The sequence below is a fragment of the Strix uralensis genome, chromosome 2, assembly GCF_047716275.1.
Source record: "Strix uralensis isolate ZFMK-TIS-50842 chromosome 2, bStrUra1, whole genome shotgun sequence".
NCBI classification, from domain to species: Eukaryota; Metazoa; Chordata; class Aves; order Strigiformes; family Strigidae; genus Strix; species Strix uralensis.
The window spans coordinates 19444622-19586276 of NC_133973.1; the positions used below are offsets into that span (position 1 = coordinate 19444622).

The following is a 141655-nucleotide window of genomic DNA, read 5'->3' on the forward strand; positions in this document are numbered from 1 at the left end:
CTCATAATAAGCACTCTCTGTTGTGGCAGCAGCTGCAGTTTCTCCTCTCAGATTTCTTTTCTGTTATTACTCAGAAAGAATCAGCAGCTGCTTAGGAAATATTCCAGAAAGATTCATTGAGAAGTTTCTGGTTGTTTTTCACATACTAATCTGACAGAAGTAACATCTTCAAGGAAAGGACTGACTCTCCTCGTTTTCATCCGCTCCTCTTATATTAGTGGGTTCTGATAACGTGGTTATCTAAAAGGAAACAACAGCAGGAAAAATCCAGAAATAACAGGTCCAGGTGATGGGAGACAAAGTACGTTTTTTATGTCATGGAGGGGGTGTGGGAATTGTTTCGGTTATTTTAATGATCGGGTTTGCATCTCTTTAAAAACTTTAGCTCAAACTGCTTTCCAAGTGGGTGTATCTGGAGGCAACACCCATAAGAGGGATCATTTGCAAGAGACACAACACAGGCTCCTCTAAAAGTATCATACCTTCAGGACATATTAACTCTGGAGTTATTTCAGTGCTGTCATTGTGCTCTGTGCTTTAGGGCTGGAGCGTGCTGCCATCAGAGTCCGGCTGGGGAAGCTGTCGGGGTGGAGCTCAGTGGCATGGTCCAGCTCAGTGCCTCTGAACAGGCACTCCTATTGCTGAACTTCGCTGTTCTTTCTCACGCTCCTTCTTTTAGCTGGGATGTCTGCTCGGCAAGAACATTTCTCCCCATAATGAGGATGCCTAATGAGAGTCAGAGCTGATGCCTGATCCGAGTCAGGAAGCCAGTAACCAGTGGTTGTTAAACAGGTTAAGGGGGTAGAGGTGAGCAATTGCCTCACGGCTCAGAGCTCCCCAAACCACGGCTGGAGGCTCTCACCTGGAGCCTTTCCCCTGCTGTTGGCCCCTGGTTGTAAAATGAATCGCATTCCCATTTCCAGGTCTCTGGTGCATGAGGACACGATTCAGATGTCATCTTTTGAAGGATGTTTGTCCATCATTCAAAATCAGAGCCCGTTTGCCCTTCCCCTGTCCTTCTGTGTCACAGGCAGCCCTGCCTCTGAGCGCACTCCAGACAAAATCCAAAGCTCCTGTTGGCATCCAGAAGTGGAGACATGGGTCTTCACAGAGCCAATATGGAGCCTCCAAAGCTCTCAAAACTATGAATCTTGCTGCATGGAAAATTAAAGGCAAGAGTTGCTTCTTCCTCTTCTGCTGTCACTATGGGGTAAGGAGAAAAAAACCTGGGTAAAAGCAATTTGGATCTGTGATGTCCTGTGCTGCAAAACACTGTCCACTGAAGTATACAAACTCTCAGGAATGTGGAAGAGATAATTGGAGGTTAATAGAGCTTTTACTGCTGGCTGCCTGGCCAATTATTTCTGTGGAAAAATCCTGACTCTTTCCCTTTATTGGAGTGAGTTCATGATCATCTGTATAAAAGAAAGCTGTATTCAGAGAACACATACGCATTTGCATACGGATGGTGTTCTCTCACAAATTATTTGAATAAAAATAAAAGAAGAATGAAAACAGGAGTTTTCACTCAAGGGAAAAGTTAATGAACTCACTTCTCTTTCTTTCACTCCCTGATTAAATATTATGTTACCATTTTATCTTTGTGCATGAAGAGTAAAGCCCTATTCTGTATTTTGCCAGCTTCATTCATGAAGCTTTGTATTATTTTTACTGCAATAAAAAATTAAAAATGACTCTCTCCACATGAGAAGCAGAATGGAGAAAAGCAGTAATTCCCTGCAGTATGGAGGAAGGAGAAAGTGAAAGACGAGATATCCTCTTTTGTTTGTTTGAATAGGCATGAGATGTGCTCCAACATGTGCTGACGGGAGCAGTTGGAGAAGACCGGCTACAGAAGCTCGACAAGAAATGCAAAAGGCATTACCTGCTATGTAAGATATCAGTGAGACCTTCTTTTCTGAAGAGTGTTTTTTTCTTTAACACTCGTTATTTCTGAGAGCCTCTGGGCTCAGTAGCAGATTGTACTGATGTTTTAAAGTTGACTGCTCGATCATTCTCATTCAGATCCTGTGGATTCTCAGTGTTGCTAGCTAAGTGGATTTCAGTGGATTTTCAGTTAGATCAGCTGATCACCGCCAGACTTCTTGTTCTGTAGGGGTCAGGTAGCTCAGCTGAGCTGGTGTTACTCATGTGGGACACCACCTTCTTTTAGGTGGCAGCAGGAGCGTTGACACCATTCAGATAAATAAGTCCAGATTCATATGCTAGAAGATGATTCCAGAGTTGGCTTGGCATTTTATTAACACATCAGAAGGCTCTTGCCATGTATTTTGTCAGTCTCTGGATATATGAAATTTGCTAGGAGTCCCTGTTTGAGACAGCACCAGAAAACGAGCTCTGTATGAAAGCAACTTCATGGGGAGTGCCCATCACCTGTTACATATGGCTGATTTTCAAATGTTCTTGAGAATGAACATTGTTGCTTTTAATCTAGGAACGGACGCAGGGTTTTATAGAGGCTTAGTGCCTGAATGGCTTGCAGTCTTGTTCGATCGGCTGCTGAGATGTAAGTGGACGCAACATGGAATCACAGAAGAGATATCCCATGCAAACCTTGTAAAACACAGAGTTTTCTGGGGGTAAAATTGTAAATTCTAAGTAAGTGAGAATGAAAACAAACGAACGTGAGAATGGGGAAAGGAGATTTAATGTTTGGAAGTGGAACCCTCCATCCAGGGATTTCATCTGTACTGCCATTACTGGCCCATTGCTCTGGGTAGCAGGAGCAAGGCTTCTAGCTGCCAGTGAACCATTTTCATTTTGATAATTATTCACATTGCTGTAGAAACGGAAATTATCTCTATTTTCTCACTTCCCAATTGAAAACTGTAATTGCAGCTGCTCCCTCCTCCTTGTTTGGAAGTTTTACATGCAGAGAGTCATCAGCCAGGCTTGCCTTAAATCAAATCTTCCCATGCAGCCTGGGTTATAATCTAGCGAGCACAGCAGCTGCCTAGTCTTAGCAAGGAGAAAAGCAAAACATTTCTCCAGCCACTGGTTAGGGAATTCCTGCTAAAAGAAAGGTGCCATACCTTGTCTGATGCCTTTATAAAAATGTAAAGGAGTCAGTTTCCTGAGGGCTTTCACAGATATTGCTAATCATCTTAAATTGAAACAGGGCTTCCAAAACCAGCATGTAAATCCCCGTAACACACCTTCAATTTCTGTCTCCAAGGCTACCCAGCTGCCCTGATCCTCTGTGACAAACTCTGGAAATGCCATGATATTTCCTTTTGCGCTAGTCCTTCCCCACTCTTCAATCCCCCTCACTCTTGGGTCATCGTGCTCGCATGAGACACCGCTCCACAGCATTGCGGTGGTGGGTGAAGAGCTGGTCTGAAAGCCCATGGAAGTCTGAGTGGTGGGGAATGCATGGGCTCTCATCCCTTCCACCAATGGAGAAATGCTGATTTCCTTGGGGATACAAGAAAATAGCCAGAGCCCCTGTGCAGACCTGCTCAGTTTTGCTCACTCAGCTGTGCAAAGCCTGGATCGGACACCTCTTTAAAACAATGCTAATAGAATTTATTCATGCTGTTTTTACCAAACCTTCTTATTCTGCTATAAGACATGCAATTCATGAAGAATAGCAACTACTCCCCAGTCACAGAAGGGTATTTTGAGGGACACAGTATATGTAGCCTTATTGGACATTTTCCAGTGACTTTATATGCAGACATCGCTTTCTCACAGAGAGCCAAAATCTGCCCTCTTCTGAAGTCTCTTGGGTCTAAATTAGTGAGACTTTTATATATCATGATTTGAATCTGAATGAGTTTCCTTGCTTGCAGTCCCTGCGGCCACAGAGTAGGCAAGGAGACTTTGTGCTGTAGTTTACCTTGTGATGGGTTTTTTTGACTGTCCTGGTGAACAACAGGCACATTCCTTGTGTTGCCAGTACAGGAGCACCTTCTAAAAGTGAAAATCCTCAAGGATGCAAGATTTGCAAAGGCACAGATGTATGGAGCAGTGTCCTAGCAGACAACAGAATTCCCCATCGGATGGCTTATCTGAAGGTCTGGGGTGAGATACAGCTTCCCTGAGAAGTTAGCATCTGAGTTGCTTCCCTGACTGTTATCCAAGACTCACAGAAGTGCTGGATGAGCTGATGAGCCTTTTGTACTGCAGATAGCCCCAAAACACTGCAGGGTCAAGAGCAAAGTGCCAAACTAGAATCAATGAGGCCTTACGTAGACACTCAAGAATAACAAGCCAACCAGTGGATTTGCAGGCAGACTGTAACAGCTTGTTATCTGATGTCCCCTGGGCACAAACACTGAGACATCTGCAGTTTTTGACCTTTTTTTTTTCTCTGCTGGCTCAATAGCTAGTTAGCTGGTCATCCGATGTGAAAACAAAACAGAGGGAAGAAGACAGCAAATTGCAATAGGCAGGAGATGCTGAACTATTAGGATGCCAAAAGGACTGGAAATAAAATAAGTACACAGGTTGCTTTGCTCTCCTTTATTATTTGTGCATCAAGCCCTCAGAGTTTGTTTCTGGAACTCTGTTAAAAGCAGAGGTTTCGGTTTGCCAGTTGTCACTGAACTTTTATGTTGGTTTTATTTTGCGTGTATTTTGCATCTTGATCTCTTTGCTTGGCACTGCAAGTTAGAAATGAACCTGAAAAACACACACTGAGACTTCACTGACTTTCCCTGATTTTTGTCTGAGAACACAGAACTCTTCATATCACCTCCTCCAGTCCAATCAGGGGGAGGGAAGATCCTCAGAAGACTGACTTCTGAATTGTCCCTTGGACTGAGATCTCTGCTCCTTGGGATGCCGTGACTGCACTGGCTTATATCATGTAAAGGCCCTCGTTAATAAAGAGTGTGCCCGGATTGTCAGACAGGGTCATGATCACCAGCCCCAGCCTAATCCTTTAATTAACTCCTGTTAATGTAAATGCCCTCAAAAAGATTCTTTTAGCCACAGTGTTCAAGAAATCAGAAGACCTCTCTTGAAGAGACAGCCTGTTTCTTCTTTCATGGTTCGGTGTAGTGACAACACTGTCTTGCAGTATGAGAAGGATTTACCACATCCTATGGTGCTCACTTCTCATCCCTGGATTATAGATTATTTTAAATTAACTCAGGATAATAGGTGACAGCTCAGTGTAAATTATGTGTAGCATTTCAGTCTTGCATAGGCAGAGACCTCCTGACTTCGTGTTTCTGTAATTTCTGTGTCTCAGAACAGCCTAAAGTTGAGGTTGGCTTATGCACCTTGTGTAGTAGAAGGTAACAGTATGTGAGGCTCTGGGACCTGCCAGAGAAACGCACTGTTACTGCTTCTGATTTAATCTGATTTATCCTCATCACATGGATGTCCTACTCATTGCAATCAAGGTCAGAAAAGGATTTGAGCCTGCTTCTGATGTGGGAAGACAGCAGTCCCACAGGTAAAAACCACAAAGAAGAGCTAAGCTCAGACTGACCTTAGTGAAAAAAAGCAAGCTCCCAAAATGGAGTGTAACTGGACTGTATCAAGAGAGTGAATTTGGAGCGGGGCAAGAATTGTACCTGCTCATGTTATAAGCAGAGACACTCCCCTCCCTCGTGACTTCAATTTTGCCTAGGAGAATCCATATAAAAACAAACAAATGCCAACAGAAATGTTTCTATTGTTTTCCTTCTCTGTTTCTAATGAAAACTGTTCCTTTAAAACAGAGCAATATCCTCCCCTATGATTTTTGCAGTCACAACGCAGAAAGAGAGAAAACCTGAAAGCAAAATTGACTCCTTTTGATTTTTTCCAGTTCAAGAGAGGAAACATGCCAGTGGGAAAGAGAACAAAAATCATGCCAAGTAAATCTGGATTTTAAACTGCCTCTAATGATCAACAGCAATGATACAAATATTTATTTCTGGTTTTATAGTTTATTTGTGTTTAAGCTGACAGCAGATCTTTTAATTTGATATTCAGTCTTCCTTACATAAAAATATGTATCTTTTAGATCGGTTCTTTAATTATTCACTTCTGTAGGAGTTCAGACAGCAAGTTGTTGGGGGATAATTTTTTCATATACTGCCTTAGCATGTACTTTCTGTTCACTAATCCTGTTTGCACTGAAGCTGACAAGAAAATGCCCAACAGTTTGAATAGGGTGTTGATTTTATCTTTATTGTTCATGCCATAGTGGGAGCTGCCATAACATCTAACCCAAATCTTTAATACCTATCTAGTGCTTTGAAGTGCAGCCCCTCCTATTGGACAGTAAGCGTTCACAATTCCAACCAAAAGCAATGCAGGGACTGGAGCCCTGCCGCTGGAAGTGCAAAAGAGAAGCATGAAGTAGGAGGATGTCTCACTTATTGCATAACAGGTTGGATAACTTTTTTGCGTGTGGTTTTGCTTATGTGGCGTCAGTGACACGGATGTGCAACCCACAGCCACGGACAGGTCTCTGCAACCTGCCTGTTCTAGTTATCATGGCTCTAACCTGTAGACCATCATGCAGGCAAGCATCTAGAGAGATGCTGCTAAATCTATACGTATGCACGGAAATACCACGGTATATGGGTTTTTCTCCTCATGTGTTTTGTGTTCAAAGATTCCATCAAATTCAACAGTAGCTCAGCATGTAATATAAAGCAGCTGTTTATGAGTGCTTAAGTAGTTAGGAACCAAACTTCAGGCAGCCAGATTTGAAAAATGTATTCAGTCTTTAAATGATGTGCTCTATTGAAAGGAGTCTAGTCTAAAAACACTCATGAAGTCTGAGAGTTTATGATGTAAAGAAACCTGTAGCACGTGGTGTGTGTTTCCTACTTTTCCTGGATTTCATTATGCCTCCCTGCCTCACAGAACAGCTGTAACATTAAACCCATTGAAATTTGTAAAGTGCTTAGAGATCCACTGAAGGGAGGCAGTAGAGGAGTAAAAGGTACTTTTCATTGCTATTGTATCAGGCAAGCTAGTTTCCAGAGTGTCTTCATAATAAATAAGAATAAATAACTGCAGATGTAGAATCTGTTCTATGCTCATCAATGGGTATCTTTGGGACTGTGGTTGAGGAGAATCTCTTCTAAGGAGGAGGTGAGTGTAGATTTGAAGATTCAAATTCCTATTTCAATATCTTTCCTAGGGCTATGGCTTGAAGCATTGGGGTGTGCTTCACTAGTACATGAATGCTATCCAGGTCTACTGGCATTTGAATACTATTGGCTAATAGTTTGTTTGACCATTTTCTTCTGTCAAATTTCAACTAGATTTTCAAATAAATCATTCACCAATAATTTTTCCTCATGATTTGGTTAGCTCAATAGTCATCTGAACAATATTCATCAAAAAAATTACTCACTTTTTCCCCATCAATCTGCAAATAATTTATTCACAAATACTTTTTACATGAAGCAGCCAGCTCTAGCCAGGACAAATCAAGGTAATTTCCTACTCTTTTGATCAAATGTCAGTAGGACTTTATCTTGGACAGCTCAATAGAGACAGGTTTTAATGCATAATACATAATGGGTAAGCTGAGTTTTTCACATTTCTTTGAGAGTTCTCTGCTATTGCCCATATTTCTGTTCAACTACTGAGAGAGGAATGACAGGGGGGCATATATTTTCCATCCAGGTATGCTCAGAAGCATTTCACAAAACCAACCATTCAGCTTCGAGGGTGTAGGGCTCATGTCAGCCACAACTGTGATGGGGCAGCCCCTTAGCTGGAATATGAAAGCTGTTTAATAGAGCAAGGTGAAATTTAGCAAGAGTCGAGGAGAGGAAATGAAGACAAGTATTGTGCCTGCTCTGAAACACAAAGGGAACCTAGAGGCAGATTGAAATCAAGCAACATGGAATTTAGCCAGCACGCTGGGGATAATGTCCCTAGCTTTTGAGAGAAGGGTCTTTAATGAGTAGGCAAGACACAAGATGGCACATCCCCACGTAGATGTCTCTAGGACAACATTCGCGCTGTGGTTCCCTTTCCCCGGGGTTCTCATGCAGTTTGGAAGCTGCTGACAGTCCCCTTCCTGCCCTTAGTGGCTGTCATATTGCTGACAGAGCCGTTGAGCATGGCCTTATCTGCCTGTCTGCCTATCCCTCTCTTTTGTTGTGGAGAGCTTATGGCTGCCACACACCAGCAGCAAGGGGCCTCATGTAGCTAAGGCAGTAGGACCAAAAGATTTCTCCCCTGCTTAAGGTTTGCAGTCAGCAAACTGCACTGCACGTGAGCAGCGCTTTTGCAGCCTCTGCCCCTAAACAGGGCGCTGGGTCCTCGTCAGGGTGGGTCCTTCTGCTGCTGGTCGGAGATGTATGGGTCTTCCGAAAGCAGTTTACCCTGGCGCTCCATGCTGTGTGTGGGCCTGTTATGCAGTCGTCCCGCCTTTGTCCTCGGCTGCTCAGGCAACAAGGTGGGGAGAACAAGAGATGTTTATCCACATTTGTCAAGAGAAAAACTTTGCAAAAGCTAGCAAGTATATATTGAAGGAGTGTCGCAAGTAGGGAGTGGTTGCATGTGGGTTTCTTCAGGATCAGCGTTTGCTCATGGTCATGCACATATGTGCATGCATAATAATGTGTCTAATATAACACTTCAATCTCGATCCTTCCCTGAGGTTGTTGGCTAATCTAGTTACCCCCAAATGAGAGATGCCTTCAGCCTATGCATTATGCAGAAATCTAGGTATGAAGAAATGTAGGCTAACATTTCTGCAGCATCATCAATAAATGAATTATATGTGGTATCTACTCAAAACAACAACATGCTAAACACTGAAAGTCAAATGGGATGCCTTCCTGAGAAACAAACAACTGACCACATATTTACTCTGCATCTCATAAATAAACATGGAGAAAGCACAAAAACAGAGGAAGGTATTTGTCTCAACTTTATACTTGGAGAAAGCTTTTGACTCAGTCTGGCTCTCATAGCTGAACTATACAAATGGAATTGGCAAGGGGAAAAAATGACATAATCACATACATGTAACAATCCATTGAAAGTAGGACACACAAAAAAAGAGAAGAAAACAGGCTTTGAAGAAGGTAGACTAACACAGCGGTCAGCTTCAGGCCTGCTCTTTCTGTCATCTATGCTGGCGATTTATCAGTCTCAGAGAAACAGTTCTCAAATCGAATGAGGGATCTCAAACACCTGTTTAAATCATCACAACATCACAAAATGTATTTTAACACACCCTGCTGCAAGGCCACGTAGTGAGGAAGGAAGAACATTGGTGGTGAATGATGGGATAGAGATGCTTTCTTGGAAAACACAGATGCAGAAAGATGCTTGGGGATTCAATATGGGTAATGGATTCTACAAGCTTTTTGTGCAGCGTAGGCAGTTAACGGTCTAATTCCATTTTTAGATACGTGAGAAGGGGAAAACCAAACAATGACTGACAAATGATTTTTACTCTGTGCACAGCATATGTGTATAGACCACAATGACATTGTATCCAGGGTGGGTGCCTGCGAGTCAAAAAGCACTTAGAAACATTGGAGAGTCCAAAAAGTGTTGCAGTGGCTGAAACTGAATCTTACAATGTGAGGCTTCAGAGAAAACAATCTATTCCGTTTAGCGGGAAGTGATAGGAGCACCACCTATAGTTACTTACCCATGAAATGGGATGGGTGTGCAGTTTTTTATACAAAGGCATAACAAGTTCTGATGTCTCCAAGTTGGACAAATTCAACCTTGAAAGAAGCAATTTCCTAGCAGCAAGGATAATTAAACATTGGAATAAACTAGTAAGTGGAGTAAGGCACTTGCCATTACTTGGAGTCTTTAAGACAAGATGTGTTGTCTTTCAAGCTCACTTTGATTCAGCTGCTGGGAAAAAAATCTATGGCTTGTGTATATGAGTCAGATTAATGACAGACGGTGGGTCCTTCTGTCTGGAAGCCTGACTATATGGGAGGGAAAGTGGTTCTTACTAAATATGAAGTAAAAGAGTGAGATGACACTTGTTGAGAATATCACAGCTCAGGATAGCAGGGGTTTACCTATTCTTTTCACCAGTGTAACTAAGAGCACGTAGCAGTGGTGAAGTAGGTGATGGTTATCTGGCAGTTACAGTAAGCGTGATAGGGAGTTCCAAATTGGACAGTCATAAGGAAAATCTTTCCAAGGACATAATGAAAATCAAGTCACTGCTGTAACTTTTCAACACTGTAATTCAGGTCCTGGATCAGTGATCTTCAGCTAGCAATGGAGCACAGAAAATGGGAAGCACAGAGCAAACAGGGACTGGGGCTCCTGCAAAATCAGTGGCCTTGTGCATACAGCAAACTTTGCATCCATGACTACATCTGTGTGTACATGTCAGGATCGCTGCTGCAAGGCTTAAGAGGCACAAGGGGATATATTTTCAGGATTAGAGTTTGATGAAGAATCAACAGTTTAACCAGCATGATGGAAGCTGACCAGTAAGGGTGAGAGATGTCCCAACCTGTTTTCTGAATTTGACGTAAGGGACATGTCTTGGTTTACAGAAGTGGCATTTTCCAGTGAAGAAAAAATGTGTTTGAATGCTGGCCAAAGGAGGAGGTAGAGCAGAATGAACGGAAACAGGCAGCAAGAACAAACAGGCATATGAGGGTACTGTAAACATAGATGAAGACAGTCTTGTTTTGTTTGGGCAGCCCTTACTCAGTCATATGTGTGGATTCAGCCTCATTTGCAGTTTGGGACCTCGGAGAACTTCAGTGTGGACAGAACTAAGTGTCCCCCAGGCACCTTGCGGCTGCAGCTCTGCAAAGAGATCTACTGTGTGCAGGAGCTCCGTTAATTGAGGTTGGAGGGTGAAAGTTCTCCTCATCAATTTTAGGAGGGTCTTGTTTCATTACTATCAGGCAACACCCTCTCTCCAGTAAAGCATTGCAGAATGAATAACAAAGTCCAAGCTAAAATCCAGTCTGATAATCATGCTCAGTTACGAACACAGCACACACTTCCTGCTAGTGGGAGCAAACAACCTCACCCGAGCCAAGGCATGCTGAAGACCAAGGCGCGCTGGAGACGCTAGAATAAAGCCTAAACCAGCCATTTTGTGCGGGAGCAGCAGCCCAAAACTGTGCAGAGGCCCTGGAGATTCCCCACACAGAGAAATGAGTAACACGGATCCAGCTCCACCAAAGAACAGAAAATCAGGGAGCCTGAAGGGAGCCTGGGCAGCAAACCACAAAACACGCACGAGGAGAGCACTGATTTTCCAGTTAATGTGGCAAGGGGACTGACCCAACAGATAACTGTCCGAGTTACTCGAGAGCAGGCCAGCGCTTCAGTTCTCTGTTTTTACAAACAAACAGGAAATTAAATCCCCGAGCAAACAAAAAATCTCTGTGAACAGGCCGAAAAGAAAGGCGGCGGAGCAGCGGCATGAATGTCATGCGGCAGCAGGCCTTTTTGCGTGAAGTGGGAACGCTGGCAGGGGAAAAGAAGCCCAGTCCCAAAGCAGGGCAGCGCTGGTTGCGGGGGCTGCCCGGCATCGGCGGGGAGAAGCGGCCCCGTGGGCGCAGCCCTGCTCTGCCTCTGCCGAGCCAGGCCGGGGGGCCGGCGGGACTGCCCCGGGGAGCGGGAGGAGCCCAGGCAGGCCCGCGGCTGCCATGTGCGCCCGTGGAAGGGCCGGGGACACGAGTGGGCCCACCCGGCAGTGCTGTGTGACTGTGCGTGCGGGCAGGGGGACGTGCGCGGACCCGCGGTGTGACCGGGCGCGAGGGAGCCTCCGCGCATGGGTGGGGGTGCGCGGAGCAGCAGGCAGCCCCCGGCTGGGGTCTGTGTGTGGGGACAGGGGTGGGAGTGACACCCACCCCCCCCCCCCCCGTCTGTGCGGTGGGTCTGTGTGCGGGGACCCCGCGCTGGGGGGGGTGTCTGTGAGGAAAGGGGGCACCCGCCGCCCCCCACGCTGGGGGTACCCGCGGGTGGGAGGACGGCGGACGGGAGCGGACCGCACCCCACTGTGGCGGGGCCTGGGGGGGGGCCCGCAGCCGGGGCAGGAGCGGCGCCATGGCGGCCCCGCGCGCCCGCAGGGCCCCACGCCTGTCCCCCGGGGGCCGGCCGCTGCCGGCAGCGGGGCGCCCCCCCCGGGGTCACCCCCCCCCGCCCCGGGGGAGCCCTCCACCAGCCCGGGCACCGGGGCTTTCCCGGGCCACGTGTGCGGGGCGGCCCCGGGAGGCCGGGGGCGGCACCGCCCTCCGCGCGGCCCCGCTCGGCGAGGGGCTCTCCGCCCCGCCCCGCCCCGCGGCTGGCGGCCCCGGGCCGGCGGCGGCCGCTCCTCTCCTCCCCTTGGAGGGGGTGGGGGCCGGGCCGGGCCGGACCCCCGCGCCGCCCCCGCTACCTGCGGGCGGGGGCGCAGGGGGGCGGGCGCTGGGGAAAGTTTGTCTCTGTGGTTGGCTGCGCCGCGCGGCGCGGCCGGTCGGGGCGGGCGGGCGGCTCCGTGCGCTCGCAGGGCAGCGGGAGGCTGAGCGGCCGGTCCCCGGGCCAGGCGAGGCGAGCGCCGGCGACCCCCCTCGCGTCGGGAGAGGCACCCGCGCAGCCCCGTCAGCATGGGGCACCGCGGGGAGAGGGCGTCCTGCCTGCCTCTCCTTCTCCTCCTGCTGCTGCTCGGTGAGCCCGGGGGGTGCGCGACCGGGGGCAGCGGGGAGGGCGGTCGGGCCGGGCTGCGCTCGGCCACCTCGCCCGCAGGTAGCGAGGGAGGGCCGGGCCCCTGGGCGCGGGCCCCTCGGCGGGGAGGAGCCGCCCGCCGTGCAGTGCCCGCACGGGGTGCGGCGGAGCCCCGCCGGGGCGCTGCACTCCGAGGGGCGGCGGGGGGGCCAGTCTGTGTCCCCCCCCTACCCGCCCTGGCTGGCCGGGCCGGGGTCGCCTTCGCCCCCTCCCGGCCGGCCCGCGGGCGCTAACGGCTGGCGCAGCCCTAACGGCTCCGCAGCCCCTCCCGCGCTGCTCCCGCCAAGGGCCGGGGTGCAGATTGCTGCGGGTTATCTCCCCGAAACTTTAAGGGGCGTCCTCAGGGTAGAGCTGCGGCGCGGGGGTGCTGCGTGCCGTGGCTCCCCGGTGAGGGGCGGGGCGGGGGGGGGAGGTTGTCTCCGCCGGCGGCCGGGGTCCCGCGGCCGGGGTTACGTGACGGTGTGGCCGTAGCCGCTGTGGCACGACCCGTGGGCGCCCTGAGGTAAGGGCGGTCAACCCTCCCCTCGCCGGGGCGCCGAGCGGCCGGCTCTAGGGCCGAGAGGGAGATCCTCCTCCTGCCGGTCGCACGGGGGAGGCGGGAGGAAGGCCCCCCCACCCCCGCCCGGCTGCAGGAGCCCGGGCGCGGCGGGGCTGGGTGGAAGCGGCGCGGCTCCTGCGGCCGCCCCGCCGGGCTCTCGGGGCTCGCTGCCTCCGCCGTCCGGTTCTCCCGCTCAGAGAGACCCGGTAACTGTGCAGGTGATGTTTTATGCCGCGTTCACGTAATCGTGTGGCTGTCGTTAGCTTAACGGGCGGCATTGTTCCTTACCGGTGCCAGTGCCAGGCAGGCGGCGTGCAGAAATAAAGCCTGTAGCAAGAACTACACAAAAGGGTGGCTGGTGGGTTTGGGGTTTTTGCCCTTTTTCCCTTCAACAGTGGACTTGTAGCATTGTTGCTAACAGTGTTACTAAAGTAGCAGTGAGTTTAACTAGCACACAAGAAGATTGTTCAGGTAAGATAGTTGCACGTAGTCTTTAAGCGATTCTGTGTCAGCTCTGTGTAGTTACAAGTGCTTTAGGTGCTGGTGAGCAAACATGCCCCACAAATTACTACAGGCACTTCTTGATTCAGAACACTTGACTGATTGTAGGCAGTAAGTGGGAGCCTTTTCCAGATCTGGGGTGGAAGGACTGAGTAACTAAAACAGTGCCCCCACCCCACGCTGCAATGCTCTTCTTTAAACAAAACTCTTATTTGCTGACTTAGTTTGTGCTTGTACTTTTGACATTGCTATGACTAATTCTTTTTTTAAAGTCTGCCAGAGCACTTTCCTCGTGGTTTGGCTGTTGAATCTTTCATAGCCAGGTCTGCAGAGCAGGTAGTCACAGTTGAAAAGTCAGCTTCCTAAACCTGGGCTGGTCCCAGTCTCTTTCCTGAGGCTGCTTGCAGGCACTGAGGCAAAGGGGTGTCTATCTACAAGTCACGATTCTACCGCACAAAGGTGTCCACTGTGCTTTCTCTTACTTGCAGCTGAGGTTAGTCATCTCGTTTATCTTGACAATTATAGGCATTCTGCCAGCTGGGGAAACAGTGGAGAACTGGAGAGAACACCTTTAGTGTTTTTGTTTAGAAACAGAAAGGGAATAAAATTTTTCAAGAGAATGGTTTAGTAGGACAAGCGGAAAAATCAGGACTCTCAGATTGCTCAAGGTCATGCATCAAAAAGTAAAAACTATTAAGGATGACATCCAACAGGAAAGTTGTTTCCTTCGTAATTTCAGACAAAATAATTAGAAGACTTTAAAATGTGCATGCACAGATATCTGGCCACTGTTCATGATAGGGTTTGTCTGCATGTTCTGAGTTGTCTTTTGGGGATTTTTTTTTTTTTTAATTGGAATTGAAAGTGTTTTTGTGTGCAGGGAAAAAAAAACCCTAAACTTTTCAGTCTTACTTGTGGTGTGTGTTATGGTGTGGCTATCTATGATACCATTACTTGGTAGCTTGTATAAGATATTCCTAATGCTAAAAGGTTGGGAAGGTGGCATTCCTCTCACTCTGGATGGGGAAAAATAGGCTTCTGTGAACGTGTTTTCTAGCAGCTCTTTAATAAAGAGGCAGGTTGGGGCTTTTTGTTAACTAATGTGCTGCAAATGTTGAGGAATTCTTGTGTAAGGGAGGTGGAGGGAAGGAGTTGAAGCGTAGAAGGGTTCATCGAGTGCCTGTACTTAGACTTGATTGTTTTGTTCAGATCTTTACAAAATAACCCAGCAAAAGGACACAAATGGCTGAAGGAAGTATTTGTCCGTGACAAAAATGTTTTCTCATCCTTTCTCCTGGATTCAGTACAGTTATAATCTGTTTGGTAAAGAGACTGTGGATCCTGAGATTAAGGCTTGATCTACTCTCTTTTCTTCCCTCCTCTGGTGTGGTTAGGTCCTGAGAAGAGACAGCAGCATGAGGGCATTTTGCACTGCTGTTGCCTGTTTTATGTGTGATTTTGTTCTGCAGTCAATCTGCCTAATCAACCTGTGAAATGCTCTGGAAACCAAAACATCTCTTCTAGGACAAGACATGCGAAAAACAAACCAGGTATCTGGTGGTTATCAGGGCTCAGACTGTAAACTAAACAGTAAACCTTGCACCTCATGGATTTATTTTTTTTTCCCCCTGGTTCTTGTTTGAGATTTAAGGTAAGAATTGCGGTGTATCTGAAAAAAGCTGGTCTTTGTTTTAAGTGCTATGGGGCTTGAGGAGAGCAAGCACTCAGTAGGTCCTGGGGGAATACTGTTGATGATGGGTTTCCCAGAGATAGCCTTTTTCTTACTACCATTTAGACCTGTGTGACACACTGTCCGCTATGATGGAAGTCAGTTCCAGCATGCCAGATCCCCAAGAGCCTTGTACGTACATGAATAGAGTTGTCTCCTACAATGCGTATTCAAAATTTATTGTGGTTTTTTTTTAAGTTTTCCTCAGAAGCTACAACAATTAGTCATTTAGTCATCAAGGTTTAATACAAGCTCTGCAACAGAAAGCTTTTGGTAATTAGTATAAGTTATTGTGATCATGAACTTGAAGGAAAAGCGTTCTTTAATCCTTCCCTGGATTTGCAGCTGAAGTGAAAGCATTAGAAAATGGGAGAGCCTCAAGGTTTAGGTCAGGGAATTGACGTAATTACGGATGATCAGCCATGGAGCGTTCAAGGTGTGTTAGAGTGGAATCTCCTTCCTGTTCCCATGCTGGTGGCTGCTCACCTGCCGATGAGCCCAGGGTTGTTGGTGGTGGACTTTGCCTGCCTGTTGTTGAAGAAGGCAGGCTCTGGTCCTCACAGGCACTCGGAGAAGATGCTGACAGCTAGGCCTGCCTATCTGTGTTGTAGCTTTAGAGTTGTTACAAAGGCTCCCAAAGGGGAAATACTGACAAGCCTGTCCTGGTCTTAGCAGCTGCAGACTGCTAAGGCAGTGGAAGCACGTAGTGAGTGTTGGAACTGGGTTGGTGAGGTACTGAAGGGCAGGTGGTGTTGCTGAGGAGGAAGCGCTTTCTGTATGGCTTTGCCATGCTGATGTATTTTCTTAGTCTGTAGGCTGTGGGAAGATGTGGGAATCAAAGGGTGAGCAGAGTAGTGAGTGTTTTTTCCTTTACATCCTGTGTTCTTTTGGGTTGGCAAATGGTAGCTTAGTCACCTTTTCTGGCTCTTGTGTCTTTGTAGGTTCCTGTCCAGGGCTTCTTTTAAGGGAGTCTGGGTGCTTTTTCCGAAATTCTTCGACCTTGTTCTCCAGTTTTCTCAATTGCTACATTTCAACATAGCAACAGCTTGCTCTCTTTAGGTAGCCTCTGTTGTATTTGGCTCTAATCCCTGAACTGAGGTATAAACCTGCCTGAACAAGATTTGAAGTAAACTGTAGGGGTCACTTAAAAATGCAGCCACATGCTTGATTAGATGGGAATGTACTTAAGAAATAATATATATCCATCCGTCTGGCTGTGTAAACAAACACTGAGGGACATTTGAGAACTTAGGTTTCACATCTAATAAATTTATGGGTTGATTTGTTTCTGTGTGGTGGTTGTTTGTTGTTGAGTTAGTTTTTTCCAGTCTCCATAATCATTGTGAAACACTTACCTGCAAAACAGACCTGTATATTTTTTTAGTAGGGAAATGGTTACCTATCTCAATAAGATACTTTGAGAAAGTGAACATTTCAATTGTCTGTTTTCACTGATGTATTTTTTTTGTGTGAAGTTCTGTGTTTTAGAAGGAAGGGTAAATGGACACATTTGAAAATTGAATTCTTTTTGGTTATGTATAGAAATCAAGCACTTGAAAGTTAAGCTGGAAAGAACTTGAGGAAAACATTACTAACATGAGGTGGATCAAAGTAGGGGTTATGTTAGTGTTTATCAAGGTCTCTAGAAGTTTCGAAAGAAAGATATTAAGTGGAGTATAAAGTAAGAATCTATATCATAGTGCAAGGAAAAGTATCTTTTTAATACTTTGCTTTTGACTTTTATTGGAGATGTTGCAGTTACTTCCCAAGCCAGATGTCCTGCTTTCTTAGAAGATCTGCAGTAGTAAGTGATAAAGTCTGTTTTCTAGAGACCTGTAAGGCGAAATTGTCTAGGGATAGCAATGGTTCAATTTCTGTCCAAGAATAATAAGCAGTTTCCTTCATGACCCTAGTTCCTAACCTGCACAAGGTATCCCAAAACTGGATCGAGCAAGGCAGGGAGAGACTGTAACATAAGCAGTTTTTGTTTGGGTAGTCAGTATCTCCTGCCCTGTAGAAGGAATTAGCTTGTACCAATGAGGTACTAAGTTCTCGAATTGTCCATTTTTTTTTGTCAGTTGATTCTTTAGAAAATCTCAAATTGCAGTTTTCTTAGGAGGCTTGAATACCAGCTGAGAAGGGCTTTAAAAATTATGAGATAAACTTTTAATACACCTTATGCATTAGGCTTTGCAAGGGGCAAAGGTATAAAATCAGTTTCAGATGTAACTGCTTTTGGGGTAGGATGATCTGAGAAATAGCTGTTCAGGTGCCAAAAGCCTTGAATAATGTATTTCCAGATTATCAGCATATCTGAAGATAAGCAAGACAGAAGTTATGGAACTTTAAAAAGTTTCCTAGTTTTTTGGGTTTCATATCAGAAACTGGCTTATTCATTTACATGTAAGCTTTCATAATTGTAGAGTATAACTGATTTATTTTAACTGAAGTCTGAAACAGGAAAAAAGGATGGTATTTTTTTTTCTCTTGAATTGGAAGATGTTTCAAAGCTGGGTTTTCAGTGGAAACCATTATCAGCTTTAACTGTGGCATTCTGAATAAGTTTAAAGGGAGCTAGATAGAAGGTAGAACCAGTGTTGCTAAATACCTTTGAGTCTTGTAAAGTTATAAAGCAGTATGGTAATGCTGGTAGACTTGAGTCAGTGTAATTGCCATGGGGACTGCTTGAAACTTGTGGTAGAGTGTTGCAGTCGGTGCTTCTTTTCATTACACTAGATGAGGAAAGTTGCAGGGAAAGTCTTATGTGACAGAGCCTGGAGAACAATGTCCTTTGTATGCAGCAATGGCAAAATAGAGCTGCAGAAATATGCAGTATTGCTGAAGCAAGCTGAAGTATTTGACTACTGATAATCTCTATGGCCAGATGGAATTTGCATGGATGTTCTAAAGGGTCTGAACTGTTAGCTAAGCTATGGGAAGAATAGGTGAGTGAGTAAGACACCGAGTCCTGGACAGGATTAACTTTAAAAAAGGATCTCAGGATGGTTTTTGGAATTGACTTGTGAACTTCAGGAATGAGAACTAATTAAAGATTGGAGCTCTCAGGCAAGCTGTCACAGCTGCTGATAGGCAGGGCTGCCAGCAATGCCTGTAGTATATCTGCTTGATACTTTTGGTTGAGGGCCATCTCTTAAATTGCTTATTATTCTGCAAGACTTTAGGCATTCATACTGAAATTTTCTGGGCCGGGTGTCTACGACAGGTTGACTTTTTTTCCTAGGAAATATGCCCCTACACCCCCCCAAAAAATGCTCCCATATTTCCAACTGTTACACTTTGGGAGTGAGCAGGGAGAAGGTTGGTGGCTTTTTTTTTTTTTAATTCTCGCATGTTCTGGTCAATTCTCCCTCCTCACTATGGAACAAATAATAATCTCGGCTGCTAAGCTGAGAAGTTCTAGCACCTCCATGCTTTAGAGCAAGAACTGGAAATTTGGCTGGAGAGTTAACTTTGCATCAAGAATGTGGCTTTTGCTGTTCTCATGAAAAATGTCCAAATTTGGCCACATTGTAAGACTTGGAAAAGCATCAGTTTGTAAATGCTTGGTAGAGAATTAGTCTCGGGTCCCTAGAGAAAGCACTCTGTCATTGCTTTTAAGGTGTCAAAGGATTACAGCTGGAATTGGGGGTGGAGAAGTGGAAGCCTCCTTTTTATTCCGGTTTCAGACTTCTGTAAATGTGTTGTGAAGTCTTTTTCTTTTTTTTCTTTTTTCTCTCTCCCCCTTCTGCCAAATTGGCCAGTGCTGGAGCAATGTGCTGATTTGTGTGGATCACTGATCATATCTGCTGTGAGAGTCTGCTGCTTGTAGCACACAAAGTATATATATCATCTTTCTTATATGTGGCTTTAAAAAAAAAAATCAATGTAAACTTTATGTGTGGTTTTTAACTTTTGTTCTCTGACTTCAGCTCTTCTCTCAGGCTTTTTCCCAGGTGTCCCCCATTGTCCTTTACTTCATGCTGACTGTAAAACAACTCCTGCTGCTATAGTTGCTCTCAAAAAAAAAAAAAAAGTAAAGAACTTATGCCACTCTTTCTGTTTAACAGGATTGATTAGTCTGGACTTGCCTTTCTGCCGACTTTCTTAAAGATGTGGTTTAGCTATGCTGCTTAGTGCTTGCTTAATGACTGCAATTTGCATGCTTTCATGCCATATCACTAGCCATTAAAAAGAGTTTGGTGGAACCATTACTGGTGGTCATGTTGGTTAGCAAGAGTCCAGTTCTGACAAAAGCTACCTCTGCTTAGGTTTCCCAGTCTTAAAAAGAATAATTGCCAGTGTAAAGGACTTTGTTTCCATGCGTGTTCCACTGTTAGCTCCAACTGCAGAGATTTAGCATCGTGTTTCAGTCAGTCTTTGATGCAATGTGGCTGTGGGGAATCTTTGAGCAGGCTGTAACGGCATTGTTCTCTTACACGCATTAAAATGGTTGTTGCAAGAGAGGCATCCATGGGGACCTCTGCCAGCTTCTTATTGATGTGTTCAGTTTCATCTATTGACACACTACCCTTCATTATTACACAGTGAATCCTGTGGCAGTGGAATTTGCTATTAAATCTGCCCTGCAAAAGGGAATTGGCAGGAGCCGCTTTAAAAGCAGCATGACCCCTGCGTTTGCAAAGAATAGCTTCTAAATACAAAACAGATGCTGAACTAATAGAGGATGCTTCCTGAATTTTCAGGGTACCAAACATAATTATTCTGAGAAAAATTCAGAATTCATATAATTTGTGAATAATTATTTAAATTTCAATACCCTTTTTTCCAGAAACATGTCTAATCAGTACATGTGTTGATTTGTGCTTGAATGAAGCAAGTAATACTGAGGTGAAAACAGGGAATTATTTGTTAATGGAAACTGTTAGAATAAGCAGCAAGGTGTTAGTCTATCTGTGCTCTGATCCTCTTCCCAGTGCTAGAGGGTGGGAGAGGTGATGTATCTTCCTTTCCCTTTTGCCCTTGCCACAGACTATTTTGTGCTTTCAGAGCACCACCTGTAATATTTACCCAGATGTTCTAACAACCTCCACCATCTCCCAAAAGAAGTGTTATATTCTTTAGAAGCCCAGTGACATACTGTGTTTTGGGAGGTGGTGTCAGTAGATGGAATTTATGTCTTTGTCCTTTATGTTGTATGTAGAGTGTGCTTGTTCATATTCAGTTCATATGGAGATTTAAATTAATGCAGAGTAATAAGTCTGTTGCATCAACCTTGTTTCCCTTTGATCTCAGGGTTTGGTTCTAGACAAGGCATACTGTACCTTTTGGCTTAGAGACCTCAAGTGCTTGAAGCAGGCTTCATCAGTGAGAAAATAAAGAGCATGACAGCTTATCAGAGACAAAATCACTCTGTCTGGAGGTGAGAGGTAGCAAGGTAAGCCTGAGTCTGTCATGTCTATCACAAAGCAGGGTTGAATGGAGCCCTGGTTGCTTGCAACTATTGATAGGCACCTGTCAATAGTTGCAAAGCTGCTGACATCCCTAGGTTTGTGAGTTGGTTTATTTATTAAAAAAACAGGTTGAGAAAATAGCGTATCTAGCCAATGGGCATAGAAGTGCAGCTGTTACTAGCAATTAGAGGTGGGGGAAGGAAGGTGAGGAGGGAGTACTGGAGCAGGACACACTTGGCAGAGAGAAAAGGAAGCGGGGCAATAGCTTGTTTAAGATGGAAGAATGAGTTAAAGATGTGTCTGCATGAGATGGTGGAGCAGTTATCACCAAAAAACACCCTTGGTAAAAAACACAAGTTTCTCAAAGATCTGCAAGCAAATCCTGAAATACTTTTTCTAAGCAAAGTTTTCTGCTTACCACTGACAGGTAAATGGAATATCTAATTGTAGACTCCTGCAGAGTTTAAAACAAGGACTGAACTGTGATGCATGTGGCTGCAGGGTATGCTGTGACATCTGAGTTGATGCTGGTGTTTGCCTTTTGAGTCTGAAAGGGATAGGCAAGGGGGAGGCTGCAGTACAGTGAATAGAGTTACTGGGTGGGGATGTCCTTCCAAAATAGCCGTAGAACAAATGAGACTTCAGATGGCACCCTTGTTCCTGCTCATGATCGGAGGGCGCAGGGAGTGTGCCTGTTCCAGACTTTGCCTCATAAACCTGTAAGGATCAACAGAGATGGGCCAAAGCTACTTAGAAAGCTGTTAAGAGTGATATAAAGTATTTCTCGCTGAACCTCCTCTTGGTGTGAGCAGTCAGCTTTTGGTTTGTATGTATATAGAGAGATTTTTCTCCCTGTCTGAAGCTGCAGAAAGACACTCTTCATACATCTGGGCAAAGGCTAGTAACCTACAGATGGATGCACTGGGCACTTCTGTACCCAGACTTGTAAGGTGTGTCCTTTCCTTGCTGTAACAATTTTTACCCAGAATAAGAACCTAGTCCCATTATGGTGCGTTCATGGAACATGCATATGCCATCAAAGTTGCTGGCTTCTCTTTCTTCTGTATTTTCTTCTTTTGTCATGCTTCTGGTATTGGTGCATTGGAGGTGAGAACTTGCTTTGCATATGTGGGTTTGGCCAAAGTCCAGCGTGAATACTGTTCTCGCATGAGTGACCGTCTGGGGTCAGCAGTAATCTTCCAGTGTCAGGGTTGCCTTGTTGCTGTAGGATCTTGCTCAGAGCCCAGAGTGGGACTTTGGTCAAGTTACTGTCATAAGTACACAGACATTTCTTGAAATTAAAGCCCTGCAACTGAGGTTTCCACCTCAGAGGAGGCTGCTAACATGAGACATCCTGTGACTGCCACTTGGGCTGAAACAATATGTTCAGAGGAGCTGTTTGCTGGGAGATGATCAGTCATGGAGCTACAGGGTGAGCCTTGAAGAAGAGCAGGCTGTGCATGGGGGTGGGAAGATATTTGGAGGTTTTGGCAGGGAGGAGGCAAGGGCCCTAGCTACAGATTCTGTGAATGGCATAGTGATGAAGAGCACTTCATGCTGGTGACTTTTTTCATCTTGGCCTCGTGGCATAAGGTCTTTTCTGACCTTGGGTGCACGACTTTCTGCTTTTGAGTGTGTGGGTATGAATCCCACCTTGTGTTTGCCTTTTGCTGGGCCTGTGTAAAATGAATTACTGGTTTTGCTTCAGTTGAGTGAACATATGTCTGCAGGACTAAGCAAAATAGCAGCAGGTACTGGGTGGCATTCTAGTCAACAAGGTTCTTCCCTGAACAAGGCTGAGTGAGCGTGGTACCCAGTTTCTGATACAAAACAGCCAGATGTGTGTGTCAGCAGTGGCTGACACGTGCACATGGAGGCCATTGAGGGGACAGCCCTGTTTGACCTATTCTTGACTGTTTTGTTTGTGTGGGTGAGTGAAGAACTTTGGCCTTCCAAGTTATTTGAGTGCTTCTCAGTACTACTTAACATCACCACTTCCCTCTGCACCCCATCAGTTGCTTTTACACACATTATAAATTTGAAAGGCTCATGAATTGACGATTGCTTTCAATACATACAGCCAAGGAGATTTTTAACTTGTTGTGATTAATGCCCTACCTTTAAGACCTCTGTGTAGTCCTGGATGTATGCCACCAGATTATGGCAGGAAATATCCTCATGATTGTTTCTGTCTGTTTAGCAAAACCCCTAAATTCCTCACAGGTCATTGCATGTACCCACTCTCTTGTAACTTGATACAAAATTTGCTCCGGAGTGTTACATTTACGCATTTAAAACAGATCTCTAGTACTTCCTCAGAGCCGGTAGCGTGTATGCATAAGACATGCTGGGTTTGGACACTTAATCTCTAAAGATGTGCAAAATGGAGCAAGTATGGCTACCTGTGTTCTTGTTCTGCTGTGGCATTCTTTGGAGATGTCAGGCTCATACACTGAGTGCATCCTGGACGGTTGGTGGGAGTTTGCGGGGATCTGTGGCTCTCTTTCAGTAGCCTTTGCCAAGAAACCTGAGACTGTCTCCTACCTAGTTTGCCTGTATTGAGGTGGTTCTCCTTTTTCTTGAAAAAGATGGCATGCATGGTTTTATCGAAATAGATAAAGGTCAGTGAATACCTGCTGGGAAACTTGAATAGCACTCATTTAGACAGAATTCTGCTTATCTGGTGGCATATATTGGCATTTTTAGGAGAATGGAATCTCTCTTGCCCTCTTCAGAACATCTGTTTCTGCATGAAGTCATCTTTTGCCTGCTTTTTTTCTCCATCTGAATCCACTTCTACCTAAAGAGTCTTCTCTGCAACATCAGAAGTATGAATGCCAGCAAGGATTTTGTCAGGTCATCTTGAGTGTTGTGTTCTGTGGGAAATTCACTAGGTAGAAGCACTTCTGGTAGGTCAGAACCATGAGAGGCTGTGGGACTTGACCTGAGCTGAGTTTGAGCTCGTTGATGCAGGATGATAGCAAAGGTGTAACTGTGCATGTGAAGCTATACAGAGGTTCCTCGCTGCATCTGCCTCAGAACAGGGACCTGTATGCAGTCTCTTCTGGCTGTGTCAGCTGGTCTGATGAAAGATCTCTAAAGAATATTGCCTTAGACCACTGTCATTACATAAGTACTGCTACTAGATTATACAGTTATTCTGTGACTTGAAGTTATAATTCTGATGACGATTTCTGCCACTTACTTGCAGAATTATGCATTGCATGGAAGCTCCTGTCACAAGTCCCAAGTAATAATAAAACTGGGGTTTAAAACCAAGTAAGCTCTAAAAATGAAATGGTTGGCAGAACATTCTTTGAATTTATGGTGATAGTGATACAGAAATTCCACTGTCCATTTCGGGATTCTACTCCCCCCACCCCTCCTTAGCATCATCTAACTCTCAGATTGTTGTACAAGTTTTTTTTATGTTGAGATAGAAACTAATTGGAATGAGTTAGTGTTTTCTTTCCCTGTCCTTTGACATTTCTGGCATTTAAGGAGGAAATAGGGACAAACATTTAGCTGAATGACATCCAGGCTTAACAGGAGCTTGTGAAGTTAGGCTGAGGATGTCTGTCCTTTTTTCTTCCCTTTTACAGACAGAAGTTAAGGAGCCTCAATTTAAACTTCTCCTGCAGGATGTTTCTTGTAACTCCAGAACTGTCTCGTGCTTTTAGTCTGGCTCTGATGTCTGCAATTCAACATTCAGCCGTTGCGCATTTCCACAAAAATATCTACATGCTGAAACAGTCCACAACAGTGATGCTAAATTTGTTATTATCTTCCAGTGTTTACGTTTAAGGATGTAACTTTTACCTCTGCTGTTGTTTCAGGCTTTCTGCAGATAATTTATAGCCTTGGTTTACAATACATCTGTTTGGGTGGGTTTCACTCAAAGTTTGAGCTAAACAGTGTATAAATAGGTCTCCTTCCTGCTGAAAATAGGGTTGTGATTATAATCTCAGTTACTGAGTTCTGCTGAGTAACAGATGATCATTTCAGTGATAACCAGTTGACTGACCATGCCTGTGACTTCCCTAGCAGTCAGCTAAGTACATACCCTTTCTTAAAGTGCTTATCAGCCAGGAATTAGAAGTGTTTTTGATGATTTACAGCACAATGCCCAAGAGCTTTCTTTTTCCAGAGATTTTGTAATCTGAATAACATGATGTGAGTACAGCTTTATTAGAATTGTAAACTTCCATAATGATTAGAAGGGAGGAATACATCCGCCAGGCAGATTAATGAAGATGGTTCTTTTCACCAGTAGAGATGTTTTTTTTTTTCAATAGGATCTCGGAGAATTCTGAGAGATCTCACTGATTGTACTGACTGTAGGTGATGGACAGGTAGTGATTTTCTTGCATTGAACTGCTAATAGATGATAGTACAGTAGTGTGAATGGGGCAGGCAAAAATACACATACTTTAAACAAAACTGCCCAGGGAAGATAATGACTCAAATGTTAAACTGATTTTTTTTTTTCTTTAAAAACACCAGTTCTCTTTGGCAAAGAGGATCTCCTTTCATGATAAAGGAGTGCCGCTTTTCAATCTAGGGACAGACTGGACTTCTGTACTTAGGACTTCCTAGCAATCCCTTGTCTAAGGTTTATTTATTCCCTGTGAAAGGGACAAAGATCTTGAAATAATCTGTGTTTTGTCTGGGGAAAGGCAAAACCTGATTTAGTTGTGTGCTTTGTACCCTGCATTTTGACTTTTGGTAGGCTTAGGCTATAAAACTACAAACAGTGGAGGCATTTGTAGGCTGCTCTTGCATTGCATTATGGTGGGTGCTCCTCTGCTTGAATTCTTTGAAATGTCTTAATTTGATGTTGTGGATTTTAACTGGTTTAAGCTCCTGCAAAATGCTCTCCAGATCATTGATCTCTGAAAACCTGTTCTTATTTCTGAAAAATTAAGTGGGCAGGCAGGGGGTGAGGTGAGAGGAAAGTTGCATAGTTAACTGGAGCTCTGTAAATGCTGTATGTACCTTCTATTTAGGTCTTCACTAGCAGCAGGAGTGCCTTCTAGGTACTTTGTTACTTTTCTATAACAGTAATAATACTGATTGTTCTCTAATAATAAACAAACTTTGTTATAGGATAGTGCTGTTAATATGATTTGTGACTGCCAAACCAACAAGAGAGCTAAACCCAGTTGATTTTGTGATGTAGTAAAATAAAAAGTGAGCAGGGAGTATAAAAAGTACTTTGAACCTTTAAAGTACAAATTTACAAACAGGGATGAAATTAAGAGAAATAAACAGTTTTGTTGTATTTATGTATGAAGGGCTTGCCAGTCCTTTTGTTACGGTTCTTAAATTGTTGTGTACTGCTGACATTGGATGGGGCTAGATGCAGAGCTGGGAGAAGGATCCTTTATTTTTTAAACCATCCATTTAGAAGTCTGACTACATGTATACTGCATCTCTTTCTGAGTATTAATGAAGGCATAACTCCTTTCCTTTTGCCCACTGGGGCTTAGATATAACACTGACTTTTTCAAGCAGTGCTATCTTTTCAGATGTTATCATGAAGCGTGAGAGCAAGGGGAGTTTCCTGATATTGCACAGCATTCAGTGCCTTTCTTGCTTATCCTTTTTTTGGTCAATGTTTGAGATCAGGCTTTCAGTTCAGTTTTTTGCAGCCTGAGTTCAAGGCCTAAGTACCAAATGAACGCCTCTTGGGTATAGGTTGGTGTGGTAAAAATGTATTTCGCATTTCTGTTTTCTTACATATGAGTCTGTGTTTTGTGTTTTCATTCTGAAGAATATGTCAGTTCATATTGTCTCTGGTGCTAAGGCTGGGTGAACAGGTGTCCTTGACTTGACATGGCTTTCAGGATATGTTCTGGTAAAGGAGTCAGGGCTTGCTCTGCACACTGAATAGCAATGTTTCATGCTCTGGCTTTCTGGGCCTAATCAGAAGTACCTCTGGAGAATGTTAGCTCTCCCTGTGGGCTGAGTGCATCTCCTTTGTTACCCAAGGGCTGTTTGCCCTCAAGTGAAGGCGGCAGTTCAGGGAGACACCTTTTAGCTGGAAATCTCAAAGGTGCTTAAAAGGTACTGCTAAGAATCTTCTTGCACAATTAAAAAGTGTGGACTGCTAATTCTAGTGTCTGTGGGTAAGTCCACCTACAGCTTTTCAGGTGATTTTTAACACCCTTGACTTCCTAAATTGGTGGTGTACTTTCCACTTCTGTTCTTAGGCTGCTCTATATCGTATGCTGTTAGACAGCTGCTGCGTTTGCCCCAGACACAATTTCTTTTCAGTTCATGTTAAAATTGTTTCTTTGCATTAATACAGCAGCTGGTAGACTTGCGACTTAGTCTGCAAGTGCAGTATTGCTTTTGCAGTGGGTATTTGGAACTTGCAGTGTTGTCTTTTGTTCTTACGCTACATACGTGTACCAGTTCATGATCCAGAAAATGGTGGGCATGCTCTCTGTTGGGATGGAGTTTGGCTGTTCTGTTGAACAACGTACTATGGGACATAACTGTTCGTTCCAGTGTAGCAAATGTGAGGATGCCTAGGGGGAATGCAATCTGCTGTCTGTTTCAATGTAAGCTGATTGTGTTAGTTACTGAATAATTTCAGCATATCCAAGTTTCACCCAAATATTAACAGCTATTTATTTTGTACATAGGTTGTCTTATTAAATAGTGAAACCTAGAACAGCTCTGCAAGCAGTCAGGAGCAGAAAAAGAAACAATTAAGCGTTTTCCCTCTGGGTGTCTTTCAAAAACTGTATTCTCCTCCTCCTGCTATTCTAATGTCGTGTTGGTTCTCTACCCGCCTTTCTCTCTTGTTTAATGTTCAAAAGGATTCCCTCTTCTGATTTTTAAGAGTTACTTGAAAATTTTGTGTTCTTTTATTCCTTTTTTTGTGTCTCTTCTGCTGGGCACAGCCTAAGCCCCAGCCTGGGTGCCACTGAGGAGCAGCAGTAATAAAAGGGTACTTCCTCCCAGCTCCTACTTCGTAAAGCTGTAGAAAGACAGGGTAGGCTGACACCAGAGATCCATTCAGCCTCGTGTCTTGCCTCTGACAGTGGCCAAGAGTGGATGCCTATGGAACAGTGAGCACACACAGTAACAACTATCCTAGTGTATCATCTCATGATTTTCTGTGGCTTGGAGACTTCCTAAGTTAGAGGTGGTATCTTTATGTTTAACCTTGAATATTTCCTCCAAGAGTTTGCTGGCTCATGGGTGTTGCATTTGGCTACCTTTTGAAGTTTTGTTTTCTGAAATATTCTGGGTGATGGTGCATGTTAGCTGATTTCTGACTCTGTTAAGTTTCCTTTTCTCTTTTATCACCTGTGGTGTTGACCTTCCTATACACAGCATGCCAATGACAGCAGCAAAGTAAATAATTGAGATACATTTCTTAAAAGTGGAAATAACAGGAAACATTTTAAGATGTGTATTTAGGCATGCTTATCTGAAAATTAGTAGCTAATGTCTGAATGCCAAACTTTACTAAGACTCCAAGCAGTAATGTGTTGTGATGCAGTCTTTTATTACATGGCTGCACATGGGTTTTCTCAAATGTGAGTTTTCTCCAATGTGTTTTGGGCATAACATTCTCCCCAAAAGCTTAAATGTGTGTGACATTCTGTAGTGCTGTGTGTTACTGTGTATGCTAGGGAGGCTATTCAGTATTGGTTTTAGAGATGAGAGTAGATACTGCTGCGAATGCTGCGAGTTAATCAAAACAGGTAACAGTGAAAACTTGCTGGCATGTAATCTAAAGGGAGAAAAGACTTCCAGGTTGTGATGTGGAACATGAGAAGACTGCTGGACTTCTTCAGCCAGATACTGAATTAATGAACCTTGCTATTCTGCTACTGGAGATAACAAAATACCTGCATTGAATACAGGGCAAGGTTTTCAGAAGTGATGGAAGGCTTGAGGCTGTGAGCCTGAAACTTTATGAAGAGACTTGGTCCCCCAGAAGGTTAATGGTCAGGGTTTTTGAAAACTGAACCTCTTCAATTATTGAACTAGCTAACTTTGGTCACAAGAGTGGAGTGTTTCTTTTTTTCTGCTTGTTCTAGAAGGTGCAGGTACAAAGGATTTTGTTTCTCTCAGGACTGGAGTAATTGGGAGTGGAGTTGTACCAGGTGTATGTCTTGCATGACGTAGTTCAGCGCTCTGCTGGTTTCTGAATCTCTTGCGTGTTGCCCACATGTACATACCTGCCCACCCGTCCCAGAAAGTCTCTTCTTTTTGTCCCGTAAAATTAATCTTCTAGTAAATTAAACAGCAGCCGCATACAATACCATTTCCTTTCATGTGTGAGAACAGCTTTCTAAAGGTGGAATTCAGGGGCATGGACAGCTAATTACACAGCTAATTTGCCTTCAAGCTCTTGGAGGCAGTGAATGCCAGCAAATTTTTGACTCTTGCACGCTTTTTTGAAAATTTTGGCTGTTAAATTTGTTGAGCGGGGATAAGCAACACTGAAGTGTGGGTGGATTTCATATCCTACCCATACATTTGTTCATGGCTTAGCTCACATTTGTGATTTAGGGAAGAGTTCCCATTTCCACACTGAAGTTCAAGTTAAATGTGAACAGCCCTTTAAGTACCCTTTAGGAGCACGCAGGCTGCATCTTCATTACCATTTTAGATGGGACGAGGATTGAATTTCTGAGGTGAATCTTCTCACTGTCCCACTTTCTGCACATTGCTTTTTACTGGGAAGCTATCTAAGTGTGCAATTAGGATTTCTTTGGATGTACCTGAACCAGAAATGTTGCTCCAGGAGGTATCTGCTGTGCTTCAGGTGCCCTTTGGTCTTTGGCCTGTGGCACTGAACCTGGTCCAATGCAAATCCCCAAACATTCATGGTGTGATTCTTGGGGCCTCAGCACCAACTGCCCTCAACAGTTTTCTCCTTTTGGACTATGCCAGATGCTAAAGTAGACATTTGTGCTAGTCTTAAATTTCTGTGTGGTGGGGCATAAGCTTTTAGGCTTTTTAAATATTAGTGAAGTAAATAAGCAGACTGCCTTGAGTTCTATCTACTGATCTAATAATGTATTCTCTATTTTCAGGAGTCTTAATGCAACCAACCAGATTGATTTGAATGTTGTTTGTGAAGCTTTTTCCTGTGTTTCCAGAACTGTCTGTGTTGGTATTTGTCTCTTTCAAATAATGAAGAGTGCTGTGGCATGCCTGTTTTTAAAGCCAGCTGTTTTGCAGACCCGTCTGGGGGTAATTTTATTTAACAGCCTGTGTGGGAGTTACACAGACCCTGTCAAAGACCTTGACTGGAATCCCTGTGTGCCTTCTAGATGTTGTTTTATGTCCCTGACCTCTCATCTTTTTCTTATCTGGACCTCTTCCCTCCCCTTGCCCCCTCTGAACTGCTGACCCTCTCCTTTGCAAGAGGGAAACAATACTGTAATGAAAAATGTCTTCTCCTGAAATGGGTAATTTCATGTGTCCACTTTTTTATACCAGAGACCAGACTAGCTGCCTTTTCTGGGCAACAGAGTTTCTCGTTGTCAGTGCCATAGCAAATAATAAAAGCTCAGCAGCAACAAGTACTGTAAATACCTTGTAGTCCTGTTCTCAATTACAGAATTAGTTATGTAAATCTTGTGTTAAAGCAGGAAGAGCCCTGATGTCTCTTAAATCATACTCTGTGCACGCATGCGTACAATTCCTTCTTGTCTAGGAGAAAAATATCTGTGCTTCTAACGTGCAGACTCCATAGAGATTAGCATACTAAACAGTATTGCTCTGCATGACCTGAAATTGGCTTTCGAGTGCTAATTGGATCTATGGGCTTTGAGAGAAGGGGTTGGAAAACACTGGGCTCTGGTTTTCCAGTTTGCAGATAGCAGTATGGATGTGGTGGTGGTGTAGGTGCCCAAATGAAGTCCTCAGGGGGGCTCCTGGACTACGGGGGTGCCAGTTGATACAGCACAAGCTAGCTGTCTCCTTTGCCTTTGCTTATGTCTTCTTTGTTTAGCTGTACATATCCTTCTGTTTTCATCGTTATATAAAGAAACAGTGTGATACAGTGAAATGAGCACAAAGCCTGAAACCAGGAATGCCTGTGATCTATTCCTAACTGCTCCTGTTCTACTGCATGAGTTTGGTCTAGTCAGTTAATCTGTCCAAGTACATCTTCTGCAACAAAAGAGTTGGCAATAGCTGTGCTACCGGACTTACCTGCATGTGCCGACAAGGCACAGGCACTCATTCCCATATTGTAACACCCATCCTGTGTGTGTCTGCTGTTGGCATTTTTAATGTGGCCACTTGCTTGGAGATTATTTGTGAGGAAGATGGGATGGTTAGATAATTAAATTACAGATAAAAAGGATTACTCTATAAACATTGAGATCCATCCCTCCGCTGGCTCCTATGGCTGCAAATCAATTGACAAGCGTGGAGCCAAGGTGGGCCAGTGCCATATGCTGCCTTGTTCAGCAGTTCCAACAGCCTTCTGCCCAGCCACCTTCTTCCATAATCTCTCACAAGAGCAGATGCAAACAGAATGAAGCTGCCCTTCAGGATCCCAACTAGAGAGTCTGAGAGCCTAATGCGTGTCTTTGGTTGTTGGTGTTGTTGCTGCTGACTTCTGTAATCAGGCTTTGCTCTGTTGCTGTTTTTGCTGAAGCTTATGTGATGCCATCGCTCATCCAGTGGAATGCTTGCTGGGAAACTAGTCCCTGTGTACTGAGATTTGAAATGATCCCCCAAAACAATTTTTGGGGAAGTGGAGGTTAAGATTAATATCTGGATTATGAAAGCATGTGGCTTTTCTTAATCTCATTTTCTGATCCCCTTTAGACTTAACTTGGCTTTAGACAGGATTTTGTCTGGTATGGATGGGGTGTTGGGTTAAATTGCGGTGGATGAATGCAACCAAATTTAAGCAGGTAAAAAAATACCCCAAACCACCAACAACAAAGCCTAAAAACTCCCCTCAAACCCCCTGCAAACCCAAACCCCAAAAAGCCACAGAAAACCCAGCCAAAAAAAATCATCAAAAAACAAAGCAAAACAACCACCCAAAAACCCAACACCACCCAAAAAACCCCAGACCATTTTTGGAGGCATTTTTTTTGTTTGCTTTTTGTTTTTAGTGTAATTGTCAGTGAAAAGTAAGACTTTATATTGGATTCAGGACTTCTTATATTTGAAAGCCTTTTGAGTGTGTTTTGGATATTACCTAACATTAATGATAACTTGGAAAGCAAGTTCACATCAATAAAAATCAATACCTGCTGTTCTGGGAGGAAAAGGGGATGATAATAATAAATTATTTTGGGGAGAGGGGAGAAGGGAGTGTTCCAGGATTTCCTTTTTTAAATGTATAATTTGTGAAACACATGGATATTGCTATATGTGCATCTTTTAAAAAATCTGACAAAAATATTTTTTCCTAACTTTGCAGCCTTCTCACCTCTGCTAGGCGCTATGTCCTGTTTAAAATCATGCTGGTTCTAAAATGTATTAGCTTTTATAGTTTAACATGATCTTGTCTGGCATTTGGATTTTTTTGTCTTGTCTTGGATTTTTACACTCAAGTGTATGATTTTAGTTAATGTAGATGCAGATTTAGAAATGATCTATTCTAGTCTGATTGTTTTCTCCAGTGAAATCCAAAGAAAGTTCAGTTTAATCCTAGTGGTGTACTGCATTCCACATAGAGCAAAGAAAATGGTTGGTCTCTGCCCAGAGGAAATTGCAGTATAGAGTGAATGGATCTGGACTGCTCTGCTCAGTTCCAACTGCTTTGGGAAAGATTTAAGGTAATGGATAAGTGCAAGTTAATGATGTTGCAGAACAGCACTGACTTTAATTCTGTATATTCCTGTTTGAAGACTTTTTAAAAAATATTGGTCAATGTATGCACTGCTATTGAGTTGAAATTAGTATTACAGCTTTCAACCTGTGTCCTTCTTCCCCACTAAAGAAAATGTGAAGATACTTCAGATACAGCATTTCTGCAAATACTTGCAGCTCTGCTTCCAACTGTGCTAGCTCTTCAGCTCTGAGTCGTGGGCTTTACTGCTTTGTCAACTGTTTTCCTTAGACTGTAATGTATTGAACCTTTACTCTGGCAACACAAATTGCTTCTGAGGCAGAACAACAGAAAATCAGCTGTCTCGCGTGGCAGTGTAAATACCACTGCCAGACCCCCTGGACTTCTTGGGTCAGATGTCAGCAGGTAACCTGAATGGGCTGCTCTGTCAGAGTAGGGTAAAAATGGAGTTCTATGAGACTGTTTGGAGGAAGTAAATGAAGATCATTAGCAGCGACAGGTATTTCAGGTGAGACCCAGGAAGAAGCAGTATGTTGACTCTTGGATTTCATTGTTTTTCTCTCCTTTCCCTTTTGCTCCCAGCTGTATTTTGGAGACTTATCAAAAGCAGTTCTTCAGATACAGCCTTTTATCTTCAACTGTCAGTCAGTGGTAGGGAAAGGAAATAGAGATCATATGTGATGGAGTTGCTCGATATCCAGAGGAATCTAAACCATGATCTTTAGTATCTCTGCCTGTTAGACGTTTGTTCTGTTTGGACCAGTGGTGCCACATTTCTCTGCCTGCCAAGAGCCACTCTGTTTGACAAAATAGCCTTCTGCTTTGCACAGCTGGGAAAGGTTTATGTGGCTTCTCCTTTCCTCTCTACCTGCCAGTAGCATACCTCTCCCTGTGACTGGGAAGCAGTGGTGCACAGTGGGATCTGTGCTGTCAGCAGCCGGTGATAGTGTTTTAAATTCTAATTAGCACTGCATATGCAACCTGATTTCTGCTGTACAAGCTTCCACTGCAGTTTACTGGTCTCTTCTCCTTGTATTGTAGCAGGAATAATCCACAGAAGCACTTATGTCAAATTCCTGTGGCTCGTTTTGGCAGAGAATTGAAATGGATTGTGTGCTTGGATGAAAGTGGTGCCAGTCAGTTGGTCTTCAAAAGGGTGGAGCTGAACAGGTGAACAGTGCTTTATTCCTGATAGCCCAGGAGATAGCAAGAGAGGCAGTTCTGCCTGTTGCAGTTGCCTTAGCAGAGACATGGCAGAGGAAGGAGGCTTTCCTTCTTGTGAGACAGGTCAGTGAAGTTTTTCCAAAACGGATCTTTTTGGGCAGTGATCAGATGATCTGCTCACTAGCTGCAGTGATACAGTGTATTTTATATGGTGAAGTATTGCTTTCTTACTGTCCCTGTCTTTTTAGATAAGAAAGCCTTCTGACTGTTGTTTCCAGATCTGAACTTGCCAATTACTATGTATTTATCCAAAGTAACATCATCCAGACATCAGAACAGATCAGGTCTGACTTACTGGATGTTCATCTGGCCCCATTGTGCTGGTGTATTGTGTATTCGTAGTGGTGGGGTGTTTTTGTTGGTGGGGGTTTTGTGGTGTTATTTTTATTGGTTTTGAGTTTGTTTTTTTTTAATTTTTCCTAAAAGGGATGGGGAAGAAGCTTGAAAAATATGTTTAGTTTTTCTGCCAAGCTCAGGTGGTTGTCTCCCTAGGCTCTAACTATAAACAGCAGTGGGAGAGAAGTTTTTCAGAGAGCTTCTCTCCATTGATGACAGAAAGAGCTTAAGTAACTAGCCACATAAGGCAGGAGGACTCCTGGAAGTGGAAGAATGCACCATAGCATAACTTCACTGCTGACCTTCTATGATGGAGTGACTACATTGGTGGATAAAGAAAGAGCAACTGATGTCATCTGCCTTGACTTCTGCAAGGCCTTTGACACAGTCGCACACAACACCCTTGTCACTAAGTTGGGGAGATACGGGTTTGACGGCTGGGCTATTCGATGGATAAGGAATCAGCTGGATGGCTGCATCCAAAGAGTTGCAGTCAGTGGCTCAGGGTCCAAATGGAGACGAGTAAAAGTGATGTCCCTCGAGGGTCTGTATCAAGACTGGTACTGTTCAGTATGTTCATTAATGGCACAGGCAGTGGGACTGAGTGCACCCTCAGCAAGGTTGTGGGCACCACCAAGCTGAGTGGTGCCGTTGATTTGCTGGAGGGCAGGGATGCCATCCAGAGGGACCCTGACAGGCTTGAGGAGCGGGCCCATGTGAACTTCAGGAGGTTCAACAAGGCCAAGTGCAAGGTCCTACACCTGGGTTGGGGCAATCCCCAGTATCAGTACAGGTTGGGGGATGAATGAATTGAGAGCAGCCCTGCAGAGAAGGACTGGAGATGCTAGTGGATGAAAAATTGGACATGAGCCAGCAATGTGCGCTCGCAGCCCAGAAAGCCAATAGTATCCTGGGCTGCATCAAGAGAAGTGTGGCCAGCAGGTCGAGGGAGGGGATTCTGCCCTTCTGCTATGGTGAGACCCCACCTGGAGTACTGTGTCCAGCTCTGGAGCCCCCAGTACAAGAAAGACATGGACCTGTTAGAGCAGGTCCAGAGCAGGGCCAGAACACCTCTTCTATGGAGAAAGCCTGAGAGTTGGGGTGGTTCAGCCTGGAGAAGAGAAGGCTCCAGGGAGACTATACTGCAGCCTTTCTGTACTTAAAGGGGGCTTGTAAGAAAGACAGACTTTTTATCAAGGCCTGTAGTGACAGTACAAGGGGCAACAGTTTTAAACTGAAGGAGTGCTGGTTTAGATTAGATCTAAGGAAGAAATTCTTTCCTGTGAGGGTGGTGAGACACTGGCACAGGTTGCCCAGAGAGGCTGTGGCTGCCCCCTCCCTGGCAGTGTTCAAGGCCAGGTTGGACGGGGCTTTGAGCAACCTGGTCTAGTGGAAGGTGTCCCTGCCCGTGGCAGGGGGGTTGGAACTAGGTGGTCTTTAAAGGTCGCTTTCAACCCAAACCATTCTGTGGTTCTGTGATAACTAAGAACTGTGTCCTAGTGAAAGCCTTGTGGTTTGCTTGGGTGCATTTGAAATCCCTTTTCTTGGGGGTGATCAGTGAGGGGGTGAATGGGGAAGATAGCAGGTTGTTACTGTGTTGCAAAATATATTGTTTTAATCCTTTCATGTGAATCTGAATCCAAGTGGGAAGGAAGGTACCTGCTTTTTCACCCAACGCTGGAGATGTGACTTTTCTGAGATGTCTCAGATGGCATGGAGATTACAACAATACAGCAGCCTTGCAGTTTGATAGCATTTCTGAGGCTTCACTTAAGATGCAGTATGCGTTTCTTCATCCTGATAGAGATAATGGGTTTTAAGCAATTACACCCAGGCTAATTCCTTTTGATAAGAGCTCTACATTATCTAAAAAAAGAATCCTAGCTGCCTGGGAAAGAACAATGTAAATGTCTCTCTCATGGACTCTTTCATTTGCTCTTCTCTGATATCTTCAGATGATATGCTGCAGGTCATCTATAAACCATAAAAATCTATCAGGTTTTTTTAGGTAGGGAGTACTGCAGTCAGGAAGGTGTAACAGTACTGTTGACTTGCAAGGTATGAGGGGAGCCATAGGTGCCTCAGATAATTCTGGGCTACCATGGTGATTACAGCTTCAACATAAGGAATCAAATTTGGTTTCTTTTAAAGGAGCCTCTTGTTCCCTCCCTGTGCAGGCTCTCTGGTTGTAAGGTGTGGGTTGCTTCTGCTGATTAGGAGAATCTAAATTTTGTAATTTGGAAAGAGTAGCAAGAGCCTACCACTTTATTTAGCATAGATCCCAACCTCTGCTGTGTGTTTGTCTGCATTGGAAAGAGGAGTATGATGATGTCATGTGTTTAGCAGGAGTGGTAAGAGATCTCACTTATTTAGAATTTTTTTTCTTTTTGAGACTGGTAAAGAGATTTCAGTAGTTAGCTGCATTTCTGGTACTTAAATTCCTTTTATTCTGCTTAATCTGACTTTTCCTCTCATGCATATGCAGTGTAGGATAGAAAATTTAATTGATTGCATTTAAAGAGGGGGGGAAATCCCAAACCAACATGCTGTTTGTGTAAATGTGTCGCTTCTCAGAAAATCATGTTATATATTTAAAAAAATAATTGTCTTGACAGTATTGAAGGGTTTTCAAACATTGTAGACATGTTTGTTATAACTTGCTCTTTCTTTCTGAGTTGCAGATGACATTCCTGATGTGTAGCTGCCTGATGATAATTGGAGCTGGGAGGAGAGGCAAGGGGAAAAGGGGGAGATTGGAGATAAGGATTATTATCTCCCATGCTGATATGCTTTGGTTCTTCTCTAGAGAAGGGCCTGTGATATGCTGTCTGTTCCTTCACCTGCCTGCTCGCTAGGGAAAGTCACTGAATGCCTCCCAGCAGGAGCCTGATCAGTTCTCTTTCAAAATGGAGGAAGAGGATTTGTGTGGACTGTCTCTTTAGTGGGACAAAATAAAATGCAAAAATCTTTTTTTTGCTCCATTTTGTAAAGTGGCTTCATGCATCACAAACACTGTAGCTAAGCAGTGCAGTACAGAAGTGGGAGATTTGGGATTTTGCTAGAAATAGGAGGCAGTGCACAGCTTTAATGGTGGGGAATCCATTGCTTATTCTCTAGTGTGGCACAAGAAGGGTTGTCCCTGCGCAACCCCCTCATTTACACAGTGTGCAGCAAAGTGGTGCCTAGATTGATAATAAATGGAGGAGTTCAGGGAGGGAAAATTGTTACTACCGTTTGCAAAGTTGACCGCAGTATTTTCTTCCTGCCATAAACGGTTGTGAATTTGAAGGGGCTGCTTTATTTCCTTCCCAGACATGCTAATGTTTAGTTGGCAAATGAAGCAACTTTTTGTTTGGAAAGCTCTTTTGATATAAAGGGCATCAGCAAAGTTGTCACTGTGTCTCCTGTGAACGCCTTGGTTGAGGAGCTGGACTGTGTGTTCTAAGTCATTCTGATGCAGAGGCTAGAGAGCTTAGCCTGAGCCAATTTACTCATTCTTCAGCTCTTACTTTTTTGGCTTTAATTGGCTTCCTACTGCATGTCACATTGCATTTTCCTTTGGCTGGTGGACATAGAGAGTCGACCTCCTTCTCTGGGCTGCTAAGAGAACATGTTTTCTTATTAGACAGAGCTGTCTAGCACAGGCTGGAGGAAGCACCTTGTGTAAGAGAGTGCTGAAGCAGAAGTGTGTTCTTTGCAATTGTAATACCTTCTCAGCCTTGTGGGTGACTCCGCAGATTACTTCTCATCTTGTTCTTTCATAAATGATACACAGATGCAAAACCTGTGTGAAGATGAAGCTCCTAGAAGGCTCTTCATCTATAGCAATGTCCCTCACGCAAGAGGAAATTCTCACCAGCTCTTTCCTTGAGGAGTTGTGTAGCTTGTTGAGAGTTTAAACAGATCACCCGTTCTGTAGATCCTACACAATTTTGCTGCCTTGTTTTCTTGGTTATCCTAAAAATGACAGGTTGCTATTTAATGTACTCAGATTGACTTCACAACCTATCTATTCAGTTATTTGCTTTCCTTGCTCTCCTCTTTGAAAGGATTTCATTTAATGACAGCAATGATCTAGGTGATGGGACAAATTAAGTATGTCATGGGCCACTGCTAGGGAACAAACAACTAACTCAAAACTGCCTAGGCTATGTCTGGGTTATCTTGCCTCTATTATTAATATGGCAGGCCCCAGTTTATTATTCTACCTCGACCCACATTTTGCCCATGTTTCTGGGGGAGTAGTTCATGCGATCCCTTTGGAGAATCCTAATCAAGTGCTTGACAAATAGCCATGAAGGCTCTGTGGTTGCCCTACTTTTTGGGTGTTTCTGGCTCAGCCCTGCAAAAGCGCCAGTGTTTCCTGGTAGTCCTGTCACCTGTCCAATGAGCCCAAGGAACAAGTCCTATCCCCTGTTTGTGTTCTGGCCTCCTTACAGGGGCTCGATTACCTTTTGTTTTGGAAAACAGTTACTTGCAATTTCATCTGTTGGTTTGGTAACTCTGTAAAAATAAACTTTTGTGTTTAGGCAATTAATCTTGTGCTCAGGCAGGCTTGATGTACAGCACTGCAGTTTATTATACAGAGCCAGTTATTGAGTTCCTACTAAGTACACATCTTTGGTGGTCTCAGTGATACTGAAAAATACTGACAAAGTTCTGTTGTTTTGTCACTAGTGTATACACTGTTCTGTCCTCCATCTGTTTCTACAGTTAAATGGGATTCAAGTGAATTCATTAAGAACATGTCACCTTATATTAACAGTGAAATATATTGGATGTCATGAAAAATAAATGTTTCCAACAAATTTACAGAGTTTGAAGCTCTTGAAGTTCAGCTTTCGTGATACAAGCAATTGCTCTGGGACGATGGAGGGGGTATATGCAAGTAACACAGGGCACTACAAGAATAAAATATTTGTAAAAGCTCCTCGTTTATCTGCCAGAGTAAAATGGAGTTCATCTCTTGCTAAGATCAGTGTCTGTATCTCTGTGCCTTCTGCTACAGCTACATGAAATGTTAATCCCTAATGCACAGCGAAGAATATAACACCTTGTTTAGTAACTGGGTATACTCTTGCTGTTGACTGCTGCAGGACAAAAGGCAGAACCCTGAATTCACAGCTTGCTACATGCTGAGCCTCCTGGGTCACCTAGAAATGCAGCTGACCCGTGGAGTGTCTGCCCTGTGCATGTTCCTCCTTACCTGTGGGCAGGGCACAGTAGATGTTCTCTTATCTTGTGATGCTGTCTCAGTGTGCTCCTGCTTTACGAGAATCCTAATTTATCTTAGCAGTAACAAATGTTGTTGTTTGTAAAGTAGAAAATAACTGTTTCAGACTGTCCCTTTCTCTGCTGGAGCCTGTTTCACTGCCCTCCTTCCAACTTTGCGTTAAACTGGAATTGCTTGTGGGACTGTGCTGTGAGGAGGGGGATAGTCATTGCTTCACAGCAATAGGGTACAGACTCCAAAGAGATCCGCGGAGGAATCCCTGTGCCTCTGTCTTTTCCTTTGGCCTGCCTTCTCTTATGAAGGTGCTAATTACCCCCTACCTTCATTTAGTGTCAAAGGGTCTTTAGTGACCTTGGAAGAAGAGAAACTGAACTGTCAGTGCTAATCTCAAACACAAATGTGCAGCCCTTGCCACATTAGTCATGCCTTTGTCACCTCTAGATTGGATTAATGCAGTGCACGGTATGTGGGTCTACAGCTGAAGACACATGCAGAACAGTGTTGTCTGCTTGTTTTAGTGTCACAGGAGAGTATTTTCTAGAGAGAGTGCCCTCAGAATCCTGAGCTGACTTCTCACAGTGGACTGCTGGAAGCTGGTTTGGCTGTCAGGAAGAGCTTTAAAGCTTACCTGCTGCTCTTACTGCTTTCTATAAGAGGATAAGTTGAAGGATTGAATGGGACTGCAACTTAAGACCTAGCCAGGAAATACATCAGAACCCTGCAGCTTGCTTTATTTTTTGGTTTCTTTTCTGTATCAATGATTTTACTATATGGTGCTTTTGTTTCAAGAGATATCTTTAAAGATACCTGGTTGTGGAACAATACATAGGCAGTGGAGGTTTTTCTCTCCGATTCACGTGTGAATGGTGCAGAGAAGTCCAGCTTCCTTCTTGGGACTAGTCAATCACTTGATCAGATACATAATGACTGTCTCCTGGGAGGGATATAAGGGGTAAGAGATTAACCCCAGTCTGCATTACAAATAAGTTTAATGAAGTACTAATGTTGAATACAGAAGGTCATGGCAATGAGGAGATTGGACTGTTATGACTGAGCCTGTACACATGAACAGCCTGCAAAGCAAAGAGCATGCTGGGAGTTATGAGCTGGGGAGGTAAAGACAGTGTCAGTCCTTGGTTCAACTATTTGCTGAACTGTAACTGGGGATTAAAATATGCTTTTTCTCTTGTAGTTGTGCTCAGTGTGTTTGTGCAGTTTTTAAATGACTACAGAAATCCTGATTCTTTAACACATCCTTCTGCATGTTGCTCTGGAGGGGACAAGCTGCACTTTATAACACGTTCTCCAGTGGGGGGTTTCTCTGCACAAGACTACTTTGCCCACACCTGGATACCTATTGGCATGATGGTTCAGAGCCAGCAAGTGGATCTTAGTCTACAGTAAGATGATGTGCAGTGACAGTAGGGGAAGGCTCAGCAAGTATATTGGTGTTCATGTCACTAGTTGTTGGCTTTCTCAACATAGCTGGTGAATTAGAGCAGCTGTGCGTTGCTGCACTTTGTGCATTGGGTTGTTTTTTTAAATTTGGCTTTGCCTCTTAGTATCTCAGATCAACCTTTTGGTCCAACTCCTTTTGATGTTGTTACAGCCCATCTACTTGGTTTTAGCAAGATCTGACCTTCAGTGTTCTGGCTTCTCCTGTTCTAACTGGCTGCTAAAATAGTTTGCTATGGACATGGAGCCAGTGGGATGCAGTAGGCTGTTTGGAGACCCCTCTCTTTCTTAAAAGATTTCCCTGGTTGGAACTATGAATCAAAGCAGTTTTTTCTTTTGGGAAGTAAGAACCTGCCAAAATCCATGTGCAGCTGCTGGGGTTATTTGGGCTACAGAGCCAAATCAACCAGAAAAGTCTCCTGCTGCATCTTTGCCGGGTCCTCTGGCTAGTTTAAGTCGTTCACACTTTTGCCTGGAGCATAACATTCTGCTTTGCTAGCGTTGTGCAGAGAACTGTTGTTGTTCTGTCCTTCTAGCAAGACAGTCCCAGAAAACACAGTCTGAACACTCTTGTGTTCCACTGCTCTGGAGAGAGCCTGCTTTACTCATGGCCCCGTGTTCTGGGACTTCCATGAAAGAGGAAAGGTGTGATAGAAACAGGTGTGGTTGCAGAAATCTGTTCAAGCTAACTGTGTTGAAATCTGTTCTTCCTTTTAAAGCAAATAGGAAAGCAAGGAAGCTCACCTGTGTTAGAGAAGCCATGACCGTTCAGGGCAGAAGTGACTATGCTCGTTTTTGCAGAATGTCAACTTAACATTCTTAGGGCCCTCAAGCTAGGGTAGAGTTAGTTCCCTACTTCAAAACCTCTACTGATGTCAGCAGAAGACTTATAGAAATGCCTGATTAGATGATGCCCTTACTGTAGTAATGAAAACCACTTACTGATGTTGTTTAAGGGTCACGCATAGCACTTGGCTTGTAGTAGAGAAACTGCTACCCACTGGATCTATGGCTAGTTCTCACGTGGGTTTTTTTTTTCCTCCTTACGTTTTTCTCTCCCTCAGTATTTCGTTACCTAACGTGTTACTAAATAAGCAATGAAACAAAGATTGCCCACACTAAAAATGGTGTGTTTAGGGGCTCCTGCTCCAGTGAGATTAAATGTTAATGGGAAATATTGCTCTTACTAGCTCTAGTTTTCCACAGAGTAAGGTGCCCGACCTTATTCTGTTTCATATTTCTTTGGTCGAAGTTTATCCTGGTAATCCCTTTATTAACTGTGTGTTCTCTCTTTATTCTCCTGCCTAGCTTTCAGCAGAGCGCGTGTTGTGAGGGTGCCCAAAGGTCCTCTTATTCGAGTCGTGGGCACGGAGGTGGTGATCCCTTGCAGTGTTAGTGACTACGATGGACCCAGTGAACAGAACTTTGACTGGGAGTTCTCCCGGGAGACTGACTTCGTGCGGATAGTGAGTACCTGGGATTCTACATTCACCTCTGAGGAGTACCAAAAACGCGTGGGCCATGGGGATATCAAACTGAGACGGAGCAGCAACGATGCTGTGGAACTTGTGATTAGAAACATCCAGCCAACTGACCAAGGGAGATACAAATGCTCCACGCCCAGCACTGATGCCACCGTTCAGGGAAATTATGATGCAGAGGTCCAAGTGAAAGGTATTTCTGAAGAGTGAGGTGTGCTCTAAATTTGATTTTGATATTGATTATAGATGTACCCTTAAGAATGTTGAATTTCTGTTGCTTATGAGCATTGTGATTTTTTTTTTCCCTCCTTCTCCCTCTTCCTGTTTTATTCTCCTAAAAGCCAAAATCAAAAATTGGGAAGTATGATAGAAAAGGCAAGTGAGGTAAAGTGAAGAGAGGCTGTTTACTATAAACACCGCTTTCATTTTTTCTGTCTAGTAAATATGTAAATAAAAATGGGAAAACTAAGCGGTATGTTTTCTGAAGATGTCTGCAAATATTTAATGTCCCTAAGCCTCTGGGTAGAGAGGCTAACTTCAGGTGAAAACACAGCCTGTTTTCTCTCTTATTTATAGTTTCATTTAGGGATCCTTCTATATGAAGGAGGTAATCTTCCTTTTCCCCTTTAGCATGTTGTTACTGCACTCATGCCCTAGCTTTGCTCTCTCATTTAGCATCCTTTAGTAATAACTTGGGAGGCTATGGGTTTTTTTTTTTCCAAGTGTCTTATCTTTTATTCCCATGAAAATAAAGATGGTTCTGGATGGGAATAGTCAGAATGACGATGTTTGGATGAGAAACTAAAGTTAGCGGAAGGATAAATGAATTTGAATGGTTGTCTTGGCTTGTTTAAAGTGGAGCACTTCTTTTAATGGATTTACACACGAATTTCCTTGTTCCTGGAATATATTTGTGTAGAAGAAGGAATGTTTGGCCAGGTGTTGCTCTGTGGTAGTTTTGCTGCCTCATATTTAAACAGGTCAGTGTGGGTGTTCTCTTCTTGCTTACGTTTTATGATTCTTGTGTGTTTTGGTCTTTTTTAATAGTGATTTCCGATGGCTTATCGGTGAGTGGTTCAAAAGCACGTTCCTCAATGTCTCTCAGGCTGTCTGAAGGTGACTCCTTCAAGTTACGCTGCTCGGCAGTTACCACCTCACTGGAGCACACTCACCTGCATGTGACTTGGCAGATCAAAAGTGGATCGACTTGGCAGGACATCCTATCTTTGACTCATGAGGGCAAATTCCAGCCAGGTCCTGGCTATGAAGAGCGCTACCGTAATGGAGATATCCGCTTGGACACAGGAGCGAATGACACGTATTGGTTATCTGTATCCCAGGCCTCCTCAGTGGATGGGGGCGCCTACAGGTGTCTTGTGAGCGAGTGGGTGAGAGGGGCAGATAGCACATGGCAGAAGATTCAAGAGAAGAGCGTGGAGATAGCAAGTGTGGCAGTCCAACGGACTGGTGAGTGTTTCTGATGGGCTGGGGTCACAACTTGTAGCTACAGCAGTGCTGTGTCCAGACTGCAATACTTGAGAGCAGAAATTGGGTAAACTGAACTAAATAAGGATACATTTTAGGAGAACCTAGAGTGCTGTTTGGATAGCTGGCCTGTTTACATTTGAGTTGATAGAAAATGCTTGGCATAATTTTTCTAGCTTTTATTTTGGGGAGAAGGGGGATGATGGTGTGGAAGGAATGACTGGAACCTCTTAGATGCCTAGACCTAGATTTTCTCATCCTTACTTCACTTGAGATTGCTTCTGGTTTTTATATTTCTTAAATAAATGTTGTATTTAATCCCTGAGCACGCCAAACCTTCCCTCTGCTCTCTCATTAACGTAGGGTTGTCCCATAGCACTAAACAGCTGCACTTCCTGTAAGAGTGGTTTGTGGTTAAGTGACAGATGTGAAGCTCTTCTGTATGTTGTTTATTAAAATAGCATAGAAAGATGAAGAGAAACGAGGAAGGCAGTGATAATTTAACAGGACAAATTATCCAGTGATTTTTATCACTGTCACTGGATCACTGGTCTGATTGCTTCACCGTGTTGTCAGGAGTCTAGGACAGTAATGGTTCTGTTAAACACTTCATTGCGTGCTTGACTAAGGAGACAAAAATACATATAGTGCTGTCCTGAGGATATCCAGATATCCCTGCCCATATCGATTTCAGGAGTAGATGCACTAAGCACTTAATTGCATTAGCATTACCACTGCTAGTTGGAGGAGGGAAAGCGGGAAGTGATGCCCCTTGTCACTCAATAGGTAGAAAACCAGGCAATGATGGTCCCTCAGAATGTTAGATTATGACAATACTTTAGAAGTGTTTAGACAGTAAGGGTATCTCTTCATTTTTTTAATCCTTTTATCACTACAGGGATCACTCAGAACTGACTGGCTTTTTGGCTAGCTCATGTAGGTGTAGTTTTAGTGTCCTGGTGGTACTTAGCCTGTGAAATTTGACAATCTGCCCCCTCTCTTTCAGGGTGTCACTTTTGGAGAGTTTGGTTTAAGTAGGCGGGATTTAATCAGTGGCTGAAAACAGGGTGAGGATTGCCAGGACCAGTAGTAGTGCAGTTTTTCTAATGTGGTTTGGGTGTGCGGTTTTGTGGTGGTTTTTTTTCTTTGTTTTCTTGTTTAGCGTTTTTTGTCTTCATTTTTAGCTCTGTCACTGGCAGCACTGGCACTTTGTCAGGGACATGAGGCTTTTTTTAAGTTATGCTAAATGGGATATGTTACTCTCAAGCAAAAAGTTGTGAAAATTTCTACCCATATATCCTGTAGTAGGACTTGAAGAGCATCTTGTGCCGACATCTGAAACCTCTGCACTTGAATGCTAAAATGAACTTGAATTGTAAATGGTATGCTTGGTTGCTGCACTTCCCTCATTCTCACCTGATGAAAACTGTGGGGTTGAATTTGTAGAAACAAAATTTAAAAAAAATAATATATCTAATGAAAAAAGTCACGCACAGCTTATTCGTGTAACTATGTGGTGGGGTTTTTTTTGGTTTTGCTCTTCTGTCTACATGCCCATTGCTTTCATCTCCTAAAATCATGACATCTTTGGGCCTGCCTTTGTTCTCGCATGTCTTTTTCAATAGTGCCTTGCACAACAGGTATATAACCCTAAGTGATGCCTTCAGACATGTCTGTAACTAAAAAGGAGCATTGAGAATATACATATGGGTAAACTCTCTTAGAGTCCCTCTGTAAGTGTATACTGCCAGATTCTGAATGTCTGTCACTATTTCATGAAGACTGAAGTGTTCCTTGGAGACATGCTGCTCTTAGCCTTGCAGATGAGTCTTATTTTGTATTCTGGTATTAGCCTGTTAAATTAACCAGGCTTTCCTACTGATTCCAGTTCCGTGATAGGACAGTGAGGGAAGTCCCAATGAGATACTCGTCAGACAGTGGACTTCGCTTTACCGCTCGGGTGGGGCTCCCTACCCTCTGTTCAGTTTGACTGCTCTGTGTTATCATAGTTTTCAGTGAGATGAGTATTGCTTGGTTTTATTGGCAATAGTTGTGGCCACTCAGTTTGCCTCTGGCCTTTATATGTTGTTTCTCGTTCCTGGTGATAGTCCTAGAAAGCTGTTACAGATGGGTACATATTATGTAGTAGAACATGGTTTTACATAGAAGTCGCTAATCCGCACCAGAGACATAACTGCCTGTTTAAGGCAGGAATCTATATTCTTGCTTGTGATCTTGGTCATAGACCTGCTGAGAAGAGCCACTGCTGTAGCAGCCCTGTCTGCTGGCCTCTGTTGAGACTTTAAGAGCAGCCGCATTACATACTGTGGGAACGGTGCTGCACTGAGATCCAAATCTAATCTTTAGACAATGTAGAATGAGGGAATGAGCAAGTGAAGACATGTGGTGGCCAGGTAACTTGGTGAATGATTTGCAGTGAGGTTTACAAATAACACACACAGCACCCCCGGTTCACCTCTCACCAGTAACTAAGGCCAGCTTTTCTACTCCTGGTCTTGACACTTTGATCCCGTGGCTTTCTTTTAACAAAGCTGTGGCCAGCCTGGTAACCTACAGAATTCAGAAGGTCCTGTTTGAATGCTGGCTATGACCATATGTGCTGTGTATATTAAAAATATTCACTGGCCAGTGGAGGAGTTTGTTAAATGTATTTTAAGTGTCTATTGGCATTGCTTTAAAGTGTGTGTCGGTCAGAGCAGTAAGTGGAGGAGTCAGCAGTACAAGGAGTTTTTGCTGCCTTCTGTTTGCTTCCATTTCATGTTTGTGCAGCACACCGGAGGTCAGTCAGGACTCCAACATGTGGCTATGGCTGCTTCTTGTCTAAATCTGTTCTGTTAGATGAGCTTGAAACCATTTCAGCAGAAACCAAGTTGAGTTCTAACGTAGTTCCTAGTGATTCCAGTGGACACTTTATCTTCTGAGAGATAGTCCCAAAACACCTTGACCCTCATGTGAGAACAGAAAACGCTGTACATGTTTTCTTGCTGTGCAAAGGTGACGTGTGGTCTGTGACCAGGACAAAGCCTTCATGGAGCAGTTGCTGTTGAGTTATAAAACCTGTGATCTCTCTCCCTTCCTCCCTCCTGCCCTCATCATGCATCCCTTGCTTGACTGATAACGTGTACTTACCTTGTAATAGATCACGCAGCTACATATATCCAACAGGCATTTGAAGGTAGGGCTACTGAGCTACTTCAGAAGCTTCCGTAATAGTGTGAAGTCCTGGAAAACTTACAGTGGGGGGGGGGGGGGGGGAAAGAAAAAATTATTTTTTGTTTGAATTTTTGTCTCTTCATTTCCAAGCTCTAGATGTGGTCATCTCAACGAGCAATGTGTCTGTGACTGAGAGAGACTCCCTGGATCTTACATGCAACATCACAACAGACAGGAGTGGTATTTTCCAAGCGGAGGTGATGTGGTATTTTTCCATGTCACCTGATGATACCTTGTCAGATGCTCAGGTTTTGTTGAGCATGGACCGTGATTCTGTTGTCAGTGATTCAACTCTTATCAGCCTGAGCCATGTAGATAGGAACTCCTATCGCCTGCTGGTGCGTGATGTGGATGTGGAAGACTCTGGCTACTACTTCTGCCACGCAGCTGTCTGGGTACCACTGCACAACGGGAGCTGGCATAAGGTGGTGGAGAGGACATCTGCACCAGTCAGTGTGGTGGTGACAGCATTAGGTGAGTGATTCTGCTTTCAGATTTCATGGGTAATGTGCCACTCATTCCTTGGTCCCATCAGAAAAGGGAGAGGACCTTGCAGAATCTCTTCTGTGCTAGTTTCTCTCACTTATAGAATCACAGAATCATCGAGGTTGGAAAAGATCTTGAAGATCATCCAGTCCAACCATTAACCTCACACTGACAGTTCCCAACTACACCAGATCCCTCAGCGCCATGTCGACCCGACTCTTAAACACCTCCAGGGATGGGCACTCCACCACTGCCCTGGGCAGCCCATTCCAATGCCCAATGCTTCCTAATATCTAGTCTAAACCTTCCCTGGTGCAACTTGAGGCCATTCCCTCTTGTCCTATCGCTTATTACTTGGTTAAAGAGACTCATCCCCAGCTCTCTGCAACCTCCTTTCAGGTAGTTGTAGAGGGTGATGAGGTCTCCCCTCAGCCTCCTCCAGACTAAACACCCCCAGTTCCCTCAGCCGCTCCTCGTACGACATGTGCTCCAGACCCTTCACCAGCTTCGTTGCCCTTCTCTGGACACGCTTGAGTAATTCAATGTCCTTTTTGTAGTGAGGGGCCCAAAACTGAACACAGTAATTGAGGTGCAGCCTCACCAGTGCCGAGTACAGGGGTAAGATCCCTTCCCTGTCCCTGCTGGACACGCTATTTCTGATACAAGCCAGGATGCCATTGGCCTTCTTGGCCACCTGGGCACACTGCTGGCTCATGTTCAGCCAGCTGTCAATCAACACCCCCATGTCCCTCTCTGCCTGGCAGCTCTCCAGCCACTCCTCCCCAAGCCTGTAACACTGCTGGGGGTTACGTCTATCATCTGTATGTAGGACACCTCTCTCTCACATATGAAAATACTGATTTATCCTATGGGGTTTTGGGTTTGTACATTATAGGGTTTTAGGATCTCTTACCATGTGTCCCACCCGTGCATGCCACTTTCTGTTGTCAGTGAAGTTTGCAATGGGGAAATAGGACTTAAAAGCTTGCCTTGTTTTTCAGGGGCTGAAGCTGCCCCTGTTGTCACGTTGTCCCCTTTCACCTCCTTTGTACCATTAGCAGGGCTCTGATCCAGCAACAAGCATTCTCTGAGCTCTGGACACAGTGATATTGGATGCTTCCCCTGATTTTTATGAGTCATATACCATAAAAATTATTTATAATGGAAACTTCATAATGAACTCTAATAGCTTTCAGAGCTGTTGGGTTTTTGTTTTGCTGTTTTAATCACTAGAGAGACACCACATCCTACTGATGGATTTAGAATGGAACATGCCTTTATACTGCTTTGTTCTCCTCCCTCAACACAGAAGTCCATTTTACGAGACCATGTCACATAACTGTTGAGTAGTGTGACTGAGAGAGAGAGACCTGGCTTGTGGCTAACTTAATGTATTAACATCCCACTCAGTGTGGTACATTTTTCATCATTCAATCCTAGAGATGAGTGCATTCTTAGCCCTTTGGACAAGCAAAGGATTTTTGTGCACTTGAAGTTATAGATTCCATATGTTACTTCGGCATTTCTGCAGCAAGTTTTTTTAATTCACCAGTGGGGGGAAAAAGTACTTACAGAAACTTGGTGATCTCTTTATTCTCTCCTTCCTTTATCCCCCAGTGTTCTTGGTGGTTTTTCTTTCTTACAGCTCTAATACTGTCAATGTCTGCATTTTTTTGCAAGGGGCTGGTTAGAAGCACTGTGTTTAACAGTTGTTCATTTAAGACTTGTTGACTGAATGAGAAACAGAAGCTGTAGGTAAGAGATTCAACAGGCTTATCTGATCTACCTGGCCTACAAGAGCAGGCTGACAGTATCTTTCTCTACACCCTTTTGCCAAGACAAATCTGTTTTGGAGATCCACTGTCTCATGCATGCTGCAGATTGTAAAGGTTTTGCTTTGGAGCTTAAGCTTTGGAGATCTTTCTTTATGCAGATATCCTTAGAAGTTACTTGGGAGAAATACTAAAAATGAAACTCCAGCAAAACTTCTAAAGAGCTTGTCATCTTAGGGATAGGTCTAGATACATCAGCCTGCCCATCCTGTCTCCTAGTTTAATCTTGGGGAGAGAACAGCTTCAATTTAGAAGCAATGATACTCAGGATGGTGTTGCAGGATGCTGTAGGTAAGGTATCTGCACCTGCTAAAATTCCCAAAGTATTGGTTGTGTTGGAAGCATGAATGAACCTAGGTGTGAGCTGAGGGAGAACTGGCAGAGCTATAGTACTTGGTGTTTGTTCCCAGCTTTAACTGGATGCAAGTATCCAGCCCTAAACCCTCTCAGTGTACCTGTTCAGAGCCTCCTGTCATCAGAAACTGGTGGTACTGTCCAGTTACAAAGGCAGAGCTCCTCCAACATAAAAGTATCGAATGAGGCCAGCATATAGAGAGCCTACTCTGAAGCCTGGTTTTCAGAAATAAATAGCTTTGTCACAAGGTTAAATCCCAGCAACAATGACTTTAAATTTTACATTTTGGCATTGTACGGAGCAGTTGAGCCATGGCTGTTTCCAAGTGTACTTGTAATGTGTACTAGAAGTGCCCAAGTGATGAATGTCTTAATTTCCTGTCCTATTTCAGCCATTCGAATGCACATTCAGCTTGTGCTCCCTCCTTCCCCCACTTTTGTGCATGTACATGTATGCACACGTGTTCATACGTGCACAGGTGCACTGCATGCTCATGTACTCTGTTGTAGTGCCGATACCTGTAGGACTGTTCCTTACTCTTTCCATTCCAATTTGGCATCTTTTGGGAACAGGAGAAGAAAAAAAACTGCTCTTCAGCAGATGCTTGGTTGCTAGGGCAAGGAAAAGAGGAATAAATTTTCAGCAGTTGAGGTTTTCAACTGCATCCAGAATTCACCAACTCCTCCTCCTTAATGGAAGTTAAGAGCTGCTGGAGTATTAAGTCATTGAACTGTCAGTGAGGCTGTTCTTTGACAGCTGACAGAGTGGAGGAATGAGGTTTATCCAGCCAGCCTTTTATTCTTTCTAAATCCTCTGTTTGAGTGTCTGTCAGGGTGAAGTGCCTATCTGGAGTGGTGCTGTCAAAGCCAAAACTCTCTTCTTAGCAGTCCTTCCCCTGCCCGCAAATAAAACAAACCTGAAGTGATTGTCTAAGAACTTGAGTTTCTTGCAGCTTTTTCCTTGTGTTCCTGTCTAGAGAAGTTTCTGCTTTCACAGTCCTTGTTGCTGTAAAAATATTAATTGGTCTTGAATGCCCTCTTTTCTGGGGGGTAGGGGGAGGTGAGGGGGGAATAAGAGAATTGCAGAGCATGAGCGATATATCATGAGGCCCTGGAGAAGACTAGTCTTTTGTGAATGAGACAGGAAGAGTAGTGTAGCGGAAGGATATATGGGGACTTACACCAAAAGCGGGTTTTGGTCACCATTAATAATCTATGCCTTGGTCGCAGCAGAAGGATTCTGTGCATTTTCTTTTTATTTTGCCTTATAGTGAATATGCACAGAAATCTGCACTTATGTTCACTGGTAGTAGGTACTACAGACTTATGTAAACAGTACTTTTATGCTTGTGTGTTACCTAACACTGCAGAAAACTCACCCTCAGCATCACTAGATGCTCTAATATCTGGTGTGTATTAATGCCCTTGTTCTTGCTAGATGCAAGGACACTGCATGCATAACACTTAATGGCGAGAGATCTTTTCTGCAAGCTGACATAGCAGCAGCCAGCTTGCTTGATACAATTGTTTTTATCCTTTACATCTTAAGTCCAAAAGTGCATGTGCACACACAGTTTGCGCAGCAGTTCTATTAAGATGCTTTATTATCTTGGCTTGCTGATGAGCTAAGCCCAAGTTTTAGCCTCGGATTGCCTTCTATGTCCCAATTATAGCTTCGGTTAATTGTTTCTAGGAGGGCAAAATGCCAAATAAAACATAGAGCAAGAAATAAATATAGAGCGCTGAATACACTTACGATGTAAAAGCCATGTGATGAGTATTGGCCGAACAGTTGGAAAGCTAGTCTTTTTTCTGAATTATAGTAGACAGCAAGACAGAAAAATATTCTAACACTAGTAAATAAATATGTATTTCCTTGTGGTGTGAGGTTCTTGCTGTAATCTTTTTCCTTTACTATCTCTGTAGTCTGAGAGAAAATAGTCATGCAGCTGCCTTATCGCTTTTAGGCTTTGGACAGCCAGCTATTTCAGATTTAAATACAACAGCTCCATTCTTAACCCATGAATTTCAGGCACTTTTCAAGCTTGATGTATTCCAGCCTCATAGCTGTATGGCACATACTTCTCTGTTCAGACTGTGAAGCTCTTCTGATCTACACATCTTGGACTCTTAACCTATTTAGTATTTATTATGCTGCCCCCTGAAATTTACTGTGCACTGCTGTTGGTGCTGTCTGTGGCCAGTGCCAATGGTGGTACCTGTGCCCCCGGTTTTGGTGTGTGGGTGGGTGAGGTGTTTGGGTTTTGGGTGATTTTTCTAATGTTCTTAAACTGTATTGTAGAGACGTGATGGGATGGTTAAGTGTGGAAAAGAGGGCATTTCAGGATGGGAAAATGGCTTCTTACTGTGGAGAGAAATTGGGGGAATGGAATGTCTCCAGTCAGTCCAAAGCTAGAGAATAACCAGTCTCCTGTTGCTGCAGGCTGTCCCAGGCATTTGAACGGGTGCAAAAGGTGACTGGCTGGGCTGAAACTGAACCCATGTGATGGGTTCTTGGGCCAGGCCTAAAGAAGGGAATGATTTTGCTCAACAAGATCTCTTAGTCCTTATTGTTCTGAAATGGTCTGACTAGACATATGAAACGAAAGGTCTTGTTTGGACATGCAGGCCTAGGGGTACTTGTGTTAGACTGGTGCAAGTCTGAGAGCTGGAGTCCAAGTTCCCAGTCCCCAGGTCTTGTAAGAAAAATGCATATTCTGGCACTTGGCTTCTAGCTCAGGTGCTTTCACAGACTGGATTGGATGTTAGAAGTTAGCAGTATCTCTTAATAAGCTCTGGCTCTTTCTTCCTTCTGCTTGTAGCTTCTAACCGCTTTCTTCTGGGTTTCCTCTCCTGCAGAGCCAGACTATGAGGTATTTCTGAATGCCTCCAAAACACCCAAGTTTTCAGATGACCCCACAGAGCTCAACTGCAGGATCACAAACTCACAGGACACCAAAGCCAACATCCGCTTCACAGTTTCCTGGTACTACAGGCCGCGCCTGCGCAGTGACGATGTGGTGACCGAGGAACTCCTGGCCATGATGGATGCAGACTGGACTCTGCTGCTTGGGGACAGGGGCAGAGAGCGGACTCAGAAGGGGGAAATAATCTTCTCTAAAAAGGCTGTCGACACCTTCAGTTTACGAATCCAGTGGACTTCAGAAAGTGATAGAGGGGATTATTTCTGTGTCATTTCTGCATGGAGTAGGCACCGCAACAACAGCTGGGTAAAGAGCAAAGATGTGAGTTCTGCGTCTGTCAGGATTTTCTGGGCTACACAAGGTAGGAACCTTGCACCTATTTGCTGGAAGACCTGGATAGCTGAGATAGTTTTCTCCTGAGTAGGCCTGTCAACCAGAAGGCCTGCTAATGGGCTTTGGAAATGGGGTTCTGTGTTGTGAAAATGAAAAAATGCTATTACCTTTTGCAAAGTCCTCTTATTTGTGGAGGGAAGTAACTACTTACAGCACTCACTAGTTTTATGCAACAGTTTGGAGTGGAAATGCAAAGCAGAGATACGTCAATCAAACTGTGCTGAGACTTCCAGGAGATGGGCTGTCATTGTGGCAGGGGTGGCATCCAGCAGTGATACTGGGGTCGTTTCTCCCTTTCATAACTTGGAGTATTTTGGTCTCTCTAGGATGTATATTGCTGCTAGCAACAGGGTGTCTTGAGGAGAAGAGAGGAATGTCACTCACTTTGTCTGCTGGTTTGAGAGATCTTTTTTTTTTCTCCCAAGCCCATGTTTAAAAGGCACTTCGGAGGAAGCTCATGGTCATAGTAGTACAAGAGTATCAAAAAATAAGTGGGTGGCAGAGCAAAGTCATTCAGTGATTTACTTGGATTTGGGCCTTTATAAAGCAGAAGTGAGCTAGTTCTGGTCAGTATTTAAACTCATTCTGGAAGCATTTCTTAAAAGCTAAATAGAGTTACCTGAATCACTTAACAGTGGTTTAAAATGGGTGTGTGTATCCTGAATGTCCTGTAGAGTGATACTGTTTTGGCTTAGGTGGGAGATCATGCAAGAGGGTCTGTTGGATAGGGACAGAAGGAATAGGATAACCTCTTTGGCAAAAATCTGTGCTTAGCTAAGCTGCATTTATCCTGATAGATTTGTTTAACAGTCTAGCTCAGGCAGTGACAGGCAGAGAACTAAATTGCAGAGACAAGTAGTTTGAAATCAGTTTAAAGTTGTTTAGGGATTATCCCTAAACAGCAAATTGGAGAGCTTCTGCTGTGATTCTGCTTCAGTGGAGAGAGAAATGGTGGGCTGCTTGCTCAGTACTCTCTTCATCCCCAGACAAAGCATCATCCACGAAAGGTCATTTTTTTTTCACTGAAGCTGGCTTCTCCAGCAGGAACACGATCTCTCATTAATGCTGAATGCTGGTCACAATTAGTTCAGTTGTTATGCCACAACACGGAGTGTGTGTTTATGTGCATGCACGCGTAATGGATCATCTCCTTCGGAGCAGCTAGAGACACCAGCTGGAGTTGAAAGTCTCAGCCTGTGTTGACATTTCTGAGGGAAAACAAACCGTGACAGGTGTGAACGTTCCCTTGTTTCTGGTTTTGTTCCAAAAACTCTGCTAATTTTGCAACACAAATGTAAATGTTATAGTCCCCATGCTGAAAAGTACATTTTGTTGGCAAAACTTGGAGTTGGGGGATTTATGATGTGAAAGCGAGCTCTACAAACACCTTCTCTTCCTGAAAAGGAATGTTATATGTATATAAGGAGGGGGGGACAATATATAGATTTGATTTCCCTTCCACCCTCACATGCCCCCCCATGCTCTTTCAGCAGTCTAGCCCCAGATGCCTTTCTCTGCATGCCCTGTTCCCTGCCATATCCTATTCATGTGAGCTCTAGACCCAGCTGTGAGCCCAGTACTGTAGCCAGCGACTATGAAGGAGTTAATCTGCTGCTGCCTCTGCTCTCTGACTGTTGTTTTGACAAGCATCTCTGGTGGTTTGAGTCCCTAACTGCTCCCAGTGCTTATAAAAGCGAGCAGCCAGGCTCTCACGTGTTTGCCTAAGGAGAGAACAGAAATTTGCCTCTTCCTTGGATCGCTTGAGCCTACATAGAGGCTTTTCTTCCAACTATTTTATTACTTGCATCATCTGTGTTAACTTTAGAGCAGTGCTCAGGGAGGGGGACTTCAGAGAAATCCCACTTTGGAAAAGGTTGTTCTGAGTTTTTGAGAAAGGAAAAGTGTGGGTTTGTTTTTTTGTTGTTGTGTCTGTGGTTCAGTCAGCACAGAGGGGTGTTCAGCATAAGGAAGCCTTTGCTTGCGATGTAAACATCATGTGAAGATGTCAAAGTCCTTTTTGTGTGTGTTGTATAATAAGTTGTATGTTTACCCATTTTAACTTGAGGGTTTTTATCTTCTTTTTCTATTTTGTCCTGTTGGGACCAATAATGCTCACGTGTCTTCTTACTCAGCTTTGCAAAGGCAGCCAATTGCTATCATAGATCACCGTTGGTTTTGACATGGTCTGCCTGATTTGCTGCTTCTCTTCTTTTGCTCTTCTCTTTCTTTTACCCTCTCCCCACCAAGGTGACAAAGAAAGCATTGAAAAGTATAAATTATAGTTATTTTTTGTTTATTTAGAGTATAAATTCCAATCAGTAAAAAGGGGTAAAGGAAGGGAGGAAACCTTTTTTGACTGTCTCTGTAGATGATTTCCAACCCAGAAGAAAGTTTGATAGTTTAAAAGATAATTTTATTTATTAATTTTGAGCGTGAGTACTGCCTATTTTTAAAGCACAGGTGCTCTTTGCAGTGGAATGCAGAATTGGTGTTTGTTTCTTATACCAGTGCTGTCAACTTTGAATCTGCATGGAAGTCTTTGCAAAGGAGAACATTATCTTTTAATTGAAATTTCAAATCCCAAAGGTACTATTATTTGAGGTTTTGTTAATACTTCTGTCTTTAATTCACAAAATATTGTATTTAACATAATGTTACTTGTCCTAAATGCTTGCCCAGGCCCTCCCATCACATATAAATGGGAGCAAGGGCACCTTAATATTTCAGAAAGCCCATAAATAGAGAACAGGTAATATTTCTGCCACCCACTTGTCTTTACCATTGCTGGTGTATAATAGATGCTGTGTAGTACGGACATGCAGTTCCTCTCAAGCAAAGAAATTCCCATACCCATGGCACCAAGCTGCCAGGTATACATGCCAGTTTGGATGTAGGAACATGAAAGTGCCTGAAGTTAGGTGTGCAAGCCCCAGTGAGGGGTGGCTGGGCTCCTCATGCCCATGGCTGCCTGAGGGTGAAGTGTTTATGCTCCTTGTCTGGCAGGGGAGCCGGCCAGTGAGGGTGGTCTAGTTGTGTGTGCACAGCAGTGGGGACAACCGTTGTGTTGTGTATACACGTATCAGGCTGTGGTGCAGGCCTTAGTGTGCCTGCTGTATTTTCAGAGCTCTTGGTATCAGAGCTGTTGGGGCTGCAATTGTACCTCAGGGTGTTGTATAGCCGCCTCCTCCTATGAAGGCAAAGCTGTCATTACCTTAATGTCTGTTGCATTCCCTGTACTTGCAATCTAGCTAGTGCACTGGGGGATGAAGAAGTCTTTATGAATATTGAGATGGTGTTCCTTGAGGCTGCTGACGAGACATTAGGCTCTGAGGTTACTGTTAGTCGTGGCCATCGTGCTGCTTTTCCAACTGGAGTCAGCGGAGTGCAGGGAAGGTGTTTGCTGTTTCCTAAAGTCTCTTTGCCCTCGTAGCTGTTAGGCTTCTCTAGCAATCTGGCTGGCTTAGATGAGGTGAAAACTCTTTTTGGTCACTACCCAGGAAGTAGTCTTGAAGCTGAATATGCACTTTGTGGTGGAGAGCAACAGGAGAATTATAGTGTGGCTTAACCACTTGGACTGGCCAGTGGTGGAAGGTAGAAGCATGCACTGCCAGGCTCCAAAGTACAGTTTATTACTGAAATTTTATCTGAATCATTTGGCTAGGATTTCTTCTGCTGCTAGCCCTCCGTCTTGGAGTAGCGCCCAAACTGGTGGTAAGCTTTGGGTATGGTTTACTTAGGATCTCTTCCCCTACCCATTTCCGATGTAAATCTGCAGATTGCAGCCTCCTGTATATGACCATCTAGGGTGTGTGTTATCGTGCTTCTCTTTCATGGAGCTCTACAAGAAGGAGATGAGACACTGCATGGGACTGCAGGTGTGTGTGTGAAGGGGCGAGTGTGCAGGGTAGCAGTCAAGACAGACATCGCTTCCTTGGCAATTCTCAGAAGATTAGAAATGGTATTTTAGGCTGTAGTCTGTCTTGGAAGAAAATGTTCTTTGGCCTCTCTGGCCCATCTTATGCTATAAGATCTTATGAGTAGTTTCTGTTAACACAGGAAACATGAAGAAACTTTCCTTTCCCGCTTAATTTTCCTTGCAGATTACTGTTATTTCTAACCTAATTGCCAGATTCTTGGTGTCTCCTCTTTCTCATAATGTGCACTGTTACACACAGACACAACTACATGCTTTTCTAGGTGGGGGTGATGGAGTGCTAATTACATTTTTTCTGATGCTACTGAAGGAGAAGAATTTTGGCACAGAACCATGCTGTTAAGAATGGTGATCCAGACTTTTCTAGTTGATAGGATATGGGGCTTTTTTTTTTGTTTTACTACTTATGTAGGTCTCTAATATTATTGCAGATTCAGAAATGTTCCTTCGATATTTTTTTACTTTCTTGTAACAATAAGCATTCAGCACCTGCATGTACTGGTTTTTGTCCCCTTCTCTATTCTAGTCTGCATTTCTTATGGTCTCACATAAGATGAGGTGCCTCACCTTCTGTATTCATCCAACTCAAGGAGCTTTGGGTTTTTGAAAGGTAGAGAAAAATCTTTGAAAGTACTCTCATAAGAATTGAGTTGACATAGCGCTTAGGGATATGGTGTAGTTGAGAACTGTCAGTGTTAGGTTAATGGTTGGACTAGATGATCTTCAAGGTCTTTTTCAACCTTGATGATTCTGTGAAGAATGTCTCCCTGTTCTCTGTTCAATATCCTAATGTCTAACACTTCTGAATTCTACAACTGTTCTCCAGCTGCATCTCTGGGCCTCAGATGTTCTTTTCCACAAACTCTGGAAAACGGCATTTCTACTGCTGTCCCATGCCACCACCACTCCTTTCTCTTTTTTTCTTCAGCAAAAATAATTGGTAAAAGCAGCATTTTGTATTGCCCTCAAATGGAAAGTCAGGAAAGTATGTCTAGGAACAAAGTTGCTCTGTCCTTGCAGGGAAAAAGACACTCCCCTGTGTACTGCTGCCTGCACTGTGGCTCAGGGAGTTTTTGCAGTAAGGTATTTGGAGCTCAGATAGCAGGGAAGAGTTGTCTCTTCTCAACTACATCTGTACTGCTGTGATCATGTGAAGGTGTTTGTCTTTAAGCACATGTATGAGAGGCAAAATGCAAGGTTTCCCTTTTGGTGCCTAGGACCCAGTGCTCTGACATGAAAATCAACAGCATGAAGGACGTTTGCATCAGGAGGGATTTTTGCCCAGAGCCGCCTCATAAAGGCCTAGAAAACAGCAATACACGGCAGAAAAATATGGCTAGCTGTTTGTGCTTCGGCTTTTGGGGCAAAATATAATTGTCTACTATATTCCTAAAATATGTGGCAAGCTGATCTGTGCTGGGCTCATAAATGCTGCAACCTTATGAAGAGGGTGATACCAGAATCTCATGGACACAAAATGAGGAAAAAATGGATTTGAAGTCTAGAGTCAGATGCATGATGAGCTCTCTCACAAGGGAGCCGAGAATGACTCTCTGTGTGTGCAACTTCAATTGTGGTTGTACCCTGACTGCCTCAATGTGTGACTCTTGTATTCCCACTTGCTTAGTGGGTGGAAGTGTGAGGGGGGGGTTTGGTGTGGAGTATCAAGTAATTCTGTGCTCAGCTAGACCACTAGAAGCAGCTCAGCCTTTGCCACTCCTGCTGTTTCTTTATATAGGTTTGTACTGTGATCTGCTTTATACAGTACTGATTTAAAGTTGTCATACTGAGTTTCTCATCTTGTGGGCTGTGTTTACTCATTGTGAAAACTGCTGCTTGAAGGCAAAACACTGCAAAATGTAATCTTGACAAGTATCTTGTTGCTCTTACGGGGAGGGCATAAATATTACTGCTTTTAGTTCAGTTTTGGGGAATTGTGTTACAGTTTCACCGTTGCTCATTTCCCTTTTCCTGAGAAGTTTCACCTTGCATAAAAGTGATCTATGTAGCTTTTTGGTTAACATGTCTACACTTCGTTTTTATGAAGGGGGGAAAGGAGAATATGCTGTAGCAAAGCAAGTCCAGAAAGTCGTCTGGCTGTATTTTTGCAATACTGCTACTTCGGGAAGTGGCTGTAAACTATGTATTCTGTCCCAGCCCTCCTGTCCTTAGGAAGAACCTGGGTGTGCAGGATGTCTCTTCATCACAGTGACAGGAAACTAGCAACTCCCTTTCCTTTTATCTTGTTCTTATTTCAATCACTCCTCATTTTCTCAATTTCTCACTGTGAGCTTGTATTTTTTGTGTCTTGGGGCTGTGCTCCTAGATGTATAATTTTCCCAAACCCTGTAATTAAGGGATTCTTGGGATTGAGGAGCCGGCAGACTTGAAGAATGCTGTAAAAAGGGAAGGAAACTGAGCAGTAAGTGTTGCTGGAATTCTTGATGCCAAATGGGCTGTTGGGAAATGTCAAGGCTTCTGGTAAGGTTATACTCAGGCTGAATGCATGAGAAGCAAGTGAAAAGAACACGCGTGGAGGCAGAAGTGTACCAAACTTTCAACACAGAGGTGTGGATATGGGGGTGCTGGGGATGGAGACTTCTGTTACCACCAACTTCTTTTGTCATGCAATTTCAATTGCTGAATGTGTCTGGATTGATGTTAGGGTGGATTTTCAAGGGAAATAAAAGAAGCTACACTAAGTGCTGCTGATTTCAGTTAGTGGTGGCTTTTGTCACTGGTCATGAGTACTTCAGCAGTGTCCTTGTACGCTGTCACTGAGGGTGCTCTTCCAGGTCCAGTGTAAACCTGTGACTCTGAGTCTTGTCTGACTAATATCTTTACTCCCGAATTAAAAAAAATCCTGGAGGTCCTGTCGTGCTATGACCTGTGTATTGCATTATCTGCTCAGTATTTGGTGTTTGTTTCAGTTCTTGCATCTTGACCCAAACTGTTGTGTACTGGTGTGTGTGAGTGTGCTGTTTAGTAGCACTCTAGGATGTCCATATGTGTTTAGATAAATGTGCTGGGATTTTTCTTTCCAAAGAAAGTGCTTTGCTTATTTTTAATCTTCTAGATTGAAAGGTTCTGCAGAAATATCTGCACCTATTTGTTAACCCCTCTCTTGCTGCTTATTTCCTTCCCTCTTCAGATTACACGCTTACAGTGGAGGCAGTGAAATTGAAGCCATTCTTTGTAGCAGGCCACACCTTTGAGATGACATGCAAAGTGTCTTCGAAAAACATCAAGACGCCACGCTATTCTGTCCTCATTACAGCTGAGAAGCCACTAACGGATCAGTCGAATCCCAATGGAACCACTCGCATCATCTCCTTGAACCAGGATTCAGTAGTGCGGCTGGAGGACTGGACGGACCAGACTCGTGTGGATGGCGTGGTTCTGGAGAAGGTCCAGGAGAATGAGTTCCGTTACAGGATGTATCAGACCCAGATTTCTGATGCTGGGCTGTATCGCTGTGTGGTGACTGCCTGGTCTCCAGGTGGTGGTGGCATGTGGCGTGAAGCAGTGAATGGCTTATCCAACCCTATCCAGATAGACTTCCAGACGTCAGGTTGGTATAGAATCTGGCTGCTGTGTGTCTAAGCCAGAAAGGGAGAGAGTTCTGTGATGTTCTCCCAGTGGTTTCCCTGTCTCTGGGAAATGCCTACTCTTTGTAACATGTATGATGTATGATCTATATAACCAAATGGTATGATGGCTGAGAGCTTTGCTTGTCCCCTTAGGTGGTACTTCCGTCCTTTGTGCTATTGATTGTTTACAGAAAGATGTTAATGAATTGGCTGTAATCATAACCCCAGGGTTTTTCTTTACTAATGCAGCTTTTATGGTCCTGCAGGTTCAGAGCTGGTTCTCGGTATGGAATAACTGCTGCCACATTTGGCAGCTTTATCACTAGGTTGCTGTTAGGTAGTGGCTGCTCTGGAAGAACATTAATACAAACTGGATTTCTGTTCCAAAACAGATTCAATTAGCATAGCATTAGGTTGCCTGAGCACACCTTCCTGTTGATGTAATTGCAGAAAATGGTCAGGTCAAGGCAATGGTAGTATTTCAGCAAGTGTATTCTGCCACTGGTTGTGGCTGGACTACAAAGCTCCACAAATTGGGATGAATTTCAGTACCCAGAAGTGCATCCTGTTCCTCGCATCCTTGCTGAAACCCTCACCTTCAGCTGTAACATAGCCTGCCTTTTGAGATTTTTCTAGAGAAGCGTGCCGGTTCTGGTGTATTGTTGGGGGAGGGAGAGGGACAGCATTGGTTTGGATCACCAGAGATGCATGTTAAAACTGACTTTCTATCAAGTTATATGGGTGGGAAGTGCTGTAGGAGTTGCTTTTATAATGGTTGTGCACTTATGAGTGAAGGCCTCATCTCATGATTTGATAAACCAAGCTGGTGACGTCTTGAGCAGTTTTGAAGAGCTCTGTGTAGCCCAAAGGTGCATCCTATGTTGGAGCTCTCTAGTTAGCTGCTTTATCTCAAACCTTCTGTACCTCCCCCATTCCTGTTCACAAGCACAGCTTGGGAGAAGGTCTCTCCTTCCATCCCTTATTCTTCATGTGAGTTATTCCTCTTGTAATAGTGGGGCTGTAGAGTTTTTAGAAGATGTGTCTGACTTGGCAAGAACAGCCCGACTTCTGCTTGCATCCATAACTAAGGTAATTGTTCTCTATGAGGAGAGTTCTAAAAACTGAACTTATGCTAGGCACGCTGGGAAAAGGACAAGGACTGTGTATAGGGGGACAGCGTTGTAATGAGGACATCACTTTGTAAGAAGCTTTGAAATCTAGCATCCTGATACAAACCCTAATGAAGATGCAGCTTGACTTAAGCTGGCCAGAGAGAGGACATTGACTCAGCTCGATGCTTCTTTCAGTTCTAGATAACTTTTGGCTGCCTTTTTGTTTAGTTTTATGGTAAGTTACTGTTCTGAAAATAATGTTAGTTGTCTATGTTCCAAATGCCTGTTAAAGCACCAGTGTCACAGATGAGTGTTGCTGTAGATTTGTTGTCTTCTCAGGATGGTTTAATGGGCTACAGTTTTAGCCTTATTACTCTTGATAGCTGGGTTAGACACAGTGGGAGAGCAGCATTTGCAAAGGGGTGATGCAAGAAACCAGCAAGAATGAAATCTGTTCTAAACCCCTCTTCTTCAAGCTCTTACGTAGGGGCTTTCCTGCACAGAAGTAGCGGTTGGTGACTCTCCCAACGTTGCTCTTGTTATGTCACTTTGAAGTCCTATCCAAAAAGTTTGGCAGGATGCTATTAATATCCATGGTTCAGAGGGAAACCTGTGAGCTATGCAAGGGTGCGTGTTGCAGTCTTGACTTTTTGCTGTCACCCTCTACTCCCAGCCTCTTCACCCAGATAGGATTTCTGGAGCGTGGAGTGAAGAAAGGGAGGCAGCCTGTAGAACTGCCCTGGGAATGTGTGAATTCCAGTAGCAGGGCTGAAGCAGGGGGAGGGATGGTCCTCGAGCCCTGTCAGCCTTTCATTCTTTACAAAAGAATGAAGAGAGAAATGAGATCCCAGGCACAATTTACTGGAGAGCTACTTCCCAAAATAATCTTGGCATCTAGCAAAATCTGGCTTGAAATACCTTCCTTTCTTCAATTGATGGATGAACTTTGTGTCCTTCAGTTGTTACTCAGATATCTTTGCTGGACATTTGTCTCTGGACGTGATGAGGACGTGTGATGAGCACAGTTAGGGTGGACTAACTGTGGAATTATTATTTTCAGCTTGTACCATGGGGGATGAAGTGGAGAGGTGATCAATATGGAAGTAGCATTTTCAGCAGAAGGAAGTCCTTAAAGGGTTTTACATGAAGCTTTTCGTGGTAGGAGGAATTTCTGTCTCGGTTGTTTTTATTGATTCCCCTTTGGTAGGGGGTGGGGAGACTTGCTAGGATTGGAAATCCTTCCCTTCAGTTTGATTCCCTCCTAGATCTCTGAGTTGAGTGATGTTTCAAGAAAGGGTTTTTAGCATGCATACGCATTGTGCAATGTGATCTATCAGAATGGCAGGAGGCCTGTAAGCTTTTTATATATGAGCTGGGGACTGTGCGCATGAAACTTCAGTGTTTCCTGCCACAATAGGCTTGAAATGTGGCAGTGCTTTGAAATGTCTTTCCATGAACATCTGTGGAAAATGTCTTGTTCAGATTCTTTCCATTCAAGGCAGAACTTGCTGGCTGCAAGCAGAGACCTTCTCTCTTCTTTCTCTACTTGCTGTTGCAGAGGGATGTTATTTATTCCATTTGGTTAACGATCTGAAATGTTAATGTAAAGGCATCCATTTGAAACTTCCTGAACTAAAAAATGAAATGTGAATTTTGTCCACTGAATTATATAAACTGGAAGTTGGGGGGCTGGGGGTGGGGAGGAGGAGTCTTAGTGGGTCATTAGTTTTCAAATATTTAATCAATGGCAGATTGTTCTCTGCTGGATATATTTTATGATTAGTGAGGATCTTGTGAATCCTCTGGTCTGGCCTTAGGAATAACATGGATCACTAGACTGATTTCATGAAATGAATACCTGCTGTATGTCCAGTAGCTGTAAGCAAACTAAGCTTTTGGGGGAGGGGCGGCAGAGGGAAGCTGTCCCGTATGAAGACTAATATTCTTCAGTGTTTCTTTTTGGTTTTCCCAGTCTAGAACAGAGGTTCTGCCATCTCTTTTTCAAAGGTTGTCCAGCAATGCAATGGACAAGAGGAGTTGCCAGTGCTTGTTTTGAAATTTTCTCTTAATTTCATTGCATCGTTTCTGCTGAAACTCAAATGCATCCTCTTTCCTCCTGAGCTTTTGGATGATGTATGTGTACATAGTCTTTCTTTTAGCCTGGAACACACCTGTCTTCTGTTCCTTGCTGTTCTTCTGAAGCCAGTTTATCAGGACAGCTTCTTGTAAGACTTGTGATCCTACCCACCCACACTGAAATCTCTCACTTGTCTTCTGGTCACCTGGAGGTGTTGCTCCAGTGGCAATGCCTTTGCACTGCAAGGGCTGAGCAGTGAGTGAGAGAGACTGTCTTTTTTTCGTGCTCCCCTTTGCCCTCAGCCTTAGCTGAGCTGGCCAGCAAAGGTGGGAGTCAAATAGCTGGGAACTTGCTTGAGATCAGCGTGCTTATCTGATGCAGGTCTGTGTATGGATGTCTGGTTCAAATGGCTCCAGCTGGCCTGCAGCTGTTTTTTTAATGCTGAGGCACCCGGTCTCTGAAATCCATGTGGTTTTATCCTGGCATCATAAATTCTTCTTTGGCGTTCGTCCTTTAATTTTCTATCCCTTTTACCCTGAACCTGGTAACTCAGGTTAGTGTTTAGAGTGTCTTTGCCCACTATACACTCACAGGGATTTCCACAGAAGTGACTTATTTTCCTTTCCCTCGAGGGAAGCAGGGAGAAGGGAGCTTTTAACCTTGTATTGAGAAGTATGTTGTGAGAGCGAACCGTTTGGAGCTGGGCTATGCTCTGAACTGGCAATTCAGCACAGCTCTGGAGAGGCAAAAATAAAAGAGAACTTTAAGGGAAGCGTCTCAATCTTCAACTCTGGATTACATCTGCATGTGAGCTCATTGCACAGCAATGTATTATCATTCACTTTGGAAGAAGCTGAGATAAACTGAGAGCTGCTGAAATATGAGCTGAGTATTGATGTTGAACTTGCAATTAAAATGAAATGATGCCCTGCAATGACCCCGAGAGATACTCAGTTTCAAGAAAGGAGAACAGAAAGATTCTTGAAGGAAGGAAACCTTAATCATGGAAATGAATGAAGAGCAATACAGCGGAAACTCTTTGGCAAGAAAGGCTGGTGTTTTCCAGCCACTGTTAATGGGCAGGAACATGCTTTGTCATTGTGTGCCTTTGTGCCTGTGTGCATTAATTTGTAGCTGGAAGTAGAAACCACAGACTAAACTACTGGGGGCTTCTTCCAGTAACAGCTATTATGAGGCTTGAGGTAAAACTTGGAGGGAACAGCTGCGTGAGGAAGCAGGGAGAGGGCAGGGGGCTGGAATAGTGTGGGTGAAGGAGCTCATTATCTGGAGAAAGGCAGGTCATGAGATTCTCAGTTCAAGAGTGAATGATTTGGTGCCAGGGCAGATGTGAGTAATGTTTTGGAAGACAACTGGTGAGTTGCATCAGTTTTTTCCCCTGTTGTGGTCCGTGGTGCTGGCTGATTTGCAACTAGGGAAGCTGCATGCAGTGGTTGCGGCCTCCCTGCTGGGTAATGGACTGGGTGCAGACTTCTTGGGTGGAACAGCCTGCTCTGGATCTGTCAGTCAGGTTACTTGACCTTTCACTACTCTGCTTTACTTGTCTGGAAACTAAAGGTAACTCATGTCTGTGGGGAGACTGTACCTTATTTTTGCAGAGAAGTATTGGGTAAAATGATTTAGAAAAGGCAAAAATGTCACCTAGGTAATTAGCATCTCTTCCATTGTAAATCTAGACGTTAACTGGCTTCTGGTTATTCTCCCTTCTTTTTCTTGCAGGTTTAAGGTGTTTGGGTTACTGAGCAGGGAAGGAAAGCGGGATGAATGGGGTGACATAGGGATCAGGATTTTTTGTTTTTCTCCAATATGTGTAAATCCTTAAGTTGAGTAAATTAACTCCATAAACTTGAACTCCTTTCCACCCTGCAGCCTGTTCAGTGTGAATCTGAGCACAAAGTAATAAACCAAACTTGGTGGAGCTTATAAACACTTTTTCCTTTCATTTACATATGTGGAAGAATTAGCAATATACTCTTTAGCTGAAAACTCTTATCACTCTATAGGATTTGGATCCTGGAGTTTCCTTCCTGGGTTGCATGAAGCCAATGGTTTGAGCAATGAGATCTGCCATTAAATGGGACATTCAGAAGAAATTACACCAAACAAGTCCTGATCCTGAAACCTGGTTTCTCTTTAAGCACTTCTAGATTTGTGCTAGTAAACTTCTAACCTCAGTTTCTTCCTTTCTGTTAAAATTATACCGTGTTTTTCAAGCATTCAGAAGTCAAGAAATGCTCTGAAAACTCTTTTTATTCCTGTCTTGGCTGCAGATGCTTTTTAATATAAAATTGTTAGTACTTTAATATAGAAGAAAACTTCTCTTAGGGGTTGTATCTAAGCTTACATATGGCCTTACTGTAGTGAAGAACAGAGATTTTGACTTAGTTTAAATCAAAGGTCTCAGCAGGAGATGGCAATTTAGGGGAAGGTTGATGCTTAGCTCTTAGAATTGGGAACACTGGTTTGTTTTGTGAATCTGTGCTCTTTAGTTTCCGAATTAGCTGAGGGTATGACATTTATCTTCAAACCTGAATTTATTAAAATCCAATTATTTCTCAGCTTTCAAAGTCGTGACCAGCTTTCCTACAGTTAACTTTGCTTTGTTCTTGATCTTTACAGGGCATGCTTGGTCTGTCAACCCTGCAACTGAAACTAAATTCTGGTTTGTTTATTCTCCCAAGTGACCAGTACATGCCAATAACAGTATTTCAAACTGTTAAATATAGGTGGCAAGGTGAGCAAAGCCACATCATGTGTTATCTGTAGAGTTCTATTTTTCTCAGTGTTAATGTAGCATGAACTCAGATCTCATCGAAGGAGAGTTCACATCACCTCCTCAACCCTTCCTGTGACACTGCAAGTGCTTGAGTGTGGCGAGACCCTGATAGTCGGTGTCATCAGTGTCTACTGGGAGTTGCCTGTTACCACATACCTGCATCTGTAAGCTTGGGATTGAGGGGTATTTTGTCTTGGAGGGTAAAAACTTAAGAAAAGCACTTGGGTTTTGTGTGCCACGCTCTGCTTGGTGGAGTCTAGATCCAGGGCCCCTTGAATACGGCGGTGTGATGGTAATGTGGATCCTGTTGCGTTTTTTTTTCCCCCACCTTGCAGAAGACTTTTGTGGCACATTTGTGAACTCTTGGGCGGTCCTCAGGAGCCTTGAAAATGTGTCTGGAAACATCCCATGTTTGCTCTGGTGCTGTTTTTTGCCCAGGTGCTTTTCTTGAGCCTGCAGTAGAGCAGATGTCCAGTTAGGTAAGGTTGATGGTTTTGCTTGTAACCAACTAACAAACTGCTTTGCTGCTGCTTTTGTTTGAATTAGGCATACAATTCATTCCTGCTTCTCTTATTCTGTTGCCAGATAGGTTCAGCTGAAGACAGAGTAAATTGTTTAAGCTGGGGACATAAATCAGACAAGTTATAATAAGGTTACAAGCACTGGTCAGTTGTTTTTTTTACAATAAAACTGAACAAAACCAAGACCAGCACCCTTCAACAGAGAAGGGTGGCATGCAGATGACTTTTAATGAGGGATTAGAGCCATATTGTCAGCTTCTGTGAATCTTTCCCAAGCTGTGTAGTGACTACAAGTCTGACTCAAGTGTATGTTATGGTGAAGGGTAGGGGATTAAATGGTCCTTTTGGTCCAGTTCAGGGCTAATGGGTTTTGTTGAAAAGAGCCTCCTGCCTTTTCATGCTTTTTAGTGGGAGGGGACAAACAACTATGAAGATGCTTTATTCTGTCCTTTCATGCCTGTGGGCATCCCAAGGCCCAGGGCTTGAGATGTTTGGGCAGAAGGCCTGAGATACTTCCAAAGAAGAAAGATGTTCCTCCTGAGAAGTTGCAACCACACGGTTTTCAAGACTGTACTAAGAAGCTTTCGCTGTAATAAAGCTTGCTTAGGTCTAAAAAAAACAAAAAATAATTGTTTTCCCTCTTCAGCTGGAGAGGGAAGAGCACAACCCCGGACACATCTCTCTACTCTTTGTTGAAATCCAGTTCTTCTAACACAGGACAGTGATTTCTCCCTGGAGGTACAGATGGTAATTTGCAGATATAGTACCCTAGTAGGGAAATAACCAAAGAGAAATAACCGTTTGTGGCTTACCAAGGGAAAGTATGATTGTGAAATGAGAAAGCAGCTTCTGCCTAGCAGCCTTCTTACTGCCCAGGAAGCTTTGACTCCTCATGTGGGAGGCAGGGTAGAGATGCGCTTGGTGACCCAGAACTGAAGAGTACATAGGGAGTGCTGCATTACCATGATACATGGCCTTTCCTGGCTGAGTGGCCAAACAAGCTTAGCTTTTACTTTTGTGACATTCAATGGCCAGGAGTGCTCAGACTGCACTCTGTATTAGTGGTTTGTTGACATGCTGGGGTTTGAAGCCAGTGTGTGTTGAATGAAGTAGATGCTTGGACTTTTAGCCTAGAAATAAGGCCTGGAAAGTCCTGTCTATATGTACCCTCTGTCTTTCCTTGTTTACCCTGCCAGGGCTGGAGTAAGGCAGCCCATCCTTAGCCTGACAAAGTTGGGATCATGCAGTTCATCTCCCTTGCTCAATCCCTGCCAGCATCTAGCCAGGACAGAGCCTGTTTGTTGGAGGAGATCATGTTTCATATTCCTCACATGATGTCACCTCACTTGCTGCTGGGATTTAGGATAGACCCCAAGTTATAGACAGTACCAGGATTATTATGGTGCTCTCTTGCCTTTGATCAGTGCAGCAGAGGGTATGTGCTGGGAAGGCAGGGATGTTCCTGGCAGATTTTGACAGTCTTTGTTTCTGTTGCTGTGACAGTTCACTGCTTGAGACTTCTCTGGTTACAGTTGGCTGGAGTGCACTGGGCCGCACTGCCTTTAGTCCCCTAGGACCTTGAACTTCTGTCTGCACAACTGCAAAGAAAATAAAGGAAAAGGTCTCGTTTTATCTGAAGATGAATAATCAAATATGTTGCAAGGGGAATATGGGTGGGGGTGTGTGTGTGTGAATGTCAGGAAACAAATTGAATTCACATAGAAAGAGTTTGGATAGAGGCTGAGAAAGCAATCAGATTAATCTCTCTCCATTTCCCCAGAAAAAGATCCCATCATGCTGACATGAAGTTAAGGCTGCAGTCTGCTTGTGAAGTCACTACCAGAACAGCTGAACTTCAAAGTGTTCTGGGTCTCTTATTTCCTTAAATATGTTCTAGCATAAGCATGTAGGACTCTCAGCTGATAGTCCACATGTAACCTCTATTGCATCTCTATCGCCCTTCTATCCTTGCTTGGTGGGGCACCTTGCAATCTTAATTTTTAACAGAGAGGACTTCTAGTGTCAAAATGGGTACAAAACTCTTGAGATTAGATGTCTCCATACTGCCCCTGTGTACAAAGTACAACTGCTTCTGAGGCACAGAAGAGAACTGTAAGAAATTTATGATATAACAAAGAGCAGCACATTGTGCCCCATGGAAATTCTGAGGGGAATTTTGGAAGCCACAGAAGTAATTATTGCATTGTAATTGGAATTCACTTCTTGGTGTGCTGTGTAATCTCTGCTGACCAAAACAAGCCAGGCCCTTGTAGTCTAGAATAGTTTCACCAGAAATGACATCTCTAGCTTCACAGCACATCCAAGTTTCTTTCCAGAACCTCAGTTTGAAAGTGATGTGATAAGTGTGTGTAGTGTGGTCAGTTATTAGCATAGCTTTTGACAGAAATCTGATGGGAGGGCAAGGGACAAGTGGGTTGTCTTGGATGATTTCCTTAAATGTTCTCCATCAAAAGCATTGTTTGCCACTGATCTTCAGTGGATTTGAAATTTACAGTTCCTGTACTAAAACAGTAGCATGTGAGAGTGGAGGATGGCCAGCTTTTCTTTCCTCCCAAACCACCTTTCTATGCTTGTTACTGCTGCTGCTGTCCCAGAGGTAGCTGAGCCAGGTAATGATAGCAGTTAATGGAGTCCAGGGAGGGTAAAAAGGGTTACTACTTAATCCCAAATTCCTTCTTGGGTTTCCTGGCCCCTTCCCCCAACACCATCCTAGATGCCACCGTTAGCATCAGCTTTCCTCCTACTCATCTCCTTCGCCTTGTTTAGTACAGAAATCACTAAGGGTATTTTGACACATTCTTCAGTTTCTGCCCTGTGAAATATAGAGTACTAGCAATGTTGGCACATCTGAGTGGTTGTGGTTTTGTTAATTTTGCACCAGAGATGTAGTTGTTGTCAAAATTTGGGGAAGTTTTGTTTTTTAACTTATGTACCTCAGAAGTCAAAAGCCACACGTTGTCATGGTGTCTGAGCATGTCATAACAGCCTAATGGTTTTCATCAATATCATCACCACTTTGCAGCTGAAGGAGTTACTGTACCCTTGGGCTTTGAGACATCTTCTACAGAAGAAACTATCTGTGGCAGAGCCTGAAGGAAAACCCACAGAAAAGTGTTATGAGATGTACTTCTTGTATCGTCCACTTCAGTACCGTAGCAGAACCATTTGTATTGTTAAAATACTGGTTTGCTCTAACTTGAATTCCTACTGACAGCCTCAGCCAAAACGATCCCCGCTGGATTAGCCTGAAGACCTGAACTCTTGTGCTCTTGGCGGAGTCACTAGTGGAAGACCCATTCCTTTTGCGCAGGGCAGTATGAGGCAATCTTGGGCAGCAGCCTCTGTTGGGTGACAGGTCTGGCAGTTTGGGCACTTTGTCTTAGTTCAGGAATTAATGGCTAAAAATAACTATTTTGAGAAAACTTACATGATTGCTTATCCCTGCATGAGAGGTCTGTCTCTACAAACTAGCAGAAAATACTTTGAAAACATGCAGGAAAGGTTTTGGACGCTGAAGGAAAAGCCTGTCAGAATAACTGTGGTTACTCTTTTCCAGGTCCTGTGTTTAATGTCTCGGTGCATTCTGACAGCCCGACGATTTACCAGGGTGAACTGGCAGATTTGCTGTGTATCGTCACAATGGAAGGAATGGCACTTGAGCCAGGTAATTTGGCAAAATTATTTTACTTGTAACTCATTTGCCTTCACCAGGCAGAATAATACCAGCAGTTTCAACCCTGTGTCCTTTGAGTGAGGCTGGAGAATTGAGAACCAGCATTGAAAATCCTAGAGAACTAGATAAATACAGGAGAGTGTGTTTGCTTTACACAGCTCAATTTAGAACAAGGTTTTTAGTTTCACATTCTGAGGGGAGGGAAAAAAAGTGTTCTTACTGCTAAACCCCCCCTGTGCTGTCTGTACCAACTGACCCCACTGCTGGCAGTCTCAGCCTACAACTACGAGATGGGCCATGAAAACTATTCCTGTTTCCTTTAATTGGAAAGGAGGTCCCTTGGCAAAACCTGTTCAGAGAAAATGGTCATCTGTGAACAAATCTTAGTCACCTGGCCAGTCTGCTTCACACTTCAGAGTGAATTTAAGGCTTCATGTAAATCTAAAAATCACAATAATTGACTACTACAGCTAAATGCCAAAAGTGAATGTTTGTTGCTGATGCCTTCAGAGGTGAGCTTCCTTTTTTGTGTGGAAGAAGAAAGAAGCACAGTACCTAATTGCTGTGAAAAGGATAGTGGACACTTTAAAAGCAAATTTTTATAAAGAACTGAAAAGTTCAGAGAATTGCTCAAAACCTAGCTGCTTGCTAAGCATTGCCTGAGCTGCTTTTCATCAAAATGTTGTGAGAATAATTCTGGTTATTATACCCAAAATTTGGGTTTGGAGTGAGTTTTTTTTAAAGTAATTCTATATATATATGAATATAAAAATGTATTTTAAATAAATCTATAAATATGTATGTAAATATAAATATATGAATGTATAACCTAAATATAAAGATGCCATGATTCATGCAAAACTTAAAAATCTACGCGTAAGCCACTACAAAGAGGTGCTGTGCAGAAAATATTACTTATAATGTAGTAATGATGAGATGAAATACCAAGCTTAGTAAAGGCCCATCACTTTGAAATTCCAAGATGACTATTCTACATTAAATCTGAGCGTAACAGGGAAGCAATTTGCTAGATTACAGTTGTGTGTTGCCTGTGAAAAAATGATAGAAGTCTGTAGATTGCATTATTGAAATGCTTGGTAGGGAGGAAAAGCTGAGTAAACTTTATTGCTGTCAAAAGATTCATAGCCTGGGATATGGGACACAGTAAGAAGCAGTGTATGCCTGTGCGTATACCTCAGTCTGGCCTGCAATTTCTGCTCAGCAGGAAGCCTATTTTAAGTTGAGGTGTGCCCAAGCTCTTACAGGTATTGTTGCGAGGAAGTACCCAAAGCAGCTGGCTTCCTTTGCAAAGCAATAATTGCTGGCAGGGAGCAGCTGCTGCTTCTGCTGGTGTTTGACAGCTAAAAGAAGCTTGGGGTTGCCTTGTGAAAGAGGCCTCAGCATCCCTGACTCACTTAAAACTGGAAAAGAAGCCACTTAGTAACAGTGGAGCTTTCCTGTCAGTACTCCCCTGCAGTTGGGTTTGTGATTTATTTTTTTTTTGTGTGTGTGTTTAGTAGCTTGAGTCTGGGAGGAGCACCGACAAGAGAAGGATAATCAAAGGGATCGAAGTAAAAAGATGTCCTCTTTGAGGAGCTTCTCATCAGCACAATTAAGTTTTAACTGGGCAACTTCATAAAGGTTCATGGATGTCTGTTGAATTGATAAATGATGCCTGGAGTTGAAAATGATGCTGTTCCTAGCAGTCATGAGCAGCCAGTGCAGAATTTTAAATGTCAGCACTGTAAGCTGTTCCATAGCTGGGTAATGTCATCTTGAACATGGCAGATCTCTGCCTCTGTGGGTTGTTTGTTGGTTTTTTCGTTTGTTTGTTTTGGGTTGATTTGTTTGGGGGTTTTTTTTGAGTCTGAAATGGGCCAGATGAGGCGCAGGCAACAGATGCGCCTGGAATGGAGTAAAGTGTGGCATTGTGGCAGGTTTTGAGGGAACCTTTCAGTCCATGCTCTGAGCCTCCAGTTGCTGAATGAGCAGGATTTGGGGCCTAACCAGCCATGCTGTGTGGAGAAACCCCATACGGGCCTGAGAAGCCGACCCTTCTCTAGACCTTGCTGGTTCTCTGGATGAGACCAGGAGAAGAGTGCAGGGAACAGCTGGAATCTGTGCAGTAGCTGTAGGGTGTGCGGACTTCCCTTGTCAGCCTGCCTTCTTGGCCTTGAGAGATGGAGGGGACTAGAGCACTGGGATAACGGAGCAGGTTAGGTGAAGGGCCTTAAGGGCTCATGTGATAACAAATGGATGTAGTTCCTCAGTAGTAACCTTCTTCTGCTATACTCAATCTCTGATCTGTCTGTGTGCTGAGTCAGTATCACAATTTAATTCACAACTGGAGTGGAGCACTTGCTTTTTAGATTGAGTGCCAAACATTAGCCAGACTGTGAAAATAACAGGGCTGTCTCATCCCAGTGTGGAAATGAGGCACGTTGTTGGGGAAAGCCTACACCAGGTGATCAGATAAACAGAGCAAGAGTTGCCAGCATCTCCTAGAAGAAAACAGATAACAGCAGTATAGACATAGTCTTTCTACTTGGGAATGTGATGAAAAAGGAGAGCAGAGCAGTTGCATTTGACTCTCTTCTGAGGGGCATGATGGCTTTCAAAGGCCATCTACTCTTGTGTTGTCAGACCTCCTTCAGGGCTGTGTTTTGGGCCCTCTTATGAACAAAGAAGGATCACGGAGTTTCATAGGATGTCTTGTTAAATGCGCATCGAAAACACTTTGAACACAGTTGGTATGCCAGCCAGCTCTGCTCTCGTACACATAGGCACTCAACTTCGCAAGTGTGCGTGTGGATTAGTATGTATGCTTCCTGTAATAAGTTGAGGTGTCAGGTGCCACCTCTTCTCCCTCTTTGTATGCACAATCAGAAAAATAAGGGTACTTCCAGGGAGCTGAGGAAGAGTTAAATGACCAATGATCTTTGTCAGTGCCCTTCTTTGTTACAGTTAGATCGATCCATTTGTTTCTAAAAGTGTTACTTAGGGGTTGGACCTTTGGCAGGGGTGATTCACAATACTCTGCGTGAGTGTGTTTGTGTACCCACCCTGTGGGAAATCTTCAAAAGGGTGTAAAAGATTTTGGCGTGACTGCTGCGTGCTTTAATTTCCTCTGCTTCTTTGAGACCCTGCTGAAATGGAGTGTGTATTACTAAGCTCAGTACATGGCAGCAACTGCTCCATCTAAAGAAGTGCTCCTTTGGCTTGGCAGCTGTGGTTGGTGTTTTGAATTGATACGAGGGGAGTATGTGTGTATCCGGGGAATAGTAGTTCTTCTGTGCCCTGAAGATATAAAAGCTGCTTCTGATATTTCTGTTGAATACACATTTTCGCAAATGATCTCTCTAGACTTCCCAGATCACCCCTTCTTGGGCTATGTGCTTAGGGATTTAAAAGTATTACTTACTGTGCCTGAAAGGAGATGGGTTTTTATCTGCTCCAGACAGACCCAGTGGGCACTCTGGAGAATTTAACAAAACCAGCTTGTTTACCTCTTGTATAGCTTGAAGTGGTTTGCTCAGCTCTCTAGGAAGCCCTATTCAACCTCATTTAAATGTAGTAAACAAAAAGGGTCTCAAAATTGTGATTCAGCACTGTAACAAGATGCTGAGAGCGCTCCATTCTAAGCAGTGGAAGTGTATGGTTCCTAAGAGCTGGTCTAGAAATAGGATTCCCTGTTTTGAGGAGTGATTGGCCAGGGAAGCAGCTAAGACCCAGACAGCTTAGTCCTGTGTGTCAAATTGAAATGTGCATAAAGATGTGCTTTACATGTTGATGATCCTCACTAGCTGAGGAGGGGAGAAAACATAACACCACTATTACTCTGCTCACAGAGCTCGGAAGTGTCCAGCTCCTAGTGCTTTGTGTTCCTTTATGAAAGTGGCGGAGATACGTGACCTGGGGGTACTGAGGTCCTTGATGGCCTTCTGATCTTGGCACTGGGATGTTATGTTTTCCTGTAATGTGGGGCACCTTGTCCAGGTGTCCCACACTACTTACATTGTGGAGCACAGAAGGAACCAGTGAAAGAAACCTTTGTAGTGTTAGGTGTGAGTGTGGTTCTTGTGGTTGGGTTTGCTTTTTGTAGACTGGGGACAAAAATTGTGAGAGTGACTTGTCAGTGTTGATGTGAGGTATGCGTGGAATGGTATGGATGCTTTTGGGAAGCCTAGTGCGTGACCTGTTTTATGTCAGTAAAACTGTATTTATTAGCCCTTGGGAGCTGCTAGGCATGTTCATCACTGGTCTTTAGAGAGCACCTGATTTATGTCTTGGTTTTGCTAAATTTTCCTGTGTTTTTATTGCATGAAAACCAGAGAGAGATAGAAATGAATCGGATGACTTTGCTGTATTAAGCTATTTCAAGGAGGATAGTGACAAAGAATACTCAGAGCCAAATCCTCCCTCTGACTGTCTGTAGTGAGTCACTAATTGCACACTGTGTATACTGACTAATAAAATATGTTGGCATAATACTGTTGTCCCATGTTGTAATTACAGAAGATAGATTCAGCTATTTCAAAATGACAGCAAGTGCCGGCACTCATCTTTGTATGTGGAGGGAAAGGATCCTCAAATTAGACTGAAAAGAAGGAATTCTTCAAAGGTTGCAAGTTGCCCAGGAATCTGAAGGCTCGATGATTTTTCTTTTTAATATCTAAATTTATTGTTTAAACCTTTTTTAGCAAGAGCAATGGAAGGTGTCCATATGCTCCTACGGTACCTGGAAACACAAAAGCTAATGGCAGTCTTGCTAATCTTCAGAAGGAATCAGTCGTTCCCAACGTGACTGCCTGTGGACTGGTGCTGTTGCCATGTTTGGCATAAACAGGCAGCAGAGACGAAGAGCAGTTTATAGAAACGGAGCTCTCTCTAGTAGAGGCCCTGTTTCCCACAGTCAGTTGGATGAGTACAGAAAGCGGAGGACAAAGTTAGGTCCTGTTAACTGAACACGTGCTTATGGTAATTTTTATTACCTTTGCTTTCAAGGGAAGCGGTCTGACTGCTATGCCAAGTAACTAATAGTAGTATTTGTAGTACGATAAGCAAGAGCGATTGTTGCAAGGGCTGCTGGTCCGTATGACCTATGCTGGCCCCCATGGAGGGCTTGGAGACCTACTGCTGCTGTAGGGCTGCCAGACAAGCCAGGTGCTCTCTTGAGGTTCTGTGCTGTCACCCGGAGCCCCTGGCCATGGCAGGCGGGGCAGGAAACTGGGTGGTGTCCCAAAACAGTTTGGTCAGCCAGCATCTCTGGTAGTAACATCTGCTTTCTCATCTTTTTGCTTCATTTTTGAAGATGTGTGTAAAACCAGTGCACGTTATGAGGGAGATAATTATACCCCAAATAACGGGTAGGGTTTTGTCTGCAGTAAGGGGGGAATGTTCTACCTGACCAGCTGATGCTGTACTTCAAGTAACAGAGCTGAGGATGTCCCTTTACTTTTATTGGTTTAAGATTCCCTACTTTCCCAAAGTGTTAGCTTGCCTGATGGAGGCTTAAAAATTGTCTTTGCTTATATCTGTAAATACCTTGAGTACAGCAGCAGGTTTAGGGCTTTAATTTTTCTATTAGCCTGGAGATCAAATGTGAAAGCTTAGAGAAGAGCAGACTCAATTAGATGAAAGCTCAGTTTTAAATTTCAGGATGCTAATACTGTGTTTTTCAGAGATCCCAATACTAGCAAATGGAGGTTTGATACATGGCCAAAATCACTGGGACTGCTTTAAGTGTGAAAAGGTTAAGCCCTGTGCACACATCCTACCAGTACTCAAAACTCAGGACAGAAATAGCAACCTCTGTTTCCAGTGTGGGCCCATCAGTTTGCTAATGTGCCAGGAAGGAAGACCTGTTGATGAAACAAGTGAGCAGACTTTCCTGTCTATGCTCTAGGTCATGCCAGGTTTCAGATGACAGGTGTTGCTGGGCTCACGTTAGCAAAGAATAGCGGTGATTTTTAAAGTAGATACTCAGCTGCATCAGTCTAATAGGGTTAAGACTGAGATCTGCTAATGGGATCAGTAGGATCTTGCATAAATGTAGAAAGCTAGATGTGCTTATGAATGCAGACTACCTGTCAGCTATGTTAAATGTGGAAGGTGTTGCAAATGTGTTTTACAGACAATCTCCTTGGGTGGTAAAACTTGTACAAGGCATGATGCCTGATGATGTGTGACAGTAACCCACATCTCTGGAAAAAATGTATAAAAGCATTGTGGTCAGGCTTTGCTCCTGAATGCTTTGTGCTTGTGTAGATAATTTTTTGTGCTCTATGTAGAACCTCTGTATTTATTTAGGCAGACTAAATGTAAGGAAGGGGGCCTTCAGGAAAGAGCCTTCTGACTTCGTGGTTGTGTAGGCCCTGCATGAAGATAGTGATTGCAAATCACTCTCTGCTATCAAATACCTAGCACTTTCACTGTCTTTTCACTGTAGGTTCAGCACAGTTAAAGAACTTCTTATGACACTAGTACTGCTTGGTGAAAACTTAGATCAGAGATTAAATATAAATTTTAGGATAGCAGGCAGGAAAGCAAGAAATCTCTTCTTTGTCATCCCTGTAGCAAGTTACCCTTTCTGTGCAGTTACATTCTTCCTGCCAGTGCATTTCATTGCAGTTCACTGTTTAAATCCTCCTAGAAGGGACATGTTCAAGGCACTCTTTTAATTTTTTTTTCATTCCTTTCTTTTTTTCTTCCACTGTCAGACCAGGGTTGACTATGCTGCTTGCTTATTAACCTTATGCTGAGAAGTGGCACTATGAATACTTTCCAGAGCTCACCAGCATGTCTAAATTCTTCTTTGTCCACAAATGCAGATGATATGTCCTTTGATGTCTCCTGGTTTGCTGTGCGCTCCTTTGCATTGGACAGAGAGCCCATCTTGCTGGCCTCGCTGGACCGGAGAGGGATTGTGATGCAGAGCAGGAGAAATGGGAGCAGTGATCTCAGCCTGGAGAGAATCAGTCCACTGGAATTTCGGCTTCGTGTGCATGGCTGTGAGGACCATGACTTTGGGAACCACTACTGCGTAGTGACCCCATGGGTGCGATCTGCCACCGGTGTATGGCAGCGGGAACCTGACATCAAAGCCAAACCCATCTTTCTGTCTGTGAAAATGGATGGTAAGAGACTGCAACATGTGTTACACAATTTTTTAAATTTTTTTAACACCTTGTTATGTCTTTGTGTGACAAATATTGTCCATGACTATTTTTAAGGTGCCTGTGATAATCTCATTAGATTTTGTTATCCTTTTCTATTGTTTGCAACTTCTGATTCCAGATTCTGTAGACTAGGTAGACCTGAACACATCATTGTCATAAAACTGGAGTGTTTTCTTTCCTGATCATCTCTTGGTGATGTTTTGCATAGCTGAGGCATCTTTCAATCAAGGCCTAGTATTCTCTCCAAGTGTTAACCCTTCTGCTGCCTGCAGGAGGAGGTCTTGGTTTGCAGATGGGGCATGCTGAAGTAGAGTTGTGTTGTGGTTAATATCAAAGCTGAGAACAGAAAGTCTGAACTCTGACTCCTTCCTCCCTCTTGTAACCACAAGATGGGCTGCTCCCTGCACTTAATGCCTTGTCTGCTTTTCAACCTGAGTTGTAAGTGTTTCTAGACTTCATGAGAAGCAAGTTGTGTGCTAGATGCTGCATTGAGCACTTAGCTAAGGAGGAAAATTAGTGAAGGAGGGGTTTTGAACTAGTTGCTTTCTTCTCAATACTTCCAGGAAGGGTCATATTGGGGAAGTTCCATGCACTTGAAACGAATCAGAAGTTTTTGTTCTCCCTGCTGTGCAGATAACTATAACTGTACTTTCCAAACTTCTTACAGTTCTTGACCCTGCCTTTTAACTGAGCAGTAGGTGCTTACAAATCAAATTTCTTGTTTAGGTACCAACTTTGGAGGTTGATTAGACAGGATTGCTGAGTGGCACTGAATATACTGTACTAGTAGTTCTTATGCAAAGCATAAAGGAGTCAACTCCTTGCCATTTGGGAACGTATTACAAAGAGTGGAGCCACAGTCTGCCTCTCATGGGGAAACTTCCCAAAGCTTTTGTTTGGAGGAACAGATAATGGGATACCTCTTGGAACTAGCTCTACTTTGGTATCTCACTCTGAGGCTCCTCTGGTGCTTCCAGCCTCCCTGAGGCTTTGAAATGGTAGAGGAAGAATTAGGGTGAAGAGGTAAGGGAGTCCAGTAAGAGACCAATTTTCCAAACCTTAAAAGACAGAAATCAAGAAGGAAAATTAGTGTAATTTGCTTCTGAAATAATTAATCTGCCCATGACTGAATAATGTGGGATTTTCTCCTTTTTTAAGCAAGAACAAATAAAGGGGATCTCTGAATTTCTCAGTGATATCTAATGACTTTGCCTTCCTCTTTCAGTTCTGAATGCTTTCAAGTATCCCCTGTTGATTGGCATCGGTCTGGCCACTGTCATTGGACTCTTATCCTGCCTCATTGGCTACTGCAGCTCCCGTTGGTGCTGCAAGAAAGAAGTGCAGGAAACGAGACGAGAGCGTCGCCGGCTAATGTCGATGGAGATGGACTGAGCGTGGGAGCAGGACACACTTGCATTTCGGGAGAGACTCACAGGGCTCTTGGACTGTGTTGAGACACTCACTCACAGGCCCAGACAAGACAGTGCATTTCCTCTGTGATTTCAGCCTGGACCTCAAGCTTCTCCTTGTTACATGTCATGTCCTGAGAGCGTTCAGGCCATATTTAGCAACTTGGAGTTCTCCTTTTCCAGCAGCACTTTCTGCATAGGGATCACGTCCTCCTAATGTACAAACTGTTGAGCCTTCTTTCAGCAGGGCCCTGTGACAAAATTCACTAAGGCTTTTTTGTTTGTTTGGTGTTTTTTTTTCCCCCTCTTGGTTTTGAAAAGATGTCCCCGTATGAAAGAATGATGGGCAGGGCGATGGGTGGGAAGGGGGCTGGTAGAAGTGTTAGACTTTCATTGTATTAACCAATGTACTTTTCCCCTCTACTCGCATCACACCATGTCCTGTTCCCTTTCTCTGTCTGCCTTGGTATCTCGCAGACTCCTCTGTGTTGGGTTGAAGCCTGGAGAAGGTTCCTCTGCTGGTGCCTCATAAGGCTGTTCCAGCAAAGAATTGGTTTATGGTTGTCAGCATGCCTTCTCTTCCCTGGCTTTCAAAGGGTTTGCCATTAACCCTAAAACATAGCTTGCCTGGAGGTCTTTGAGACACTTTTTTATTTTCAGCTCTTAGCTGTGGTGAATAGGGGCTAACTTGGCAACCCTGAAGAGTCATTCCTCAGACAAGCATTTGTTGGGTGTCTGCTTATGGCCACCTTCTCCCCTACCCTTCCACCTTCTGTTCTCCCCACTACAGCGGTTCACATTGTGCCTGACACGCTGTTCTGCTTGTGACAAGGGGACATGTGGTGTCTAGGGACAAGGCCCAGCCTTCTGCTGGCCTCAGCAGAGAGATGGGAGACCTTGCCCCACTGGTGATGATGTGACTTACGAAAAAAAAAAAAAAAATGACATGGATCTTTGTATGCAGTTGGTCAACTGATCATGTTTAGAGAAGTCTTGTAAACAATGTGTTACCAAATGCACAGACCAGACTCCAATGCTGCTTCTGCCAGTCACTCAGTGGTAGCCCTTGAACCTGTGAGCAGAGTCTGAGATCTGCAGTAGCTGAAGTGGACCTCAGGGTAGGAATAGGAGCAAGCCCAGGAGGGCAGCAAGAATCCTTCAGGTTCCGATGGTCCTGGTCTTGTGCATGGGCCCTCAGCAGGGATTTCCCCATGGGTTTGAGACCAATTCCTAGGTGCTATAGTATAGAAGTCCTGCTTTGGTCTTCCACATACACTGACCTGGCTCCTGAGTGGGAGCAGCACCTTTTCCAGGCAGTTCTGTCTTCCCAGCACAGCTGGTGTTTTAAGCAATAAAAGTCAGAATAAAGATACTGTGTATAAACAAGCAAGGAAGTAGAACTGTACCACAATCTGATGTCATAGCCAGGGTTTGGGTTCGCATCAAGGAGGGTGAGAAATGTAGAGTTGAGGCCAGGGCTCAATCCTTTTCAGGATTTTTTTTTTTTCCAAGATAAAAGATGCTAAAGGAGAGCATCCATGGAAGGTAGTGGCTGTGGTGTGCTGTTGCCAGTCTAGACATCAGTTATGTACTAGGTGACCTGCTTCACTAATAGCTCATCCCACTGCACATTCCAGGGGAGCGGCAGGTCTAGTACCTGTGCTATGAAGACTTCACTTTGCATTAGTGTTTGTGGTACCTTACACTCAGTGCTGTACCTGTTCCAAAATTGGGGTTTTTTGTGGTAAGTTTCCTTCATGGTTTTTTTCCTGTCTTGCATTATGACCTTTGTCTGAGGCTGATGTGAGGGCTTTTTCTAGAAGGCTGTTCTGCTTCCTGCATGCAAACATGCATGCGGTCACATATGTATACACATGTATGCATAGAGGTGCCCAGTGATTTTTTGGAAGCTGAATATGCGACATCTTCCAAATGGGCTTGACGTGCAGAGTTGGGGCTTGCAACTTGTTATTTGACTCTCTTAAGACTTTTCATGTAGTATTCCAAAACCTGTAGATCTCTGGAAGACTTTGGCCTGAACATTCATAGCAACTTTTCTTTGTGGCATGATGTTTTACTTTCTGGAGGAGCTCTGAAAAGGCCTATGTTGCAGGCAGGTGTAGCTGCCTCTGCTGAGGAACGGGGCAGAAGCAGTCTTTAGCTTCTGCTGTGGAAGTCCAGAAATCTGTAGTGATGCTTTCCAAAGGAAGGGAGCTGAGGAAAGGATTCACTTAGATATTACTTTGACAGCAAGAATTTTTCTTCCTTTCCTGTCTGTCTACTGTAGTGAAATCTTGCTTTTTGCTGGGATGTTATGAAACACCATTCTGATATTTGGGATGCTGGCTGTCCTTCCCACGCTGATCTAGCAGCTTCTTTCCTGCATTAACATCCGCTTTCTTCATGGAAGGCCTGTGGCATTGGGACATGTTGGGAGGGGGGGTGGTAGTGGTGGTGAAGTTTGAAGCACAGCATCAGTCACTTTCCGTCTTTGCAGACTGACTCCTTGTTTATGTGCTCTTGGTTAAGTTTTAGAGAGGATCATGACTGTAATGCAATAATTAGGGAATGAATGAGCAGGGAACCGCCAGCTCTTCCCAAGCACACAACATAGCACACTTTCTCCCTGCTGGAAAAAACTCAGGGTTATTTTGGTCAGGGCTCCCTGCTCCTCTAGTGAAAGGTCCCCATGTCCTTAGCTAATGCTGACCTTCCTTCATGGCCTGTAACAATCCATCTTTGTCATTCCGAGTGAAGCAAGTTTGCTGCTAGCTCGTAGTGCTGCCAGCCCCTTGGAAGGCAATGCTGCATCCCCCTCCACCCTGTATTTGCTGTAGTTGGAAGGCTAGAAGCTGAGGGGCTAGACTTACCCCCTGCCAGGTTTCCTTCTACTTGTGCCAATTTTGTATTATCCCCTTTTTTAAAAATAGAGTGGGAATCTTATCTCTAATGAAAAAAAATCTAGGTCACTTTTCATGTTTTTTATTATTATTATTTCCTGTGTGAACCAGGGTTTGTGTGAGTGGAGGTGTGTGTGCATCTGGTTGTGTATTAAACCTGCAGAGTATCAGAAGAGTAAGCTGCCTGAGATGCAGTGCAAGCATCCATATCCTCCCTGCTGCAACCTGTGGTATTGTCAAAGTATCCTAAGGGCTCACGTTGATCTTCCTCTGTTCGAATTGCCACATCTCCTGGTTAAGCTGGTAAATTCCTCCAGGCACTTGGAATTTTGATCCAGGACAATCTTGAACATCATACAGCAGAAGGGCAAGATATTTTCTTTCTTCTGTTTTAATTTCAAAGTTATAAAATAAAGTGTTTGGCACAGTTCTGGAATGCAGGTACTGAATAGTTCTAACAATGCTGTGTAAAATGTTTCTTTTTATGTTTAAAATAAAGAGCGAGCCTTTTTGATTAATGTCTGTGCTGTGGGTCTGGATATTTGAGCTATGGGCAGTTCTTTCCTTGTACCTTGCACGTATGCAGACACTATTGTTGAGGCAAGGGTATCAAATATAAACCTTACAGTCCTGTTTCCAGCACTGTTTACTCTGTAAAATAAGCATGAGCCCTATTTTGCACTAAGTTTTAAATATTTGCTTGCATTTATGTGATGAATTGGGGAATGTAATTGGTTTTTGAGTCTATCCTGCTTCACTCCTGCTGTAAGTTAGCCTTTTTTGGGGGGGAGTTTCCTTTTGATTACCTAGGGCCAGGAGTCACAGTTAGGAGTGTGTGTTTAATACTTGCTGTAAAACCTGGGCATTAGATGTTGAGTCTTCCTTGAACCCTTCCTGAGGCTTCTCATTTTGAAGGTACCAGGAGGAAAATCAGTAGTGTTGGAAGTAAACTTCTGGTTTACCTTGTCAAATGGATTTTCTTCCCCCCAGCAACCATGTCAGGACACCATGATAGTACAGCAAGGAGGTGACTTGCTTTCCAACAAGAACTTGCTTGAGGCAGAAGTGGTTTTGTGAGGCCAAGACAGGCTTTGGCAAGGTGGGTTTGTGTTCAAAGTGGTGCATGCTCTGTCCGAGATGGCTGCAGTACAGGCCGGTTGACAGCCAAGTGTGTACCTTTGGCTTCTTTCCAGATGGTGTTGTCACAGCTGGCATGGAAAGATGTCCTCTGTAGAGGGTGCTTACAGGAAGCTGAGAGGTGGCACTAAGCTGTAAGTTCTTAAGGGGTGACAGGCACCATCAGCTGAGATAAAGAAATGTCATAAATGGTCTCTGATCCCTCAGCAGAGCCTTTGGCAGCTGTAGATATTTAACACATACATGTCCATGAGTAACGAGTGACATGCCTGTGGGACAGCTGTTGTTAGTCTAGCTGTGCAGGTTACAGCTTATTGGTAAATTTGGATTAGCTTTATGAAATCCTCTTGCTTCCTCCATTCCCTGGGATGACCTGGTTCTTAATACTGTTCTTGTAAGTGTGCTAGGATTTTATTATAAAAAAGCAAGCCGAAATTTAAAGTCTGGAGATGCGGGGGGATACTTGCAAGTAACTGCCTGAGTGTTGCAGTGAATGATGGGAGTTACCAAGTCTCCAGCATCACCTTGTATCTGCCATGGGTTCAGCTCAGCTACCTACCTACAGAGGTATCTAGCTGCCTACTGTCATAGAGGCAGTCTGAAAAAGCACTTTTGTGCCAGAGCCTGGGAGTTTAGTTGCTTCTATAGCACCAAGCTCAGGTAATGTGCTTGGCTGTGCTTGTTCTACGACAGAGCCTAGTTGTGCTTCAATGGCTCTGTCTGACTGCCCTGCTCAGGTCAGGGCCAGTCCTAAAACCTCTTCTGGGCTGAAGCTGACTGGCGTCAAGTAGGCAGAATGAGAAGACCTGCCTCCACTTTGTCATCTGAAGGTGAAGCACAGTCATGCAAATCTTCCAAGAAAATGTACAGCTTTTGCCTTTTCAGTGGGACTTTCTACATTTCTATGATTACAGGGGGTTGAGGTCTGCACAGCAGGTATCAGGACAAATGGCGTTGCAAGAAAGAGCCTTTAGTAACCCACAGAAGCTGTGTGATGTGCTAACTGAAGAAAAAGCCACTGCTCATTCTTGTGCAAAGTAAATACACCTTAAATACAGGACGTAGCTTTCTATTGGACAGCGCTTTGCCAGGGATGTCCTTCTGTTACTGAGGAAAACAACATTAGGCTGTACCTAGCAGATGATTGATATTGAGAGCTCCAGGGGAATGCCTGGGTTATTGAGGAAGTCAGGTTCTGTGGATTTCCAGGTCCCTCAGAAGAGCTGCCACAAAGACAAGCTGTTCTGCTCTCCCTGGCAGCCGAGTTGCATTCCACAAAGTGCCAGAAGTGTAAGTGCATGTCTGCTTCCATCTCTGCCAAGGGGGTAGAAAGGCAGGACTTTCCAAAGCAGACTTTGTGAAAGCAAGTTAGTATTATATCATACTTCGTTCATGTGGGATTTTATAAACTCCAGCATGTACTGGGCCTTAGACTAGACCACAGACTTAGTCTGAGTGCACCTCTGCTGGCTTCAGAAGGGAATAATGAAGCTGCAGACAGATGGACATGAAGTTCTGTTTCTTGTTGGCAATTTAACCTGGCTCATGCCCTCTGATTCCTTGTTCGTATGATCCTGCCAATGATTTGGCATATTCAACAGATGGTAAGGAATCTCTAAGAAACTTTTGGGAACTTAGTATCTTTAAGGATGGGACTGGAGAGAAGAGAGGATGCTTCCAGAGCTCTTCCAGCAGAGTTAGCAATATGAACGTACCAGTTACCGGGCATCTGAGAACCCAGAGATGTCTGAGAGGACAGCACTGATGTTGCTTTTGTGGCTCTTGTTGCCTCTGTGCTGACTTTAGCTCTTCAGAGGCCCTTGGGCATGGTGTGCAGCAGCTGGGATGCTAGGGCTATGGTAAACAGGGAAAATATCCATGCTGCTTAGCATCTGCCTATATATATGAAGGCTGTATGTGGCTACAGCCAAATGCAAGTTCTGAATGCAAGTACAATAGTACTAACCTCCTCGTGCTCAGGTACACCCTCTTTCTTCCTGGCCCCAACCTTGTTTGCTCAATTCTTCCATGTTTTGTTCCCTCTTCCTCCCCTCTTTCATTTCCTGCTCTTCCCTTCAGGAGTCTCTTCTCGCCTTTGTCTCTCTACATCTCTGAAGGACTATGCTCTTCTGTGCTCATCTCTGTGGAGGAGAGCAGGAGTCCGTTGTGGTGTATCCTTGAATCATCTGCTGAGAGCTCAAGCTGCAGAACTCCAGCCCAGAGCCCGCTGCAGTTCATCGGCAAGGCTCACACCACGCACACAAATGTTTTGTAGTCTCTTTCCTCATGAGGATTCCAGACAATATGCAAGGAAACTAAGCTTTTCTGATGAGGAGGTGACTCCAAAGAGACATTCAGATTCCCTTTGCCAAAGCAGACAGGACAGATTTTCTTTCTAAATGAGATGTTTTTGGCCTTCTTTCTCCCGAGCGGCTGCTTGCTATCGTAACACAAATGCTGCTCAGTGTCTGTGAGTTCCAGACAATCAACCATGGTGCTGAACATGGTACCTAGTATGAAGCAAAGTAATTTCTCAAGATAACAATGATGGGATTCATCTTTAACACCCAAGCTAGCCACCCTGGATTTGAGAAACAGATATCTAAAGAATGCAATTTATCTGACCTACCTGAGACATGCATTTTAGAATAAGAACCTGAGGGTACCCATTTCTCACCATTAGCTGTAAAGGAAAGTGCAGCTCATCTAAGACATGAGAATTAGGAAAGATAAATGTATAAAAGTATTGGCCAGGCAGGTGGGGGCTGGGAGAATGAGGTAATGGCAGCTCCCTCTAGTGATGGGCTAGGGAGGGAGGAAGCCACAGCAGATAGCTGTAGTCATTATTCAACCAAGAGACAGATGATGGGTCCTCAAGATCTCTGCAGCAACCATTCTCGCATAACTTACGTGTTTTCGAAAACAGTTTCAGGATTGATTTTAATTTCGATTTTGTTACTTGTACAACACCTCTGCCTTTGCATAAGAATAGTTCTTGGATGACAGTTATCCGGATGGATCCAATCCACTCTAATTGTGGTTTTTATCCTTGTGCAGGCTCCTAGTCGTCAGCCATGCAGCTTTTCTGCCGTGTGACTACTGGAGTCAACCAAGTCTCATACTGAGGTCCATGGTGTGTTATCCACAGTGTCCAGTCCCTCTGAAGGTGTCTCTTCTGTTAGCTGTACCAATAATGAGGGACCAGACTTCTTGAAGTACTTAAAGCAAAATCATTGCCACAAGGTGAGTCTTCCAGCAATGAAAAGGATATGTCTTTCTGCTTTATTGGGTGTTTGGCCTTCTTCCAGAGGAACAGACTTTACCAGCTCTTTTCTGTCACTGCCCACTCCCTTCCCCTACCACTTCATCACTCTGGGCTGACAAGCATAGTCTCTTCCTCTAGCTCAGAAATGTCTGTCTGATGTTTCAGGGAGAGCCCCTTCAGCTCTGAGTGCCCATCCTGGAAGAAGTATGTATTTTCTTTAGAAATAAGGTGTTAAGCCATCAGCTTCAAAAGGACCTTTTCCTGTAGCCTTTCAGATGTGTGCTGAGGTGTCCTTGCCTGGTGCCATTATCTATCTTTTTCTTTCTCTCTTCATTCTGTCTCCCCACAGTCCCCTGTATTCATCCAGAAAGGTCTTTTGTAAGTTGCTATTCATTAAATTCCCCTTCCTCAACCTGATTTTATACAGTGTTAACAAGATGGCTCTCAAGACCCTTGGGCATGGCATTGCTGTGTTTAAACCCTCCCTTACCTTGTGTCAGTGGTGGCAGCAGCACGTCATCTGAGTCACACCTCTTCCCAACTTGACTGAGACCACGTATCGGTGGTGAGACATGTTCTCCAAGTCTCTGGGAGTAGCAGGGGAGGTGCTGCAGGCTCTCTTAGGTAGAAGGTGTCAGGCAAAAGTAAGATAACTGCTGCTGTGTTGCAGTACTGGGCGCATACTTTATCAAGCCCTTCAGTAGCAACACTGAAGGAGGAGTTGCTTTCACACTGAGACTGACAATCCGAGCACAAAGAAGCATGAGATCTAGCGTGCACAGTTGCAACTCTTCCTGACATCTCCATTTAATCAAAGCTGTGTACCCTGCAGGCTTTCCCTGGAGTTCACTGCAGCTCCTGCCTTTTGTTTGAAGGAAATTTGTTTGGCTTAGCATAAATATAATTTAGCTTTTCTATAGCAAAGACATCCTCCTTTAGTGTGAATGGAGAATACCAGCAGCAACAGCACCAGTATTGCGTATGCTGTGTTCTGCTGTTCTGCTCTTGGGATGCTTGTGTGGCAATGAGGGCAACATGGGATGGCTCTACCCAAACCCAAGGAGGGTGAAAAGGTGACATGTAGGAACAGAGCATCTGCTGCATGGTCAGGTACAGCTGTCTGGTAGCTAAACACATCCAGACCACTAAATAGCATGTTAATACTACATTTTGAATCAAGGTCTCCCTGGCAACCCTTCAGGCCTCAGGTTCAGTTTCTTTGGACGCCTGTGTATGTGTGCTTGGAGAGAAGCTTCATATGCATAGATGAAGGATGCTTTAGGAGCTTTAAGAGGAACTGAAGCTGGCAGTTCTGGGATCTTGAAAAGCGCTGCTCTGGCTCTGCTATTCGACCTTGTGAAACTGGTGCCTTTCCCGTGATCTCAGAGGAGTGGGGAGGAGGGAGTTGTTTCAGGTAGGTAAGCAAAGGCTTTGATGTTAGGTGAGCTGTAAGTGTAGTTCAGCCATTGCTACCTTGCTTTATCACTTCAGGAACATAGCTATGTATTACTTCCGTGTTGCTCGTAGTGCTGGGCTGGCCACACTCCTCTGGTGCAGACAGCGCTTTAGTGGCCTGGCTGGTAAGGATGGGACTTTCTGTCTATGTAAGTGGTGGGGTTTCCCCAGGTAGCCCTTGTGCTGCCCTGTGGGACCTGCAGCCTCTCCCTTTTCAGCCCCAGCCCTGCAGTTTCTGCCTACAGCTCCCGGATGCTCCACTCACTGCAGCGGGTTCAGGGCAGGGAAAAATCCATGTGCTTTCATGTTCACACACTGCCATTGGAAGGAGGCAGGTGCTTCCTGAAGGGCCTTGGAGACCCTCTGTTTACCTCTAGGGCTGGGAAACACACATTTTATGCATCTTCCACTCAGGCCTGTTAGGAGAGCACCTCCCTACTGCATCCACTGGTGCAGTGGGTTTTGGCAGCCGGAGTTGTCATTTTTTCCCAGCTTAGATGTATTTAACAGTTGGCTGCAGCAATGGCTGTTTAATTCCCTTGCTAACATTTCCAGGGCAGCTATTTAATTTTATTTTTTTTTAAACCCTCTTGCTTCTGGAAATCCTGTAATCGAATCCAAGCTCTGTCAATCTAATTAGTTTTGAAGTGCAGCATCTCCATAACTTAGAGACCTAAATAAGCAGCTTAATATTAAAACCTAGCTTCTCTCCCAACATGTAGTACTGTTCTGTATTCTCCAACAGAAGCTCCTACTGAACAACAGCCTGCTGTGATTGCTCTCCCTCTTTCCCTCTCTCAACCTCCCTCCCTCTCTTCCCCGGCCTCTGCCCTCGCTGTCTCCATCGGGAACCAGGTGCAGCCCTCTGCTTCTCTGCTTCAGACAGTCTTTTGTGATGCTGCTTGCTTAAAAGATGCTGATGCTGCTTCGAATGTCAGCACAGAGAGGTCCGGTGGTGGCGTGTAGCGGCTCCTGGTGCCACGCAGGGGCCGAGCTGGGCAGGGGGGCTGCACTTGCAGACTGCATGGTGACATCATCAAGCCCTGCATATGCTGTGGTGGGGGATCACGGGGATTTATGGGGAGTAGGCTGTGCCACCTGGGAGCCAAGCCCCGCAGCCAGAGGAGCGTGGGCCGATGCGGCGCAGGAAAGGGCGGCTGCTAGGCAATGCCGCTTTGCCAAGGTGCCACACTGCTGGCTCCTTCCTGGGGTGCTGTGAGGAGCTGGCAGGGAGGAGATGAATTGGCTCCCTTGGTGCAGCATCCCTCCTGGTCCCCAGTGGCATGTTGGCCCCCTGAGCTTTCTGTTGCCTGCACCAATGGTGAGATGTCCGGTAGATTTATGTCAGAAATGCACTATTGGCCCAACCTACAAAGACTGGTGGAGCTATGGCTATAGAGGAATGAGGCTTTTCAGCCCTTTTGTGTGGTTAGAAGATTTAAAAAAAGTTAGGGGTTGTGGTGGGGACTAAAGAGCAGTTTTTATTAGGATAAGATATGAGGCACATGGTTCAAGCTCCACTTATGTCTCACTGGCAGAGCAGATTCAGAACAAGTGTGTTTTCTCACTGCTGTGGTGGTGAAGCAGGATTAACCCATCCCACTTCCCTGAAGGACTTTGGTCCTTTGGTACACTGGCCAGTTCTGTTCTTGCTTGACTTTTTGCAGTAGAAATGATGGTGCAAACATGAGCAAACAACAGTTCACCAAAACGGCCTTTCTGTGCCACTGTAGGTTTTGCTCATGAAGACCCTGTTCTTGCTGTGTATTGGAGTCATGTCCCGCGAGGGCCCAGGACATGCAGAATTTGAGTAACAGAAGCAGTCCTTCCCACTGCCATGAGAAATTTTCTTTGCCTTTTTCTTCACTATTTTCTTTACCTTTGCTAGGCTTCCCCATTTTCATGGCTGTCTGATTTTCCGGGACTGGCGGGTGGTTTGGTTTGTCAGCATGTCAGTGGGGAGATCTTTATCCACTGAGATCTTGCTCTGCTCCCACAGCCCAGTGTGAAAGCCCACATAGCTGCAAGGTGAGCTCCCAGCAAAGCGAGCCTAGCTCTGGCGGGAGCTGGAGGATGTGGGCATTTGTGCTCATCAGGAGGTTTCTGCCCACGAGAGCATGCCCAGGGAATCGTGGCTGAGCCGGCCGGCCTTGGGGAAGCCAGGCAGCTGGCTGGCTCCCACTCTGTAATTGGGGGAAGTAACCAGCTGCCTTTGATGTCTGAGCTGGGCTGAGAAAACCTGACAGCAGACTTCAAAGTCTGTTGCGCCAGCTCCCCTGATTATCTGTAGGCTTCTGGCGCATCCCCCAAGACTGCCAGATTATCCTGGCTAATGCTACACTCTTTCCTGCATCCTCCCTCCCTGTCCTTCTGCCCCTCCCCGGTCACTGTGGATATGTGGCAATGGCATTTCTGGGTGGGGGACATGCCTCCTGAGATCTGTGAAGCAAAGGCAGAGGAGGCATTTTTGGAGAGCTTGCTTATAAGCCTGCATCCCTGGGTTGTATTCTCCCTCCCTGTTCAGTTGCAAGAGCAGCCTGAAATACAGATTGCTCTCTGAGGCTGCCCTTTGCAAGGCACCCATGGGTTTAAAGCCAAGCAGGCACCATGTGCCTTTCCCCTCCAAAAAGCCTTTGGGCAGCAGGGCTCCCATCCATGCTGCTCCAGGGCAGATCGTGCAAGCTCAAGGGTGAGGAGGGGCTGGGAGGAGAGTGTTGTGTTGTCTTTTTCCCCTTTAGCCTCTCTGCTGGGACCTTGCTGCCTCAAATTAGTGTCTAGCTCCTCTGCCACCTGTGCTTCAATGCTCGGGGAGCCCCAGGGTGCTTGTCTGTGAGCAGAGATGCAGAGGGCAGGTCATTGCTGAGGGTTGGCTCAGATGGGGGTGAAGAGATGGTAGAGCCATGGGTCTGAGCAGAGGCCCCAGAGCTCATGCTCCTTCCAGCACAGTTTGCTTTCATTTGGGATGTTGCATAGCAATGCCAAAAGCTCATGGGGGAAACCCTCCCTTTTAAGAGCTGTTTTTTTGTTGTGGTTTTTTTTTTTTTTTCCTCCCAGAGCAAGCAACCTTGGCAGTGGCTGAAAACCCTTCCTGTGCAAAGATGGATTTGCCAAGATGCGGTTTGAGGTCTGGTTTCCTTTGGAAGGTGGGGTTCCTTGCTACTTTTCAGAAGGTGGGCTAGGCTGTGCCCTCTGCTGTGATGGGTGGAAGCCAACAACGAATGTGATGGCTGCAGGCAGAGGAAACAACAGCTGCGCTAACCCCAGGCACACAAATGGGGTGAGGGGGCTCATGGGGGCCATATAGCCAGACAGGGGATCTGGGCTGCAGCCTTTCCTCTGTTTGCCTAATTGCTTTTGCATCTCAGCAGTCTGTTCCACCTAAAAAACACCGCTGACCATGGGGTTGCCTTCTTCATCCTCAACGGCTTTCTCTGTAGCATTTCTACCCTGCTGTGGGAGTGATCATCCCTTATCCCCATCCCTCCCCAGGCTCCTTGCAATGTGCAAGGGGAGTGTCTGGTCAGCACTTGTCTGGGAGGTTTGCAAGTCACCATGGATGTTGCTGATTGCTGCTGTGCTCTTTTAGGTAGAGTCTAACTTCACCCTGTCTGCACTGGACTTGGTAAAATTTTCCATGCTGCATTATTGGTAGCATTTTTCTGGAAAGCTTTGGCCCAAAGTGGCTGAGCGGTATCCAAAATGGGTGCCTGCAAAGGGAGGCAGGAGGAAGGAGAATGGGCATGGAGGCATGCAGTTAAAGATGGTCATCACCTGCGTGAAAGCCAAAGCCAGTGCTGTGGGCAACCTGACCTCCAGCCTTGTGTTCTGGACCAGGAGATGGTGGTACCCTGCAGGGGTGTACTGAGAGGTGGCCCTGCTGCTCAGGTGCTGGTGGTAGCCAAGGCTGTGCCAAGGGCTAGAGGTCAATAGTAGTTAATCCCAGTGGCCCCGGTGCCCACTTCAGCTCTCCATGTGAGGTGCATGGGCACATGCACCACCTGGCTCGGAGGAGGTAAGTCGTCTGCTCCTTGTAGGTACGGGCAGGGACCCTCTGTGCTATCCAAGAAGCATATTTTCCCCTCACTTCCTGTCTGGTGTCATCCCAGGAAAATAGGGTGAGGGGATCTTTCTCCCCGTGGATTTGACTTCTCTGATGTGGTTTCTAGTGGCAATGCTGTTTTGCAAAGGATTCTCTGATCCTCTTCTACTCTGCCTTGTGTGGTTAATAGCCCTGCCATGTGTCTGGTTGCACTAATTTCCCAGGGATGAAGAGGGTAAGTTTTTAGACTGTGCGGTTCCAGGAAGAGGGAGGGGGCTGTTGATTCTGTCCACAGAGCATCATCATTGCCAGTGAGAGGGCTGGGCCAGGCCATCCTATTCTCCCAGGTTTCTCTACTGCAAATGTAACCAGTGATTCATGCATCATTAGAGTTGCAAGCTTGGAGTTAAACTGCCCCTGTGTGTGTGTGTGTTTAACTGCACACTGACTGTTGGAAGATCACTGATGTTGAACTCCAAGTTTCCTTTCCATTTCATAGAATCATAGAATGATTTGGGTTGGAAGGGACCTTAAAGATCCTCTAGTTCCAACCCCCCTGCCATGGGCAGGGACACCTTCCACTAGACCAGGTTGCTCAAAGCCCCGTCCAACCTGGCCTTGAACACTGCCAGGGAGGGGGCAGCCACAGCTTCTCTGGGCAACCTGTGCCAGTGTCTCACCACCCTCACAGGAAAGAATTTCTTACTTTAGTCTAATCTAAATCTATCTTCTTTCAGTTTAAAACTGTTACCCCTCCTTCTATCCCTACACTCCCTGATCAAGAGTCCCTCCCCACCTTTCCTGTAGCCCCCTTTAGGTACCAGAAGGCTGCTATAAGGTCTCCCCAGAGCCTTCTCTTTTCCAGGCTGAACAACCCCAACTCTCTCAGCCTGTCCTCACAGGGGAGGTGCTCCAGCCCCCTGATCATCTTCGTGGCCTCCTCTGGACCTGCTGGAGCAGGTCCATGTCCTTCTGATGTTGGGGGCCCCAGAGCTGGACACAGCACTGCAGGTGGGGACTCATGAGAGTGGAGTAGAGTGGGAGAATCCCCTCCCTCACCCTGCTGGCCACACTGCTCTTGATGCAGCCCAGGATGTGGTTGGCTTTCTGGGCTGTGAGCACACATTGCTGGCTCATAGTCAGTTTTCCATCCACTGATACCCCCAATTCCTCCTCCTCAGTGCTGCTCTCAACCCACTCATCGCCTAGCCTGTGTTTGCATTTATTTTGTATTTATTCTGTCACTGTAGCAGAGATGCTTTCCCTTCCTCCAAGGAGGTAAGTGGGTTGGCTTACTTTGAGCAGGATCATCCCCAGGGCACTGGTGGCAGCAGGTTGCTCTTGGAAAGCAAACCTCTTCATCCCTCTGAGATGGGAGAATTTCATCCTGCACCAGGGAACGGGAGTCTACCACATAGTTATAGTTATGTGCATGGCTGTGTCCTACTGCCATAGGGTGCAGGCCCTCCTCACCATCAGGCATGCTTGGGTACTGCACCGCTTCCCAGCCTCTGCTGTATCTGCTCACCTCCTCTGAGGAGCCGGAGCATGGGTTTCAGCCCTGCATTGCACCCTCTTCCCCCAAAACAGGTGCTGTTCCTCTGCTCCATTTCATTGCAGTGAGGGTAGGTGGCAGGGGACAAGTGAGATCCTGCAGGGACCTTTCTGCCTGCTGCAACAGCCTGTCCCCCTGGACTGGATTTGGCTTTCTGGAGAGCTGTGTGGTGCTATGGGAGCTGTGTGTGCAGGCTGGTGAGGAGCCTGCTAATGGAGACAGGAGCCTTGCAGTGAGGAGCCTCTGCCTCTCTCTCCTGACCCCTCAGGCTCTTATATGAATCAGTTTATTAAATGGGGAAAAGAGGGACCTCGTGTTTGTTTTGGTTCGTTACATGAATCTCGTTCCCTCTAGGAGTCCCGTGGGATCAAACAAAAGGACTTGTTTTATGGTTGGTTTTTGCTGCTGAATCCCTGAGCCAATTTAGTCATTCAGTTGGTGTCCCAGCAGCAGGGCAGGAGCAGTGTAGCTCAGGGGTAAATGCTTTGTGCTTTTTGGGAAAAAACCCAACCAACCAACCAAAACCCCCACAACCAAAACACCACTGCCCCCCTCCCCCCCCCCAAAAAAAAAAAACAAACCAAACAAACCCAAAAACCAACCAACCAAATCCTTTCAGAAAGTGTCTCTGGTTTGAGCCCCTCACTAGCATTAGGCTGCATGCCTGAGAGCCTGGGTTTCCCCTACTCAGGCTCTGCCCCTGTCAGCCTCCCACTGTGTCCCTGGCCAGCGGGAGCAAGGCCGTGCCCCTGGCCACGTGGTGCCCACAGTGCGATGCCCCGTGGCAGCCGATGCCACTGCAGTGCTCGCCTTGCACTGTGGCCAGCAGCCTCCTGGCCTCAGCCCTCCTAGTGCAGCTCCTCATGGTCTCACCGCCCCTGTGAGCAGTGCTGGTCCGGGATCCCCCTCATCCAAGTGCCTGCCCATGGGATGTGCTTACAGGAGAGAGTTCCTGGCCAATTTCTGGCTGTGTGGTGATCCTTCAAGAGCTGATAAGCTGCCTGGGCTGGGCTGGCTGTTTTGATGGATGGTCTTCTGCCCCCATTGCTGATGGGCTGGTGGGGGTGCTCTGGGACACCCCACTTGGGGTACCCCATTGTTTCCCAAGGCAGAGCTTCGTTACCCATCCTTGGGGAGCACTGTGCCAACCCAACATGTACCTGAGGCATCATGCTGCTCTCTGCAGCTATGAAAAATAAATAGCTGGGGGGAGCTTCAGCCCTAGATAAACCTGCTCCCGTCCCTCCCTGGGATCCAGGCCCTCACCCCCTCTGTTAGTAGCAGAGCAGGAGTGAGAAGGCAGAGGGTTAGCCTATGAGCTGCTGTCAGACAGCAAAACTGCAGCTGGTAGCGCTGGGCACCTGGCATGCACACAGCAGCAGGAGGGGCCTTGGGCATCAGCCTTGGGCATCAGCCTTGCCCAGGCAACGCGGAGTGCCGGCTGTCACCTCCCAGAGGCGTGTTACTTTGCTGTTGCACCCCGCTTCCCAACCTCACCCTACCATTTCTGAGCAGAGGAAGTGACTGCTGCCGGACAGCTTCCTCCCAGCCGCTTTTGAAACAGCGGGGTGGCTGTCGCCATCACCCATGAGAGCCTTCCACCACCCTCTGAGAAAGGAACCAAGCAGAGCTGTTTCCCATGGGGCTAGCGCGGTGCCTGGTGGCTGCCTTCCTCTTCCTCCTCCTGCTGGGTGAGTGTCCTGCCTGGCAGTGGGGGCTTTCCTGGGGCAGGTGAGGGGAAAGTCGAGCACCTCCTTGGTGTGGATGGGACCTTTGCAGGTCAGTGGCCATTGGGGCACCTTGCTGGGTCTGTGGGGCCAGGATGGTTCTGCTGTGGCCACTGCTGCTCTGGCTTAGTGGCCGTGGGAAGAGCTGTGGTGCCATGTTCTCCTTTTGGCATTGTGGTTTCACTCCGAAGTGATAGCCTGGACCCTGGCATGGTTCTGGTGAGGGGATGTGCATGCCCCTGTTGCTGGGGGTGTGGAGGGGGTTACCTCATCCCCCCTTTCCTTGGGAGGGGGTTTCTGAGGGTTTCTTAGGCTGTGTCACCACCAGCTCTCTTTCCTGGCCTGGTCCCCATGCTTGATTTTGGACTCGGTGCCCACGTCCTGTGGGCGTTTGGCTTGGTACATGTGCTGAGCACCAGAATAGACTGAGTGTCACCACTGGGAGCTTTGTGGGAGGGGAGGGTGCAGGGATGTCCATCACCTCCCCAAACCCTCTGCGGACAGACATGGAGGGAGCCCTTGATGCTTTCCAGTGCCCCCTGCCTTTGAAGGAGCTCTTGCTGGCCCCCCTTTCCTGCATTGTCCCCAGCTTCTGTCTGTGGAGAACCTCTGTAGCACCCAGCCTACCAGTTCCCTCTGTTCTCCCATGTCCCTTGGCTTCTGTGTTGCATCTCCTTCTCTGGCAGTGGTCAGCCCTGGTGCCTGCTCCTTTTCCCCTGCAACTTGTGCAGGACCTGAATGCTTGGCCCTCTGAATTTTAACACACCACAAGTTTCCTCCAGTGATCTCAGCCCTGTTGCTGCTTCCTCTGAACAGCTGGCTGAGAGATGCTCTCCAGCCATGAACAGGCTTGACAGCCCTCTGGCCATGATGCTCTGGTCTCTGTCATGTGACCACCAGTGTGCTGGGAGACAAAGTTCAGAGGTCTGTTTTACAGGACTTGTTCTTACAATTGCATGGGGTGTGAAGTCCCTTGGAGTTCGTGCTTCAAGAATAAGTCTGCACAGTAATTCTGTTCAGTATTACATTGTGGTCCTGTGCACGCCCAGACCCACTGCTGTTTTGGGTGTGCAGCCCTCGGGTAGCATATACCCCTGCAAACACTGCGTGTGCTGACTGTTTCCCAACAGGTTTGAGCACTGGCCAACGGGTGGTGACTGTTCAGAAGGGACCCCTCTACCGCGTGAGGGGGTCCCATGTCACGCTGTGGTGCAAGGTGAGCGGCTACCAGGGCCCGGCGGAGCAGAACTTCCAGTGGTCCATCTACCTGCCCTCGGCCCCCGAGCGGGAGGTGCAGATCGTCAGCACCGTCGACCCCTCCTTCCCCTACGCCATCTACGCCCAGCGTGTGCGCAGCCGGGGGATCTACGTGGAGCGGGTGCAGGGGGATGCTGTTCTGCTGCACATCACCGAGCTGCAGGACCGGGACACTGGGGTATATGAGTGCCACACACCCAGCACTGATGAGAGGTACTTTGGGAGTTACAGCGCCAAGACGAACCTCTCAGGTGGGTCCTGAAAGAGACCCCTGCTCCCTGCCAGGCAGGGGTGCAGGCAGGTTTCCACTGCCCCCACCTTTGCACTGGGGAGAAGCGCTCATCTTTGGGTCTCTGACAGAGGGGCAGCTGGGGAAAGGGGTGATTAATGGGACAAATTAAAGGGGTGATTAATGGCACAAACTTTCTTTCTCTCCTTGCTGTGGGATTGCTGTCCTGCCCCTGGGGGGCCAAGGTAGGGATGCCCAGATGTCCCCTTGCAGGTTGCTCTGGCTGTTGCCTTCTAGCCAGGGCAAGGGAAGGGAGAAGAAGCCTCTGCTGTCCCATGGCCTGACTTTAACTTCAGCTCCTGATGCAGCCACAGCATTTCACAGCTAAGCACTTAGGAGGGCAGGAGTTTTCAGGGTCTGTGTGTTAGCTATTGGTGTCCTCTCAGGTCAGGATGCGGGACTTGGCCTGAGTGGGATACCTACAGACAGAGGGAGGTAGCAGGTCCTGCAGAGCACTGGGAGAGGGAAGGCAAGGGGGTGGAGAGGCAAAAGGAAAGGCCCTACTGTGAGTCCACAGTAGGTATGGTACTTCCACTTGGTGTTCACCCCTGTTTCCTCCTTTATCCTGGTGTTGTACCAGCCTGCACTTGGGATCATGAGGGGCTGGATCCTAATCTCCTTGAGGCTGCTTAATTAATACTGCCTGTAATTTGAAGAGGGTATTGCAGAGAGACTCACTGTGCTTTCTTCCCTGTTGAGGTTTTAACCATTTCACACCTTGGCATAGGCTGATGGAAGCTTTGTCAATCAACTACAAAAGATATTTCTCCTATGCTGTCAGATCACTTAGGGCCTGGCCATGGTTTCACAGTGACTGGCAGGTTGCCCACTGAGGCCAAGAGATGATTTTTCCCGTGACCAGCTGCTCTGTGTTTCTCCCCTGTGCTCAGTGATTGCAGACACCCTCTCGGCTTCCATGGCACCCCAAGTCCTCACCCATGCTGAAGGGGATGCGGTGGAGCTCACCTGTGAGGTGTCAAAGTCCACTGCCCAGCACACACATATCTCTGTTGGCTGGTACCGTCTTCAGGGAGCAGGAGAGAGCCATGCCGAGGAGGTCCTCACCCTCTCCAAGGACTTTGTCTTGAGGCCAGGGCCCTCTTATGCACAGAGGTTTCTGGCGGGGGACGTGCGGCTGAACAAGGTTGGGAACACTACGTACAAGCTCTCCATTGGGGGAGCAGAGCTGTCCGACCAGGGGCAGCTGTACTGCGAGGCGGCCGAGTGGATTGAGGATCCTGATGAGACATGGAAAGACATCTCCCGAAAGCAAACAGGGAGGACGTTGCTGGTCGTCACGAGCCAAGGTAAGGCCCTTGCAAACTCACATGTTGACTCCAACTCCTTTGTGCATTCAAGACTCTATAGCAGCAGCCTTTAGTGGCCTTTGCCTGCCTCTGCTGCAGCCCAGGGTGGGTCTGGCTGGTGGGTTTGGCTGCCTCTGCCAGGCACTGAGGGGCATGGACTGGGTGAGCCCAGCAGCCTGTGGCAGCCTCTGGTTCGGGAGCTGTTGGTGCTTCTTGCTTTGGAGGGTCACGCAGCTGAATCTCCAATGCTGACAGGGATCGTGTAACCTCACAGGCCTACGTGAGGTGTAAGCAGAGAGAGAGCAGCGTATGCCTGCAGCAGCCTGGCTCCTTGTCAGTGTTAAGCTCCAGTGGGTGGAAAACCACACTGTTAGACTGCCTTGAGGGTCTCTTGGCCTCAAAAACTGAAGTAGACAATAGTCAGCTGCCTGTCATGGTGCCTCGGCCATGGGCACCAAGGGACGTGGGGATGTGCTGTGTGTGCTGCATGGCTCTAGTGTTGGCTGAAGATGGCTTGTCTGTCCGTGCTGTCACCAGTCTACTGGTTTCCAGAACAACTGGCATTGCTGTTCATTAGACCATCCCTGTGTCACCTCCTAGTAGTTCATATACGGCAGTAATGGGACTGCGGGTCAGACTGTACTTTGAAGTGGGTGCACCAAGCTCCTGGCTTATGCTCTAGGAAAGTGTAGTATTAGGTATTTAGAAAGAGGAAACTTAGACCTGGTACTACATATGAGATGAATTAAAATAGGCAAGTTTGAAAACCAGGCCCTTGTCAGTGCTGCCCATCCTCCTCTACTCCACTCAGTCTCTGCCAGGCATCTCCTGTTCCCTCTGCCCAGCAGCTTCCCATGGCTCCTGGCATCTGCAAACTCTGCATCGCCTCACCCAGGGCAGGTGGGAGACCCCCTCTCTTCCCACTGCCCTGGGATTGTTACAGCACTGTGTGTTTGCTGCACTCCTCTGAGTACCCTGCCTGCCATCCCTCCTGCCACAAGCCAGCTGTGGTCCCTGGCCCTGCTCTTCTCCCAGTTGCATGTGGGTAGCTGTACCCAGAGGAAGGGAAAATCTCTCTTTCCCACCAATAAGTTTTATTTCAAAGCAGCTAAGGCAGGCTAATTGATGCCCTTTAACATACGCAGTAGTATGCAGTAAAACAGGACAAGTCTCTGAAAACCTGCCTGAGGAGATGGTGTATCCTGTCCCCACACCTCAGGGCGGATGGAGGAGGTTGCAGAGCCCAGATGGTGGGGGAACTGGTGGGGAACCAGTGTCTCAGCAGAGGGTGGTGAGTCAGAGCAGGAAACCAAAGGAAACGGATGGGTAAGGACCAAGCACCCCCTGTGTGGCTCAGGGGGCAAAAGGTATCAGGGGAAGGGAAGTGCAGTCTCCCACCCTCAAAGTCTGGTTCCTGAAATGTGGCTGACTGGCAAAGCTTTATTCTCCTTAATACGCACTGTTTGCAGCAACAGCTTTCCGTGTCTGCTGCTGCCTGGCGAGTGATGGCAGTCAGTGCTCTTTCCTGCATCTGCTTGTTTAAGAGGGTTCATCATGACTGATAGTGTGCAGCTTTGGGTACCAGTGCTACAGAATCATTTAGAAATAGAGAAACCTTGTCAGAGTTTAATGTTTGCTCTGTGGTAGCCATTAGGGGTAGAAGGGGAGGCAGTGGTGGTAAGAGGACAATATCATGGTTGTATTAGAGCTGCTGGTATTACTGGGGGGAAATGGCAGTGGGTGTACAAGCCCTCCATCACATCTGCAGGGTTGGGGTCTCCCTCCAGCACCCCATGGGAGAGCCCAGGCTGCAGGGCTGAGTGCTGCATCACACTCTGACCGTGGCCAACTGCTCCATCGGTTTCTATAAACTCTCCAGCAAATATTTGGGAATGCCAAACGTATCTGCAACGACTGGCATTCCTGTTCACAAACTGTTTATGAACCAGTGTTTAAATTCACAGGGTACTCTCTTTCAATAAATTATTTGAGTCCTTACAGTGGCAGTCTGGGAGCTGCTCTGTTTTACTTCCAAACTACAACATGTAGCCTTGTCCCTGTTAGACATGGGGGGGATTGCAGTGACCCAAGGAGATGGAGTGGTGTGAGCTAGGCTGTCTGCCCAGGGAGTCAGGGCTCAGCCCTACCTCCTGTTTTTTGGCCGTGCCATTGCTGTGTGGGGTCATGGCACAGGGTTTTGGGGCACCCTGTGTGTCTCTGCCTGCATCCACTCTTCAGCCAGGCTGATGCCAGGAACCAGGGAGCATTAGCAGCAGAGGCTTTGCCCTGTGAGGAAGGTGAGTCGTATCACAGGACCCAGAGACAGGGTCCTTACCTCAGATGTGGCTGACTGCCCAAGAGGGTCTGCCAGGGGGAAGATGACTTTTTGCTCCCCCTGTTGCTACCCTCTTTGCTCAGCACCTGCTGCTAGTTGGTATGGGGGGCAGGACAGGGACTAGGAGGTGACTTCCATCTCCTCTTGTTTCCCTCTGACCTTCCTATGCTGTGACAAGTCTTGACATTTTTGCCTTCTGTAGGAACTAACCCAAAACCTCTCCAAATTGGAGAGCGTCTCTTGTCCACATCCTGCAGCAGCCAGCGAGGGCTGCAGCATGTGGGACTGGCAGCATCAGATTCAGACAAGCAACATGAATGCCAGCCCTCCACACACCTTCTCCCACCACAAACAGCAGAGTTAACACCACTGAGTGATAAAGCCCCTTCGTGCCCCTTTCTGGATTAAGGGTTATTTGTTACATGAAGCAAAACAGCTGCTTCAGGGGAGGGAAGATGGAGCAGCCCCCCCCAAAAGCTGATGCCTCTGGGTTAGGGCAGTCCTTGGTTTGGATGCCTGAGCTGAGTGGGGGTGGCTTTGGCCTGAGGCCATCCCGGTGGGTGCTCTGCTCTGGGGGTGTTAGCTGCTCCGAAGTGGGGAGCTCACATCCTTGGGGCTCTGGTGCTTCCTCCACCTGTGACTGCTGGGTAGTGCCTGGACCTGGCAACCATCTCCCCATAGGCAAAACTTTCCATCCTGATCACTTTTCTAATGAAAGAAAATGTTTCAGTAGAGAATTCCCTCACGTTTCCCTCTGCACAGCCGTTGGTGCTGCCAGGTGGGAGGGAAGCGTGGGCAGGGCCACCCAGCACCCTCTTTGCTTTTGATTGCCCACAGGCAGAGACCTCTCCGTGGACATCGCTGCTGCTGAAAGCTCCCTTCCTGAAGGTGATACCTTGCAGCTAAATTGCATGGTGGAATCCCAGAAGAGCAACAGCAAGCACTTCCAAGTGCTTTGGTTCCTCAACAGCGTGGAAGTGGCCAGGGTTGACCCCCATGGGGTGTTGATTTGGAAGGAAGAATATAAGGAGAGAGCCAAGCTGGGGCAGCTCCAAGCATTCAAGCAAAGCAACACAGTTTATGTCCTCACCATCTATGAGGTGAGGCTGAAGGACAATGGTACGTACCACTGCTCTGTTTCGGAGGTGAAGACTCCTGGAGACTTTCACAGCATCCAGACTAATCTGTCATCAGGTGTACAAGTTGACGTGAAGCCAGTAGGTTAGTAAATCCTAATGGCTGCTTTTCTGGGTAAAGCCTGCAGTGATCCCTGACTGGGGAACACTTCAAGTCTGGCCTCATCTTGGCAGAGGCAACACACTTGCTGTTTGCAGCAAGAGTGCAAATGTGCCATAGATTTTGGTAGATAATAATGGAAAAACACTTGCTCTGGCAACCATTAACATGACAGATGCAGCAGCTGTCAACAAAACGTAAACCTTTAGCTCAGTCTCTTTGCAATAAGCTTTGGGACAAATAGAGTTCTGGGGAGGTTGGGTTCTCCTGTGTCTTTGGTACAGAAAATTGTGAGCAATGCCTGTTGCCTGAGGGTCACAGGATGACCCAGCAGAACAGGTACTTCTGGACAGGGGGAATCGTTGCTGTTTCCATCAGGGTGCTCTCTCTGTTTTGGAGGGATGACTTGTGAGAAACCCCTGTAAGAAAGATGTGTAGGAGACTCTTGGTTTCCTTGTCATAGCTAGACAATGACTATTCTGATGCAGCAGGAGCTGTCTGTGGGGACTCTTTCGTAAGTATTTCTTTATGTATGTGTCCATGTCCCAGAAAAGACGTTAAAGAAGAAAAAAACCCAAAGCCCACAAAGCCCTCTTCAAAGTTATAAGAAAAGGCTGTTCGAAAATTTCAGACAATTCCTTTCCTTTTCCAATGTCAAGATTTATCTAGTCTCTCCATTTAATGCCACAGTATCTTTGGCTTTCTTTTTTTTTTCCGCAACAACATCCCCTCTCACACAGTAACTGTTGTTTGCAGAGCGCCGCATGCGCCTGTCTGTGTCTACCAGCACGCCACAGGTCATGGCGGGAGATGCCTTGATCCTCCTTTGTGAGGTGCAAGGAGCAACCAGCCCTGTGTCCGTGCAGTGGTGGCACCTGCCACCGCAGGACCCAGGTCCCCGGGTGCCGGTGGCCACCATGGAGCGGGACGGCACCCTGAGACTGGGCAGCACCTACCGGGACAGTGGGACTCGGGGGAGCCTTCGGCTGGAGAAAGCGAGCTCCAGCGTTTACACCCTGGTGATCCCCAACACGTTGGACGAGGGCGACGGAGGGCGGTATGGGTGCAAAGCAACAGAGTGGTCCCGAGGCCAGAGTTGGACAGAGGAGGGGGAGACAGCAGTGACAGTCAGCTCCATGGGTGAGTGGGGCCACCCCTGTTTCTGGGCTTTCAAGTTGGACATGCTGGAGGCAAGGCTGGAGAAGCGGGTGGACGCATGTGGGTAGAACAGAGGTCTGCGGTGCCCTGAGCTCCGCTGCTGCTGCAAGGTGGCCTGAGGCTGATCACTTGGCCCTGGAGTGCTTCAGTTTCCCCATTTCTAGTGGGGTGCTTGAGTCCTCCATGAGATGTTCTGAGAGACAAATGGGACACAACAGCTAAAATGCCCGGAGACTTGAAAGGCAGGGCCTTGCTCAGCAGGTCTTTCTGACTCTCTCCTTAACTTGAAATACAAACTACCCGTTCTAGCAGCATAATTACTTACAGTAATTAAGCTCAACAAAGGTACTTGCTGAGTTGTATGGTGGCCTTTGTCAGAGATACACCTCTGGTGCTGGCATCTCACCGCTTCTGCCTTTGTGTCTGAGCACAGAGCCGCTAACCTCCCCAGCCTGCAATGCCCATGCTGTTTCTTCTGTTGATTGCTGGAATGGGTGCCTTTATGGAGAGGCAGCTTTTGGCTGTGATTTAGAGTGTTTTTCCTTTCTTATTGCTGGGCCGGGTGACTGAGAGCACTGGTGAGGCCACGTGAGTTGTTAGGCTTTTGTGGAGGGTGGAAAGAAGCAGCAAACAGGGCAGCAGCATCAGCCAGAGGATCCCTGGCTCCCTGCCATGGGGTAGGACTGGGGATTCTGGACGAGAGGGTTGCCTTGAGGACCTGGGTGTGGGAGAGGGCCAGGGACTGCATGGGGCTGGAAGATCACAATGCAAGTTGGGGGACAGCTGCACAGGCAGAGGATCAGCGGGGCTGACGGGTGCCATGGGGCTGCAGTGGTGGGGGCAGTGGGGATGGTGCTCTGTGGGAAGGGTGGCGGTGAGGTGGCATGGGGCAGGATTTCTGTCCCAGTGCCAAGGACTCTCTTCTCCTGAGCAGGTCTTGGTCTGCACGCCACGCTGAGAAGCCGAATTGCCACAGTCAAATATGGGCAGAGTTTTGAACTCGTCTGCCAACTGAGCGCTAGCTACACCCTCGAGGAAGTGCCAGTGTCCGTGGGGTGGCTTTTCCAGCCCAGTCCAGCCTCCGGCCACTACCATGAGCTGGTCCGAGTCCTTCCCAGAGGCACCATGGCCTGGGGGGCAGCGCAGCCACACTTCCAGGGGAAAGCCCAGCTCACGAAGGCTGCCACCTCCTCCAGGCTGCGCATCCACAGTGCCGCAGCTGCCGACGAGGGGACGTACCAGTGTGAGGTGGAGGTCTGGAGGAGGAACACCCTGTCGCTGGGGCAGCCGGCAGCCACCGCCAGATCCAATGCCGTGGGAATAAAGGTGGTGCTGCCAGGTAAGTAGTGCCATGGGTACTTCTTCAGCAGAGCTCTCTCCTTCTGTAACTTCAAATCCATCAAACATAACCAGGGACAACCAGGACCACTGATGGCTGGGGTGTCCCAGCAGCATCATCTCCTGGGGCCGCATGAGACAGTGCTGCCTGTCCTGTTTCTTCCTCAGCACCCACAGCTCCTGACAACACTCTTGGAGGCAAATTTGGTGTTGGGGAGTGACAATGTGTATTTGTTTGCAGATTATGCCAATTATGTAGGGATTAGTTTTGCCACTAGGATTTTAAGCCTTGTTTCTGGGAAGTAGTCATCCCTTCCAAGGAGCCCAGTTGAATGCTGGCAGTGTGAGATGCCTCCCACAGTGTGTGCTTCTCGGGGGCTGGAGGGTGGTGGAAAGAGACTGGCCCCCCAAGCTGGTGCTGGGAGATGTCTGTGTCCCCCTGATCTTCCCCCAGTGTATTTGAGATGTGCTGAGAAAGCGCCAGTGCTCTCTGTGGGGCTGGGAACCAGCTCTGAGCCACAAGGTGAAGGGGCTCTGGGCGGAGGTATCTCCTCTGGGGCATGGCTGCACTGTGCATCTGGGGGCTCTGCCTAGGGTTCCCTTTTAGGGCCACCTCTGCAGGCCAGGTCCGCAGTGCCACCATGCCTGCCAGCATCGCACAGGGAGCCTTGTCCTCTTATGGAAGAGAGATGTTGTGAACACACCTCAGCCCCCCAGCCAGCCCACCACACACCTGCTCCCTGCCACCCCTGGCAGCAGCATGGTGTCATCTTGCCCTGCCCGTGGCTGGGGCTGCTGGAGGAATTGAAGGGCTTGTTCCAGCCAAAACCTCCGAGCCTGTGGAGGCAGGTGTGAGAATATGGGGTGGGGTTTTTCCCCCTCGTGTCTGTTCTGCCAGCAAAAGAGAGTTCTTGATCTTTTTTCATGCATTAAGTGCTTCCTCTGATCCTTGGATTTTTGGGATCACAACCCAGTGAACTGAAATTATGTGTTTTCTGTGTTTTTTAACTGATGGGTTTGCTGTAGCATAAGCTGATAGATTTCCTTCCCTGTTCAGGCTCGTTTCCATGGTGCTCTTCCTCCTGCTCCGCTGCTGCTCTTTCCTCACCCCTGTGGAGCTGTGTGCTGGGGTGCTCTGTGTTACACCTGAGCTACAGCCAGCTGGGGGCAGGGAGGCTGCAGGGTGGTACTGAGGCTAGGGGTGACCACAGATAGTGTCTGTGACTGTACGTTAGTAGTGTAAATGGCGTTAAGATGAGCAGGTGTAGTTGTAGAGTGTCTACGCAGAGGAGATAATAGCAGCAGAGCAGCAAGATACTATGATGTTTGACTCCAAATGTATTGCGTCTGTTACTGGATACTGCAACGCTGTAAAGATGGTGGGAACTGGGAGAGGGCAATGCACGGTGGGAGGTGGCTGCTGCATCTAGTACTGCCTCTCTTGGAAAGGCAGCGTGAGCCAGTGAAGGGCATTTGGGAAGGTAGAGAAGTAAGTTTGGGAAGGAAGTAAGATCTAGCAGCAATGGGATGAGGTGAAGCTGCAGAAAATGAAGCTGCAAATCATGAAAATCACCAGCCTGTTTCTGCACATATAAAATCTTATGGTTGGAGCTAGCAGATGTGCTGGAGTTCTTGACTTTTGCTTTGGCACTTTGTTTACCCCTTGGTGTCAGTCAGTGCTTTAGGAATTTAGACGCCATTGTGGATCTGGCCTGTTGCTTCAGACAGGGTGGACATGCATGAAAAGTCATAACAGGAGGGGAAGGAGGGCAGGTCTTTTCCATTTCTGACTTCTTAGGTAGTTCAGCATCTGACTCTTGGTGGGGTCCCATGGTTAGTGCTCTGGGCAGGCAGATGCTGCCCAACTCTAGCAGGGATGCTCCCATCAACCTCTCAGCACAGCTGCTCGCAGTGGCTTGCCCTGGCTCTGGAGTGAGCCGTGGGGGGCTTTGCACCCACCACCCCTCTGGCTGGCCAGCCTGCATGGGTTGCTGCAGCAGCCATGCCCTTCTGCGTGCTCTGCTGCTTCTGGGCCAGGCAGAAAGTGCAGCATCAGCAGGCAGGGTTCACAACGAGATGGGCAGCTAGAGGCTCAGCTTGGTTAATTAAATTGGAAATGAAAGGGGAAACAGCACCATGGCTTTCTGTGCCAAAGGAAAAGGCAGGCTGTTGCTCTGCCCTTTTCAGTAACTGATCTTTAGTGGCAGCGAGAAGAGACCTGGAGCTGAAACAAAGGGGCTTTGCAGCAAGTGCTGTCCTTCCTCTCAAGGTGGTCTTCTCCAAGAGTGTAACAGCAATTTTTCTCATAAAAATTAAACACTCACAGCAGCAGTTCCCGTGGTTCCTCTCTGAGCTCTAGTAGGTTTTGCTTCTCTGGAGTATTTTCTGCCCTGGTGGGTGTCAGGCCAGGCCATGCTCAAGTGAGAGGCTCCCACTGGGCAGTTTGCTGTCTCCTGTGCTGGCAGCCTCTCTGGGTTTGAGGAAAGGTCCTGGGTTTTACCCATCTGCCCCTGACCGCAGCAGCGCTGCCAGGAGGATCTCGCTTGGAGGGAGGGCATATTTTGGTCCAGCATGGCCCCACAGCTGACTTTCCTGAAGCTGCTTTTTTTCCGGGAGAGGTGGCATAGCTGCTTGTGATGAGCAGCAGGGCTGCTCTGCCAGCATGCTGTCCCCGGCAGCTGCAGTTGGGGAAGGCACATCCACGTGTCTGACACGGCAAGGCTGTTCCTGATGTCCATCTCCTCCGGTCCTGCCTGTTCCTCTCCTGTGGCCTTGGCCTTTGAAATGGGAGAAAAGTCTTCAGTTGAAATACCTGGGAGTAATTTTTCTTTCCCTTTGGTAGACTTTGCTTCTGGGTCCCTGAATAAAGCTCCTGGGCTTCAGCAGGCTGGCTGCTCTGTACCGAGCAGCTGAAGTTAAGAACCAAGTGTCTCATTTTTTCCAGTGTGATCAGTTCACCTGTCTCAGAAAGACAGGGTGGCTGAGGTTGGCAGGGACCTCTGGAGGTCATCTGGTCCAACCCTCTGCTCAAACAGGGCCACCTAGAGCAGGTTGCTCAGGACCATCTCCAGATGGCTTTTGAATATCTCCAGTGTCCCTCTCTGAAGATTTGTGCTTCCTTAGAGCTGGCTCTGGGTTGGGCATGCTTTTAAGTACTGAAGTTGGAAGACATCAGCTTGCATCTGGTTCCTAAGTGTGCTCAAGTCTTCTTGATCTTTGCATGGGTGGATCTGATGAATTTGCCCAGCTTCGAATTAGGGTGATTGCTTTCCCATCTCTTCTGTTTCTTGCCCTCACCTATTTCACCAGAGCAGCAAATGTGCTCTGTGAAGTGCAGGACAGCACTTTGTTGATCCCTTGGGAGCAGGAACCTCTCAGACCTCCTGGTGAATGCTTGCTGCTTAAATCCTTGCCACTGAGGTGAGGCAGTAAGCAGATAATGGGACTTGTGCAAGTCCTGCTGTGGAGGAAACTGTCAAACCTTTTGGTGAAAATGTGTCTGTCTGCAGTGTGGAGAGAAAAGGGAGGAAGAGCAGTAGACTGCAAAGAGAAAAGAGCAACATAAGTGGAAGTGAGCAGGGAGATTTTGTTGGCAAATTTTGAGATGGAGGCAGACACAAATGCATGGTGTGTCAAGAACCATCAGTTGGGATATTTTGCATTGACCGGTCTCAAGAGAACCTCTGAAGTGGATTGCTTGAGTTTCAAGAACAAATACTTGAAGGAAGGGGAAATGTGTGGTCTTTTTCCTGTGGTGTCCCTCTTCCCCATCAGCCCTTGTGGGAGAAGCCGCAGCTCCCTCCTGGTCCACAGACCCTCTCCATAACCAGCTGCCAACAAATCCCTCAGGGAGGTGCTTTGGAGGAGAATGCCCTCCTGCTGAGCCTGTGGCTGAGGGCAGGAGGCTGAGACGCTCTGCGGGGGCATCTCAGCGTGCCCCCTGCAGCCTGTCCCCCAACCAGCACCCAGGGGCTGAGCTTAAGGGAGCCTGGTTGCCCCCAGCCTCCGCAGCACAGGGCACCCCGCTGCTCAGCTTGTATGCAAGCAAAATGCTAGGAATGGAAACTCAGCCTACAGTCCCTTAAAACCCTGATGGTGTCTTGTGCTGAGTAATTTCTGTCTACCCACGGGTAGATATCTGTGTGTACCCCTTCACCTGACTGCTGGCCCCATCTGACAAAGGTGGTGTCTCAACGTGGAGGGGAAAGCCAAGGGGAAATGCAGGTGGTTGGAGGCCCTTCTGAGGGACTGGTTTGCAGCCTTTCTGCTGATGGAGGAGAAGGAAAGGTGCCAGCAACAGGTGATATACAGCGGGAAGGGGTCCCTCAAACCTGGAGCAGCATGGGCGTGTCGGGAGCATCTGTGTACAGTTGAATGATTACTGGGTATAATCACAGCGGATGTTCAGGGCCGTGTTATGTGGTTTCCGATTAATAACCACAGCAAACACCTGAGATAATGACTGTTAGTGAAACCCACACAGGCTCTGTAGTGTCTCTGAGATAAGGCACTTGTTCACAGTCTCTGAAGCTGTGGGCTGGTTTCGTCACTTATGTGTGAGCCTGCTGATAGAAGCAGTGGTAGACAGACATGTTTGTGTCAGACGGAGGCTTTGCCTCGAAGCTCCAACACAACAGCTGCCTCCATCCCCCAGTTCCTGCCCCGTGGTCCCTCAGGCACCTCCTCGGATACTCCCCTGCCCAGTAGCACCCAGTGCTTCCCCACCACAGTTCAAATAAGGGTGTGTGGATTTGCTCTTTCTCTCCTTCCCTCTCACCCTGTGCTCCAGCATCCCCTAATGGGTCTTTGTTCTCTGAGCACCCTCTTCTTCTCTTTTCTTTTGGCAGGTCTCTCAGGCCAGCCTTATTCCTTTACTTGCCAACATCCCTGTATTGGCAGCTGCAGCTGGCATGATTATTTTGTTTCTCCATTTTAGAAAGCAAGCTTCAGGTAGCTACGAAAGAGAGCTCTGTGGAGATTGCCGGTGGTGCTGACACAGCCATTGAGTGCAGGATCGTGTTTGCCCAGAATAATTCTCAGTTTGCCGTTACGTGGTACCTCCTCCCTCCTCCTCCAGCAGATGCAACCCCCCTGCAAATCGTAAGGACTGACTACACCAGTCTACTGGAATATGGGGCTGAGTTCAGCTCTCCTGCACAAAAGTCCCGATTCCTGAGCCAGAGGGTGTCCAGCAATGTTTTCTGGCTACGGATACTCTCTGCAAACCCTGGGGACCAGGGCAGGTACTACTGTGTGGTAGAAGAATGGCTCTGGCTGGTGGACAGCTGGTACAAACTCGGAGAGGGAGCATCGGGAAGGACCACGCTGGAGTTCAAGCTCCCAGGTGAGCAGGCAGTTATTTCTTGTATAGGTGCTGCTGGAGAAGGTTGGATCAATTTATGATGGGGCCCCTGCCAGGCCTCTCCTAAACTGGCAGGGCTTAGGAGAAGCAGCAGCTCCTGCGTTGGATCTGAGACTTAGGGATGCAGGAGGTGTCAGTGCCTCTCAAAGGGGAATAGGGAATTTATCACATCCTCCCAAACCAACCAAGCTGGTATTTTTGCCACTGGCAGATGATGTCTAATACTTCATAACAAAGTGAATCGTGGCATTTTCTTTTCCCTCCAACACATGGTGTGCTTGGTTGGTTGTATAGTGCTGTGAGTGGAGAAGCTGTCCTTTCCTGGTACTCCTGAGCATCCTGAAGCAAGACACTCAGTTTTCCTTGCCCTGCAGCACACTGCTGCTGAGAACAAGGCTGAAGGCTCAGCTGCTCACACCCTGGGCACTACACTGCTGACATACACTCCCTGGCTCAGTTCTTCCCTCTTTCAGCCTCACTTGGTTTATGCATTGCAGCCCTAAATAAGGTGGATCAGAGAATTCCAGCTTCCTAAATAGTGTTTTGTCCAAAAGATGCCTTATCACTTATTTGGAGCAGGTAGAAAGTATTACAGCAGAGTGTTGTGAACAGGGGGCAGAGATGATGTGGGGGAGGGGAAAAAACACCCCAGGGAGAATGAGTCACAGGAGCAAGGGGACTGTGGATGTCCTGCAGAGGCTCTTGCAAGAGGCCATCCCAATCCCCTACGCTCCGCTTCAGAAGATTTCCATCAGCCTGAGGGTGCAGGCAGGAGCATTTCTATGGCATTGCAACACTGCAACATCTCTTTCTGCTTGCATCCTACCCCAGAGCGTGAACTGCAGCTGGAGAAAACCAACCGCAGCATCTCAGCGAGGGAGGGCGATGAGGTGACACTGCACTGCCTGCTGCAGGGTGCCCACCTGCCCACCACCCACCTCTCGGCCACCTGGTTTCGTGGGGAGGAGAGTAGCCACATCAAGCCCCTGCTCACCCTCCACTGCGATGGCGCCATCGAGTACCCCCGGGAGAGCCTGGCAGGGAGGTTGCACCTCCGCCGCCCCACCGCCGGCGACTTCAGCCTGACGCTGCGCAGCGTGGAGGAGGGCGATGCAGGCGTGTATCACTGCCAGGTGCAGGAGTGGCAGCCACAGAGCAAGGGGAAGAACTGGGCTCTGCAAGCCTTGGCACACTCAGGGTACACCCACCTCACTACCATCCCGCCAGGTAACGCTGCTGGCTGTGAGGGGCTGCTCACCCCACACTGGTTCCCCCTTAGCCATGCTGGGGTGTGTGGGGGGATGACAGCTCTCTGCTGGCGGTGCCAGATGTATTGGCAGGGATGCAGCAGGGCCAGGAGGACTGGCTAAGGGATTGCAGGAGGGGTCAGTGCTGGAAAGATCGCCAGAGAGATCCAGGGGAGAGGGGGGAGCCCTTCCAGGGACACGTGCTATGGGCCTGGCTGGGGAGGCAATGAGATCCCATTCCCAGTCCCGTTGATCTGCCAGGACTGAAACCCAGCTGCTTGGCATTGTAAACGTTGGAGGTGCTGGTCGGATGAGATACCAAGAGCTCTGACTGTGAGGCATGTGGTCCAGAAGGTACCATTGAGTGCATTTGTGTCTGCAGTGCTTTGTGGCTTGTGGGCTCTCTGAGGGACCATGGGCACAAACCCCTGCTCTCAGTTGTGCCACTGGGGCCAGAATGCTAACTGTTTGGGGGAAGAAAATCTTGGTGTGATTTTTCCAGCAAGTCCATCTCCAGTGAGGTCTCTAAAAATAGCTTCGGTCCTCTTGGGGTGAGTTGGGGTGCATATGGGTGCAAAGATAGAGCTGGATTCTGTATACAGAATTTTCGATAAATAAAAGCAAAGGTTTCAGGCAGGCACACACAGTGTTTTTAGGGAGGTAACAGGAAGAAAGTACTCTCTTGTTGCCTCTTTGGGGAAATAGGAAATAGAAGGCTCAGTTGACCTACGTGGAGGGAAAAATATGAGCTGTGAAATCAATCATGTTGCACCCAGCTGAGAGGAGCCTGGAGTTCTCATGCTTCAGCCCTGGAGCTGCCATGCCTGAAGCCAGCCTGGGTGCCTACATGCAGTTATAGCTTCTGCAGCAATTGCCAATGCCGACCGATGTGAAAGAGCTCCGGGGACCCTGGAGAGGCCCTCCCTTGTGCCTGCTACTGGCACAGGCAGGCATGGAGCCTACTCGCATGACTCTGCACCTACAGCAGAGCTAATCTGGATTTAATTGCACAGGGAGGGACTGACAGCACTTCATCCCTCTGCTGTTATGTTCCTGCTGTTGTCCATCACGGCTCCCTCTGGCACTCAGATTTCTCCGTCATCAGCTTCCTCTGTCTCTTGTTACCCATTACTGGTGGAGTAACCATTGCTAAAATTGCTCGGTAACTGCTGGAAAATTCTCCTTCAATTTCTGTATAAGTGTTTTTGCCAAGTGGTTTTCCTGGTTTTCACAAAATCCAAGAGATTAGCTGGGTGTTGGTTGGTTTGGGTTTTTTTTTTTCTTGTGTGTGTGTTTCTCCAGCGATGCAGGTATCTCAAAATGCCCCTGTGGCTCACAAATGTCAATGTTTCAGAGTTTTCTGAGTGGTAATGACACAGCCATGTGCAAGTATACCCATAACCAGGAGTAACTTCAGCTCTAATCCCTGATACTGCCCTTTAGGATACCTCCTTAGTACTATAGAGGCAGTCACGAAGTAGAGACTTCTCCCTGTTTTCCTGGGGGAGAGTAAATGCTGCTTCTATCTATATGGATGGGGCACAAAACTTCAGAGGCAGAGAGGTAAAAGCCAGTTTCACCGCCAGGATAGCCCCCAGGTTGATTCATCCCTAGGGTCACACCTAGCCCACCAGGCTGTGTGGGTCCCCCACCAACAGCTTCAAATCAACAGACCCACATGCTCAGCATGGTTCTGCAGGACAAATGTAAAACATCTGCACGTGGGTCTTGGATAAAAAGGAGAACTGAGGAACAACACTTTGAGATGGATAAAACAGACCCAAAGGAGTCGGCATGACCCTTCATGGTAGGCCAGATGCATCTGAGGTCAGTTTGTGGTGTTGAAGCCACATGTCAAGTGAAGAGATTTGATGGCCAGGATTAATGGGTGGCTGTAAGGAGCCCAGGACAAAAATGGAGAAGCTGCAATTGAGAGCTTTTCAGCTAGCATGGGGCTGATCAAACATGTTTTTTTGAAGTACCCATAGGGTCCACCAGCAGTACAGGCAGCCTGCACCTCAACTGGGGGGATGTTCTGCAGGAGCTGCCGGGGCCAGGGATGGGGCTAACAACTGCCTGCAGCTCAGCAAGGCATAGGATAGCAGAGCAGCAGAAGCAAGGAGGGGCAGGTGTCTGGGTGAGACAGGGACCTCCTTGATCTGTTTTCCTTTGCTTTCCTCTTGTCCCTCCTTGTTCAGTGGTGCAGCCTCTGACAGACCTCTACCTCACCCCACTGTCACTGGTGTCAGGCAGGCACCTGAGGGGTGAAGGGTATGTGGCTTTTCCTTACTGAGCCTAGTTAGCTGAATAGCTGTGCTGTTTTTGTTGGGTCGTTTCAGCTGAATGAGATGGGGCCCTATCTGACCTCCCAAAACAAGAAATTGAGGCAAATTACCTGGTTTCTCTCTGCCTTTTCCTCAGGTAGCTTGTACGAATTCTTAAAAATTGGTAGCTGTTGAAGATTGAGGGAAAAGTGATAAGAAGATAATCTATAGAAACAGTAGGAGAGAGAAACCCAAACTAGCTTGGAGCCTCACTTTTTTTTTTTTTCATTTTTCCTTCCAGAGTCAACCGTTTTGTCTAGGATCTGCTCATCCCCACCACTGCTGAACTTCATCCTATACTTACCACTGGTTCTGATCCTTCTCCTGGCCCTTGCTGTCTTCTGCTGGTACTTCAAATCCAGGAAAAACAAGAAGGGCAACATCACAGGAGACCAGCTGATGGAACTGCAGGAGGCTGAAGGGATCAAGAAAACTTAGCTGGTCTATAATGGCAGATGTAACTTGAAGTGGAGCTGGACAGCTGAGGACTGAGTACTTGTAGAGGGGCTCTTTATTGTTTTGTAGTAGCTCTTGCAATGAATCCGTGCAGTGAATCAGTGGAACAAAGCAGCTTTGAATTACTAAACAAAGAGGGGTTTTGTAACAGGCATTCCTGTCTCTTAGGTACCCACCCATTTTGCACTCTGTTCATTGTGGTATATTTGAGGTCCTTGCAGTATGTGTCTCCCACTGTGGATGGAAGTCGTGTTATTCCTGTACAGGTATAAGGGGAAAAAAAGCTCTTTTTGCACTGTGACACAAAAGTATCAAATTGCTACTCATTTTAGGTGGCTTGACAAAATCTGCATGGTGTGCAGGCTAAAAACCCGTGGCAGAGCTGGGAATGAAGTACTGGTGTCCCATTTTAAGGCATTGCACTTGCCTCTGCCCACCCTTTACTGGAGAAGCGCTCAGACACTGCTGTCCCCTCGTTCTGAGAGTGCCTGTGCCCAAAGAGCATTTTCTCTGACAAGAAATGGGTCTTCATCACAAAACCTGTCACAGGAACATGAGGAATGAGCAAGGCTGGCTGGGTCTGAAGAAAGTCTAGCAGGGATACCACAGCCATTCACAAAAGATGAATCCTGTTGACCCAATAAGGGACTTGCATGGAGTCTTGGATCCCAGAAGGAAGAAGTGGACACCAAGCCATCTTGGAAATGAGTGTACAAAGACTGTCCAGCTCCTTTTGCTGGGACTGCTGTAGGAGCCCCTCATGCCTGGGCAGTCCATGAGTCAGGAAGCTGCACGGCTGGGACCTGGTATTAGACACCTCCAGGTTGCACCCTGTAATTAAAAAAAACATGTATGTGCTTGTGAGGCAGTTCCTCTGTGCTCTGGGATCCAGCTCAGGCTCACCTTTTCAAGGCTGAGGAGCTCTGCTACCTGAAGCCTGGCTGGCTGGCTGAGGAAAGGAGATTTCAATCCAGTACCTATAAGTCAAAGGATACTCGGTCCCTAATTGTGCAACGTGGGATGTGGTCCCAGCGAGTTGTAAGGTCAAACATCAGAGCGACACTTAAAGCACCATCCTCAGACAAAAGCAGCCATATGGAAATCATGGCAGATGTTTATGAACCTGATTCCTTTGACCAGAGGGAGGGTCAGAGACACCACAGCCCCTCTAGTCCAAGTCCTTCACTTTCCTTACAATTAGAAAAGCTGCCTGTCCTGTATCCCGAGGACCTGGGAGGTGCTTCAGTCCCTTTCTCCCTGAAAAAGCACTTTTTGCATAAGATTGAAGACTACTGCTCTTGTTTCTCTGTTCAGCCACCTCTGCCTGCACTGGCTGGCTCCAACTTGCTCAGCCTTTCCCTGTGAGTTATGTTTTCTGGACCTTGTGCAGCTTTTCCCTTTGCTGTCCTGACCCCAGCTGTCTCTCCTGCAGCGTGAGTGCTCAGAGCCACACGTGGGGCTCTCTGGAGAGGTTTCCCCCCTGCCTTGTGGGTTATATCCCGTTTACACATCCCAGTAGGATGTTTGATTTTCTGTGTTTGTGTGACAGCGCGGCACTGTTTGCACTTGGCTCACAATTGGCAGGCTCCTTCTCCTGCAGATTCGCTGTCTAGCAAGTTTTTTCTCCACTGTGTGTTCAGGCTGTTGACTTTTCCTATCTAATTGAAGCACCGTTTGCACGGGCCTGTTGAACAGCTTTCCGCACCAGTTTGCGAAAGATCCTGCTGTCTGTTTGTCTTAGTCCTGTCTCGATAACGCTTTAACTCAGGGACCAGTTTCAGTCTGTTTTGACAGAGAAGCAGATGCTCCCAGGACATTAAACTCCTACAAGCTTCATGAAAAGTGGTAGCTGGATGAAGGAGAGGAGGCAGGCGAGTTGTGCCACGAAGGGAAGGCTGCAGTGTGAGTTGCCTGACAGCCAGCCCTGAGCCAGCTGTACGCTGGCTGCCTGACACCCAGCTTGTAATTAGGGGATACAGAAAGGACATGTAGGTGTGTTAGGGCGTGGGAAAGGAAAGAAGGAACCATTTTTGACCATTAGCTACTAACAATTAATCTGTGCACATTGTTTATCTATCAGTTTTGTGCTGTTCCTCTCTGTTTTCATTTGGATTGTTTCCTTAGCTTGCTCGTAAGAGTACCTTGGGACCATACTTCACAAGCTTTGGTATAGTCAAGGATACAGGATGCCTACTGCTTACCCCTTCCCACGAGGCTTGCAGCTTTCTTGCAGGGGAGATTAGATAAGTCTGACATGCTCTGTTCTTGTTTAAAACAAACAAAAAATTTCTTTTCTTTTTTCTTGTGTTCTTCTAAGGGCTTGTAAATACTTTGTCCCTGTATGTCCCTGACAATTGCAGTTAAGAAGATGTAGGTGTTCGGTTTCCCCTTCTTTTTAAAAATATTTTGCCATTTTCTTGTCACTTGGTGTCTCACACCTCCTCAGGTATTACTGCAGCAAACCACTAACAGATGGCTTGACAGCCCATTCTGCATGTGTCTTTGGATGAACCTCATCAAGACCAGGCTTCTGCTCAAAAATCTTAACTTATTTAGGTTGTTACTCATTACCAGAGTGCTGGAGTGGTGGTATGGGACAGTGCCTACCCTGCTGAAGTGGTCGCGTGTGTGGGTCAGTCTCCGTAAGCTGTGCAAGCCCTGTGAGCGACCTGGCTGGGTTTGGTACATCCCCCACTTCTGCGCTGGCGCCTCACTCAGCCACCTCAGCACTCCAATGCAGGTCTGTGGAGGCATTTTTGCTGCCATCTGATCTTCACGTAAAAAGCTGCAGACTCTACTGCAACATGAGATTTTTGTGTCTGGTGGACTGGGGAAAGAAGGTGGGCAGAGAAAGAGGGAGGTTTCCCTATCAACGGGGCACTTTCTTCTTCTGTCCTGTTTTCACTCAGTTAACCAGAGGCTTGTGTAAGTAGCAGTTTTCTATTCATGCAGGTTTAGAGGTTTTAATTTAAGTTTGTAAAATGTGCCTAGGGCCTTGATGAAAGGGTGTGCAAGAAGAATGTGTGTTTTTGCTGTGGCGGGATTTTTTTCCTCTGTATTTTTTTTTCTGGCTTTGCTGGATCACTGCCAAACCTTTCGGCTATATATTTTAAGATGTATTTTTTTCCATGAGTGAACTTAGAGTTGTAACTTATCAAGCAAAAGCTCCAAAACAGTGCTATTTTTAAAGAGAACATTTCACTGGGCTGTGGTAAATGTATGAAAGGGAGAGAGACGGGGGGCGGGGGTGGGGTGGGGTTAGGGAACGGTGTTGATTTTGCTGCCGGGGCTCTTGGCCACCTTCACCCACCCCCATCACCAACATTTTTTTCCAAGTCCAGCCTCTGATATAAATTAGAACAGCTGATAATATATATATTTAGCTGTTATATCCCCGTGGGGGAAAATGATGCAACAGCACAGACCCTGCAGCGCAGCAGTGCCCCTGTCCCACCCTGTCCCCCAGATGCGCCCTTGCCCAGGAAATGTCCTGTGCGAGGGCAGTGTGCGGTGGGAAGGTCCAGGGTCCTTTTGTAGGTTTTAAAGCAGCTTGAAGGGGCTACAGAGCCATGCAGAGCTGGGTCCAAGAGGAATGAATCCACTGGGAAGTGGTTTCACGGAGCTATAGAAACACAAGCGCTGTGTTGTGCTCTTGTGTTCCTATAGGAAGGTATGGAAACAGTGAGGCAAGGGGAGAGCAGCATTGCTTCCCAGGCAAACGAGCACAACCCTGCAGTTTGGCAGACCCTCACTGTTCAGAAGATGGATGATGTGAGGGCAGGACGGGTGGGAATATAACCCCTGCGTTGTGTTGCCTTCCTGGAATGCTTTTATGGCACCTGACTTTGGGCAGGAGCAAGGCCAGTGCTCAGTGACCAACCGGGTAGCTTGCCCAGCATGCAGTGGGACAAAGGGTCCCACCAGTGATGGTCTCACCTGAAGATGGGTGCACTGGCGACCTTTCGCTGCAAGGCTCCTCCATCCTGTAAGGTGGGAGGGTGGGTGATGAGTTAGTTGCTGTGCAGGAGCAAAGGGAAGTGGCTTGCAAGCAAGGAGATACTTTGCATCCTCTGGCAGTTGATGGCTCAGAGTTTCCTGGCTTACCCTGCTCCCTGGAAACAGAGGGTACAGCAGCACCGTGCTGTCCTGTACTGCCAGGACAAGGTTGTTGAGGAAGGATGCCAAACTTTCAAGAAAAGCTTCCAAACAAATGACTTGGAGTTCTCCTGGGATGTCCCCTCTCAAGCAGCATGTCTTCATTCCTTCCTATTAACTCTTGAGTTGGTTTTGAAATTTGACATTCGGTTTTCTTCCTGTGATAAGATATTTAAAAACTGAAAATAAAAGATGCAGTTTTGAGATGTGCTTTCGTTTCTCTTGATGCTATTTTGCATTCCAGCTGGTTCCTGCAGCCCCTGCTTGTTTCCTGTGTCCTTTGGCCTTGGTCTTTGGCACATAAGACAAAGCAGAACTGCTCCTAGGATTCTCAGCCTTCCTTAACCACTAAGAAACTGCTGCGTTGTATCTGCCTACTGCTGGTTTTTTGGTCCTCCTTCTCCAATCCTCTGCCCTCTTTTCTTTCAGCAGATAATATGAGATTGCAGTCCTGTTGCACAGGGTAGGAAAAGGCAGCCCTTGCTCTAGAGCAATGCTTTTCAAGGCAGAAGCAGTACAAACCGTGGGACTCGACGTGGGAAGGATGTGTGAAAGGTAATGCAGTATCTGGCTTGCTTTGCTACCACAGCAAGCAAGAGGAACCAGCTCAGTGTCCTTTCAGCCAGCTGCACTTACCAGCAAAGAGGCTGGTTGTAGTGGTGTGGGACTGACAAGATTAATGGTCCCTACCTGCTTGGACATTTAAAAAAAACCCCATAAAATCCCTTCATGGACATTGTTTAAACCAAACACAAGTGTGTTTCCCTAGCAGCTCCTATTTAGAAATGCAAACTGGAAAGGAAGGTCTAGACACTACTTGTTTCTGCAATCTGGGCAGGAAGCAGAATACCACAAGCAACAACTTTGATCATGTGCTCATCTGGTCTTTCTTGCTTTCATTCTTTCATTTATTTTTTTTTCCTGTATGTTTCTAAGGAGAGTTATATGTTTATAAGCGATGCTGGCAGGGAGATGAGCCCTCTACAGCCACTGTCAGTGAGCTCTCTAGGGATGTGTGGGTGCAAGCTTGCTACTGCCATTGCAAACCACTGACCTCCATCAGCTGTTTTATTTAAAAAGAATAATCCAAGCAGGGAGCATTTTGTCTTTTAATTGACACTGTGCTCGCTTCCCCTGCAGGCACCGGGTACAGGTTGTGTTCCTGGACTGCTGGGCAAAGTGAGGGGAGAGGGAAGGGAGCTGCTCCTCTGGCATCCCTGGAGCCTGCCCTCATCATGGGTGCTGTCCTCAGACCCCTCCTTGGGGACCATTGTGAAGGCAAAGCACGGTGGGGGTGGCTGTGAAGCAGGGGGTGACCTTGTCTCTGGCCTTGTGTGTGCTGTTACCTGCTCCTTGTAGGGGTGGGAGGAGCAATTGTTTCTGGGACTGTTGACTAAGTGTGAAAATCCACCGGCAGGGGGGAAAACATTGGTTTTATCATTATTTTAAGCTTGAGAGAATGAATGGGTGAATGCTGGGAGCAGTATGGCAAACCACGAGGAGCTGTGACTCCTCGCAGCCCCCTCATGGGATACTAATAGGGAGGAGAGGCCCACTGTCCCATTTGAAAGAGGAGGGCCATGACCAATTGCTGTTAAATGTGGCAGTAATGCTTCACGCGGTGACCGCAGGATAAAAGGCAGAGGCAGCCTGAACTGTAAAGACGTTTCATTTCCCTGGTAATGAGGGAGACACACTGTGGCAATGAAACTGGGGGGAGAGAGACCGTGAGATGCTAATTTCTGTTCCTGCTGCTGCTGCCACTTTGATCTGAGGCAAATGCCCGTTTTAAATTGCAAACGGATGCAAGTCAGATATCATCCAGCCAGTGGCTTACAGGCTTAATGAAGTGGGACGTACGCTTCTGCCTGGTAATGTTAGGAGAGGCAGGCAATTCAGAGAGGAATTACTGAAGGTCTAAAAAGATGGGGAGGAAGGATGGGGATGTTGTGGGGTAACTCTCACCACCATCAGTGTGGCACAGAGTGCCCTGTTTCTGTGCTTGGGAAGCTATGTCTGTGACTAAGGCCCTAGCACCTTTGTGCCTAGAGAGAAAGCTATGAACATAGTGCTCTACTATTACCTGTCAGTGTTTTAAGGCACATATCCTGTACAGGCAATGAAAGGTCATCCCACTCTTTGGTCCCAGAGTCTGAACAGCAGTTTGGTGTGTTCCCCAGGTGAGGCAAAAGTATGGGAGGCTAAGTAGTTCATTTTGCGCTATCATTTGGACATTTAATTGGACTTGAGCAAAACAAACTTGTTGTTACTCGACTGACAAGGCCGTTCTGGGGCAGACTCAGACGCTTCTGGCAATGGGTCATCAAGCAGAAGCAATGATCTGGGAGCCTGGTAGCTGACACTGGGCAACCACATCTTCTTGAGACTGTTGTGGGCAAAGATCTGATCTGTTTTGAAGAATGAACCTCTAAAGGCATATTTATTACACTCTTCACTAACACAAGGCTCTCAGGTCCTAGGATCAGGCTAGAGTTTGTTACATATTTCACATGGGTATTTGGAGGCTTGAATGGCTACGCTAAACCAGCCAGACATGGGAAGGCGGAAGGACCTGCTGGCAGCTGGGAAGGTTGACCTCTGCACCCAGCAAGGAGGAAATGGTCTGGCTATTGAAAAAGACAGGTGTGGCTCACAAATCTATTAAGTTCTTTGAAGGAGTCAGTGAGCATCTGGATGCAAAAAATCTCATGGATGTAGTCTGTGTGGAGCCAAAAGAGTCCCCACAATGTCCATCATCAAAGGATCTCACAGAAACTAAGTAACGATGAGATAAAACTGACAGGTCCTTGTATGGGTAAACTCTTTGTTAAAAATACAAGGCAGAAAAGAAAGTAAATAGTTCTGATGGAAAAGGGAGGTGACCAGTGATGAGACTTGTGCTGCTCAATGAACACGCACGTGGTCTGGAAAAGAGGATGACTGCTAAATAAAGATAATATCAAGTTAGTCAAGGTATTAGGAACAAGGGCTGGCTCTGTCAAAGTGCACAGAGGTGTTGTTATGAGACTGACTGGATAACGCAATAACAGATGACTTTCTGTGTAGGTGACTGTAAAGTGAGACACGGTGGCAAAAAAATCAGTCTCAGCCTCACATATAAAATGATGGGCTCTGACCTGACTGTTATCATTCAGAAGCAAGATCTTGATGTGAGAATAGCCGGGTGTATGTAACATCCGCATGATGTTCAGAGCAGCCAAGATAGCAAACAAGTAGTTGTGAGTTATCAGGGAATACAGACCAAAACAGACAGCATCATTTTGCTGTGGTGCACCCACACCTTCGGAGCAGGGCTGTTCCTCCACCCCAGGGAGGACAGCAGACCTGGCAAGGGTGTGGGGAGGGCTGGCAGCGACTGATGGGAACCATGGCACGGCTTTCAGGTCAGTCTGGGGTAAATATCCCCAGGCTGTGAGAGAGGTCTCGAATGGCAAGGCAAGGATTGATAGTGGTTGGACTTTCCTTCTCTCCCTGCAGGAGACCAGTGGGACCCTGAAGATGCTAGCTGGCAGCAGCCTCAAAACAAAAGGAATGAAAAAGAGCAGGGTTTTCACACAGCATGAAGTTGGAAAGCTCCTTGTTATGGGATGTTGTGTTATAATTTTGTGTTCTCCGAGAGAAAATGATCAAGAAAACCTACTGGGCATTGCCAGCCGTGAAGTAGCCACTGTAGTAAGTCCTTGAGCTGTACATTGGTAGGGGTTAGGGGAAGTATCATATATGACTGCTCTACTTTTGTCTTCTGCTTTAGGCCTGTGCTTTTGGTCATTGCTCAGACAAGATGAAGAGGTAGATAGTCTCACCATACAGACTTTTTAATGTTCTTATTCCATGTTTACTTTGTAGATATACATATAACTGTATAAGATGCAAAAAACCTGCACATACCCACTCAAATTTTCACATTTTCTCTTCCTTTTATACCCTTTAACAGTGCTTCCCCACCCCCACACCCCCCCAAGATGTTTCTAAAAGCATTAGAATCCTCTTTCAGTAGAGTAAATCATGTTAATCTGTAGGCCACTAGGCAAGATGAAGTTTTTAGATTATCCTTTCTTTTTCTACAGCATATTCCGTTCAAGGTCTTCACACCATCACAATAGCGTAGTTGAGAATTTTCTCTGCTTAACAAGTGAGGGAATTTAGACACAGCAGTTTACTGTGAAACAGGCAAAGAAATCAGAAATCTGCTTTTTTAGAACAACTTTAGAGGAGACAGGAGGAAAGACTGACTCTAAAAGTGAGAATCAAAGGCAAAAAATCTCTCTGATGGACCCAAAATAAGTTTCCATAGAAACAGATTTTTCTGAAAATGAATTACTGCAGTATGAAATGAAGATTGTGGATCTAATTCTGCAAAATATTTAAGCATGTTCTTTGCTTATCCCTATTCAGCTCAGGATGCAAGCATGTGATTTCCATGGAGGCTTATGTGCTTTATTTAATGGAGGTAGAAATAAGGATAAGCTGTGTTGAATTGGGATCCAGGCTTTCTTGTGCTTCCTTGATGCTGACAAACTTCCAATTTATTTTTTTTTATGACAGCACGTGTTGCTTTGCTGCTAAAAGTATAGACCTCAATGCAGAGACCCTAATGCTTCAATCTGGGAGTTCAGCACAAAGTTCCAGCAGACTCTTCCTGCTAATGGGGAGTGGAGTCAGCAGAGTGTTTACATTGCTGGGTACTTTATTGTTTTGTTAATTAACTCTTTTTCTATTTACATGTAGATTTAAATTTACATGGGATATTTATTCTGTAAATGAATGCCATGGCGATTATCAGATAATTAACTTGAGAACCGATGGCATGAGAGGTTGAGATTTGTTCCTAATCTATCTTTTGTTCACCTCTATTTGTGGCCCACAGACGTTTTAAAGATGGGATAGGTTCTTAATATCTTGCATGCTAATTGCTTTTATTGTGACTGTGTGCTGGTAAATGATTGGTTTTCGTTTAAGCTATTTAGGGCTGTTTTGTGTATTTCTTTTTTTTTTTTTTTTCCCCTCTGTGTGTGACTTTATGCTCAGCCAAATTAATAGGACAAATAAGTCTGACTCAGAGTTTTATTCCCATTTGCTATACTTGGAATAGATGAAGCCTTTGTGTAGCCAAGCTGTGGCTACTCTTCATCACAAAAACTTTCCATATCCTTATTCCCTCTTTATTTCACATGGGCTTTCAACATTTTATTTGGGGAGATATCTATTTGTAGACACCCCCCCCCAAGCATTTCCCAGCTGCGCTATAGAGCCCCATATAATGAATTTTAAGCCTACCAATGATAGCGCTTTGGGACTCTTTTCAGACACTGAAGACCAAATAATCCTCATGGAAATTGTATTTAGTTTTCTTGTTCCCTCCCCTGAGCCCCTGTGCCTGTCCCAGCCAAAACAAACTCTCAAGGCATTTAAACAATCCATTTTAATGTAATGTTCAACGTGGAAGCTATTGACTTGCTGTTGAGTCCATATGAACAATCTCCCCTGCTTGTCACCCATCAGGCCATCAGGGATGTTGCTGCCCTGAGCTGTTGCATGCACAGGGTAGTGATGGTCACCGATGGTGAAGCTGGAGCTAGAGCCCGGGTCATTAGCAGAGGAGCAGCAGCAGCTGAAACTGTCCCCTAGCACTACTGGGCTTCGGTTTTCCTTTACAGCTGGAAACTATTCTTTCTCAAAATTTTCTTTGACAGGGAGATGGAACACATGCTTCATCTCCTGGAGATTCAGTAGTTTCTTAGTGGAGCCACTCTCGCTTTGCAGGCATCCTCCCCTCCTCCCTGCTTTGGGACAGATTTTTTGGTTTGTCAGTGCCTTCCATGCTGTTACCATCAAAAGCACAGGCTACTGATGGCAGCAGTTATGCCTCTCCTTTGGTGGTGGTTTTCAGCTCCCAGTTTCCAAAAGTGTGAGGAAAGGATGCTGTCAAAGGAAATTACATCCCTCCAGCAAGACCAATGAGGGGAGCTGCAGGTGTCTGATGGATAGTCTTTCTTCTCAGGTGCTTTCGAATCCCTGAAGAGGCCCATGACCTGACCTGTGTCAGTGTACAAAGTGTTGAGAAGATTTGCATGGGAAAGAGCAACTTTTGTAGCCCTTTTGCTGGCTCCTCAGGTCGGAGCAAGGCCTCTGATCCCACATGCCCAGCAGCAATGGTCACCCAGGGCAGAAGCTAACCCTGCCCGCTCCCCAGCCAGTCTTGCCCAGGTCCCCCCGGGAGGCGTCCCAGGCCCATGAAACAAGTCGTGGTGCTGCACACACCTTCCTCTACACTGCAAGCCTGAGCCGGGTGGGTACATCCTCACACAGGCTATCTCTGCTGGCCTCCTAGCCAGGCACATTTTCCTTCTGAGCTTGCAAAGCCTGCTGTTTGCATGCCAAATTGAAGTCATGAGAATAAATAAAAACAATCTATTTTTAATCCAGTGTGAGATCTCTTACTCTTGGCTATTTTTTTCATAATTGGCTCTGTTTTCTGCTAATGATCTGAAATTTAGCATCTCTTCCTGCCTTGGAGTGTTATTTTGATAACCAGTGTTAAGGAAGATTAAGACTGTTGTTAGCAGTGGAGGCTGCAGGACATATGGGTGCTGCAGACCTGTTAGTGGTAGACAGAAAGTTGTTTTGAGGCAGTGGGACAGATTGTCTGGGAATCCTGGCTTAGTAGCAATGAAAGGCTGATGAGGTAAGTAGTTCTGGGAAAATCCTGTTAGGGAAGGAAAAGAGCAGACTGGAACTGAGTGATCACAGGACGCCCAGTATTGAATATGCTGTTTCTCTACAAAATTGAATCTACTTTTGGCACACAAATGGGGTTCGTATTTCTCTCCCTATTACACTTGCTTCATTAGCAGGCTTGTAAGGCACTCTGAACTTTCCAGCATTTAGTAATGGATTAGCCCCAAAAATTTGTTCTGAACCTTCGAGGTTTGGGTTTGGATCAGACATTTCTGCCTCTATCTCATTTGCAAATGCCATGGAGTGGGATGAAGGATCCAGAACAGCATCCCCAGATCCGGTCCCTGCTGATGTGATGGAGGTTAGAAGCTCTGATGTACAAACATTCCTTGCTGAGCTGAAGGGGAGCTATTTCTGAATTCAGGCAGGGCAGCATGGGCAATAGAGATGTGTACACACACATGTGGTGAAACCTTTGGGTAACTACCAGCACCACCTCTCCAGTGCTGGGAGCTGCTCTGTAGCCACAGTCTATGTTTCTATGTTGGGTGAGTTTTGCAGCACTCTTTCTAAAGCACTTCCCTGGCTCTGTTTGGTCAGTAGGTGATTTGTTGCCTGTTCCTCTGCAAGAGGTAGATTAGCTGTGATTTATTTGGGACAGGGTTGGTACTCTTGATTTGTGGGCTGCTGTGGGTGTAAGAATTGTGTGAACTCATGGTGAAGGGTGATTGCTGTGCAGCACAAGGGGACAGATTAGGATAAATGATACAGAGGAGTCTGGATCCACCGGCTGAATGGGTATGTGGGTGGGATATCCAAAATCTTTCAGGTACATTCCTAAATACAGCCTTTCCCACTCCCTGCACCCTTCTGATTAGGGGCAACAAAGTGATAAGCTTGTTTCCCTTTAAATTATCTTTTTTTTCAGGAGGAGGTGGGAGGATTAGCAAGGAAACAAATACTACAGAAGAAAAGCAGTAGTGAGGGGTCTGCAAGCAGAGATAATGCTTCTCCTGTCAAGGACACATGCTGTCTGGGGATGGCACAGTCATGGTTGCCCCTTGTAAGAGGCAGGGGAGGGGACCGTGGGAGGGATAGCTGGAGGCAGTGGCCCTGGGTAGCAGGGGAAATGCCCAGGAGTGGGGCTGCACAGGCGCCCGGAGGTGCAAAGACGTGGAGGGAGACAGGGGTCTGGAGACGGGACGAGTCTCATAGAAGGATGGAACAGCCCAAGTTGGAAGGGACCTTGAAAGATCATCTGGTCCAAACTTTCATGGGAAAGAAATCCTAGATGAGATTATCTGGCGCCCTGTCCAGTCACACCTTGAAAACCTCCAGCAATGAGGACTCCTCCACATCCCTGGGGAGGTTGTTCCAGTGATTGATTGTTCTCACTGTAAAAAATTTATTTCTTATATCAAGATGAAATCTCCCCTGGTGCAACTTGTACCCATTACCCCTTGTCCTCTTCATGTGACTCCTTGTGGAGAGAGAGCCTCTGTCTAATTTGTAGCCACCCTTCAGGTACTGGAAAACTGTGATGAGGTCCCCCCTGAGCCTTCTTCAGGGAGAAAAGACCTAACTCCTTCGGTCTTTCCTCATAGGGCAGGTTCTTCAGCCTTTGATGATCTTCATGGCCCTCCTTTGGACTGTCTTCAGTCTGTCTGTGTCTTCTTTGAATTGTGGGGACCAGAATTGGATAGCAGTATGCTAGATGGAACCTGACAAGCACTGAGTAGAGTGGGATGATCACGTCTCTATCTCTGCTAGAAGCGTCCCTGTGGATGTAGCCCAGGGTCCGATTTGCCTTCATTGCTGCAGTGGTGCACTGCTGACTCGTGTTCATCAGGAACCCCTGGTCCTTGAGTCCCTCCGTGCAACCAAAGTCAGGAGACCCTAGGGGGCAGATGGTTTGTCTGCAGGATTTGTGTTTCTGCAGGGGGTACTACTCAACATGTCTGGCTGCCATGCCATCCCCCCAGGGAGAGGGGAGCCAGCCACCAGGCGTGGGTGGCAGGGGTTGTTTGCACACTGAGGATGAACAAAGTAATTGCAACGTTGGTCAGGAAGTCTTTGATGCAACAGGAACCACAAGGTGCCATCAAACGTGGACTCCCCACCCCTGCAGAGCAGCAGCTTTTCCTTTCTCGTGGGAAGTGCTGAGGCCTGGGGCTGTGGGAGGCCACCAGCACCCATGATGTGGCTCCTGCCTTGCAGATCTGCTGCCCACCACCACAGGCTCTGTGCAGACACGTCTTCCAGGCGAGGCTCTGTCCAGCTGGCACAGGCATTTGGAAAGTGTTTTCCTGATGCTTGTGTGGAAACTGCTTATGTCTATTTCTGTAAAATGCCATTTTTCGTTTCAAAATCCCCATCTTCTGCATCTCTGAGTTGCAGAACTGACACTCAGCATCCTAAGTCTCCATATGGAGCCATCTCTCCCCTGCCTTCCTGGCTACTTCTTCGTTTTTCATGCATCATGGGAGCAAGCTGAACAAGAACCTTCTTGTTTTTCTTGCTGCAACTCAGCACTCTGTCAGCCACAGCAAAACCACAAGCATCTTGTCAACTTTTTGCTATTTTTGGTAAAAACTCTGACCCTCTGTGAAAACCTAGCAGCTGCATGAGCTACAGCCTCAGCAAGGTAAGCAACATCTGGCAGTAGATGAATCTGGTTGGAAAGACAGCCTGGTAAAGAAGGGCCATGTAGATCTGTGGGAACACGGACACGTCCTACAGCATCCGGCAGGTTGCAGCTGGATGGGAAGCTATCCTTCTCTTCTGCAGGCAGAGGGGAAGCAAAGCCCGTTGGATACCTATCATCTGGTGGAAGCAATGCTTGAACTCTTCAGCTATATTTTGGGGAGTTTAACCTGTCCCATCCTCCTCACAAAGAGGTACGATGGTGGGCAGGGAGGAGCCTGAAGCCTTTTAGTTGTTATCAGCTCTGTTGGCTGTTGAATCCCATCTTTTCCTTTGAAATCTGACTCTAGGTTGGGACGAGCCTCTGTTTTTGAATCCTGTTCAGAAGGAATTGAAGAAGGGTGGGTGGTTTGGAGACCTGTGACACTGGCCCCAGAGCCATGGCCTGCAGAGCAGCAAGGAGTGACCCAAGGAAGCGAGGGTCCTTGTCTGTCTCTTAACTAGAAACCCCACAAAAAGGCTGCAGGGAGATCTACAAGAAAGTCAAATTAAAACCATGATTTTTTGCTTTAAAATGTTGAGAATCACCAAACCATGGTAAATCTGGAAGAAATCACTGTGGGCCTTTGGTTTGGTCGTCAAAATCAACATTATTACCAGCAGGATCCTGCCACATCTTTGATGAAAGATCAAAGATTAAAACAAAAAGAAACATTTCACAGAACAAGACCTTGGGAAGGTATGATAGACTCAAAGATAGTAGAGCCTTGCAAAATGCAGAAGGTAAAAGAACAGACGGAACCTTGCATTGAGGAACAAGGAACCCTGCCTTGGTCATGTGCTCAGAGATACCATAAAGACTGCCCAAGTTGTGTCCTTTAGATGAATTTAACTCATTATAATGTGAAAACCACACCTCTTGATGAGAAAAAGCCCCCTACTCGGATAAGAGTTTGTGCAGAATAATAAAAAGGCACTGTAACTTTAAATTGAGATGAGTCATGTTGTTGACCAAGGAGGAACAAAGCAATAAGAATCTAATGAATGGTCATTATGTTAAAAATGTATTTGTGTAGTTTGAAGTGTATAAATATGTTGCTTGCCTGTGCCTTGTGCCAGCTTCGTGGAATTACCACCTAGCACCCATCTGTGTTGCAGATATGAATTAAACAAGTATCTCAACTCTGGTTTTTGGCTCATTGCACATCAGGTAAAAGAACCCAGATTTTGGGACAACATCTTTGTGGACTGAAAATTAGTGTGACCTCCAGCCTCATAAGCAATTGCTTGGAAAGAGAAGTACTTTGCTGGCCTTGTGAGGGGCTCTGCCTGGGCCTGAAAGAGCACTAAGTCAGGAAGGGCATGCTGTGAGGCGCTGGCTCTCCTGCAGCGCAGACCTTGGTTCACAAAGCACATGGTTATTTCCTGCTCCCCTCTGGCTAGGGTCTGAGACCTCTTACCCATGGATGTGTCTGGGCACTGATAGCGCTGCTCGGGCCGCCTCCCCCTGTGGGGCTGGCCCTACCACCACTGGGCAGACCAGCCTCGGCAGCTGCCTGTGCCCAAGGGTGAAGTGCAGCTCCCCACTTCCACGGGGAGCTGCTGGCTGCCACCGGTTCACTCCCAGGTGGTGAGGACAGGCAGCTCAGCGCTGTGGGTGTTTTCCCACCCCCTTACCAGGCCACACGTCACGCCTCTCTTAGTCATCTCTTACAAGCTTTTACAGAGAGCTGGTGGCTTGTGGGTCTCCGTTAGCTCTGCCTGCACATCATCTGGCCCCTGATGGTGAGGACCCATGAGGGACCTCTTGTGTGGGGATAGTGGCAGGGGACACCTTGCCCGTCCCTCTTCAGCTCCTTTCAGGGTGGTGTGGGAGAGTGAGAGGCCCTGGGCAGGTGCTCTGTGGCCATTAATCACATTGCACAGCTGCTCCCACCCCCTAGTCTGGCTGGTGTCTCAGAGGGAGCAGGGTCCGAGCATGGGGATGTGTGTCGGGGGGGCTATGCATGGGACTTGGAGTCAGGAAGGCTGCCAGAGTGTTTCGGCTGACTTTGGTCAGGACAGAGCTTTTCACCCAGATATCTCACATTAGGTCTGAATAATGTTGCTGTGTTGAAGACATCAAGATGGAGAGACCCCAGCCCTCCGCTTGAACTACAGTGGATAATTATCTTCCCAGTTAAGAGCACGTGGCTTTTTTTTTCTGAGAGGGATTGTCTGGCTCTAACTTTCAGCCACTGACTTTGACTTACCTTTCTCCACTGAATTATTAAAGACTCTTGTGAAGGTGCTTTCTTAACTCATCTCAGAAATGTTTTTGGACAACCCAGACTAAGCTCTTCATGCCCTTCACTGGACAGCTTTTTTTCCAGTCTTAGATCAAAATGGGTTTAAGCATGCAGAAGCTTAGAGGTGTAAAAGCACTGATTTCCCAAGTAATCCACACCAGGGAGGTCTGCTTAAATATTTGAGGATTGAGTCACCTGTACGTAAAAGAGAGCAATTAAGGAAACTAAAGATGTTCTTGAAGGGCTGAATAATTCCTTCACATCAGTTTCCACTACAAAGGTGGCTCTGGACGTGCTTACACAGACCTTGCTCTTTTCTGGACCAAGGCAAGATAGCATCAGAGACTGAGAGAGGAGGAGCTGGAACAAGCAGACTGTGTATCAGTAAGCTGCCAGGTCACAATGATGTACAGCCAAGAGGTCTCAGGGAATACAAGGATGAAAGGGATGCATCTCAGAAAGAAATATTTCTTCTCTCATTGAAGAAAAAAAAAAAAAAAACAGAAGAAAAAGCAGTGTTTGATAAGGATGGAGAATGCTGTACTCACATTTTTAACGGCTCTTGGGATGATCTGGAGAATTACAGGCCTGTTTGACATGCATGCAAATGAATGCAATATCTAGCAAATTAGGAGAATTGGCTGTGAAGCTTTACATGGTTAAGACTGCTCAGAGGTGCAACCTGCAGAGATTCTGCAAAAGGAAACCTCATTTCCTGAACTCTTGCAAGTCTTTCAACAAACCAGTGAGTTAGCTGAGAAAGAAGAACTGTCTGACATCATTTATTTAGCTTTTTCAGCAGGCTTTTTGCAAGGGCATGTTCAAGACCTGGCTGCAGACATCCAGCTAACAGTGGAGGAAGTGGCTTATCGCTATGGTTCTGACACCAGCTAGGAGGTGGGCGAGCAGGTGGTCATTGGTGGTGTGGGGGATGAGGTGTCAGTGCAGCGCCTTGATCAGCCATGGCGCCGTAACCTCTGGGGACAGGGAGAAATGTGCTGAAGCTGCAGTGAAGATTAGGTCATGCAAGAAGGAGGAGGAGAGGTGGGTGGAAGACCTGAAGGGGGAAGTGATGGATTCACTTGGAGGGTAGAAGGAAAAGGAGTTGATGGGAAGGGGTACCTATGCCAAGGATGGTGCCAGGAAGAGGTACTGAGGGGTAAAAGTCGTCATCTCCTCAGCCTTGCATGTTTATGTCCCTGATACTGAAGATCTGGGTGTGTAGGACACCAACATGCTGGCAGCAGGGACAGAGCTGCTTTGCTGGGCAATTTCAGGGGTCTGTGTTAGACCAGTCCTGGTGGAAATGTTGAAAGAAATCCAGAATAGGTGATGATCCAAAAAGGGAGTATGTAGGAAGAAGAGAGGACCCCCTTCTTGGTAATATCCAAGTTGATAACCTCCAGGCACAGAGGACCGGGCTCTTGCTGAGCCACCAAAGCATATCTGATCAATAACTCAAAGTCCTGACTTGCACATTAGCAGAGTCAATTATCAACTCTGCTCTCTGCTTCCTTGATTATTATTTCAGCATGTAGCAGCTGCTTCGCAAGCATTATGGCCCATCACACTCTGAAGGGACTGAGTTAAATGCAGATTATTGACCGATGAGTCCATAAGAATGTACTGTAAAATATACAGTCATGTTCGCCCATAAATCCCCAGCGAGAGTGCTTTTTAAAGAAATTCCTCTTGCGGTGGGAGTGCTCTGGGTCACTGTCAAGGCCCTGGAAAATGGTTTTTCCACCTGATTCCTGCCATCTCCTCTGTGGTGGTGTTGCCTCTCTTAGCATTGCATCTTCACGTGAATGAGTGGTTCTCTCCCTTGAGCTACTCATCAGGACCCCTGGGCTTCAGCGGGGGCACTTGGGTTATGGTTGATTCTGCACATGGGCAAGATGAACTGTATTTAATGTTTCTGCTCTGGCCCTGGGTTTTCTGCTGCTCCTGAGTTTCTCAAATTGCTTCAAGGTCCTCAGTTCTGGCTGAGGTTGTGGGCTTACAGTTTGAAGCAGCCTAAATTCTGGCGAGTATGATCAGGCTAAATCATGAGCTGTTTGAACACCAGGTAATGACAGCTTTCTCTCCTCTGCCAGTCTGACATACTGCTGGCTGTCAGCTGCATGGTTCATGGAGGCAGGCAGAAGTGCCTTGCAAATCTCCTTGGCTTCAGGATTCAAACCTATTTCAAGGGAAGGGGTGCATGTCTTCATGGTTATGAACTGTGAATGCTGTGCATCTACACTGAAAAACTATTTAAGATACTGGTAGCTAGGCCAACAGTGATGAGATGCTCAGCAGCTCATTATCTCAGTGGTGCGCTTTGACTGAAACCTTAGAGGAGCCTGAGCTCATCCCTGGCAGGTTATTGGTCATTGCAAGCATAGTGCATGCTGAGAGCTTGTATATAAATACACGTCCCTCTTCTGCTCTAGCAGCTAGACATTGGAGACCACTGGTTTTGATCACTGCCCCCAAGCTGAAGGACCTGGTGTTTCAGCCCCGGCAGTGAAGATCCGTGCCTGCTGCTGGCAGCTCACTGAGGCTTCCTTAGTGCTTCTAAGGATTTCTTGATCTGCTTCTCCCTGGGGTGCTCCCCTTCCAAGGATGGGACATGATTTCACGTGCCTGAGCTGGAGCCCTGAGAGATGGCAAATTTAAATCTTGACACATTACAGAAGTTGGTTTTTTTTAAATATAATTTTGACATCATTCTGGGATGGACTTTTTCCTAAGCTTTCTCAAGTGCGACATCCTGGCCACAATTCTGGTTGCAAGTGTTTTTAAAACCTTTCACTGTTGGAGCAACTGAGATCCTCGGGGCCAGGCCCTCACGAGTTCCAGGGAGGCCTGAATCCATCAGGCTAGTGCCAGCAGGTGTAGGGGTGTCCTGCTGGTCGCAACTCCTGGGACCTGGTGCCGACTTCCAGCTACTGCAGTGTTGTCATGTCATGCAGATAAAAGCACTACAAGAAGCAAGGGGGCAGAGAATGCTCCCCGCTGTGGCAGGGGCACCACAGCAACTTTTCAGACATTTCCTGGGGACGAAGAATAAGCTTTCTGTTGTCTTCTACCCTGGCATTTACTGCTGGGAGAGCTGCCTGTCCTTCAGAAAGGACCCTGATGGCTTGCTGATGTGTGCTGGGGAGCAGAGCTGGCCAGAGGAGTAACCAGAGTTGCTTCATGTCACATGAGGTGGAAGAGGAAGGGACGTGCTGCCCCAGTTCCCAGCCTTGCTCCCCACCTTGGGGAGGCTGTGCTCAGCAGTGCCCATGTCCAGATCTGGTCTTTTTACTTTCACAGGGGAAGAAGGCAAATGTCATGAGGGCAGCCAACAAGGGTGCCAAGGTGGCCGAGTGTGAGACCACCCTGAGAATGGCAGCACAAGGAGAGGAGGCATGGCTCTAGAGCTTGTGACTTTTCCAAGGGTGTCTCATGTTATGGAGGTAATGCTGTGTGGTCTTTCCCTGCTGTGGGCAAGGAGACCCATCACAGGCACCTAGATACTGTGCATTTGTGCTGTTGGTCTGATGCTCCCTCAGATTGCCTTTCCCATTGCAGGGAAAATTTCTACCTCAAACATACATTGAGCCTAAACTGATGCAGTGGTGTTATCTGCAACCTACTGACATTTTCTCTCTGTGTCTCAGGCTGGGGAGTGAAGAAAGAGGGATGTTTGCCTGTTAACACACATGCTTGCCTTCAGCTGTTACGCACATTTAATTTCACTGCCAGGGTAAATCTCCCACATCTTCTCTGTGAGGGTAAAGCTCTTATATCAGCCCTGCATAAACTTCTCTCCTTTACCCCACTCTTCCACACCTTACATATGCTTGAAATACCTTTGTTTAAATATCAGCCTGGAAGGAGAGGTTTGCTACTGATGGAATTGGTTTCCTTACCAAGGACACCATTGCAGCGGGGCTGAACTCATCAAGGAGGAACAAAAATTTTTGAAGAGCATCCAGGAAAGGATCATTGTGAAGTGACCTCTGTCCCTCCAAAGGCCTGAGGTACGTGGAAAAGCTAATGAATTTTTTTTCTTGCTTGTCATTGTTGTAGAAGTCTAGCCAGCTTGGAGTCTCATAACTGCCTCATGCAACCCATCTGGAGATCCAAATATCTCCAGCATTTGTTATGTATGCACTGATGTTCCTTGCTGCCTTTGCCTGCTCTAGAAATGTCAGGCTACACACCATGAGAGTCCCGTGGTGTGATATGAAACCTCTATGCAAACTGCGAGCAACTGAAACCACACTGCACCAGCACAGGCTGTTCATGCAACGTTTCCAGTCCTGCAGGAGTTTTCAGAATGGCTTTCTCTCACTTCTCTTAAAACCGTCCATGTCCCCACAGTCAAAGACTCATGGGCTAGATCTACAGCTGTCACGTGGTCAAAATTGATGGGTGCATGCCAGATCTACACCAGTTTATAGGTCTTCAGGTTGAGTCTTCCCACAGCTCCCCAGATGTGTCTCACTGGTCCCCTTGGACATGTCCTGGGCTTCAGCCTGGGGCAATTACCTGAATACCAAGGCAGGTATGGAATTAGATGTGGTTATATTGGCTCTTTCAGGGATGCAGGTTAGGCTCCCATAGGCCTAACTGTATCCTTTGATGTCTGAGGGACGTGGAAAGACTTCAGTTTTTGGAGAGGAGGAGTCTGATAGGGAATACGAACAAGGTTTGCTAAACCACAGAGGCAGTGAACAGGGAGTTGTTGTTCAGCCAGCCCTGCAGCACAGCCACCGTGTGACACTCACTGAAACTCCTACACCTCTTTGGAAAGAGGAAGCATGTCTTCATGCAGCAGGTCCTGGACGCCTGGCCCTCGCTGCCCCCAGGAAGGCAGCAGCACCCGCAGGCTCGGGCAGGGTGAGAGGCATTCAAGGACAGCAGGCTCAGGAGTGGGGTACTCGAAGGGATGGGAAGTGCCCTCTCACACCCTTGGCCCCGCAATGATGGGCACTGTGGGAGGATGGTGGGGGCAGACCCCAGAAGTGGTCGACCCCGTGTGCTCTCTCCCATGACCATGGTGGGAGACAGGATTAGACAGCTCATCGGTGTGTCCTGGACAGGCGTTTCCTAGGTGTCTAATCCCAAGGATTAAAGCCTTGAGAGAAATCTCCCTCTCTCTGAGCAAAACTGAGGATTTGGAAGCTGAGAAGTAATACTGACAGAGGGCATTATCAGGAGGTTAAATATGTGAAATCACACCAGCATCCTCGATTTTTCTGCTCCTGATTTCTCTGCCGTGGCAATGTTCAAACTCAAGCATGTCCTGCTGGGTGATGTCTCATCTTTTCCTGCTGCAACACAGAGGTTGTAGTTTGTGGCTGAGGGCCCCACTGGTGGCAGCGACCCAGCGAGAACCAAACAAGCTGAAACCTCTGATTAATAATGCCCCTGTGGGGAGGACATACCTAACCATGCCCTGGAGAGCCTTAACTGCCTGGTGGCAGCTGAGCAAATGCCAGTGTACCGATGGGGTCTCATTCCTTTATCTGCTCACCTACATTTGTGGAAATACAGGATATAAGTAAAGGAGACCTTAATATAGCTGAGACTGCTACCCTCTCAATCAAATTTCATTGCAACTTGAAGAGAGGGCAGGGAGTACACACCCATAGGGATGGACAGAATGCTCTCTCAGGCCTCTTTACTGTGGAAACCAGCCTAGAAATAAACCTCAGCTGGAGTGAGGCTTCATCCAGGGGTGCTTTTGAGGCTGGCAGCTGCAGGGTGGCTGCTAACACCTCGCTGCACTGCTGGGGTGGCACTGCCTGCCTGCTGCCAGATCCATGCCAGACAGGCAACTGATTGCACTGACACACACGTGCGTGTGCAGGCTGCAAGGAGTGGTGCAGAGAAGATGCTTCAGCTGCCAAGCACTTGATTAGATGTCTCAGCCATGAGGTGCTGGAGGGGAAGGAGAAACCCCGCCATGGGGCAGAGAGCCCCAGCAGCCAGAGGCAACGTTGGCTGAACCTCAGCAGAGAGACACAGATGTTTGTAAAGCAAGGCTGAAGCATCTGCAATCCCCAAACAAGGAGGGAAGGGTTATCCATGCTCGTGCCCATAGGTTGCAAGGCCGGGGCATGGGAGAGGTAAGGTGGCCACACCCTGAGGACATGGCTGTTGGGGCTGGGGCCACAGACTTGGGCTGCCTGTGGAGGAGGAGGTTGGGATGGTGCTGCCTGAGGACTGCATATAGGGAGGAGAGAGTGGCATGGGTTGTGGATGAGTGGGCTGGGGCTTTGTGCTCCCTGGCCATTCAGGCAGCAGCAGCAGCTTGCGGGGCAGACTCTCCACCACGCAAAGCCACCTGGTCGGGCTGACAGGCTTGGGAAAAGCCCTCAGAGTAGAGAGCAGGGTTTGGTGATGCAATTCCCTGCATGAGCACCTGGACTGGAGGGAAGGTGAGGACACTGGCTGGGGGAAAGCAAAGCTGAGCGGGCAGCTCTCTGCCAGACAGCTCACATATTCAGGCTCAAGCAGTAAGTCCCCTCCTGGGGGTCTGGGATGTTGGTCCCAGTCCTGCTTTCCAGAGGGGCTCTGCTTGCTCAGCTCTCCCAGGCTCCACGTTGCAGTGGCGTGCCTGGAACAGTGGCGTCATGGTTTTAAATAACATGTGGGTGAGCTCAGCTTTTGGGCATAGACGAGAAACGGGTGGGCTTTCTGCTCTGTAATTTAAAAGCTGACTTGTTTAGCTGTGACTGCATCACTACCAGCTGGGAGCACCAAAGCCCATGTGGCTGTTTCTAGGTCAGCAGTTTTCTGTCCTTGCTGTGCGGCTCCCTGGGGATGGCTGTCCTGCTCTTCAGGGTCTGAGGTACCTGAGTCTGCTGTCTGTTGGCAGTCCTGCTGATGCAAGGGCATGTGTCCTCCACTGGGAAGCATCCTGGGCTCCACAGAATCACAGAATCATCTAGGTTGGAAAGGACCTTGAAGATCATCCAGTCCAACCATCAACCCAACATTAACAGTTACCAACTACACCATATCCCTCAGCGCTATGTCGACCCTACTCTTAACCACCTCCAGGGATGGGGACTCCACCACCTCCCTGGGCAGCCCATTCCAACGCCCAACAACCTGTTCTGTAAAGAAATGCTTCCTAATATCTAGTCTAAACCTTCCCTGGTGCAACTTGAGGCCATTCCCTCTTGTCCTATCGCTTATTACTTGGTTAAAGAGACTCATCCCCAGCTCTCTGCAACCTCCTTTCAGGTAGCTGTAGAGGGTGATGAGGTCTCCCCTCAGCCTCCTCTTCTCCAGACTAAACACCCCCAGTTCCCTCAGCCGCTCCTCCTACGACATGTGCTCCAGACCCTGCACCAGCTTCGTTGCTCTTCTTTGGACATGCTCGAGTAATTAAAAAAAACCTTTTTGTAGTGAGGGGCCCAAAACTGAACACAGTCACCGAGGTGCGGCCTCACCAGTGCCGAGTACAGGGGTAAGATCCCTTCCCTGTCCCTGCTGGCCACGCTATTTCTGATACAAGCCAGGATGCCATTGGCCACAAGCGGTTGAAAACCTTTAGCTTAGTGGGGAAATGCCTAGTGCTTGCTGTGTGGCACAGACCCACCCTCAGTGCAGGACGGACCCCACATCACCCTGGGTTATGTATGGTTGCATTTTTACTTAGAAGGCCCACACAGGTCAAGCAGCCTCTCTTCTCTTTTGCCGGGTGCACTGTTTTCCCCCAGGGCACCACTGCCTTCTGCACCCCTCCCCAGCCCACAAGCCCAACGAGGAAGATGTTGAGCTGCTTGCTCTTCTGTCTGCCTGCCCACCTCTGCACCTCGTGATGCTGTTTTTCCAGGCCAGCCCCGCAGTGCTGGGTATTGCGTTACCCTTTCAGGCTGTTGCTGGAACACCTTGGTGTGGCTTCCCAGGCAGCTTGGTCCTTGGGATGGCACAACCTCCTCCTGCGTCTTCACCAGCCTCTGGCACAGTCCTGCTCAGAGAGAGGTCTGGGAGAGGATCACTGCTGTGGGGGCCCCAGATATCCATGGAGAGCCTGGGGAGCCCTGTGGTCAGCAGGAAGGGCCCGTTCTCCCCATGCCTGGGCACAGGCAAAACTCTCCTAACTGGCTGAACTGCCACCAGCACTGAAACTCCCCCCCATGCTCTGGTGCTCCTTTGCTGGCATTCGACATGGAAATGATTCTGATTTATTCTGCAATAATAGGATGAAATGGTGCAAAGGAAAATTTTACACTGAGGATCGAGATAAATTGCCCAGAGCAAAGTCAGCCAAGAGAGGGGAGGGAGGAAACTCCGTTGCTCTGGTCACTCAGGGACTGAACTGCACTGGAAAATAAAATGTTGGAAAAAATGCGATGCTGGCCGAGGAGCGTTGGCTGAATTAAAAGGGGTGGGTGCTGACCTTCTCACAGCCTCTGGGGTTTTACTAGCGGTTAACGCAGGGCCTCCCAAAACCTCACACCCCTACTTGCCCCCCCTGCCCCCCTGCTGCCAGCCAGCTCCCGAGGGCCCCATCAGAGCTTGAGCTGGGGTCGGGCTCCCGGAGGGTTTCTGACAGTCTGGCACCATCTGCTGGGGTTTCCCGGGAAATAAAGCGGGTTTAGGGGAGGCGGTAGTGCCCCAGGACAGCAGTCTGAGAGCTGGGGACAGCCAGGCAGCAGTGGTTTCCCGGGGGCTTGTCCCCATTTTGGCTCTGCCGGGGAGGCAGAGATCACCCTCTCCTCCTCCTGGTCACTACTTCGCAGTCACTGTGTCCTTGGTACCACGGTGGCAAAGGTGACTGATGACCTGTCTTTACAGACCCAGGGCCAGCTTCCAGCTCTGGCTGATCCATGCATCACTGGTTAGCCTGGTCTAGCTAAGGGGCTGGGCCCAGCCACACACAGGCCCTTTGCTTTGGAAAAGGATGCCTGCCTTTTCTCCAGCCTGGCAAGGTCAACCTTCTTGCTACTGAGTTTCCCTCGTATCCTTTCCCTTTCTCCTTGCCCAAAGGTGGTGGTTGCTCCTGTCCCGGTACCTGGTTTGCTGCCCAAAGCACTCTTGATCTGTGCTCCAAGGCTGTGCTAGGGTTGGGAAAGCCAGCGCCAGTGGGAGGAAGGTCCTGGAACAGACAGAAGTGCACCGAGGCAAGTGCTTCTGCATCCAGATGAGCCCCTGCCGGGGTGTCCTGGGTCATTGCATTGCTCCCTCAGGGAGGGTTGAGAAGAAGTAGCAGCGAGGCGAGCATGCTTCGAGGCCGCTTGAGGAGCCCATTCCTGCCTGCACAGTCTGGCAGCGTGGGTCTGGGCATGGCTGTGCTTGCAGAAGCCACTGTCATCTCTAGTGCCTTTACCCTGAGGTAGCTGGGCAGCAAGAGGAGCTCCCTGTTGCAGCTATGCTGCCCCTTTCTGGTTTAGTCCACAGCTCCAGGATGAAGCTGTGCCCAGCGCCAGCCCCTGCCCCACACAAGCAATAGGCAAGAGATGTCCTGGATTCACATGTACTTGTCCTTACTAGGGGCTCCAGTGGAGGAGAGAGGGAGGGAGATGGAGAAAGGCAGAAGTCTGCCTCCAGCAAGACAGTCTGCACAAATGGACTGGCTTATAAATTAATTTATATTGAAATTGGCCTATAATGAGAGAGTTACTGAGAAAAAAGGACTGTGCACTGCAAACCACTTAGGAATCTGAGATCTTGGTGCATTACGCAAAGCCAGGGGGGAAATGCTGGGTCCTGCGAGCAAAGGCATCACAGATTGCTCTGAGCGGTGACAGGCAAGCTAAGACCAGTTATGTTGCCTACCCCATAGTCCTTCACTGGCCCTGGGTGCCTTCCCCAAAGAGCATTCCCCTCCTCCGATAAAATTGCAAGAGCATTGGGCTCTTGAAACTGCCACTAAATGACATCGTTAAAAACGGTTTTATTTCAAGGCAGCTTTTACTAGCAATGGTTCTAGAGTTAGCTCTCTGAAGAAATATGGTAGTTTTGAGGTTTTTCTTTCTAAAAATAAAGCAGTCTCCCAAGCCTACTGCTGTGGTTGGGCTTTGTGCTTACAGGCTTCTGTCGACAGCTTGCTTAATGAATGAAGATGTGAAGGAAGAAAAGCTTTTCAATGAGGAGGCTGTATGCTTCCCAGGGCTGGAATGGTAAACAAGACGTAAGCAGTGATTGAAAATACAACATCCTCCTCTCAATACTCCCTAACACATGCAGAATTGATTTCACCTTCTGAAATCCTTGAAACTGGTGAAGAATTTGGTGCGCCTCTATGCATGTAACCCATAGTTATCAGTTTGGGAAGCAAGCAAAGATTCGGGCTTGTCTGAGTTATGTACAGTTGGTAGGTGTGGGGAAAGTTCAGCCTATGATATTCCTTCTCCCAACAGTAATCTGACCCCCAAAACTGTCTAGAAACCATCTTCCCCCAGCAGCTAAACTCCACCCTAGTGCTGCCTTTCTGAGGTGCAGGGAGAAATAAGCATTTCTCTGCTTTGAGTCTGAAATGATGTCAGGTACCATCTTCAGCTTTGAACGTGAGGTGTTCACGCTGTCTTGTCGTGGCTTGTGCCTCGCTCTGGTGCCTACAGCTGAGGGGACGAGGGATGGAGACCAAGCAAGCTCACCAGGAGGGTCTGTGCTTCCCCCATGTCTCCCTACTGCCTCATTCCATAGTAAATCCGCTCTTTACATGAGGGAAAGCCATGCTTCTCTGGAAAAGCTCAGCAAGCCTGGCCTCTTCCCAGCCCAGCATGCCACCAGCATGGCTGGTGTCCTGCTCTCCTTGCCTGTGCAGAGCTGCCACTCCCTGCAGGGCTGCTGCCTCTGGGAAGCTGCTGCCTTTCCCGCAGTCTGACCTGGCGTTTCTCTTCCTGTGTTGGGAGCATATTAGCATATTTTCTCTCCTTACTGTCACATGCAGCTGTAAAATATGCTCTCAAACAATTGGCCTGGGAGCTTCCAGAGACCATTAATAGAGAGAGAATGTTTTTCTCTCTATATATAAAGAAAATCAGTCTCAATATTCAGCTGGCATTGCTGAAAGGCTTGCAAACCTCCTCTGTAATGGGGAAGAAAAGTCTTAGGCAATGGGAAGAAATACTGAGCAAGGAGTAAGAGCCAGGAGGAACTGCTATAGCATCTGTGCAAGCAGCAGCCTGTGAAGACCCAGCGCAGCTCCTATGTGCAAGAGGCACCGAATGCTCTGACCTCCCAGCTCCCCAGCGCTCACTGGCACCGCTCCTGTCCCTCTGCAGTGTTGGGCTCGTGGGGCAGCAGCAAACCTCCTGAAATGACTGCTGGGGCCTGTTTCCCCAGGGGGTACAGAGTACAGACAGAGATCAGCTTTCTGGAGTAATTTTTAAATGAGTTCTCCCATCAAAAATGGTTCTCCAGCTCATGCAGGATAAAAGGGGACCTGGAGGACGTTGGTGTGCATTGACCCAAAAATGCACATCAAAGAGAATGCACTTGGTATCAGCCAGAAACCCTATAGAAATGTCTTTGCAGACATAAACCTCCTGTGGATAGATGTGAACAACCAAATTTCTCTGGCTATTACCTCTCCTGGGAATATCTGAGATCACACTGAGGCATGATTTTTTCTTTTTCCTAGAAGTGCAGCACATCTGTGTTTTCTGCTGAGGTCAATTAGAGCTATGGGAGATCAGAGGCTGATGAAAAATGAGTGCCTTGCTATTGTCTTGCCTCCTGAAGTAGTGATTCTTTGATTTCTGGGTTATAGTAAAGCATTTACTTTAGTCACATGAAGAGCCCTTGTCTGCTCCTGCCTCTTCCCCAGGGCGAGGAGGCAACCAGCTGGCTAGATCCCCTCCTGAAGGAAGACAAAAGGATGGCAGCTGGTTTGATTGGCCATCTTTTCTCTACTCATTCCCTATGCAGAAGCATGTCCTAGAGGGCATGATCCTGTCAGTTGCCCAGGCTTGCTTGCCCCATGGGTGCTTGCCCATTGCCTCCTGGTTTCTTAGCATCTGCAGATGCAGCTGGAGTCCCATGGCCTTGCAGTACGCATTGGTGCAGGAAGCACTGGTGCTGCACTGCTATTTCCACTGTTTTTTGGTACAGGAGCTAATGCCCAGGCTTGTCTCAGCAGCTCACTTTCTCGCTACATGGCTTGACCCCCAGGAGCACTGCCCGTGTCT

The 141655-nt window shown here is 46.6% G+C and overlaps 2 protein-coding genes across 4 annotated transcripts; both read left to right on the top strand.

Moving 5' to 3' along the window:
- The first annotated feature begins 12412 nt into the window (after positions 1-12412).
- PTGFRN (prostaglandin F2 receptor inhibitor) lies at positions 12413-82773 on the top strand. Of its 3 annotated transcripts, none has more exons than XM_074857426.1 (9): positions 12413-12582; positions 42166-42531; positions 43386-43805; positions 47148-47531; positions 52589-53014; positions 60132-60551; positions 70652-70759; positions 77599-77904; positions 79172-82773. In XM_074857426.1, the coding sequence occupies exons 1-9, from the start codon at positions 12522-12524 to the stop codon at positions 79336-79338; spliced, it is 2658 nt and encodes an 885-aa protein (XP_074713527.1). In that variant the 5' UTR covers positions 12413-12521; the 3' UTR covers positions 79339-82773. The 3 variants fall into 3 exon arrangements, with proteins under 3 accessions (XP_074713527.1, XP_074713531.1, XP_074713537.1); XM_074857436.1 differs by lacking the exon at positions 12413-12582 and adding an exon at positions 20669-20802 and having other exon boundaries at positions 42166-42323; XM_074857430.1 differs by lacking the exon at positions 60132-60551.
- Positions 82774-93632: 10859 nt separating this feature from the next.
- On the top strand, positions 93633-114599 carry CD101 (CD101 molecule). Its single transcript, XM_074860761.1, has 11 exons — positions 93633-93776; positions 94398-94680; positions 95438-95485; positions 96564-96941; positions 97870-98286; positions 101459-101842; positions 102614-102997; positions 103950-104354; positions 109290-109697; positions 110547-110942; positions 113528-114599. Exons 1-11 carry the CDS (start codon positions 93633-93635, stop codon positions 113722-113724), a joined length of 3444 nt encoding a protein of 1147 aa, XP_074716862.1. The 3' UTR covers positions 113725-114599.
- Positions 114600-141655: the final 27056 nt, after the last annotated feature.

What these genes read in the sequence shown, in the direction of transcription:
- PTGFRN (XM_074857426.1), top strand. Translation starts at nt 12,522, where the DNA reads ATGGGGCACCGCGGGGAGAGGGCGTCCTGCCTGCCTCTCCTTCTCCTC. An exon ending in TGCAGAGGTCCAAGTGAAAG is followed by an intron (nt 42,532 to 43,385) that starts GTATTTCTGAAG and finishes CTTTTTTAATAG; the next exon opens with TGATTTCCGATGGCTTATCG. An exon ending in AGGAATGGCACTTGAGCCAG is followed by an intron (nt 70,760 to 77,598) that starts GTAATTTGGCAA and finishes CCACAAATGCAG; the next exon opens with ATGATATGTCCTTTGATGTC.
- CD101 (XM_074860761.1), top strand. Translation starts at nt 93,633, where the DNA reads ATGCTTGGGTACTGCACCGCTTCCCAGCCTCTGCTGTATCTGCTCACC. An exon ending in CGCCAAGACGAACCTCTCAG is followed by an intron (nt 96,942 to 97,869) that starts GTGGGTCCTGAA and finishes CCCTGTGCTCAG; the next exon opens with TGATTGCAGACACCCTCTCG. An exon ending in CCTCACTACCATCCCGCCAG is followed by an intron (nt 110,943 to 113,527) that starts GTAACGCTGCTG and finishes TTTTCCTTCCAG; the next exon opens with AGTCAACCGTTTTGTCTAGG.